The 144,179-nt window shown below is 45.9% G+C and overlaps 1 protein-coding gene across 1 annotated transcript; it reads left to right on the plus strand.

Annotated features, from left to right (window-relative positions):
- The first annotated feature begins 7,768 nt into the window (after window positions 1–7,768).
- LOC137346001 (netrin-G1-like) lies at window positions 7,769–102,035 on the plus strand. Its single transcript, XM_068009303.1, has 6 exons — window positions 7,769–7,886; window positions 15,092–16,257; window positions 94,485–95,128; window positions 97,707–97,879; window positions 99,081–99,107; window positions 101,070–102,035. The coding sequence occupies exons 2-6, from the start codon at window positions 16,012–16,014 to the stop codon at window positions 101,300–101,302; spliced, it is 1,323 nt and encodes a 440-aa protein (XP_067865404.1). The 5' UTR covers window positions 7,769–7,886; window positions 15,092–16,011; the 3' UTR covers window positions 101,303–102,035.
- Window positions 102,036–144,179: the final 42,144 nt, after the last annotated feature.

Here is a 144,179-nt window from a genome sequence, read left to right on the forward strand (position 1 = left end):
ATGTTAATGCAACATTGATCTGTCCTGTCCATGTTAATGCAACATTGATCTGTCCTGTCCATGTTAATGCAACATTAGTCTGTCCTGTCCATGTTAATGCAACATTGGTCTATCCTGTCCATGTTAATGCAACATTGGTCTATCCTGTCCATGTTAATGCAACATTAGTCTGTCCTGTCCATGTTAATGCAACATTGGTCTGTCCTGTCCATGTTTATGCAACATTGGTCTATCCTGACCATGTTAATGCAACATTAGTCTGTCCTGTCCATGTTAATGCAACATTGGTCTGTCCTGTCCATGTTAATGCAACATTGGTCTGTCCTGTCCATGTTAATGCAACATTGATCTGTCCTGTCCATGTTTATGCAACATTGGTCTATCCTGTCCATGTTAATGCAACATTGGTCTGTTCTGTCCATGTTAATGCAACATTGGTCTGTCCTGTCCATGTTTATGCAACATTGGTCTGTCCTGTCCATGTTTATGCAACATTGGTCTATCCTGTCCATGTTTATGCAACATTGGTCTGTCCTGTCCATGTTTATGCAACATTGGTCTATCCTGTCCATGTTTATGCAACATTGGTCTATCCTGTCCATGTTAATGCAACATTGGTGTGTCCTGTCCATGTTAATGCAACATTGGTGTGTCCTGTCCATGTTAATGCAACATTGGTCTGTTCTGTCCATGTTTTTGCAACATTGGTCTATCCTGTCCATGTTAATGCAACATTGGTCTGTTCTGTCCATGTTTATGCAACATTGGTCTATCCTGTCCATGTTAATGCAACATTGGTCTGTCCTGTCCCTGTTAATGCAACATTAGTCTGTCCTGTCCATGTTAATGCAACATTGGTCTGTCCTGTCCATGTTCATGCAACATTGATCTGTCCTGTCCATGTTTATGCAACATTGGTCTGTTCTGTCCATGTTTATGCAACATTGGTCTGTTCTGTCCATGTTAATGCAACATTGGTCTGTTCTGTCCATGTTAATGCAACATTGGTCTGTCCTGTCCATGTTTATGCAACATTGCTCTGTTCTGTCCATGTTAATGCAACATTGGTCTGTCCTGTCCATGTTAATGCAACATTGGTCTGTCCTGTCCATGTTAATGCAACATTGGTCTGTTCAGTCCATGTTTATGCAACATTGGTCTATCCTGTCCATGTTAATGCAACATTGGTCTGTCCTGTCCATGTTAATGCACCATTGATCTGTCCTGTCCATGTTTATGCAACATTGGTCTGTTCTGTCCATGTTTATGCAACATTGGTCTGTTCTGTCCATGTTTATGCAACATTGGTCTGTCCTGTCCATGTTTATGCAACATTGGTCTGTCCTGTCCATGTTTATGCAACATTGGTCTGTTTTCTCCATGTTAATGCAACATTGGTCTGTTCTGTCCATGTTTATGCAACATTGGTCTGTTCTGTCCATGTTAATGCAACATTGGTCTGTTCTGTCCATGTTAATGCAACATTGGTCTGTCCTGTCCATGTTCATGCAACATTGGTCTGTTCTGTCCATGTTTATGCAACATTGGTCTGTTCTGTCCATGTTAATGCAACATTGGTCTGTTCTCTCCATGTTTATGCAACATTGGTCTATCCTGTCCATGTTAATGCAACATTGGTCTGTTCTGTCCATGTTTATGCAACATTGGTCTATCCTGTCCATGTTAATGCAACATTGGTCTATCCTGTCCATGTTCATGCAACATTAGTCTGTCCTGTCCATGTTAATGCATCATTGGTGTGTCCTGTCCATGTTAATGCAACATTGATCTGTCCTGTCCATGTTAATGCAACATTGATCTGTCCTGTCCATGTTAATGCAACATTAGTCTGTCCTGTCCATGTTAATGCAACATTGGTCTATCCTGTCCATGTTAATGCAACATTGGTCTATCCTGTCCATGTTAATGCAACATTAGTCTGTCCTGTCCATGTTAATGCAACATTGGTCTGTCCTGTCCATGTTTATGCAACATTGGTCTATCCTGTCCATGTTAATGCAACATTAGTCTGTCCTGTCCATGTTAATGCAACATTGGTCTGTCCTGTCCATGTTAATGCAACATTGGTCTGTCCTGTCCATGTTAATGCAACATTGATCTGTCCTGTCCATGTTTATGCAACATTGGTCTATCCTGTCCATGTTAATGCAACATTGGTCTGTTCTGTCCATGTTAATGCAACATTGGTCTGTCCTGTCCATGTTAATGCAACATTGGTCTGTTCTGTCCATGTTTATGCAACATTGGTCTGTCCTGTCCCTGTTAATACAACATTGGTCTGTTCTGTCCATGTTTATGCAACATTGGTCTGTCCTGTCCATGTTTATGCAACATTGGTCTATCCTGTCCATGTTCATGCAACATTGGTCTGTCCTGTCCCTGTTAATGCAACATTGGTCTGTCCTGTCCATGTTTATGCAACATTGGTCTATCCTGTCCATGTTCATGCAGCATTGGTCTGTCCTGTCCCTGTTAATGCAACTTTGGTCTGTCCTGTCCCTGTTAATGCAACATTGGTCTGTCCTCTCCCTGTTAATGCTGAATTGGTCTATCCTGTCCCTGTTAATGCAACTTTGGTCTGTCCTGTCCATGTTAATGCAGCATTGGTCTGTACTGTCCCTATTAATGCAACTTTGGTCTGTCCTGTCCCTGTTAATGCAGCATTGGTCTGTCCTGTCCCTGTTAATGCAACTTTGGTCTGTCCTGTCCCTGTTAATGCAACATTGGTCTGTCCTGTCCATGTTAATGCAACATTGGGCTGTCCTGTCCATGTTAATGCAACATTGGTGTGTCCTGTCCATGTTAATGCAACATTGGTCTGTCCTGTCCATGTTAATGCAACATTGGTCTGTCCTGTCCATGTTAATGCAACATTGGTCTGTTCAGTCCATGTTTATGCAACATTGGTCTATCCTGTCCATGTTAATGCAACATTGGTCTGTCCTGTCCCTGTTAATGCAACATTAGTCTGTCCTGTCCATGTTAATGCAACATTGGTCTGTCCTGTCCATGTTCATGCAACATTGATCTGTCCTGTCCATGTTTATGCAACATTGGTCTGTTCTGTCCATGTTTATGCAACATTGGTCTGTTCTGTCCATGTTAATGCAACATTGGTCTGTTCTGTCCATGTTAATGCAACATTGGTCTGTCCTGTCCATGTTTATGCAACATTGCTCTGTTCTGTCCATGTTAATGCAACATTGGTCTGTCCTGTCCATGTTAATGCAACATTGGTCTGTCCTGTCCATGTTAATGCAACATTGGTCTGTTCAGTCCATGTTTATGCAACATTGGTCTATCCTGTCCATGTTAATGCAACATTGGTCTGTCCTGTCCATGTTAATGCACCATTGATCTGTCCTGTCCATGTTTATGCAACATTGGTCTGTTCTGTCCATGTTTATGCAACATTGGTCTGTTCTGTACATGTTTATGCAACATTGGTCTGTCCTGTCCATGTTTATGCAACATTGGTCTGTCCTGTCCATGTTTATGCAACATTGGTCATTTCTGTCCATGTTAATGCAACATTGGTCTGTTCTGTCCATGTTTATGCAACATTGGTCTGTTCTGTCCATGTTAATGCAACATTGGTCTGTTCTGTCCATGTTAATGCAACATTGGTCTGTCCTGTCCATGTTTATGCAACATTGGTCTGTTCTGTCCATGTTTATGCAACATTGGTCTGTTCTGTCCATGTTAATGCAACATTGGTCTGTTCTCTCCATGTTTATGCAACATTGGTCTATCCTGTCCATGTTAATGCAACATTGGTCTGTTCTGTCCATGTTTATGCAACATTGGTCTATCCTGTCCATGTTAATGCAACATTGGTCTATCCTGTCCATGTTCATGCAACATTAGTCTGTCCTGTCCATGTTAATGCAGCATTGGTCTGTACTGTCCCTATTAATGCAACTTTGGTCTGTCCTGTCCCTGTTAATGCAGCATTGGTCTGTCCTGTCCCTGTTAATGCAACTTTGGTCTGTCCTGTCCCTGTTAATGCAACATTGGTCTGTCCTGTCCATGTTAATGCAACATTGGGCTGTCCTGTCCATGTTAATGCAACATTGGTGTGTCCTGTCCATGTTAATGCAACATTGGTCTGTCCTGTCCATGTTAATGCAACATTGGTCTGTCCTGTCCCTGTTAATGCAACATTGGTCTGTCCTGTCCCTGTTAATGCAACTTTGGTCTGTCCTGTCCATGTTAATGCAACATTGGTCTATCCTGTCCATGTTAATGCAACATTTGTCTGTCCTGTCCCTGTTAATGCAACTTTGGTCTGTCCTGTCCATGTTAATGCAACATTGGTCTGTCCTGTCCCTGTTAATGCAACTTTGGTATGTCCTGTCCCTGTTAATGCAACATTGGTCTGTCCTGTTCCTGTTAATGCAACATTGGTCTGTCCTGTCCCTGTTAATGCAGAATTGGTCTGTCCTGTCCCTGTTAATGCAACATTGGTCTGTCCTGTCCCTGTTAATGCAACTTTGGTCTGTCCTGTCCCTGTTAATGCAACATTGGTCTGTCCTGTCCATGTTAATGCAACTTTGGTCTATCCTGTCCATGTTAATGCAACATTGGTCTGTCCTGTCCCTGTTAATGCAACATTGGTCTGTCCTGTCCATGTTAATGCAACTTTTGTCTGTCCTGTCCCTGTTAATGCAACATTGGTCTGTCCTGTCCCTGTTAATGCAACTTTGGTCTATCCTGTCCATGGTAATGCAACATTGGTCTGTCCTGTCCCTGTTAATGCAACATTGGTCTGTCCTGTCCCTGTTAATGCAGAATTGATCTGTCCTGTCCCTGTTAATGCAGCATTGGAGTGTCTTGTCCCTGTTAATGCAACATTGGTCTGTCCTGTCCATGTTAATGCAGCATTGGTCTGTCCTGTCCCTGTTAATGCAACATTGGTCTGTCCTGTCCCTGTTAATGCAGAATTGGTCTGTCCTGTCCCTGTTAATGCAGCATTGGAGTGTCTTGTCCCTGTTAATGCAACATTGGTCTGTCCTGTCCATGTTACTGCAACATTGGTCTGTCCTGTCCATGTTACTGCAACATTGGTCTGTCCTGTCCCTGCTAATGCAACATTGGTCTGTCCTGTCCCTGTTAATGCAACATTGGTCTGTCCTGTCCATGTTAATGCAACATTGGTCTGTTCTGTCCATGTTTATGCAACATTGGTCTGTCCTGTCCCTGTTAATGCAACATTGGTCTGTCCTGTCCATGTTACTGCAACATTGGTCTGTCCTGTCCCTGTTAATGCAACATTGGTCTGTCCTGTCCATGTTAATGCAACATTGGTCTGTCCTGTCCATGTTAATGCAACATTGGTCTGTCCTGTCCCTGTTAATGCACCATTGGTCTGTCCTGTCCCTGTTAATGCAACATTGGTCTGTCCTGTCCATGTTAATGCAACATTGGTCTGTCCTGTCCAAGTTACTGCAACATTGGTCTGTTCTGTCCCTGTTAATGCAACATTGGTCTGTCCTGTCCATGTTAATGCAACATTGGTCCGTCCTGTCCATGTTACTGCAACATTGGTCTGTCCTGTCCCTGTTAATGCAGCATTGGAGTGTCTTGTCCCTTTTAATGCAGCATTGGTCTGTCCTCTCCATGTTAATGCAACATTGGTCTGTCCTGTCACTGTTAATGCAGCATTGGAATGTCTTATCCCTGTTAATGCAACATTTGTCTGTCCTGTCCCTGTTAATGCAGCATTGGAATGTCTTGTCCCTGTTAATGCAACATTGGTGTGTCCTGTCACTGTTATTGCAACATTGGTCTGTCCTGTCCCTGTTAATGCAGCATTGGTGTGTCCTGTCAATGTTGAGGCAGCACTGGTCTGTCCTGTCCCTGTTAATGCAGCATTGGTCTGTCCTGTCCCTGCTAAGGCAGCATTGGTCAGTCCTGTCCCTGTTAATGCAGCATTGGTCTGCACTGTCCATGTTAAGGCAGTATTGGTGTGTCCTGTCCCTGTTAATGCTGCTTTGGTCTGTCCTGTCCTTGTTAATGCAGCATTGGTGTGTCCTGTCCCTGTTAATGAGGCATTGGTCTGTCCTGTCCATGTTAAGGCAGTATTGGTGTGCCCTGTCCCTGTTAATGCAGCATTGGTCTGTCCTCTCCATGTTAATGCTGCATTGGTGTGTCCTGTCACTGTTAATGCAGCATTGGTGTGTCCTGTCTATGTTAATGCTGCATTGGTCTATCCTGTCCATGTTAAGGCAGTATTGATGTGTCCTGTCCATGTTAATGCAGCATTGGTCTGTCCTGTCCCTGTTAATGCAGTATTGGTGTGTCCTGTCCCTGTTAATGCAACTTTGGTCTGTCCTGTCCCTGTTAATGCAGCATTGGTGTGTCCTGTCCATGTTAAGGCAGCATTGGTGGTTATCTGTCTCACGTTAATGCAGCATTGTTCTCTCCTGTCTCTGTTAATGCAGCATTGTTCTCTCCTGTCTCTGTTAATGCAGCACTGTATACATTCCAACAGTGACTACACTTCAAAAAGTCTTCATTGGCTGGTAAGCCGTTGGGAGCATCCTGAGGTGGTGCAGGGCGCTCTAGAAATGCAGCTTCTTTCTGTCTTTTATGAGTGGGGGCCAGAGCTGGGTTGCTTTCAGATCTGTTTCTCATTCAGAGTGAAACGACCGTGTGTGTTTGCTGGAGACGGACAATAAATGAGGACAGATTTCAGATTCCGCTTTGTCCTCGGTTCTCAGCCTCTGCTGATGTTCCCCGTCGCCTTTCCCAATTCTCCCAGTTTTTATTTGGCTGGATCGGGACCATCCAGGATCTAATTCCATGGAGTTTTGATCATTTCTTTTTGCCCTGTTTGCAGATTGTAGCGTTGTCAATCCTGGGAAATGAGCAGAGCTGGGAATTCAGGGTTTGGGATTAAGATCCCACACTGTGATTCCAGTCCCAGTGCTTCAATATCCCGGGAATTCCTCTCACTCCGGCTCTCAGTATTCACTCTGCAATTCAGCCAGTTTCTTGTTGCTGTTTCTGTTTGTTTTAATCCATTTCCCTCTCCCTCCCAGTGGCTCCTTGTTGTCCTGTGATTCACCAGCTCACGTACCTGTTCCCCCGCCATGGTCCCTTACCCCCAACTGGGCATTCTTCATCTGCCAGGCTGGGGGTTGGATATTCGACCATGTGGGGAATCATAGCCAAAACCGATCCTGTCTTCAACCAGTGGTTGATGAAACTGTTAAAAAGCTCCCAGGATCCTGAGCTTCCTAAACAGAGGCAGAGGGTTAGAAAAGTCAAGATGTGGATATACACGGTGAATGTATCTGGATATTAAATATTAAGTACACAGACATATATCTGCATGTCCTTCCACACACACAGAGGGGGGTCTGTGGGGAAATGCCATTGCTGCCTCCCTTGCTCCCACACACAAGACTCTGCCCCTCACTCATTCCCCTGGAACACTGAGGGGACCCAGCCTGAGGAAGGACATTTACAGGGACAGTGAGGCCAGTGGCGGTGAGTGAGGGGCTGCTCATTGATTCCAGGCTCCAGTTATAGACACTGTGTGGATGCCAGCCTCCTGGCCACAGGCAGTGCGTGTGTCGCGCTTTCCCAAGGCAGCACGAAGACTGAATGAAAGGACTGCACGGCCCCAATGTGCCGAGTGCTGACTTTGCCGTGTTGCTTCAGTCAGTGCGGATGCTGCTGTGGATCCCGGGGGCTGGACGTGTCGAGTTATCGAGAGGAGGGAACCTTCGGCCGAGAACAGTGAACACACGATCCTCAGAAAGCAACCCGGCTCAAACTGGGAGCTTGAAAGTGGAGCTGGCTCGGTGCAGTCAGAGGCTGAAATAATGGGTGCAGGAAATCACCTTCAGAAATAACAGGTGAGTGAGAGAGAGAGAAACCGGGCGCTCTCGGCAGGTGGAGAGAGACTATTACAGCGCAAAATCATCAATTTATTCCAGTGTGTGGACAGGGTACAGCCCACACCAACAACAACTTGCATTTATATAGCGCCTTGAACTAGTGAAACATCCCAAGGAGCTTCACAGGAGTGTAAATCGGTTAAATATTTGACACTGAGCCACATAAGGAGATATTAGGACAGGTTCCCAAAGCTTGGTCAAAGAGGAAGATTTCAAGGAGTGTTTTAAAGGAGGAGAGAGAGGGAGAGAGGCGGAAAGGTTTAGATAGGGAATTCCAGAGTTTAGGACCCAGGCAGCTGAAGGCACGGCCACCAAGGGTGGAGTGATTAAAATCGGGGATGTGGGAGAGGCCGGAATTAGAGGAGTGCAGAGATCCTGGTTTTATTTCAGAGACAGCGGACTGGACAATGCCAAAGCTCTGATTATATTTTAATCGATTCCTTTCTCCTCAGATATCTTTTTAATCTAATCTAAGGATGAGTTTACAGAACAGGATCTATTCCCATTTGGAAGAAAATGGGCTCATCAGTGATAGGCAACATGGTTTTGTGCAGGGAAGGTCATGTCTTACCAACTTAATAGAATTCTTTGAGGAAGTGACAAAGTTGATTGATGAGGGAAGGGCTGTAGATGTCATATACATGGACTTCAGTAAGGCGTTTGATAAGGTTCCCCATGGCAGGCTGATGGAGAAAGTGAAGGCGCTTGGGGTCCAAGGTGTACTAGCTAGATGGATAAAGAACTGGCTGGGCAACAGGAGACAGAGAGTAGCAGTAGAAGGGAGTTTCTCAAAATGGAGACGTGTGACCAGTGGTGTTCCACAGGGATCCGTGCTGGGACCACTGTTGTTTGTGATATACATTAATGATTTGGAGGAAAGTATAGGTGGACTGATTGGACTGATTAGCAAATTTGCAGACGACACTAAGATTGGTGGAGTAGCAGATAGTGAAGGGGACTGTCAGAGAATACAGCAGAATATAGATAGATTGGAGAGTTGGGCAGAGAAATGGCAGATGGAGTTCAATCAGGGCAAATGCGAGGTGATGCATTTTGGAAGATCCAATTCAAGAGTGAACTATACAGTAAATGGAAAAGTCCTGGGGAAAATTGATGTCCAGAGAGATTTGGGTGTTCAGGTCCACTGTTCCCTGAATGTGGCAACGCAGGTAAATAGAGTGGTCAAGAAGGCATACGGCATGCTTTCCTTCATCGGACGGGGCATTGAGTACAAGAGTTGGCAGGTCATGTTACAGTTGTATAGGACTTTGGTTCGGCCACATTTGGAATACTGCGTACAGTTCTGGTCGCCACATTATCAAAAGGATTGGATGCTTTGGAGAGGGTGCAGAGGAGGTTCACCAGGATGTTGCCTGGTATGGAGGGCGCTAGCTATGAAGAGAGGTTGAGCAGATTAGGATTATTTTCATTAGAAAGACGGAGGTTGAGTGGGGACCTGATTGAGGTGTACAAAATCATGAGAGGTATAGACAGGGTGGATAGCAAGAGGCTTTTTCCCAGAGTGGGGGTTTCAATTACTAGAGGACACGAGTTCAAAGTGAAAGGGGAAAAGTTTAGGGGGGATATGCGTGGAAAGTTCTTTACGCAGAGGGTGGTGGGTGCCTGGAACGCATTGCCAGCGGAGGTGGTAGATGCGGGCACGATGGAGTCTTTTAAGATGTATCTAGACAGATACATGAATGGGCAGGAAGAAAAGAGATACAGAACCTTAGAAAATAGGCGACATGTTTAGAGAGAGGATCTGGATCGGCGCAGGCTTGGAGGGCCGAAGGGCCTGTTCCTGTGCTGTAATTATCTTTGTTCTTTGTTCTTTGTTTAACTCTTTCTAAATATCAATAAATTCCCAGTTCTTGTTTGTGTAGTTCTGGGCTTTATAAAACTGACATGTTCATTGTTGTATATTGTTTCTTGGGTGAAGAGTGTGGAGCAGAGTTTGGGAGAGAATTCCTTTCACCGTTTATATCATTTATTCCACTCGATTCCAAGTTTATTCTGGTTTCCAGACAGGATTTAAAACTCTCGAATATCAATGATGAATAATATTTAGAGAGCTGGGAGTAACCGATGGTGGTCCGTTCGGAGACGGGAGTCTGGTGTGGACCAGTTTAACACAGAGAGTCGTGTTAGCGGCAGACTGAGTCAAACACACACAGCAGTGAATAAAAGCCTCACACCTGCCCTGTTCCACTGATCAGGGTTCAATCCACTCACACATTTTATAACATCACTGCTGATTATTAAACTAAGCACTTGTATTTCTATCGCACCTTTCACCAGTTCAGGATGTCCCAACTCGCCTTACAGACAAACATTGACACCGAGCCACATCAGGAGATATTTGAGCAGGTGATCAAAAACTTGGTGAAAGAGGCAGGTTTAGAGAGGTTTTTTTTTGAATTCTTTCATCAGATGTGGGTGTTACTGGCAAGGCCAGCATTTGTTGCCCATCCCTAATAGCCACTGTGAGGGGCAAGAAAGGAGAGAGGGAGAGAGATGGAGAGATTTAGGGAGGGAGTTCCAGAGCTTAGGGCTCAGACAGCTGAAGGCATGACCACCAATAGTGGAGTGATTAACATCAAAGAGACAAAAGCAAAATACCAGGGATGTTGGAAATCTGAAATAAAAAGTGAAATTGATGGAAATACTCAGCAGGTCTGGCAGCATCAGTGGAGAGAGAAACAAAGTTAACATTTCAGTTCAATGGCCTTTCATCAAACGGACTCCGGTGAAATTCACTTCCAGCCGGTTTCACTGAGGAATTGGAATGTGGAAGAGGTCAGAGTTGGAGGAGCTTGGGAATAGAGTTTGTATCTGGGACTGAAGGTAATGGATTCAATATTTCCCAATATTTATCTGGAGGAAGTTTCTGCTCATCCAGTACTGGATATTTGTCTAAGAGGCTTTTTGTGCATTGTATAGGAGGGTTATATACATTCTATAGGGGAATATCTGTATTGTGTCGGAGGGTTATATGTTGTATAGGAGGGTTATATACATTCTGTAGGGGGATGTGTGTATTGTATAGGAGGGTTATATATTGTATAGTAGGGTTATACACTGACCACCTCCAGGCGCGTATCCATTGTCTCTCGAGATAAGGAGGCCCAAAAGAAAAGAAAGAAGAAAGAGTAGGGTTATGCACATTCTACAGGGGATGCGTGTATAGTATAGGATGATTATATATATTCTATAGGGAGGTGTGTGTATTGTATCGGAGGGTTATATACATTCTATAGGGGGGTATGTGTATTGTATAGGAGGGTTATACACATTCTATAGGAGGATATGTTTGTTGTATAGAAGGGATATACACATTCTATGAGAGTGTGTGTGCAGTGCAGGGTGAGTTATGCTGCTTCCTGGAATTTGACAATCTCCAACACTCACAAACTCTCATTCCCATTCCCTCTGTGACGGAGCGGTGGGAACACTGAACAGCGCCTCCTGCCGGTCCCTCCTGGTCTCACACCCTGGGACCACTCCCAGTTTTTGGGAAATTGCCTTTCACTGAGAATCTCTCCACTCACTCATTCCCACATTGTCTGACTTTTCAAATGATCAGAGATACAGCAGGAGCTTTCTTTATTTAATGATTAATAATGAAATAATACTGAATACACAAACACTGAAATTGGATGAGCCTTAAATCAGTTTTGCTGGAAATGAGTTTTTGATGAACAGTTGGATCCTGAGCTTGTTCTGTTTTCCTGTCGGATGTTTAATGTTCCTGTCTGGAATCAGATTAACTTTCCCCAATATTTCATTTAATGTCTAAATCATCAAGTTTCCAGAGTCAGGACATCAAACCAGCCAACATTCCAGAACCACAAACTGGGTAAGATTCAAACTGCCCTCAGCTCTGAACTGTCTATAAATTCAAACCCAACTCACCTGTTCACAAGCTGTAATTATTGATACTGATCAGCAGCTCGTGAAGAGAATGTGATCACTGAAAATATTCTTCACTAAACTAGACAGAAAATATCACAACCTCATCAAACTCCAGTGATGTCTGACTGAGAACATCCAGCACAATCCCCCTCCCTATCTCTGTAACCTCCTCCTACCCGACACCCCTCCCTATCTCTGTAACCTCCTCCAGCCCTACACCCCTACCTATCTCTATAACCTCCTCCAACCCTACACACCTCCCTATCTCTGTAACCTCCTCCAGCCCTACACCCCTACCTATCTCTATAACCTCCTCCAACCCTACACACCTCCCTATCTCTGTAACCTCCTCCAGCCCCTACACCCCTCCCTATCTCTGTAACCTCCTCCAACCCTACACCCCTCCCTATCTCTGTAACCTCTTCCAGCCCTATACCCCTCCCTATCTCTGTAACCTCCTCCAGCCCTACACCTCTCCCTATCTCTGTAACCTCCTCCAGCCCTACACCCCTCCCTATCTCTGTAACCTCCTCCAACCCTACACCCCTCCCTATCTCTATAACCTGCTCCAACCCTACACCCCTCCCTATCTCTGTAACCTCCTCCAGCCCGACACCCCTCCCTATCTCTGTAGCATCCTCCAGCGCCACAACCCTCCTTATCTCTGTAACCTCCTCCAGTCCCTAGACCCCTCCCTATCTCTGTAACCTCCTCCAGCCCTATACCCCTCCCTATCTCTGTAACCTCCTCCAGCCCTACACCTCTCCCTATCTCTGTAACCTCCTCCAGCCCTACACCCCTCCGTATCTCTGTAACCTCCTCCAACCCTAAACACCTCCCTACCTCTGTAACCTCCTCCAACCCTACACCCCTCCCTATCTCTATAACCTGCTCCAACCCTACACCCCTCCCTATCTCTGTAACCTCCTCCAGCCCTACACCCCTCCCTATCTCTGTAGCATCCTCCAGCGCCACAACCCTCCTTATCTCTGTAACCTCCTCCAGTCCCTGGACCCCTCCCTATCTCTGTAACCTCCTCCAGCCCTACACCCCTCCCTATCTCTGTAACCTCCTCCAACCCTAAACACCTCCCTATCTCTGTAACCTCTTCCAACCCTGCACCCCTCCCTATCTCTATAACCTGCTCCAGCCCTACACCCCTCCCTATCTCTGTAACCTCCTCCACCCCTACACACCTCCTTATCTCTAACCTCCTCAGGCCCTACACCCCTCCCTATCTCTGTAACCTCCTCCAGCCCCTACACCTCTCCCTATCTCTGCAATCCTCTCCAGCCCCTACACCTCTCCCTATCTCAGGGTTTGTCCAGCTTTGGCCCCTGCTCCATCCCCCACTCCTTTCACTCCACCATTGGCGGCTGTACCTTCAGCTGCCTCAGGCCTAAGCTATGGAATCTCATCCCTAAACCTGCCGCCTCTCTCACTCTCACTCTGCCAACAGACCCTCCTTAAAAATCAACTTCTGGTCTCGTGTCCTACTATCACCTTCTCCGGCTCAATGTTTGTCAGATCAGGCTGCTGTGAAACACCTTGGGAAATCTTGCTACATTAAAGGCACTATATAAATGCAGGTTGTTATTAAGTGTTTCAGCAAGAGATGGTGAGTGTGTGTTGATGACTGGAGATGGTGAGTGTGTGTTGGGGGTTTGATTGGAGATGGTGAGTGTGTGTTGGAGGTTTGACTGGAGATGGTGAGTGTGTGTTGGAGGTTTGACTGGAGATGGTGAGTGTGTGTTGGAGGTTTGACTGGAGATGGTGAGTGTGTGTTGGAGGTTTGACTGGAGATGGTGAGTGTGTGTTGGAGGTTTGACTGGAGATGGTGAGTGTGTGTTGGAGGTTTGACTGGAGATGGTGAGTGTGTGTTGGGGTTTGATTGGAGATGGTGAGAGTGTGTTGGGGGTTTGTCTGGAGATGGCGAGTGTGTGTTGGAGGTTTGACTGGAGATGGTGAGTGTGTGTTGGAGGTTTGACTGGAGATGGTGAGTGTGTGTTGGAGGTTTGACTGGAGATGGTGAGTGTGTGTTGGGGTTTGATTGGTGATGGTGAGTGTGTGTTGGGGTTTGATTGGTGATGGTGAGTGTGTGTTGGGGTTTGATTGGAGATGGTGAGAGTGTGTTGGGGGTTTGTCTGGAGATGGTGAGTGTGTGTTGGGGTGTGACTGGAGATGGTGCATGTGTGGGGGATTTGAGCAGTGACGTTTGGCCCAGAATGTGACTTTGGTTTGTGACGCTCGAGCTGAATGGATTCATCATTACGTGGGAGGCAGTGAGACATTAAGAGTCTATTTCTGTTCACAGTGTAGCAGTTTATAGAAGCCTGTAGTATTTATTACAGCAAATGGGTTATAAATATCCCAGTTACTCGTCTGTATATCAGTCACAGCTCAGAGTAACACCTTGTGTTGTAAAATAGGCAGATGGAAGAGTCACCAAAACCAGAGGTTGTTCGTGTATAAAGGGGTATCTTATTCATATAAGATGGAGAATAATTTTGCTTTTCCTGTGTGAGCTGCGCCTGTGATTGAGGGGAGATGATGGAGAAATGAGAATAGGTTTTGCTTTTGCAGATCCCCCTGACCTCTCCTGAAGGAACTGATTCAATCAGAGTCCAGAGACTTGAGACCAGAATCCAGACTCACAAATACAGTGCAGAACTGAGGGAGTGCAGCATTGTTGGAGGATCAGTACTGAAGGAGTGCTGCACTGTCAGAGGGGCAGTAATGAGGAAGTACTGCACTGTCAAAGGGGCTGTATTGAGGGAGTGCTGCACTGTCAGAGGACAATACTGAGGGAGTGATACACTGCCGGAGGGTCAGTACTGATCGAATGCTGCACTGTTGATGGGTAGTACTGAGGGAGTACTGCAGTGCCAAATGTGCTGGTTTTTGGATGAGATATTAAACCGAAGCCCCGTCTGCCTGTCTGGCTGCAAAAGATCCCATGGGCACTATTTCAAAGAAGAGCAGGGGAGTTTTTCCCGGTGTCCTGGCCAATATTTATCCCTCAGAAAACATCACTAAAACAGATTCAGAGTCCAGTCATCTCTTTGGGATCTTAACATGCCCCATTTATCCACCTCCTATTGGCTGCTGTGATTTGCAACTGGTCATTATCTCTGTGCAACGATATTTTAATGGGAGGCGGAGTCTGTGGGTTGGTGGGGTCGAAGGACAATGGTCGAAGGTCAGGAACAGCATCCTTCCGAAATCCATTGATTTTATTTCTCTCCAAACAGGCAATTGATTCCCGAAGGAAGAGATGATAGATGGGAAACAGACTCTAGCCAGGAGACAGTCATCACATTGGCTCTCAGTACTGACTGATCAGAACATCTCTCTGACACAGCGAACAGCTAGGGAAAAACAGCTGGAATCCGAACACCCAGAATATCAGGAGCAACACTGGGAAAACAGTTGAAATCCCAACAGCATTAATAACAGCACCAACACTGGGAAAACATCTGGAATCTTAACACCCAGAATATCAGCAACAACACTGGGAAAACATCCGGAATCTTAACACCCAGAATATCAGCACCATCACTGGGAAAACATCTGGAATCTTAACATACCAGAATATCAGCAACAACACTGGGAAAACATCCGGAATCTTAACGCCCAGAATATCAGCACCAACACTGGGAAAACATCCGGAATCTTAACACCCAGAATATCAGCACCAACACTGGGAAAATATCTGGAATCCGAACAACTGGAATATCAGCACTAACACTGGAAAAAAAGTCGGAGTGGAGACCCCCTGAATCACCCCCAGACGGGCTGCGATCCCCCCTCTCTGAGTGTGGGTCCAGTCGGAGTGGAGACCCCCTGAATCACCCCCAGACGGACTGTGATTCCCCCCTCTCTGAGTGAGGGTCCAGTCGGAGTGGAGACCCCCTGAATCACCCCCAGACAGACCGCGATCCCCTCTCTCTGAGTGAGGGTCCAGTCGGAGTGGAGACCCCCTGAATCACCCCCAGACGGACCGTCATCCCCCCTCTCTGAGTGACGGACAACTAGAGTGGAGATCCCCTGAATCACCCCCAGACGGACCGTCATCCCCCCTCTCTGAGTGAGGGACAACTAGAGTGGAGACCCCCTGTATCACCCCCAAACGGACTGCGATCCCCCCAGTCTGAGTGAGGGTACAGTCAGAATGATGTGTCTGTCCAGTTTCTTCCCCCTTCTGGCCCTCTGTGTGACCCTGTCTCTCGCTGCACAGCACTTCCCATCCTGGGGTCACTACGACCTGTGTAAGACTCAGGTTCACTGGGACCAGGGGATGAGTTGGGATTACATGGCCTGCCAGCCCGAGGCCACCCTGCTCACCAGGTTCCTGAAGGTCAGGCTCGATCCCCCCAACAGTACATGTGGAGAGAGTCCTGAGATGTACTGCACGCTGGTGAGTAGAAGCCTTTCTGAAACAGCCTCTGTTGTGTGTCTCACTGTGAATGGACACTCACTAAACAGCCTTTATCAAACTGAAATCAGTCGCAAACTCCTACATTGGATTTATTGACAGATGCATCAAGTACAAAACAAGGAAGTTATAGAAAACCTTTATAAATCACTGGTTAGACCCCAGCTGGAGTATTGCGATATTTCTGGGTTCCACACTTTAAGAAGGATGTCAGGGCCTTGGTGAGGCTGCAGTGGAGATTTAAAAGAATTGGGCCAGGGCTGAGGGAGTTCAGTTAATGTGGAGAAACTGGAGAAGCTGGCATTGTATATTCAGTGGGGAATGTGTCCAATTGTGTTTCTGACCCTGACCAATATCTCCAGTTTGGAATGTGTCCAATTGTGTTTCTGACCCTGTCTAATATCTCCAGCCGGGAATGTGTCCAGTTGTATATCTGACCCTGTCCACTTTCTCGAGTTGGGAATGTGTCCAATTGTGTTTCTGACCCTGTCCAATATCTCCAGTTGGGAATGTGTCCAATTGTGTTTTTGATCCTGTCCAATATCTCCAGTTGGGAATGTGTCCAATTGTGTTTTGATCCTGTCCAAGATCTCCAGTTGGGAATGTGTCCAATTGTGTTTCTGACCCTGTCCAATATCTCCAGTTGGGAATGTGTCCAATTGTGTTTCAGATCCTGTCCAATATCTCCAGTTGGGAATGTGTCCAATTGGGTTCTTGATCCTGTCCAATATCTCCAGTTGGGAATGTGTCCAATTGTGTTTTTAATCCTGTCCAATATCTCCAGTTTGGAATGTGTCCAATTGTGTTTCTGACTCTGTCCAATATCTCCAGTTGGGAATGTGTCCAATTGTGTTTCTGACCCTGTCCAATATCTCCAGTTGGGAATGTGTCCAATTGTGTTTCTGATCCTGTCCAATATCTCCAGTTGGGAATGTGTCCAATTGGGTTCTTGATCCTGTCCAAGATCTCCAATTGGGAATGTGTCCAATTGTGTTTCTGACCCTGTCCAATATCTCCAGTTGGGAATGTGTCCAATTGTGTATCTGACCCTGTCCAATATCTCCAGTTGGGAATGTGTCCAATTGTGTTTCTGACCCTGTCCAATATCTTCAGTTGGGAATGTGACCAATTGTGTATCTGACCCTGTCCAATATCTCCAGTTGGGAATGTGTCCAATTGTGTATCTGACCCTGTCCAATATCTCCAGTTGGGAATGTGTCCAATTGTGTATCTGACCCTGTCCAATATCTCCAGTTGGGAATGTGTCCAATTGTGTTTCTGACTCTGTCCAATATCTCCAGTGGGGAATGTGTCCAATTGTGTTCCTGACTCTGTCCAATATCTCCAGTGGGGAATGTGTCCAATTGTGTTCCTGACTCTGTCCAATATCTCCAGTGGGGAATGTGTCCAATTGTGTTCCTGACTCTGTCCAATATCTCCAGTGGGGAATGTGTCCAATTGTGTTTCTGACTCTGTCCAATATCTCCAGATGGGAATGTGTCCAATTGTGTTTCTGACCCTGTCCAATCTCCCCAGCCGGGAATGTGTCCAATTGTGTTTCTGACTCTGTCCAATATCTCCAGTTGGGAATGTGTCCAATTGTGTTTCCGACCCTGTCCAATATCTCCAGTTGGGAATATGTCCAATTGTGTTTCTGACCTATCCAATCTCCCCAGCCGGGAATGTGTCCAATTGTGTTTCTGACTCTGTCCAATATCTCCAGTTGGGAATGTGTCCAATTGTGTTTCTGATCCTGTATAAAATCTCCAGTTGGGAATGTGTCCAATTGTGTTTCTGACCTATCCAATCTCCCCAGCCGGGAATGTGTCCAATTGTGTTTCTGACTGTCCAATATCTCCAGTGGGGAATGTGTCCAATAGTGTTTCTGATCCTGTATAATATCTCCAGTTGGGAATGTGTCCAATTGTGTTTCTGACCCTGTCCAATATCTTCAGTTGGGAATGTGACCAATTGTGTATCTGACCCTGTCCAATATCTCCAGTTGGGAATGTGTCCAATTGTGTATCTGACCCTGTCCAATATCTCCAGTTGGGAATGTGTCCAATTGTGTATCTGACCCTGTCCAATATCTCCAGTTGGGAATGTGTCCAATTGTGTTTCTGACTCTGTCCAATATCTCCAGTGGGGAATGTGTCCAATTGTGTTCCTGACTCTGTCCAATATCTCCAGTGGGGAATGTGTCCAATTGTGTTTCTGACTCTGTCCAATATCTCCAGATGGGAATGTGTCCAATTGTGTTTCTGACCCTGTCCAATCTCCCCAGCCGGGAATGTGTCCAATTGTGTTTCTGACTCTGTCCAATATCTCCAGTTGGGAATGTGTCCAATTGTGTTTCCGACCCTGTCCAATATCTCCAGTTGGGAATATGTCCAATTGTGTTTCTGACCTATCCAATCTCCCCAGCCGGGAATGTGTCCAATTGAGTTTCTGACTCTGTCCAATATCTCCAGTTGGGAATGTGTCCAATTGTGTTTCTGATCCTGTATAAAATCTCCAGTTGGGAATGTGTCCAATTCTGTTTCTGACCTATCCAATCTCCCCAGCCGGGAATGTGTCCAATTGTGTTTCTGACTGTCCAATATCTCCAGTGGGGAATGTGTCCAATAGTGTTTCTGATCCTGTATAATATCTCCAGTTGGGAATGTGTCCAATTGTGTATCTGACTCTGTCCAATATCTCCAGTTGGGAATGTGTCCAAATGTGTTTCTGACCTGTCCAATCACCCCAGCCGGGAATGTGTCCAATTGTGTTTCTGACTCTGTCCAATATCTCCAGTGGGGAATGTGTCCAATTGTGTTTCTGACTCTGTCCAGTATCTCCAGTCGGGAATGTGTCCAATTGTGTTTTTGATCCTTCCAATATCTCCAGTTGGGAATGTGTCCAATTATGTTTCTGACTCTGTCCAATATCTCCAACCGGGAATGTGTCCAATTGTGTTTCTGACTCTGTCCAATATCTCCAGTTGGGAATGTGTCCAATTGTGTTTTTGATCCTGTCAAATATCTCCATTTGGGAATGTGTCCAATTGTATTTCTGACCCTGTCCAATATCTCCAGTTGGGAATGTGTCCAATTGTGTTTTTGAACCTGTCCAATATCTCCAGTTGGGAATGTGTCCAATTGTGTTTCTGACTCTGTCCAATATCTCCAGTGGGGAATGTGTCCAATTGTGTTTCTGACCCTGTTCAATATCTCCAGTTGGGAATGTGTCCAATTTTGTTTTTGATCCTGTCCAATATCTCCAGTGGGGAAAGTGTCCAATTGTGTTTCTGTCTGCGTCTAATATCTCCAGTTGGGAATGTGTCCAATTGTGTTTCTCACTCTGTCCAATATCACCAGTTGGGAATGTGTCCAATTGTGTTTCTGACCTATCCAATCTCCCCAGCCGGGAATGTGTCCAATTGTGTATCTGATCCTGTCCAATATCTCCAGTTGGGAATGTGTCCAATTTTGTTTATGACCCTATCCAATATCTCCAGTTGGGAATGTGTCCAATTGTATTTCTGACCCTGTCCACTATCTCCAGCCGGGAATGTATCCAATTGTGTTTCTGACCCTGTCCAATATCTCCAGCCGGGAATCTGTCCAATTGTGTTTCTGACACCTGTCCAATATCTCCAGCCAGGAATGAGTCCAATTGTGTTTCTGACCCTGTCCACTATCTCCAGCCGGGAATGTATCCAATTGTGTTTCTGACCCTGTCCAATATCTCCAGCTGGGAATGTGTCCTATTGTGTTTCTGACCCTGTCCAATATCTCCAGCCGGGAATGTGTCCAATTGTGTTTCTGACCCTGTCCAATATCTCCAGCCGGGAATGTGTCCAATTGTGTTTCTGACCGATGTCCAATATCTCCAGCCGGGAATGTGTCCAATTGTGTTTCTGACCCTGTCCAATATCTCCAGCCGGGAATGTGTCCAATTGTGTTTCTGACCCTGTCCACTATCTCCACCCGGGAATGTGTCCAATTGTGTTTCTGACCCTGTCCAATATCTCCAGTTGGGAATGTGTCCAATTGTGTTTCTGACTCTGTCCAATATCTCCAGCCGGGAATGTGTCCAATTGTGTTTCTGACCCTGTCCAATATCTCCAGTTGGGAATGTGTCCAATTGTGTTTCTGACTCTGTCCAATATCTCCAGTTGGGAATGTGTCCAATTGTGTTTCTGACTCTGTCCAATATCTCCAGTGGGGAATGTGTCCAATTGTGTTTCTGACACTGTCCAGTATCTCCAGTTGGGAATGTGTCCAATTGTGTTTCTGACTCTGTCCAATATCTCCAGTTGGGAATGTGTCCAATTGTGTTTCGGACTCTGTCCAATATCTCCAGTTGGGAATGTGTCCAATTGTGTTTCCGATCCTGTCCAATATCTCCAGTTGGGAATGTGTCCAATTGTGTTTTTGATCCTGTCAAATATCTCCATTTGGGAATGTGTCCAATTGTATTTCTGACCCTGTCCAATATCTCCAGTTGGGAATGTGTCCAATTGTGTTTTTGAACCTGTCCAATATCTCCAGTTGGGAATGTGTCCAATTGTGTTTCTGACTCTGTCCAATATCTCCAGTGGGGAATGTGTCCAATTGTGTTTCTGACCCTGTTCAATATCTCCAGTTGGGAATGTGTCCAATTTTGTTTTTGATCCTGTCCAATATCTCCAGTGGGGAAAGTGTCCAATTGTGTTTCTGTCTGCGTCTAATATCTCCAGTTGGGAATGTGTCCAATTGTGTTTCTCACTCTGTCCAATATCACCAGTTGGGAATGTGTCCAATTGTGTTTCTGACCTATCCAATCTCCCCAGCCGGGAATGTGTCCAATTGTGTATCTGATCCTGTCCAATATCTCCAGTTGGGAATGTGTCCAATTTTGTTTATGACCCTATCCAATATCTCCAGTTGGGAATGTGTCCAATTGTATTTCTGACCCTGTCCACTATCTCCAGCCGGGAATGTATCCAATTGTGTTTCTGACCCTGTCCAATATCTCCAGCCGGGAATCTGTCCAATTGTGTTTCTGACACCTGTCCAATATCTCCAGCCAGGAATGAGTCCAATTGTGTTTCTGACCCTGTCCACTATCTCCAGCCGGGAATGTATCCAATTGTGTTTCTGACCCTGTCCAATATCTCCAGCTGGGAATGTGTCCTATTGTGTTTCTGACCCTGTCCAATATCTCCAGCCGGGAATGTGTCCAATTGTGTTTCTGACCCTGTCCAATATCTCCAGCCGGGAATGTGTCCAATTGTGTTTCTGACCGATGTCCAATATCTCCAGCCGGGAATGTGTCCAATTGTGTTTCTGACCCTGTCCAATATCTCCAGCCGGGAATGTGTCCAATTGTGTTTCTGACCCTGTCCACTATCTCCACCCGGGAATGTGTCCAATTGTGTTTCTGACCCTGTCCAATATCTCCAGTTGGGAATGTGTCCAATTGTGTTTCTGACTCTGTCCAATATCTCCAGCCGGGAATGTGTCCAATTGTGTTTCTGACCCTGTCCAATATCTCCAGTTGGGAATGTGTCCAATTGTGTTTCTGACTCTGTCCAATATCTCCAGTTGGGAATGTGTCCAATTGTGTTTCTGACTCTGTCCAATATCTCCAGTGGGGAATGTGTCCAATTGTGTTTCTGACACTGTCCAGTATCTCCAGTTGGGAATGTGTCCAATTGTGTTTCTGACTCTGTCCAATATCTCCAGTTGGGAATGTGTCCAATTGTGTTTCGGACTCTGTCCAATATCTCCAGTTGGGAATGTGTCCAATTGTGTTTCCGATCCTGTCCAATATCTCCAGTTGGGAATGTGTCCAATTGTGTTTCTGACCCTGTCCAATATCTCCAGTTTGGAATATGTCCAATTGTGTTTCAGACTCTGTCCAATATCTCCAGTGGGGAATGTGTCCAATTGTGTTTTTGATACTTCCAATATCCCCAGTTGGGAATGTGTCCAATTGTGTTTATGACTCTGTCCAATATCTCCAGTTGAGAATGTGTCCAATTGTGTTTCTGACTCTGTCCAATATCTCCAGTTGAGAATGTGTCCAATTGTGTTTCTGACTCTGTCCAATATCTCCAGTTGGGAATGTGTCCAATTGTGTTTCTGACTCTGTCCAATATCTCCAGTGGGGAATGTGTCCAATTGTGTTTCTGACACTGTCCAGTATCTCCAGTTGGGAATGTGTCCAATTGTGTTTCTGACTCTGTCCAATATCTCCAGTTGGGAATGTGTCCAATTGTGTTTCCGATCCTGTCCAATATCTCCAGTTGGGAATGTGTCCAATTGTGTTTCTGACCCTGTCCAATATCTCCAGTTTGGAATATGTCCAATTGTGTTTCAGACTCTGTCCAATATCTCCAGTGGGGAATGTGTCCAATTGTGTTTTTGATACTTCCAATATCCCCAGTTGGGAATGTGTCCAATTGTGTTTCTGACTCTGTCCAATATCTCCAGTTGAGAATGTGGCCAATTGTGTTTCTGACTCTGTCCAATATCTCCAGTTGAGAATGTGTCCAATTGTGTTTCTGACTCTGTCCAATATCTCCAGTTGGGAATGTGTCCAATTGTGTTTCTGACTCTGTCCAATATCTCCAGTTGAGAATGTGTCCAATTGTGTTTCTGACTCTGTCCAATATCTCCAGTTGAGAATGTGTCCAATTGTGTTTCTGACTCTGTCCAATATCTCCAGTTGGGAATGTGTCCAATTGTGTTTCTGACTCTGTCCAATATCTCCAGTTGAGAATGTGTCCAATTGTGTTTCTGACTCTGTCCAATCTCTCCAGTTGGGAATGTGTCCAATTGTGTTTCTGACCCTGTCCAATCCCCCAGCCGGGAATGTGTCCAATTGTGTACCTGATCCTGTCCAATATCACCCGCCGGGAATGTGTCCAATTGTGTTTCTCACTCTGTCCAATATCACCAGTTGGGAATGTGTCCAATTGTGTTTCTGACCTATCCAATCTCCCCAGCCGGGAATGTGTCCAATTGTGTATCTGATCCTGTCCAATATCTCCAGTTGGGAATGTGTCCAATTTTGTTTATGACCCTATCCAATATCTCCAGTTGGGATTGTGTCCAATTGTATTTCTGACCCTGTCCAATATCTCCAGCCGGGAATGTGTCCAATTGTGTTTCTGACCCTGTCCAATATCTCCAGTTGGGAATGTGTCCAATTGTATTTCTGACCCTGTCCACTATCTCCAGCCGGGAATGTATCCTATTGTGTTTCTGACCCTGTCCAATATCTCCAGCCGGGAATCTGTCCAATTGTGTTTCTGACACTTGTCCAATATCTCCAGCCAGGAATGAGTCCAATTGTGTTTCTGACCCTGTCCACTATCTCCAGCCGGGAATGTATCCAATTGTGTTTCTGACCCTGTCCAATATCTCCAGCTGGGAATGTGTCCAATTGTGTTTCTGACCCTGTCCAATATCTCCAGCCGGGAATGTGTCCAATTGGTTTCTGACCCTGTCCAATATCTCTAGCCGGGAATGTGTCCAATTGTGTTTCTGACCCTGTCCAATATCTCCAGCCGGGAATGTGTCCAATTGTGTTTCTGACCCTGTCCAATATCTCCAGCCGGGAATGTGTCCAATTGTGTTTCTGACCCTGTCCACTATCTCCACCCGGGAAAGTATCCAATTGTGTTTCTGACCCTGTCCAATATCTCCAGCCGGGAATGTGTCCAATTGTGTTTCTGACCCTGTCCAATATCTCCAGCTGGGAATGTGTCCAATTGTGTTTCTGACCCTGTCCAATATCTCCAGCCGGGAATGTGTCCAATTGTGTTTCTGACCCTGTCCAATATCTCCAGCCGGGAATGTGTCCAATTGTGTTTCTGACCCTGTCCAATATCTCCAGCCGGGAATGAGTCCAATTGTGTTTCTGACCCTGTCCACTATCTCCACCTGGGAATGTATCCAATTGTGTTTCTGACACTGTCCAATATCTCCAGTTGGGAATGTGTCCAATTGTGTTTCTGACTCTGTCCAATATCTCCAGTTGGGAATGTGTCCAATTGTGTTTCTGACTCTGTCCAATATCTCCAGTTGGGAATGTGTCCAATTGTGTTTCCGATCCTGTCCAATATCTCCAGTTGGGAATGTGTCCAATTGTGTTTCTGACCCTGTCCAATATCTCCAGTTTGGAATATGTCCAATTGTGTTTCAGACTCTGTCCAATATCTCCAGTGGGGAATGTGTCCAATTGTGTTTCTGACCCTGTCCAATATCTCCAGTTGGGAATGTGTCCAATTGTGTTTCTGACTCTTGTCCAATATCTCCAGTTGGGAATGTGTCCAATTGTGTTTCTGACCCTGTCCAATATCTCCAGTTTGGAATGTGTCCAATTGTGTTTCTGACCCTGTCCAATATATCCAGCCGGGAATGTGTCCAATTGTGTTTTTGATCCTGTCCAATATCTCCAGTTGGGAATGTGTCCAATTGTGTTTTTGATCCTGTCCAATATCTCCAGTTTGGAATGTGTCCAATTGTGTTTCTGACTCTGTCCAATATCTCCAGTTGGGAATGTGTCCAATTGTGTTTCCGACTCTGTCCAATATCTCCATTTGGGAATGTGTCCAATTGTGTTTCTGACCCTGTCCAATATCTTCAGTTGGGAATGTGACCAATTGTGTATCTGACCCTGTCCAATATCTCCAGTTGGAAATGTGTCCAATTGTGTATCTGACCCTGTCCAATATCTCCAGTTGGTAATGTGTCCAATTGTGTTTCTGACTCTGTCCAATATCTCCAGTTGGGAATGTGTCCAATTTTGTATCTGACCCTGTCCAATATCTCCAGTTGGGAATGTGTCCAATTGTGTTTCTGACTCTGTCCAATATCTCCAGTGGGGAATGTGTCCATATGTGTTCCTGACTCTGTCCAATATCTCCAGTGGGGAATGTGTCCAATTGTGTTTCTGACTCTGTCCAATATCTCCAGCCGGGAATGTGTCCAATTGTGTTTCTGACTCTGTCCAATATCTCCAGTTGGTAATGTGTCCAATTGTGTTTCTGACTCTGTCCAATATCTCCAGTTGGGAATGTGTCCAATTGTGTATCTGACCCTGTCCAATATCTCCAGTTGGTAATGTGTCCAATTGTGTTTCTGACTCTGTCCAATATCTCCAGTTGGGAATGTGTCCAATTTTGTATCTGACCCTGTCCAATATCTCCAGTTGGGAATGTGTCCAATTGTGTTTCTGACTCTGTCCAATATCTCCAGTGGGGAATGTGTCCAATTGTGTTTCTGACTCTGTCCAATATCTCCAGCCGGGAATGTGTCCAATTGTGTTTCTGACTCTGTCCAATATCTCCAGTTGGGAATGTGTCCAATTGTGTTTCCGACCCTGTCCAATATCTCCAGTTGGGAATGTGTCCAATTGTGTTTCTGACCTATCCAATTTCCCCAGCCGGGAATGTGTCCAATTGTGTTTCTGACTCTGTCCAATATCTCCAGTGGGGAATGTGTCCAATTGTGTTTCTGACTCTGTCCAGTATCTCCAGTCGGGAATGTGTCCAATTGTATTTCTGACCCTGTCCAATATCTCCAGTTGGGAATGTGTCCAATTGTGTTTCTGACTCTGTCCAACATCTCCAGTTGGGAATGTGTCCAATTGTGTTTTTGATCCTGTCAAATATCTCCATTTGGGAATGTGACCAATTGTATTTCTGACCCTGTCCAATATCTCCAGTTGGGAATGTGTCCAATTGTGTTTTTGAACCTGTCCAATATCTCCAGTTGGGAATGTGTCCAATTGTGTTTCTGACTCTGTCCAATATCTCTAGTTGGGAATGTGTCCAATTGTGTTTCTGACCCTGTTCAATATCTCCAGTTGGGAATGTGTCCAATTTTGTTTTTGATCCTGTCCAATATCTCCAGTGGGGAAAGTGTCCAATTGTGTTTCTGACTGCGTCTAATATCTCCAGTTGGGAATGTGTCCAATTGTGTTTCTCACTCTGTCCAATATCACCAGTTGGGAATGTGTCCAATTGTGTTTTTGATCCTGTCCAATATCTCCAGTTGGGAATGTGTCCAATTGTGTTTCTGACCTATCCAATCTCCCCAGCCGGGAATGTGTCCAATTGTGTATCTGATCCTGTCCAATATCTCCAGTTGGGAATGTGTCCAATTTTGTTTATGACCCTATCCAATATCTCCAGTTGGGAATGTGTCCAATTGTATTTCTGACCCTGTCCACTATCTCCAGCCGGGAATGTATCCAATTGTGTTTCTGACTCTGTCCAATATCTCCAGCCGGGAATCTGTCCAATTGTGTTTCTGACACCTGTCCAATATCTCCAGCCAGGAATGAGTCCAATTGTGTTTCTGACCCTGTCCACTATCTCCAGCCGGGAATGTATCCAATTGTGTTTCTGACCCTGTCCAATATCTCCAGCTGGGAATGTGTCCAATTGTGTTTCTGACCCTGTCCAATATCTCCAGCCGGGAATGTGTCCAATTGTGTTTCTGACCCTGTCCAATATCTCCAGCCGGGAATCTGTCCAATTGTGTTTCTGACACCTGTCCAATATCTCCAGCCAGGAATGAGTCCAATTGTGTTTCTGACCCTGTCCACTATCTCCAGCCGGGAATGTATCCAATTGTGTTTCTGACCCTGTCCAATATCTCCAGCTGGGAATGTGTCCAATTGTGTTTCTGACCCTGTCCAATATCTCCAGCCGGGAATGTGTCCAATTGTGTTTCTGACCCTGTCCAATATCTCCAGCCGGGAATGTGTCCAATTGTGTTTCTGACCCTGTCCAATATCTCCAGCCGGGAATGTGTCCAATTGTGTTTCTGACCCTGTCCACTATCTCCACCCGGGAATGTATCCAATTGTGTTTCTGACCCTGTCCAATATCTCCAGTTGGGAATGTGTCCAATTGTGTTTCTGACTCTGTCCAATATCTCCAGTTGGGAATGTGTCCAATTCAGTTTCTGACTTTGTCCAATATCTCCATTTGGGAATGTGTCCAATTGTGTTTCCGATCCTATCCAATATCTCCAGTTGGGAATGTGTCCAATTGTGTTTCTGACCCTGTCCAATATCTCCAGTTTGGAATATGTCCAATTGTGTTTCAGACTCTGTCCAATATCTCCAGTGGGGAATGTGTCCAATTGTGTTTCTGACACTGTCCAGTATCTCCAGTTGGGAATGTGTCCAATTGTGTTTTTGATCCTTCCAATGTCCCCAGTTGGGAATGTGTCCAATTGTGTTTCTGACTCTGTCCAATATCTCCAGTTGAGAATGTGTCCAATTGTGTTTCTGATCCTGTCCAATATCTCCAGTTGGGAATGTGTCCAATTGGGTTCTTGATCCTGTCCAAGATCTCCAGTTGGGAATGTGTCCAATTGTGTTTCTGACCCTGTCCAATATATCCAGCCGGGAATGTGTCCAATTGTGTTTTTGATCCTGTCCAATATCTCCAGTTGGGAATGTGTCCAATTGTGTTTTTGATCCTGTCCAATATCTCCAGTTTGGAATGTGTCCAATTGTGTTTCTGACTCTGTCCAATATCTCCAGTTGGGAATGTGTCCAATTGTGTTTCCGACTCTGTCCAATATCTCCAGTTGGGAATGTGTCCAATTGTGTTTCTGACCCTGTCCAATATCTTCAGTTGGGAATGTGACCAATTGTGTATCTGACCCTGTCCAATATCTCCAGTTGGGAATGTGTCCAATTGTGTATCTGACCCTGTCCAATTTCTCCAGTTGGTAATGTGTCCAATTGTGTTTCTGACTCTGTCCAATATCTCCAGTTGGGAATGTGTCCAATTGTGTATCTGACCCTGTCCAATATCTCCAGTTGGGAATGTGTCCAATTGTGTATCTGACCCTGTCCAATATCTCCAGTTGGTAATGTGTCCAATTGTGTTTCTGACTCTGTCCAATATCTCCAGTTGGGAATGTGTCCAATTGTGTTTCTGACCCTGTTCAATATCTCCAGTTGGGAATGTGTCCAATTTTGTTTTTGATCCTGTCCAATATCTCCAGTGGGGAAAGTGTCCAATTGTGTTTCTGACTGCGTCTAATATCTCCAGTTGGGAATGTGTCCAATTGTGTTTCTCACTCTGTCCAATATCACCAGTTGGGAATGTGTCCAATTGTGTTTCTGACCTATCCAATCTCCCCAGCCGGGAATGTGTCCAATTGTGTATCTGATCCTGTCCAATATCTCCAGTTGGGAATGTGTCCAATTTTGTTTATGACCCTATCCAATATCTCCAGTTGGGAATGTGTCCAATTGTATTTCTGACCCTGTCCACTATCTCCAGCCGGGAATGTATCCAATTGTGTTTCTGACTCTGTCCAATATCTCCAGCCGGGAATCTGTCCAATTGTGTTTCTGACACCTGTCCAATATCTCCAGCCAGGAATGAGTCCAATTGTGTTCCTGACCCTGTCCACTATCTCCAGCCGGGAATGTATCCAATTGTGTTTCTGACCCTGTCCAATATCTCCAGCTGGGAATGTGTCCAATTGTGTTTCTGACCCTGTCCAATATCTCCAGCCGGGAATGTGTCCAATTGTGTTTCTGACCCTGTCCAATATCTCCAGCCGGGAATGTGTCCAATTGTGTTTCTGACCCTGTCCAATATCTCCAGCCGGGAATGTGTCCAATTGTGTTTCTGACCCTGTCCAATATCTCCAGCCGGGAATGTGTCCAATTGTGTTTCTGACCCTGTCCACTATCTCCACCCGGTAATGTATCCAATTGTGTTTCTGACCCTGTCCAATATCTCCAGTTGGGAATGTGTCCAATTGTGTTTCTGACTCTGTCCAATATCTCCAGTTGGGAATGTGTCCAATTGTGTTTCCGATCCTGTCCAATATCTCCAGTTGGGAATGTGTCCAATTGTGTTTCTGACCCTGTCCAATATCTCCAGTTTGGAATATGTCCAATTGTGTTTCAGACTCTGTCCAATATCTCCAGTGGGGAATGTGTCCAATTGTGTTTCTGACACTGTCCAGTATCTCCAGTCGGGAATGTGTCCAATTGTATTTCTGACCCTGTCCAATATCTCCAGTTGGGAATGTGTCCAATTGTGTTTCTGACTCTGTCCAACATCTCCAGTTGGGAATGTGTCCAATTGTGTTTTTGATCCTGTCAAATATCTCCATTTGGGAATGTGTCCAATTGTATTTCTGACCCTGTCCAATATCTCCAGTTGGGAATGTGTCCAATTGTGTTTTTGAACCTGTCCAATATCTCCAGTTGGGAATGTGTCCAATTGTGTTTCTGACTCTGTCCAATATCTCTAGTTGGGAATGTGTCCAATTGTGTTTCTGACCCTGTTCAATATCTCCAGTTGGGAATGTGTCCAATTTTGTTTTTGATCCTGTCCAATATCTCCAGTGGGGAAAGTGTCCAATTGTGTTTCTGACTGCGTCTAATATCTCCAGTTGGGAATGTGTCCAATTGTGTTTCTCACTCTGTCCAATATCACCAGTTGGGAATGTGTCCAATTGTGTTTCTGACCTATCCAATCTCCCCAGCCGGGAATGTGTCCAATTGTGTATCTGATCCTGTCCAATATCTCCAGTTGGGAATGTGTCCAATTTTGTTTATGACCCTATCCAATATCTCCAGTTGGGAATGTGTCCAATTGTATTTCTGACCCTGTCCACTATCTCCAGCCGGGAATGTATCCAATTGTGTTTCTGACTCTGTCCAATATCTCCAGCCGGGAATCTGTCCAATTGTGTTTCTGACACCTGTCCAATATCTCCAGCCAGGAATGAGTCCAATTGTGTTCCTGACCCTGTCCACTATCTCCAGCCGGGAATGTATCCAATTGTGTTTCTGACCCTGTCCAATATCTCCAGCTGGGAATGTGTCCAATTGTGTTTCTGACCCTGTCCAATATCTCCAGCCGGGAATGTGTCCAATTGTGTTTCTGACCCTGTCCAATATCTCCAGCCGGGAATGTGTCCAATTGTGTTTCTGACCCTGTCCAATATCTCCAGCCGGGAATGTGTCCAATTGTGTTTCTGACCCTGTCCAATATCTCCAGCCGGGAATGTGTCCAATTGTGTTTCTGACCCTGTCCACTATCTCCACCCGGGAATGTATCCAATTGTGTTTCTGACCCTGTCCAATATCTCCAGTTGGGAATGTGTCCAATTGTGTTTCTGACTCTGTCCAATATCTCCAGTTGGGAATGTGTCCAATTGTGTTTCCGATCCTGTCCAATATCTCCAGTTGGGAATGTGTCCAATTGTGTTTCTGACCCTGTCCAATATCTCCAGTTTGGAATATGTCCAATTGTGTTTCAGACTCTGTCCAATATCTCCAGTGGGGAATGTGTCCAATTGTGTTTCTGACACTGTCCAGTATCTCCAGTTGGGAATGTGTCCAATTGTGTTTTTGATCCTTCCAATATCCCCAGTTGGGAATGTGTCCAATTGTGTTTCTGACTCTGTCCAATATCTCCAGTTGAGAATGTGTCCAATTGTGTTTCTGATCCTGTCCAATATCTCCAGTTGGGAATGTGTCCAATTGGGTTCTTGATCCTGTCCAAGATCTCCAGTTGGGAATGTGTCCAATTGTGTTTCTGACCCTGTCCAATATCTCCAGCCGGGAATGTGTCCAATTGTGTTTTTGATCCTGTCCAATATCTCCAGTTGGGAATGTGTCCAATTGTGTTTTTGATCCTGTCCAATATCTCCAGTTTGGAATGTGTCCAATGGTGTTTCTGACTCTGTCCAATATCTCCAGTTGGGAATGTGTCCAATTGTGTTCCCGACTCTGTCCAATATCTCCAGTTGGGAATGTGTCCAATTGTGTTTCTGACCCTGTCCAATATCTTCAGTTGGGAATGTGACCAATTGTGTATCTGACCCTGTCCAATATCTCCAGTTGGGAATGTGTCCAATTGTTTATCTGACCCTGTCCAATATCTCCAGTTGGGAATGTGTCCAATTGTGTTTCTGACTCTGTCCAATATCTCCAGTGGGGAATGTGTCCAATTGTGTTCCTGACACTGTCCAATATCTCCAGTGGGGAATGTGTCCAATTGTGTTTCTGACTCTGTCCAATATCTCCAGATGGGAATGTGTCCAATTGTGTTTCTGACCCTGTCCAATCTCCCCAGCCGGGAATGTGTCCAAATGTGTATCTGATCCTTTCCAATATCTCCAGCCGGGAATGTGTCCAATTGTGTTTCTGACTCTGTCCAATATCTCCAGTTGGGAATGTGTCCAATTGTGTTGCCGACCCTGTCCAATATCTCCAGTTGGGAATGTGTCCAATTGTGTTTCTGACCTATCCAATCTCCCCAGCCGGGAATGTGTCCAATTGTGTTTCTGACTCTGTCCAATATCTCCAGTTGGGAATGTGTCCAATTGTGTTTCTGATCCTGTCTAATATCTCCAGTTGGGAATGTGTCCAATTGTGTTTCTGACCTATCCAATCTCCCCAGCCGGGAATGTGTCCAATTGTGTTTCCGACTCTGTCCAATATCTCCAGTGGGGAAAGTGTCCAATTGTGTTTCTGACTGCGTCTAATATCTCCAGTTGGGAATGTGTCCAATTGTGTTTCTCACTCTGTCCAATATCACCAGTTGGGAATGTGTCCAATTGTGTTTCTGACCTATCCAATCTCCCCAGCCGGGAATGTGTCCAATTGTGTATCTGATCCTGTCCAATATCTCCAGCCGGGAATGTATCCAATTGTGTTTCTGACCCTGTCCAATATCTCCAGCTGGGAATGTGTCCAATTGTGTTTCTGACCCTGTCCAATATCTCCAGCCGGGAATGTGTCCAATTGTGTTTCTGACCCTGTCCAATATCTCCAGCCGGGAATGTGTCCAATTGTGTTTCTGACCCTGTCCAATATCTCCAGCCGGGAATGTGTCCAATTGTGTTTCTGACCCTGTCCAATATCTCCAGCCGGGAATGTGTCCAATTGTGTTTCTGACCCTGTCCACTATCTCCACCCGGGAATGTATCCAATTGTGTTTCTGACCCTGTCCAATATCTCCAGTTGGGAATGTGTCCAATTGTGTTTCTGACTCTGTCCAATATCTCCAGTTGGGAATGTGTCCAATTGTGTTTCCGATCCTGTCCAATATCTCCAGTTGGGAATGTGTCCAATTGTGTTTCTGACCCTGTCCAATATCTCCAGTTTGGAATATGTCCAATTGTGTTTCAGACTCTGTCCAATATCTCCAGTGGGGAATGTGTCCAATTGTGTTTCTGACACTGTCCAGTATCTCCAGTTGGGAATGTGTCCAATTGTGTTTTTGATCCTTCCAATATCCCCAGTTGGGAATGTGTCCAATTGTGTTTCTGACTCTGTCCAATATCTCCAGTTGAGAATGTGTCCAATTGTGTTTCTGATCCTGTCCAATATCTCCAGTTGGGAATGTGTCCAATTGGGTTCTTGATCCTGTCCAAGATCTCCAGTTGGGAATGTGTCCAATTGTGTTTCTGACCCTGTCCAATATCTCCAGCCGGGAATGTGTCCAATTGTGTTTTTGATCCTGTCCAATATCTCCAGTTGGGAATGTGTCCAATTGTGTTTTTGATCCTGTCCAATATCTCCAGTTTGGAATGTGTCCAATGGTGTTTCTGACTCTGTCCAATATCTCCAGTTGGGAATGTGTCCAATTGTGTTTCCGACTCTGTCCAATATCTCCAGTTGGGAATGTGTCCAATTGTGTTTCTGACCCTGTCCAATATCTTCAGTTGGGAATGTGACCAATTGTGTATCTGACCCTGTCCAATATCTCCAGTTGGGAATGTGGCCAATTGTGTATCTGACCCTGTCCAATATCTCCAGTTGGTAATGTGTCCAATTGTGTTTCTGACTCTGTCCAATATCTCCAGTTGGGAATGTGTCCAATTGTTTATCTGACCCTGTCCAATATCTCCAGTTGGGAATGTGTCCAATTGTGTTTCTGACTCTGTCCAATATCTCCAGTGGGGAATGTGTCCAATTGTGTTCCTGACACTGTCCAATATCTCCAGTGGGGAATGTGTCCAATTGTGTTTCTGACTCTGTCCAATATCTCCAGATGGGAATGTGTCCAATTGTGTTTCTGACCCTGTCCAATCTCCCCAGCCGGGAATGTGTCCAAATGTGTATCTGATCCTTTCCAATATCTCCAGCCGGGAATGTGTCCAATTGTGTTTCTGACTCTGTCCAATATCTCCAGTTGGGAATGTGTCCAATTGTATTGCCGACCCTGTCCAATATCTCCAGTTGGGAATGTGTCCAATTGTGTTTCTGACCTATCCAATCTCCCCAGCCGGGAATGTGTCCAATTGTGTTTCTGACTCTGTCCAATATCTCCAGTTGGGAATGTGTCCAATTGTGTTTCTGATCCTGTCTAATATCTCCAGTTGGGAATGTGTCCAATTGTGTTTCTGACCTATCCAATCTCCCCAGCCGGGAATGTGTCCAATTGTGTTTCCGACTCTGTCCAATATCTCCAGTTGGGAATGTGTCCAATTGTGTTTCTGACCCTGTCCAATATCTCCAGTTGGGAATGTGTCCAATTGTGTATCTGACCCTGTCCAATATCTCCAGTTGGTAATGTGTCCAATTGTGTTTCTGACTCTGTCCAATATCTCCAGTTGGGAATGTGTCCAATTGTGTTTCTGACCCTGTCCAATATCTTCAGTTGGGAATGTGACCAATTGTGTATCTGACCCTGTCCAATATCTCCAGTTGGGAATGTGTCCAATTGTGTATCTAACCCTGTCCAATATCTCCAGTTGGTAATGTGTCCAATTGTGTTTCTGACTCTGTCCAATATCTCCAGTTGGGAATGTGTCCAATTGTGTTTCTGACCCTGTCCAATATCTCCAGTTGGGAATGTGTCCAATTGTGTTTCTGACTCTGTCCAATATCTCCAGTGGGGAATGTGTCCAATTGTGTTCCTGACTCTGTCCAATATCTCCAGTGGGGAATGTGTCCAATTGTGTTTCAGACTCTGTCCAATATCTCCAGTGGGGAATGTGTCCAATTGTGTTTCTGACACTGTCCAGTATCTCCAGTTGGGAATGTGTCCAATTGTGTTTCTGACTCTGTCCAATATCTCCAGTGGGGAATGTGTCCAATTGTGTTCCTGACTCTGTCCAATATCTCCAGTGGGGAATGTGTCCAATTGTGTTTCTGACTCTGTCCAATATCTCCAGATGGGAATGTGTCCAATTGTGTTTCTGACCCTGTCCAATCTCCCCAGCCGGGAATGTGTCCAAATGTGTATCTGATCCTTTCCAATATCTCCAGCCGGGAATGTGTCCAATTGTGTTTCTGACTCTGTCCAATATCTCCAGTTGGGAATGTGTCCAATTGTGTTGCCGACCCTGTCCAATATCTCCAGTTGGGAATGTGTCCAATTGTGTTTCTGACCTATCCAATCTCCCCAGCCGGGAATGTGTCCAATTGTGTTTCTGACTCTGTCCAATATCTCCAGTTGGGAATGTGTCCAATTGTGTTTCTGATCCTGTCTAATATCTCCAGTTGGGAATGTGTCCAATTGTGTTTCTGACCTATCCAATCTCCCCAGCCGGGAATGTGTCCAATTGTGTTTCCGACTCTGTCCAATATCTCCAGTTGGGAATGTGTCCAATTGTGTTTCTGACCCTGTCCAATATCTTCAGTTGGGAATGTGACCAATTGTGTATCTGACCCTGTCCAATATCTCCAGTTGGGAATGTGTCCAATTGTGTATCTGACCCTGTCCAATATCTCCAGTTGGTAATGTGTCCAATTGTGTTTCTGACTCTGTCCAATATCTCCAGTTGGGAATGTGTCCAATTGTGCTTCTGACCCTGTCCAATCCCCCAGCCGGGAATGTGTCCAATTGTGTACCTGATCCTGTCCAATATCACCCGCCGGGAATGTGTCCAATTGTGTTTCTCACTCTGTCCAATATCACCAGTTGGGAATGTGTCCAATTGTGTTTCTGACCTATCCAATCTCCCCAGCCGGGAATGTGTCCAATTGTGTATCTGATCCTGTCCAATATCTCCAGTTGGGAATGTGTCCAATTTTGTTTATGACGCTATCCAATATCTCCAGTTGGGAATGTGTCCAATTGTATTTCTGATCCTGTCCACTATCTCCAGCCGGGAATGTATCCAGTTGTGTTTCTGACCCTGTCCAATATCTCCAGCCGGGAATGTGTCCAATTGTGTTTCTGACACCTGTCCAATATCTCCAGCCGGGAATGAGTCCAATTGTGTTTCTGACCCTGTCCACTATCTCCAGCCGGGAATGTATCCAATTGTGTTTCTGACCCTGTCCAATATCTCCAGCTGGGAATGTGTCCAATTGTGTTTCTGACCCTGTCCAATATCTCCAGCCGGGAATGTGTCCAATTGTGTTTCTGACCCTGTCCAATATCTCCAGCCGGGAATGTGTCCAATTGTGTTTCTGACCCTGTCCAATATCTCCAGCCGGAATGTGTCCAATTGTGTTTCTGACCCTGTCCAATATCTCCAGCCGGGAATGTGTCCAATTGTGTTTCTGACCCTGTCCACTATCTCCACCCGGGAATGTATCCAATTGTGTTTCTGACCCTGTCCAATATCTCCAGTTGTGAATGTGTCCAATTGTGTTTCTGACTCTGTCCAATATCTCCAGTTGGGAATGTGTCCAATTGTGTTTCCGATCCTGTCCAATATCTCCAGTTGGGAATGTGTCCAATTGTGTTTCTGACCCTGTCCAATATCTCCAGTTTGGAATATGTCCAATTGTGTTTCAGACTCTGTCCAATATCTCCAGTGGGGAATGTGTCCAATTGTGTTTCTGACACTGTCCAGTATCTCCAGTTGGGAATGTGTCCAATTGTGTTTTTGATCCTTCCAATATCCCCAGTTGGGAATGTGTCCAATTGTGTTTCTGACTCTGTCCAATATCTCCAGTTGAGAATGTGTCCAATTGTGTTTCTGATCCTGTCCAATATCTCCAGTTGGGAATGTGTCCAATTGGGTTCTTGATCCTGTCCAAGATCTCCAGTTGGGAATGTGTCCAATTGTGTTTCTGACCCTGTCCAATATCTCCAGCCGGGAATGTGTCCAATTGTGTTTTTGATCCTGTCCAATATCTCCAGTTGGGAATGTATCCAATTGTGTTTTTGATCCTGTCCAATATCTCCAGTTGGGAATGTGTCCAATTGTGTTTCTGACTCTGTCCAATATCTCCAGTTTGGAATGTGTCCAATTGTGTTTCTGACTCTGTCCAATATCTCCAGTTGAGAATGTGTCCAATTGTGTTTCCGACTCTGTCCAATATCTCCAGTTGGGAATGTGTCCAATTGTGTTTCTGACCCTGTCCAATATCTTCAGTTGGGAATGTGACCAATTGTGTATCTGACCCTGTCCAATATCTCCAGTTGGGAATGTGGCCAATTGTGTATCTGACCCTGTCCAATATCTCCAGTTGGTAATGTGTCCAATTGTGTTTCTGTCTCTGTCCAATATCTCCAGTTGGGAATGTGTCCAATTGTGTATCTGACCCTGTCCAATATCTCCAGTTGGGAATGTGTCCAATTGTGTTTCTGACTCTGTCCAATATCTCCAGTGGGGAATGTGTCCAATTGTGTTCCTGACTCTGTCCAATATCTCCAGTGGGGAATGTGTCCAGTTGTGTTTCTGACTCTGTCCAATATCTCCAGATGGGAATGTGTCCAATTGTGTTTCTGACCCTGTCCAATCTCCCCAGCCGGGAATGTGTCCAAATGTGTATCTGATCCTTTCCAATATCTCCAGCCGGGAATGTGTCCAATTGTGTTTCTGACTCTGTCCAATATCTCCAGTTGGGAATGTGTCCAATTGTGTTGCCGACCCTGTCCAATATCTCCAGTTGGGAATGTGTCCAATTGTGTTTCTGACCTATCCAATCTCCCCAGCCGGGAATGTGTCCAATTGTGTTTCTGACTCTGTCCAATATCTCCAGTTGGGAATGTGTCCAATTGTGTTTCTGATCCTGTCTAATATCTCCAGTTGGGAATGTGTCCAATTGTGTTTCTGACCTATCCAATCTCCCCAGCCGGGAATGTGTCCAATTGTGTTTCCGACTCTGTCCAATATCTCCAGTTGGGAATGTGTCCAATTGTGTTTCTGACCCTGTCCAATATCTTCAGTTGGGAATGTGACCAATTGTGTATCTGACCCTGTCCAATATCTCCAGTTGGGAATGTGTCCAATTGTGTATCTGACCCTGTCCAATATCTCCAGTTGGTAATGTGTCCAATTGTGTTTCTGACTCTGTCCAATATCTCCAGTTGGGAATGTGTCCAATTGTGTTTCTGACCCTGTCCAATATCTTCAGTTGGGAATGTGACCAATTGTGTATCTGACCCTGTCCAATATCTCCAGTTGGGAATGTGTCCAATTGTGTATCTGACCCTGTCCAATATCTCCAGTTGGTAATGTGTCCAATTGTGTTTCAGACTCTGTCCAATATCTCCAGTTGGGAATGTGTCCAATTGTGTTTCTGACTCGGTCCAATATCTCCAGTTTGGAATGTGTCCAATTGTGTTTCTGACTCTGTCCAATATCTCCAGTTGGGAATGTGTCCAATTGTGTTTCCGACTCTGTCCAATATCTCCAGTTGGGAATGTGTCCAATTGTGTTTCTGACCCCGTCCAATATCTTCAGTTGGGAATGTGACCAATTGTGTATCTGACCCTGTCCAATATCTCCAGTTGGGAATGTGGCCAATTGTGTATCTGACCCTGTCCAATATCTCCAGTTGGTAATGTGTCCAATTGTGTTTCTGTCTCTGTCCAATATCTCCAGTTGGGAATGTGTCCAATTGTGTATCTGACCCTGTCCAATATCTCCAGTTGGGAATGTGTCCAATTGTGTTTCTGACCCTGTCCAATATCTCCAGTGGGGAATGTGTCCAATTGTGTTCCTGACTCTGTCCAATATCTCCAGTGGGGAATGTGTCCAGTTGTGTTTCTGACTCTGTCCAATATCTCCAGATGGGAATGTGTCCAATTGTGTTTCTGACCCTGTCCAATCTCCCCAGCCGGGAATGTGTCCAAATGTGTATCTGATCCTTTCCAATATCTCCAGCCGGGAATGTGTCCAATTGTGTTTCTGACTCTGTCCAATATCTCCAGTTGGGAATGTGTCCAATTGTGTTGCCGACCCTGTCCAATATCTCCAGTTGGGAATGTGTCCAATTGTGTTTCTGACCTATCCAATCTCCCCAGCCGGGAATGTGTCCAATTGTGTTTCGGACTCTGTCCAATATCTCCAGTTGGGAATGTGTCCAATTGTGTTGCCGACCCTGTCCAATATCTCCAGTTGGGAATGTGTCCAATTGTGTTTCTGACCTATCCAATCTCCCCAGCCGGGAATGTGTCCAATTGTGTTTCCGACTCTGTCCAATATCTTCAGTTGGGAATGTGACCAATTGTGTATCTGACCCTGTCCAATATCTCCAGTTGGGAATGTGTCCAATTGTGTATCTGACCCTGTCCAATATCTCCAGTTGGTAATGTGTCCAATTGTGTTTCTGACTCTGTCCAATATCTCCAGTTGGGAATGTGTCCAATTGTGTTTCTGACTCTGTCCAATATCTCCAGTTGGGAATGTGTCCAATTGTGTTTCTGACCCTGTCCAATATCTCCAGTTTGGAATGTGTCCAATTGTGTTTCTGACTCTGTCCAATATCTCCAGTGGGGAATGTGTCCAATTGTGTTCCTGACTCTGTCCAATATCTCCAGTGGGGAATGTGTCCAATTGTGTTTCTGACTCTGTCCAATATCTCCAGATGGGAATGTGTCCAATTGTGTTTCTGACCCTGTCCAATCTCCCCAGCCGGGAATGTGTCCAAATGTGTATCTGATCCTTTCCAATATCTCCAGCCGGGAATGTGTCCAATTGTGTTTCTGACCCTGTCCAATATCTCCAGCCGGGAATGTGTCCAATTGTGATTCTGACCCTGTCCAATATCTCCAGCCGGGAATGTGTCCAATTGTGTTTCTGACCCTGTCCACTATCTCCACCCGGGAATGTATCCAATTGTGTTTCTGACCCTGTCCAATATCTCCAGTTGGGAATGTGTCCAATTGTGTTTCTGACTCTGTCCAATATCTCCAGTTGGGAATGTGTCCAATTGTGTTTCCGATCCTGTCCAATATCTCCAGTTGGGAATGTGTCCAATTGTGTTTCTGACCCTGTCCAATATCTCCAGTTTGGAATATGTCCAATTGTGTTTCAGACTCTGTCCAATATCTCCAGTGGGGAATGTGTCCAATTGTGTTTCTGACACTGTCCAGTATCTCCAGTTGGGAATGTGTCCAATTGTGTTTTTGATCCTTCCAATATCCCCAGTTGGGAATGTGTCCAATTGTGTTTCTGACTCTGTCCAATATCTCCAGTTGAGAATGTGTCCAATTGTGTTTCTGATCCTGTCCAATATCTCCAGTTGGGAATGTGTCCAATTGGGTTCTTGATCCTGTCCAAGATCTCCAGTTGGGAATGTGTCCAATTGTGTTTCTGACCCTGTCCAATATCTCCAGCCGGGAATGTGTCCAATTGTGTTTCTGACCCTGTCCACTATCTCCACCCGGGAATGTATCCAATTGTGTTTCTGACCCTGTCCAATATCTCCAGTTGGGAATGTGTCCAATTGTGTTTCTGACTCTGTCCAATATCTCCAGTTGGGAATGTGTCCAATTGTGTTTCCGATCCTGTCCAATATCTCCAGTTGGGAATGTGTCCAATTGTGTTTCTGACCCTGTCCAATATCTCCAGTTTGGAATATGTCCAATTGTGTTTCTGACTCTGTCCAATATCTCCAGTGGGGAATGTGTCCAATTGTGTTCCTGACTCTGTCCAATATCTCCAGTGGGGAATGTGTCCAATTGTGTTTCTGACTCTGTCCAATATCTCCAGATGGGAATGTGTCCAATTGTGTTTCTGACCCTGTCCAATCTCCCCAGCCGGGAATGTGTCCAAATGTGTATCTGATCCTTTCCAATATCTCCAGCCGGGAATGTGTCCAATTGTGTTTCTGACCCTGTCCAATATCTCCAGCCGGGAATGTGTCCAATTGTGTTTCTGACCCTGTCCAATATCTCCAGCCGGGAATGTGTCCAATTGTGTTTCTGACCCTGTCCACTATCTCCACCCGGGAATGTATCCAATTGTGTTTCTGACCCTGTCCAATATCTCCAGTTGGGAATGTGTCCAATTGTGTTTCTGACTCTGTCCAATATCTCCAGTTGGGAATGTGTCCAATTGTGTTTCCGATCCTGTCCAATATCTCCAGTTGGGAATGTGTCCAATTGTGTTTCTGACCCTGTCCAATATCTCCAGTTTGGAATATGTCCAATTGTGTTTCAGACTCTGTCCAATATCTCCAGTGGGGAATGTGTCCAATTGTGTTTCTGACACTGTCCAGTATCTCCAGTTGGGAATGTGTCCAATTGTGTTTTTGATCCTTCCAATATCCCCAGTTGGGAATGTGTCCAATTGTGTTTCTGACTCTGTCCAATATCTCCAGTTGAGAATGTGTCCAATTGTGTTTCTGATCCTGTCCAATATCTCCAGTTGGGAATGTGTCCAATTGGGTTCTTGATCCTGTCCAAGATCTCCAGTTGGGAATGTGTCCAATTGTGTTTCTGACCCTGTCCAATATCTCCAGCCGGGAATGTGTCCAATTGTGTTTCTGACCCTGTCCACTATCTCCACCCGGGAATGTATCCAATTGTGTTTCTGACCCTGTCCAATATCTCCAGTTGGGAATGTGTCCAATTGTGTTTCTGACTCTGTCCAATATCTCCAGTTGGGAATGTGTCCAATTGTGTTTCCGATCCTGTCCAATATCTCCAGTTGGGAATGTGTCCAATTGTGTTTCTGACCCTGTCCAATATCTCCAGTTTGGAATATGTCCAATTGTGTTTCAGACTCTGTCCAATATCTCCAGTGGGGAATGTGTCCAATTGTGTTTCTGACACTGTCCAGTATCTCCAGTTGGGAATGTGTCCAATTGTGTTTTTGATCCTTCCAATATCCCCAGTTGGGAATGTGTCCAATTGTGTTTCTGACTCTGTCCAATATCTCCAGTTGAGAATGTGTCCAATTGTGTTTCTGATCCTGTCCAATATCTCCAGTTGGGAATGTGTCCAATTGGGTTCTTGATCCTGTCCAAGATCTCCAGTTGGGAATGTGTCCAATTGTGTTTCTGACCCTGTCCAATATCTCCAGCCGGGAATGTGTCCAATTGTGTTTTTGATCCTGTCCAATATCTCCAGTTGGGAATGTGTCCAATTGTGTTTTTGATCCTGTCCAATATCTCCATTTGGGAATGTGTCCAATTGTGTTTCTGACTCTGTCCAATATCTCCAGTTGGGAATGTGTCCAATTGTGTTTCCGATCCTGTCCAATATCTCCAGTTGGGAATGTGTCCAATTGTGTTTCTGACCCTGTCCAATATCTCCAGTTTGGAATGTGTCCAATTGTGTTTCTGACCCTGTCCAATATCTTCAGTTGGGAATGTGACCAATTGTGTATCTGACCCTGTCCAATATCTCCAGTTGGGAATGTGTCCAATTGTGTATCTGACCCTGTCCAATATCTCCAGTTGGTAATGTGTCCAATTGTGTTTCAGACTCTGTCCAATATCTCCAGTTGGGAATGTGTCCAATTGTGTTTCTGACTCGGTCCAATATCTCCAGTTTGGAATGTGTCCAATTGTGTTTCTGACTCTGTCCAATATCTCCAGTTGGGAATGTGTCCAATTGTGTTTCCGACTCTGTCCAATATCTCCAGTTGGGAATGTGTCCAATTGTGTTTCTGACCCCGTCCAATATCTTCAGTTGGGAATGTGACCAATTGTGTATCTGACCCTGTCCAATATCTCCAGTTGGGAATGTGGCCAATTGTGTATCTGACCCTGTCCAATATCTCCAGTTGGTAATGTGTCCAATTGTGTTTCTGTCTCTGTCCAATATCTCCAGTTGGGAATGTGTCCAATTGTGTATCTGACCCTGTCCAATATCTCCAGTTGGGAATGTGTCCAATTGTGTTTCTGACCCTGTCCAATATCTCCAGTGGGGAATGTGTCCAATTGTGTTCCTGACTCTGTCCAATATCTCCAGTGGGGAATGTGTCCAGTTCTGTTTCTGACTCTGTCCAATATCTCCAGATGGGAATGTGTCCAATTGTGTTTCTGACCCTGTCCAATCTCCCCAGCCGGGAATGTGTCCAAATGTGTATCTGATCCTTTCCAATATCTCCAGCCGGGAATGTGTCCAATTGTGTTTCTGACTCTGTCCAATATCTCCAGTTGGGAATGTGTCCAATTGTGTTGCCGACCCTGTCCAATATCTCCAGTTGGGAATGTGTCCAATTGTGTTTCTGACCTATCCAATCTCCCCAGCCGGGAATGTGTCCAATTGTGTTTCTGACTCTGTCCAATATCTCCAGTTGGGAATGTGTCCAATTGTGTTGCCGACCCTGTCCAATATCTCCAGTTGGGAATGTGTCCAATTGTGTTTCTGACCTATCCAATCTCCCCAGCCGGGAATGTGTCCAATTGTGTTTCCGACTCTGTCCAATATCTCCAGTTGGGAATGTGTCCAATTGTGTTTCTGACCCTGTCCAATATCTTCAGTTGGGAATGTGACCAATTGTGTATCTGACCCTGTCCAATATCTCCAGTTGGGAATGTGTCCAATTGTGTATCTGACCCTGTCCAATATCTCCAGTTGGTAATGTGTCCAATTGTGTTTCTGACTCTGTCCAATATCTCCAGTTGGGAATGTGTCCAATTGTGTTTCTGACCCTGTCCAATATCTTCAGTTGGGAATGTGACCAATTGTGTATCTGACCCTGTCCAATATCTCCAGTTGGGAATGTGTCCAATTGTGTATCTGACCCTGTCCAATATCTCCAGTTGGTAATGTGTCCAATTGTGTTTCAGACTCTGTCCAATATCTCCAGTTGGGAATGTGTCCAATTGTGTTTCTGACTCTGTCCAATATCTCCAGTTTGGAATGTGTCCAATTGTGTTTCTGACTCTGTCCAATATCTCCAGTTGGGAATGTGTCCAATTGTGTTTCCGACTCTGTCCAATATCTCCAGTTGGGAATGTGTCCAATTGTGTTTCTGACCCTGTCCAATATCTTCAGTTGGGAATGTGACCAATTGTGTATCTGACCCTGTCCAATATCTCCTGTTGGGAATGTGGCCAATTGTGTATCTGACCCTGTCCAATATCTCCAGTTGGTAATGTGTCCAATTGTGTTTCTGTCTCTGTCCAATATCTCCAGTTGGGAATGTGTCCAATTGTGTATCTGACCCTGTCCAATATCTCCAGTTGGGAATGTGTCCAATTGTGTTTCTGACTCTGTCCAATATCTCCAGTGGGGAATGTGTCCAATTGTGTTCCTGACTCTGTCCAATATCTCCAGTGGGGAATGTGTCCAGTTGTGTTTCTGACTCTGTCCAATATCTCCAGATGGGAATGTGTCCAATTGTGTTTCTGACCCTGTCCAATCTCCCCAGCCGGGAATGTGTCCAAATGTGTATCTGATCCTTTCCAATATCTCCAGCCGGGAATGTGTCCAATTGTGTTTCTGACTCTGTCCAATATCTCCAGTTGGGAATGTGTCCAATTGTGTTGCCGACCCTGTCCAATATCTCCAGTTGGGAATGTGTCCAATTGTGTTTCTGCCCTATCCAATCTCCCCAGCCGGGAATGTGTCCAATTGTGTTTCTGACTCTGTCCAATATCTCCAGTTGGGAATGTGTCCAATTGTGTTTCTGATCCTGTCTAATATCTCCAGTTGGGAATGTGTCCAATTGTGTTTCTGACCTATCCAATCTCCCCAGCCGGGAATGTGTCCAATTGTGTTTCCGACTCTGTCCAATATCTCCAGTTGGGAATGTGTCCAATTGTGTTTCTGACCCTGTCCAATATCTTCAGTTGGGAATGTGACCAATTGTGTATCTGACCCTGTCCAATATCTCCAGTTGGGAATGTGTCCAATTGTGTATCTGACCCTGTCCAATATCTCCAGTTGGTAATGTGTCCAATTGTGTTTCTGACTCTGTCCAATATCTCCAGTTGGGAATGTGTCCAATTGTGTTTCTGACCCTGTCCAATATCTTCAGTTGGGAATGTGACCAATTGTGTATCTGACCCTGTCCAATATCTCCAGTTGGGAATGTGTCCATTTGTGTTTCTGACCCTGTCCAATATCTCCAGTTGGTAATGTGTCCAATTGTGTTTCAGACTCTGTCCAATATCTCCAGTTGGGAATGTGTCCAATTGTGTTTCTGACCCTGTCCAATATCTCCAGTTTGGAATGTGTCCAATTGTGTTTCTGACTCTGTCCAATATCTCCAGTGGGGAATGTGTCCAATTGTGTTCCTGACTCTGTCCAATATCTCCAGTGGGGAATGTGTCCAATTGTGTTTCTGACTCTGTCCAATATCTCCAGATGGGAATGTGTCCAATTGTGTTTCTGACCCTGTCCAATCTCCCCAGCCGGGAATGTGTCCAAATGTGTATCTGATCCTTTCCAATATCTCCAGCCGGGAATGTGTCCAATTGTGTTTCTGACCCTGTCCAATATCTCCAGCCGGGAATGTGTCCAATTGTGTTTCTGACCCTGTCCAATATCTCCAGCCGGGAATGTGTCCAATTGTGTTTCTGACCCTGTCCACTATCTCCACCCGGGAATGTATCCAATTGTGTTTCTGACCCTGTCCAATATCTCCAGTTGGGAATGTGTCCAATTGTGTTTCTGACTCTGTCCAATATCTCCAGTTGGGAATGTGTCCAATTGTGTTTCCGATCCTGTCCAATATCTCCAGTTGGGAATGTGTCCAATTGTGTTTCTGACCCTGTCCAATATCTCCAGTTTGGAATATGTCCAATTGTGTTTCAGACTCTGTCCAATATCTCCAGTGGGGAATGTGTCCAATTGTGTTTCTGACACTGTCCAGTATCTCCAGTTGGGAATGTGTCCAATTGTGTTTTTGATCCTTCCAATATCCCCAGTTGGGAATGTGTCCAATTGTGTTTCTGACTCTGTCCAATATCTCCAGTTGAGAATGTGTCCAATTGTGTTTCTGATCCTGTCCAATATCTCCAGTTGGGAATGTGTCCAATTGGGTTCTTGATCCTGTCCAAGATCTCCAGTTGGGAATGTGTCCAATTGTGTTTCTGACCCTGTCCAATATCTCCAGCCGGGAATGTGTCCAATTGTGTTTCTGACCCTGTCCACTATCTCCACCCGGGAATGTATCCAATTGTGTTTCTGACCCTGTCCAATATCTCCAGTTGGGAATGTGTCCAATTGTGTTTCTGACTCTGTCCAATATCTCCAGTTGGGAATGTGTCCAATTGTGTTTCCGATCCTGTCCAATATCTCCAGTTGGGAATGTGTCCAATTGTGTTTCTGACCCTGTCCAATATCTCCAGTTTGGAATATGTCCAATTGTGTTTCAGACTCTGTCCAATATCTCCAGTGGGGAATGTGTCCAATTGTGTTTCTGACACTGTCCAGTATCTCCAGTTGGGAATGTGTCCAATTGTGTTTTTGATCCTTCCAATATCCCCAGTTGGGAATGTGTCCAATTGTGTTTCTGACTCTGTCCAATATCTCCAGTTGAGAATGTGTCCAATTGTGTTTCTGATCCTGTCCAATATCTCCAGTTGGGAATGTGTCCAATTGGGTTCTTGATCCTGTCCAAGATCTCCAGTTGGGAATGTGTCCAATTGTGTTTCTGACCCTGTCCAATATCTCCAGCCGGGAATGTGTCCAATTGTGTTTTTGATCCTGTCCAATATCTCCAGTTGGGAATGTGTCCAATTGTGTTTTTGATCCTGTCCAATATCTCCATTTGGGAATGTGTCCAATTGTGTTTCTGACTCTGTCCAATATCTCCAGTTGGGAATGTGTCCAATTGTGTTTCCGATCCTGTCCAATATCTCCAGTTGGGAATGTGTCCAATTGTGTTTCTGACCCTGTCCAATATCTCCAGTTTGGAATATGTCCAATTGTGTTTCAGACTCTGTCCAATATCTCCAGTGGGGAATGTGTCCAATTGTGTTTCTGACACTGTCCAGTATCTCCAGTTGGGAATGTGTCCAATTGTGTTTTTGATCCTTCCAATATCCCCAGTTGGGAATGTGTCCAATTGTGTTTCTGACTCTGTCCAATATCTCCAGTTGAGAATGTGTCCAATTGTGTTTCTGATCCTGTCCAATATCTCCAGTTGGGAATGTGTCCAATTGGGTTCTTGATCCTGTCCAAGATCTCCAGTTGGGAATGTGTCCAATTGTGTTTCTGACCCTGTCCAATATCTCCAGCCGGGAATGTGTCCAATTGTGTTTTTGATCCTGTCCAATATCTCCAGTTGGGAATGTGTCCAATTGTGTTTTTGATCCTGTCCAATATCTCCAGTTGGGAATGTGTCCAATTGTGTTTCTGACTCTGTCCAATATCTCCAGTTTGGAATGTGTCCAATTGTGTTTCTGACTCTGTCCAATATCTCCAGTTGGGAATGTGTCCAATTGTGTTTCCGACTCTGTCCAATATCTCCAGTTGGGAATGTGTCCAATTGTGTTTCTGACCCTGTCCAATATCTTCAGTTGGGAATGTGACCAATTGTGTATCTGACCCTGTCCAATATCTCCAGTTGGGAATGTGGCCAATTGTGTATCTGACCCTGTCCAATATCTCCAGTTGGTAATGTGTCCAATTGTGTTTCTGTCTCTGTCCAATATCTCCAGTTGGGAATGTGTCCAATTGTGTATCTGACCCTGTCCAATATCTCCAGTTTGGAATGTGTCCAATTGTGTTTCTGACTCTGTCCAATATCTCCAGTGGGGAATGTGTCCAATTGTGTTCCTGACTCTGTCCAATATCTCCAGTGGGGAATGTGTCCAGTTGTGTTTCTGGCTCTGTCCAATATCTCCAGATGGGAATGTGTCCAATTGTGTTTCTGACCCTGTCCAATCTCCCCAGCCGGGAATGTGTCCAAATGTGTATCTGATCCTTTCCAATATCTCCAGCCGGGAATGTGTCCAATTGTGTTTCTGACTCTGTCCAATATCTCCAGTTGGGAATGTGTCCAATTGTGTTGCCGACCCTGTCCAATATCTCCAGTTGGGAATGTGTCCAATTGTGTTTCTGACCTATCCAATCTCCCCAGCCGGGAATGTGTCCAATTGTGTTTCTGACTCTGTCCAATATCTCCAGTTGGAAATGTGTCCAATTGTGTTTCTGATCCTGTCTAATATCTCCAGTTGGGAATGTGTCCAATTGTGTTTCTGACCTATCCAATCTCCCCAGCCGGGAATGTGTCCAATTGTGTTTCTGACTCTGTCCAATATCTCCAGTTGGGAATGTGTCCAATTGTGTTTCTGACCCTGTCCAATATCTCCAGTTTGGAATGTGTCCAATTGTGTTTCTGACTCTATCCAATATCTCCAGTGGGGAATGTGTCCAATTGTGTTCCTGACTCGGTCCAATATCTCCAGTGGGGAATGTGTCCAATTGTGTTTCTGACTCTGTCCAATATCTCCAGATGGGAATGTGTCCAATTGTGTTTCTGACCCTGTCCAATCTCCCCAGCCGGGAATGTGTCCAAATGTGTATCTGATCCTTTCCAATATCTCCAGCCGGGAATGTGTCCAATTGTGTTTCTGACCCTGTCCAATATCTCCAGCCGGGAATGTGTCCAATTGTGTTTCTGACCCTGTCCAATATCTCCAGCCGGGAATGTGTCCAATTGTGTTTCTGACCCTGTCCACTATCTCCACCCGGGAATGTATCCAATTGTGTTTCTGACCCTGTCCAATATCTCCAGTTGGGAATGTGTCCAATTGTGTTTCTGACTCTGTCCAATATCTCCAGTTGGGAATGTGTCCAATTGTGTTTCCGATCCTGTCCAATATCTCCAGTTGGGAATGTGTCCAATTGTGTTTCTGACCCTGTCCAATATCTCCAGTTTGGAATATGTCCAATTGTGTTTCAGACTCTGTCCAATATCTCCAGTGGGGAATGTGTCCAATTGTGTTTCTGACTCTGTCCAATATCTCCAGATGGGAATGTGTCCAATTGTGTATCTGACCCTGTCCAATCTCCCCAGCCGGGAATGTGTCCAAATGTGTATCTGATCCTTTCCAATATCTCCAGCCGGGAATGTGTCCAATTGTGTTTCTGACCCTGTCCAATATCTCCAGCCGGGAATGTGTCCAATTGTGTTTCTGACCCTGTCCAATATCTCCAGCCGGGAATGTGTCCAATTGTGTTTCTGACCCTGTCCACTATCTCCACCCGGGAATGTATCCAATTGTGTTTCTGACCCTGTCCAATATCTCCAGTTGGGAATGTGTCCAATTGTGTTTCTGACTCTGTCCAATATCTCCAGTTGGGAATGTGTCCAATTGTGTTTCCGATCCTGTCCAATATCTCCAGTTGGGAATGTGTCCAATTGTGTTTCTGACCCTGTCCAATATCTCCAGTTTGGAATATGTCCAATTGTGTTTCAGACTCTGTCCAATATCTCCAGTGGGGAATGTGTCCAATTGTGTTTCTGACACTGTCCAGTATCTCCAGTTGGGAATGTGTCCAATTGTGTTTTTGATCCTTCCAATATCCCCAGTTGGGAATGTGTCCAATTGTGTTTCTGACTCTGTCCAATATCTCCAGTTGAGAATGTGTCCAATTGTGTTTCTGATCCTGTCCAATATCTCCAGTTGGGAATGTGTCCAATTGGGTTCTTGATCCTGTCCAAGATCTCCAGTTGGGAATGTGTCCAATTGTGTTTCTGACCCTGTCCAATATCTCCAGCCGGGAATGTGTCCAATTGTGTTTCTGACCCTGTCCACTATCTCCACCCGGGAATGTATCCAATTGTGTTTCTGACCCTGTCCAATATCTCCAGTTGGGAATGTGTCCAATTGTGTTTCTGACTCTGTCCAATATCTCCAGTTGGGAATGTGTCCAATTGTGTTTCCGATCCTGTCCAATATCTCCAGTTGGGAATGTGTCCAATTGTGTTTCTGACCCTGTCCAATATCTCCAGTTTGGAATATGTCCAATTGTGTTTCAGACTCTGTCCAATATCTCCAGTGGGGAATGTGTCCAATTGTGTTTCTGACTCTGTCCAGTATCTCCAGTTGGGAATGTGTCCAATTGTGTTTTTGATCCTTCCAATATCCCCAGTTGGGAATGTGTCCAATTGTGTTTCTGACTCTGTCCAATATCTCCAGTTGAGAATGTGTCCAATTGTGTTTCTGATCCTGTCCAATATCTCCAGTTGGGAATGTGTCCAATTGGGTTCTTGATCCTGTCCAAGATCTCCAGTTGGGAATGTGTCCAATTGTGTTTCTGACCCTGTCCAATATCTCCAGCCGGGAATGTGTCCAATTGTGTTTTTGATCCTGTCCAATATCTCCAGTTGGGAATGTGTCCAATTGTGTTTTTGATCCTGTCCAATATCTCCAGTTGGGAATGTGTCCAATTGTGTTTCTGACTCTGTCCAATATCTCCAGTTTGGAATGTGTCCAATTGTGTTTCTGACTCTGTCCAATATCTCCAGTTGGGAATGTGTCCAATTGTGTTTCCGACTCTGTCCAATATCTCCAGTTGGGAATGTGTCCAATTGTGTTTCTGACCCTGTCCAATATCTTCAGTTGGGAATGTGACCAATTGTGTATCTGACCCTGTCCAATATCTCCAGTTGGGAATGTGGCCAATTGTGTATCTGACCCTGTCCAATATCTCCAGTTGGTAATGTGTCCAATTGTGTTTCTGTCTCTGTCCAATATCTCCAGTTGGGAATGTGTCCAATTGTGTATCTGACCCTGTCCAATATCTCCAGTTGGGAATGTGTCCAATTGTGTTTCTGACTCTGTCCAATATCTCCAGTGGGGAATGTGTCCAATTGTGTTCCTGACTCTGTCCAATATCTCCAGTGGGGAATGTGTCCAGTTGTGTTTCTGACTCTGTCCAATATCTCCAGATGGGAATGTGTCCAATTGTGTTTCTGACCCTGTCCAATCTCCCCAGCCGGGAATGTGTCCAAATGTGTATCTGATCCTTTCCAATATCTCCAGCCGGGAATGTGTCCAATTGTGTTTCTGACTCTGTCCAATATCTCCAGTTGGGAATGTGTCCAATTGTGTTGCCGACCCTGTCCAATATCTCCAGTTGGGAATGTGTCCAATTGTGTTTCTGACCTATCCAATCTCCCCAGCCGGGAATGTGTCCAATTGTGTTTCTGACTCTGTCCAATATCTCCAGTTGGGAATGTGTCCAATTGTGTTTCTGACCCTGTCCAATCTCCCCAGCCGGGAATGTGTCCAATTGTGTTTCCGACTCTGTCCAATATCTCCAGTTGGGAATGTGTCCAATTGTGTTTCTGACCCTGTCCAATATCTTCAGTTGGGAATGTGACCAATTGTGTATCTGACCCTGTCCAATATCTCCAGTTGGGAATGTGTCCAATTGTGTATCTGACCCTGTCCAATATCTCCAGTTGGTAATGTGTCCAATTGTGTTTCTGACTCTGTCCAATATCTCCAGTTGGGAATGTGTCCAATTGTGTTTCTGACCCTGTCCAATATCTTCAGTTGGGAATGTGACCAATTGTGTATCTGACCCTGTCCAATATCTCCAGTTGGGAATGTGTCCAATTGTGTATCTGACCCTGTCCAATATCTCCAGTTGGTAATGTGTCCAATTGTGTTTCTGACTCTGTCCAATATCTCCAGTTGGGAATGTGTCCAATTGTGTTTCTGACCCTGTCCAATATCTTCAGTTGGGAATGTGACCAATTGTGTATCTGACCCTGTCCAATATCTCCAGTTGGGAATGTGTCCAATTGTGTATCTGACCCTGTCCAATATCTCCAGTTGGTAATGTGTCCAATTGTGTTTCAGACTCTGTCCAATATCTCCAGTTGGGAATGTGTCCAATTGTGTTTCTGACCCTGTCCAATATCTCCAGTTTGGAATGTGTCCAATTGTGTTTCTGACTCTGTCCAATATCTCCAGTGGGGAATGTGTCCAATTGTGGTCCTGACTCTGTCCAATATCTCCAGTGGGGAATGTGTCCAATTGTGTTTCTGACTCTGTCCAATATCTCCAGATGGGAATGTGTCCAATTGTGTTTCTGACCCTGTCCAATCTCCCCAGCCGGGAATGTGTCCAAATGTGTATCTGATCCTTTCCAATATCTCCAGCCGGGAATGTGTCCAATTGTGTTTCTGACTCTGTCCAATATCTCCAGTTGGGAATGTGTCCAATTGTGTTTCCGACCCTGTCCAATATCTCCAGTTGGGAATGTGTCCAATTGTGTTTCTGACCTATCCAATCTCCCCAGCCGGGAATGTGTCCAATTGTGTTTCTGACTCTGTCCAATATCTCCAGTTGGGAATGTGTCCAATTGTGTTTCTGATCCTGTCTAATATCTCCAGTTGGGAATGTGTCCAATTGTGTTTCTGACCTATCCAATCTCCCCAGCCGGGAATGTGTCCAATTGTGTTTCCGACTCTGTCCAATATCTCCAGTTGGGAATGTGTCCAATTGTGTTTCTGATCCTGTCTAATATCTCCAGTTGGGAATGTGTCCAATTGTGTTTCTGACCTATCCAATCTCCCCAGCCGGGAATGTGTCCAATTGTGTTTCTGACTGTCCAATATCTCCAGTGGGGAATGTGTCCAATAGTGTTTCTGATCCTGTATAATATCTCCAGTTGGGAATGTGTCCAATTGTGTATCTGACTCTGTCCAATATCTCCAGTTGGGAATGTGTCCAAATGTGTTTCTGACCTATCCAATCACCCCAGCCGGGAATGTGTCCAATTGTGTTTCTGACTCTGTCCAATATCTCCAGTGGGGAATGTGTCCAATTGTGTTTCTGACTCTGTCCAGTATCTCCAGTTGGGAATGTGTCCAATTGTGTTGCCGACCCTGTCCAATATCTCCAGTTGGGAATGTGTCCAATTGTGTTTCTGACCTATCCAATCTCCCCAGCCGGGAATGTGTCCAATTGTGTTTCTGACTCTGTCCAATATCTCCAGTTGGGAATGTGTCCAATTGTGTTTCTGATCCTGTCTAATATCTCCAGTTGGGAATGTGTCCAATTGTGTTTCTGACCTATCCAATCTCCCCAGCCGGGAATGTGTCCAATTGTGTTTCTGACTCTGTCCAATATCTCCAGTTGGGAATGTGTCCAATTGTGTTTCCGATCCTGTCCCATATCTCCAGTTGGGAATGTGTCCAATTGTGTTTCTGACCCTGTCCAATATCTCCAGTTTGGAATATGTCCAATTGTGTTTCAGACTCTGTCCAATATCTCCAGTGGGGAATGTGTCCAATTGTGTTTCTGACACTGTCCAGTATCTCCAGTTGGGAATGTGTCCAATTGTGTTTTTGATCCTTCCAATATCCCCAGTTGGGAATGTGTCCAATTGTGTTTCTGACTCTGTCCAATATCTCCAGTTGAGAATGTGTCCAATTGTGTTTCTGATCCTGTCCAATATCTCCAGTTGGGAATGTGTCCAATTGGGTTCTTGATCCTGTCCAAGATCTCCAGTTGGGAATGTGTCCAATTGTGTTTCTGACCCTGTCCAATATCTCCAGCCGGGAATGTGGCCAATTGTGTATCTGACCCTGTCCAATATCTCCAGTTGGTAATGTGTCCAATTGTGTTTCTGTCTCTGTCCAATATCTCCAGTTGGGAATGTGTCCAATTGTGTATCTGACCCTGTCCAATATCTCCAGTTTGGAATGTGTCCAATTGTGTTTCTGACTCTGTCCAATATCTCCAGTGGGGAATGTGTCCAATTGTGTTCCTGACTCTGTCCAATATCTCCAGTGGGGAATGTGTCCAGTTGTGTTTCTGACTCTGTCCAATATCTCCAGATGGGAATGTGTCCAATTGTGTTTCTGACCCTGTCCAATCTCCCCAGCCGGGAATGTGTCCAAATGTGTATCTGATCCTTTCCAATATCTCCAGCCGGGAATGTGTCCAATTGTGTTTCTGACTCTGTCCAATATCTCCAGTGGGGAATGTGTCCAATTGTGTTTCTGACTCTGTCCAATATCTCCAGTTGGGAATGTGTCCAATTGTGTTTCTGATCCTGTCTAATATCTCCAGTTGGGAATGTGTCCAATTGTGTTTCTGACCTATCCAATCTCCCCAGCCGGGAATGTGTCCAATTGTGTTTCTGACTCTGTCCAATATCTCCAGTTGGGAATGTGTCCAATTGTGTTTCCGATCCTGTCCAATATCTCCAGTTGGGAATGTGTCCAATTGTGTTTCTGACCCTGTCCAATATCTCCAGTTTGGAATATGTCCAATTGTGTTTCAGACTCTGTCCAATATCTCCAGTGGGGAATGTGTCCAATTGTGTTTCTGACACTGTCCAGTATCTCCAGTTGGGAATGTGTCCAATTGTGTTTTTGATCCTTCCAATATCCCCAGTTGGGAATGTGTCCAATTGTGTTTCTGACTCTGTCCAATATCTCCAGTTGAGAATGTGTCCAATTGTGTTTCTGATCCTGTCCAATATCTCCAGTTGGGAATGTGTCCAATTGGGTTCTTGATCCTGTCCAAGATCTCCAGTTGGGAATGTGTCCAATTGTGTTTCTGACCCTGTCCAATATCTCCAGCCGGGAATGTGTCCAATTGTGTTTTTGATCCTGTCCAATATCTCCAGTTGGGAATGTGTCCAATTGTGTTTTTGATCCTGTCCAATATCTCCAGTTGGGAATGTGTCCAATTGTGTTTCTGACTCTGTCCAATATCTCCAGTTTGGAATGTGTCCAATTGTGTTTCTGACTCTGTCCAATATCTCCAGTTGGGAATGTGTCCAATTGTGTTTCCGACTCTGTCCAATATCTCCAGTTGGGAATGTGTCCAATTGTGTTTCTGACCCTGTCCAATATCTTCAGTTGGGAATGTGACCAATTGTGTATCTGACCCTGTCCAATATCTCCAGTTGGGAATGTGGCCAATTGTGTATCTGACCCTGTCCAATATCTCCAGTTGGTAATGTGTCCAATTGTGTTTCTGTCTCTGTCCAATATCTCCAGTTGGGAATGTGTCCAATTGTGTATCTGACCCTGTCCAATATCTCCAGTTTGGAATGTGTCCAATTGTGTTTCTGACTCTGTCCAATATCTCCAGTGGGAAATGTGTCCAATTGTGTTCCTGACCCTGTCCAATATCTCCAGATGGGAATGTGTCCAGTTGTGTTTCTGACCCTGTCCAATCTCCCCAGCCGGGAATGTGTCCAAATGTGTATCTGATCCTTTCCAATATCTCCAGCCGGGAATGTGTCCAATTGTGTTTCTGACTCTGTCCAATATCTCCAGTTGGGAATGTGTCCAATTGTGTTGCCGACCCTGTCCAATATCTCCAGTTGGGAATGTGTCCAATTGTGTTTCTGACCTATCCAATCTCCCCAGCCGGGAATGTGTCCAATTGTGTTTCTGACTCTGTCCAATATCTCCAGTTGGGAATGTGTCCAATTGTGTTTCTGATCCTGTCTAATATCTCCAGTTGGGAATGTGTCCAATTGTGTTTCTGACCTATCCAATCTCCCCAGCCGGGAATGTGTCCAATTGTGTTTCTGACTCTGTCCAATATCTCCAGTTGGGAATGTGTCCAATTGTGTTTCTGACCCTGTCCAATATCTCCAGTTTGGAATGTGTCCAATTGTGTTTCTGACTCTGTCCAATATCTCCAGTGGGGAATGTGTCCAATTGTGTTCCTGACTCGGTCCAATATCTCCAGTGGGGAATGTGTCCAATTGTGTTTCTGACTCTGTCCAATATCTCCAGATGGGAATGTGTCCAATTGTGTTTCTGACCCTGTCCAATCTCCCCAGCCGGGAATGTGTCCAAATGTGTATCTGATCCTTTCCAATATCTCCAGCCGGGAATGTGTCCAATTGTGTTTCTGACCCTGTCCAATATCTCCAGCCGGGAATGTGTCCAATTGTGTTTCTGACCCTGTCCAATATCTCCAGCCGGGAATGTGTCCAATTGTGTTTCTGACCCTGTCCACTATCTCCACCCGGGAATGTATCCAATTGTGTTTCTGACCCTGTCCAATATCTCCAGTTGGGAATGTGTCCAATTGTGTTTCTGACTCTGTCCAATATCTCCAGTTGGGAATGTGTCCAATTGTGTTTCCGATCCTGTCCAATATCTCCAGTTGGGAATGTGTCCAATTGTGTTTCTGACCCTGTCCAATATCTCCAGTTTGGAATATGTCCAATTGTGTTTCAGACTCTGTCCAATATCTCCAGTGGGGAATGTGTCCAATTGTGTTTCTGACTCTGTCCAATATCTCCAGATGGGAATGTGTCCAATTGTGTTTCTGACCCTGTCCAATCTCCCCAGCCGGGAATGTGTCCAAATGTGTATCTGATCCTTTCCAATATCTCCAGCCGGGAATGTGTCCAATTGTGTTTCTGACCCTGTCCAATATCTCCAGCCGGGAATGTGTCCAATTGTGTTTCTGACCCTGTCCAATATCTCCAGCCGGGAATGTGTCCAATTGTGTTTCTGACCCTGTCCACTATCTCCACCCGGGAATGTATCCAATTGTGTTTCTGACCCTGTCCTATATCTCCAGTTGGGAATGTGTCCAATTGTGTTTCTGACTCTGTCCAATATCTCCAGTTGGGAATGTGTCCAATTGTGTTTCCGATCCTGTCCAATATCTCCAGTTGGGAATGTGTCCAATTGTGTTTCTGACCCTGTCCAATATCTCCAGTTTGGAATATGTCCAATTGTGTTTCAGACTCTGTCCAATATCTCCAGTGGGGAATGTGTCCAATTGTGTTTCTGACACTGTCCAGTATCTCCAGTTGGGAATGTGTCCAATTGTGTTTTTGATCCTTCCAATATCCCCAGTTGGGAATGTGTCCAATTGTGTTTCTGACTCTGTCCAATATCTCCAGTTGAGAATGTGTCCAATTGTGTTTCTGATCCTGTCCAATATCTCCAGTTGGGAATGTGTCCAATTGGGTTCTTGATCCTGTCCAAGATCTCCAGTTGGGAATGTGTCCAATTGTGTTTCTGACCCTGTCCAATATCTCCAGCCGGGAATGTGTCCAATTGTGTTTCTGACCCTGTCCACTATCTCCACCCGGGAATGTATCCAATTGTGTTTCTGACCCTGTCCAATATCTCCAGTTGGGAATGTGTCCAATTGTGTTTCTGACTCTGTCCAATATCTCCAGTTGGGAATGTGTCCAATTGTGTTTCCGATCCTGTCCAATATCTCCAGTTGGGAATGTGTCCAATTGTGTTTCTGACCCTGTCCAATATCTCCAGTTTGGAATATGTCCAATTGTGTTTCAGACTCTGTCCAATATCTCCAGTGGGGAATGTGTCCAATTGTGTTTCTGACTCTGTCCAGTATCTCCAGTTGGGAATGTGTCCAATTGTGTTTTTGATCCTTCCAATATCCCCAGTTGGGAATGTGTCCAATTGTGTTTCTGACTCTGTCCAATATCTCCAGTTGAGAATGTGTCCAATTGTGTTTCTGATCCTGTCCAATATCTCCAGTTGGGAATGTGTCCAATTGGGTTCTTGATCCTGTCCAAGATCTCCAGTTGGGAATGTGTCCAATTGTGTTTCTGACCCTGTCCAATATCTCCAGCCGGGAATGTGTCCAATTGTGTTTTTGATCCTGTCCAATATCTCCAGTTGGGAATGTGTCCAATTGTGTTTTTGATCCTGTCCAATATCTCCAGTTGGGAATGTGTCCAATTGTGTTTCTGACTCTGTCCAATATCTCCAGTTTGGAATGTGTCCAATTGTGTTTCTGACTCTGTCCAATATCTCCAGTTGGGAATGTGTCCAATTGTGTTTCCGACTCTGTCCAATATCTCCAGTTGGGAATGTGTCCAATTGTGTTTCTGACCCTGTCCAATATCTTCAGTTGGGAATGTGACCAATTGTGTATCTGACCCTGTCCAATATCTCCAGTTGGGAATGTGGCCAATTGTGTATCTGACCCTGTCCAATATCTCCAGTTGGTAATGTGTCCAATTGTGTTTCTGTCTCTGTCCAATATCTCCAGTTGGGAATGTGTCCAATTGTGTATCTGACCCTGTCCAATATCTCCAGTTGGGAATGTGTCCAATTGTGTTTCTGACTCTGTCCAATATCTCCAGTGGGGAATGTGTCCAATTGTGTTCCTGACTCTGTCCAATATCTCCAGTGGGGAATGTGTCCAGTTGTGTTTCTGACTCTGTCCAATATCTCCAGATGGGAATGTGTCCAATTGTGTTTCTGACCCTGTCCAATCTCCCCAGCCGGGAATGTGTCCAAATGTGTATCTGATCCTTTCCAATATCTCCAGCCGGGAATGTGTCCAATTGTGTTTCTGACTCTGTCCAATATCTCCAGTTGGGAATGTGTCCAATTGTGTTGCCGACCCTGTCCAATATCTCCAGTTGGGAATGTGTCCAATTGTGTTTCTGACCTATCCAATCTCCCCAGCCGGGAATGTGTCCAATTGTGTTTCTGACTCTGTCCAATATCTCCAGTTGGGAATGTGTCCAATTGTGTTTCTGATCCTGTCTAATATCTCCAGTTGGGAATGTGTCCAATTGTGTTTCTGACCTATCCAATCTCCCCAGCCGGGAATGTGTCCAATTGTGTTTCCGACTCTGTCCAATATCTCCAGTTGGGAATGTGTCCAATTGTGTTTCTGACCCTGTCCAATATCTTCAGTTGGGAATGTGACCAATTGTGTATCTGACCCTGTCCAATATCTCCAGTTGGGAATGTGTCCAATTGTGTATCTGACCCTGTCCAATATCTCCAGTTGGTAATGTGTCCAATTGTGTTTCTGACTCTGTCCAATATCTCCAGTTGGGAATGTGTCCAATTGTGTTTCTGACCCTGTCCAATATCTTCAGTTGGGAATGTGACCAATTGTGTATCTGACCCTGTCCAATATCTCCAGTTGGGAATGTGTCCAATTGTGTATCTGACCCTGTCCAATATCTCCAGTTGGTAATGTGTCCAATTGTGTTTCAGACTCTGTCCAATATCTCCAGTTGGGAATGTGTCCAATTGTGTTTCTGACCCTGTCCAATATCTCCAGTTTGGAATGTGTCCAATTGTGTTTCTGACTCTGTCCAATATCTCCAGTGGGGAATGTGTCCAATTGTGTTCCTGACTCTGTCCAATATCTCCAGTGGGGAATGTGTCCAATTGTGTTTCTGACTCTGTCCAATATCTCCAGATGGGAATGTGTCCAATTGTGTTTCTGACCCTGTCCAATCTCCCCAGCCGGGAATGTGTCCAAATGTGTACCTGATCCTTTCCAATATCTCCAGCCGGGAATGTGTCCAATTGTGTTTCTGACTCTGTCCAATATCTCCAGTTGGGAATGTGTCCAATTGTGTTTCCGACCCTGTCCAATATCTCCAGTTGGGAATGTGTCCAATTGTGTTTCTGACCTATCCAATCTCCCCAGCCGGGAATGTGTCCAATTGTGTTTCTGACTCTGTCAAATATCTCCAGTTGGGAATGTGTCCAATTGTGTTTCTGATCCTGTCTAATATCTCCAGTTGGGAATGTGTCCAATTGTGTTTCTGACCGATCCAATCTCCCCAGCCGGGAATGTGTCCAATTGTGTTTCTGACTGTCCAATATCTCCAGTGGGGAATGTGTCCAATAGTGTTTCTGATCCTGTATAATATCTCCAGTTGGGAATGTGTCCAATTGTGTATCTGACTCTGTCCAATATCTCCAGTTGGGAATGTGTCCAAATGTGTTTCTGACCTATCCAATCACCCCAGCCGGGAATGTGTCCAATTGTGTTTCTGACTCTGTCCAATATCTCCAGTGGGGAATGTGTCCAATTGTGTTTCTGACTCTGTCCAGTATCTCCAGTTGGGAATGTGTCCAATTGTGTTGCCGACCCTGTCCAATATCTCCAGTTGGGAATGTGTCCAATTGTGTTTCTGACCTATCCAATCTCCCCAGCCGGGAATGTGTCCAATTGTGTTTCTGACTCTGTCCAATATCTCCAGTTGGGAATGTGTCCAATTGTGTTTCTGATCCTGTCTAATATCTCCAGTTGGGAATGTGTCCAATTGTGTTTCTGACCTATCCAATCTCCCCAGCCGGGAATGTGTCCAATTGTGTTTCCGACTCTGTCCAATATCTCCAGTTGGGAATGTGTCCAATTGTGTTTCTGACCCTGTCCAATATCTTCAGTTGGGAATGTGACCAATTGTGTATCTGACCCTGTCCAATATCTCCAGTTGGGAATGTGTCCAATTGTGTATCTGACCCTGTCCAATATCTCCAGTTGGTAATGTGTCCAATTGTGTTTCTGACTCTGTCCAATATCTCCAGTTGGGAATGTGTCCAATTGTGTTTCTGACCCTGTCCAATATCTTCAGTTGGGAATGTGACCAATTGTGTATCTGACCCTGTCCAATATCTCCAGTTGGGAATGTGTCCAATTGTGTATCTGACCCTGTCCAATATCTCCAGTTGGTAATGTGTCCAATTGTGTTTCTGACTCTGTCCAATATCTCCAGTTGGGAATGTGTCCAATTGTGTTTCTGACCCTGTCCAATATCTCCAGTTTGGAATGTGTCCAATTGTGTTTCTGACTCTGTCCAATATCTCCAGTGGGGAATGTGTCCAATTGTGTTCCTGACTCTGTCCAATATCTCCAGTGGGGAATGTGTCCAATTGTGTTTCTGACTCTGTCCAATATCTCCAGATGGGAATGTGTCCAATTGTGTTTCTGACCCTGTCCAATCTCCCCAGCCGGGAATGTGTCCAAATGTGTATCTGATCCTTTCCAATATCTCCAGCCGGGAATGTGTCCAATTGTGTTTCTGACTCTGTCCAATATCTCCAGTTGGGAATGTGTCCAATTGTGTTTCCGACCCTGTCCAATATCTCCAGTTGGGAATGTGTCCAATTGTGTTTCTGACCTATCCAATCTCCCCAGCCGGGAATGTGTCCAATTGTGTTTCTGACTCTGTCAAATATCTCCAGTTGGGAATGTGTCCAATTGTGTTTCTGATCCTGTCTAATATCTCCAGTTGGGAATGTGTCCAATTGTGTTTCTGACCTATCCAATCTCCCCAGCCGGGAATGTGTCCAATTGTGTTTCTGACTGTCCAATATCTCCAGTGGGGAATGTGTCCAATAGTGTTTCTGATCCTGTATAATATCTCCAGTTGGGAATGTGTCCAATTGTGTATCTGACTCTGTCCAATATCTCCAGTTGGGAATGTGTCCAAATGTGTTTCTGACCTATCCAATCACCCCAGCCGGGAATGTGTCCAATTGTGTTTCTGACTCTGTCCAATATCTCCAGTGGGGAATGTGTCCAATTGTGTTTCTGACTCTGTCCAGTATCTCCAGTTGGGAATGTGTCCAATTGTGTTGCCGACCCTGTCCAATATCTCCAGTTGGGAATGTGTCCAATTGTGTTTCTGACCTATCCAATCTCCCCAGCCGGGAATGTGTCCAATTGTGTTTCTGACTCTGTCCAATATCTCCAGTTGGGAATGTGTCCAATTGTGTTTCTGATCCTGTCTAATATCTCCAGTTGGGAATGTGTCCAATTGTGTTTCTGACCTATCCAATCTCCCCAGCCGGGAATGTGTCCAATTGTGTTTCCGACTCTGTCCAATATCTCCAGTTGGGAATGTGTCCAATTGTGTTTCTGACCCTGTCCAATATCTTCAGTTGGGAATGTGACCAATTGTGTATCTGACCCTGTCCAATATCTCCAGTTGGGAATGTGTCCAATTGTGTATCTGACCCTGTCCAATATCTCCAGTTGGTAATGTGTCCAATTGTGTTTCTGACTCTGTCCAATATCTCCAGTTGGGAATGTGTCCAATTGTGTTTCTGACCCTGTCCAATATCTTCAGTTGGGAATGTGACCAATTGTGTATCTGACCCTGTCCAATATCTCCAGTTGGGAATGTGTCCAATTGTGTATCTGACCCTGTCCAATATCTCCAGTTGGTAATGTGTCCAATTGTGTTTCTGACTCTGTCCAATATCTCCAGTTGGGAATGTGTCCAATTGTGTTTCTGACCCTGTCCAATATCTCCAGTTTGGAATGTGTCCAATTGTGTTTCTGACTCTGTCCAATATCTCCAGTGGGGAATGTGTCCAATTGTGTTCCTGACTCTGTCCAATATCTCCAGTGGGGAATGTGTCCAATTGTGTTTCTGACTCTGTCCAATATCTCCAGATGGGAATGTGTCCAATTGTGTTTCTGACCCTGTCCAATCTCCCCAGCCGGGAATGTGTCCAAATGTGTATCTGATCCTTTCCAATATCTCCAGCCGGGAATGTGTCCAATTGTGTTTCTGACTCTGTCCAATATCTCCAGTTGGGAATGTGTCCAATTGTGTTTCCGACCCTGTCCAATATCTCCAGTTGGGAATGTGTCCAATTGTGTTTCTGACCTATCCAATCTCCCCAGCCGGGAATGTGTCCAATTGTGTTTCTGACTCTGTCCAATATCTCCAGTTGGGAATGTGTCCAATTGTGTTTCTGATCCTGTCTAATATCTCCAGTTGGGAATGTGTCCAATTGAGTTTCTGACCTATCCAATCTCCCCAGCCGGGAATGTGTCCAATTGTGTTTCTGACTGTCCAATATCTCCAGTGGGGAATGTGTCCAATAGTGTTTCTGATCCTGTATAATATCTCCAGTTGGGAATGTGTCCAATTGTGTATCTGACTCTGTCCAATATCTCCAGTTGGGAATGTGTCCAAATGTGTTTCTGACCTATCCAATCACCCCAGCCGGGAATGTGTCCAATTGTGTTTCTGACTCTGTCCAATATCTCCAGTGGGGAATGTGTCCAATTGTGTTTCTGACTCTGTCCAATATCTCCAGTTGGGAATGTGTCCAATTGTGTTTCCGACTCTGTCCAATATCTCCAGTTGGGAATGTGTCCAATTGTGTTTCTGACCCTGTCCAATATCTTCAGTTGGGAATGTGACCAATTGTGTATCTGACCCTGTCCAATATCTCCAGTTGGGAATGTGGCCAATTGTGTATCTGACCCTGTCCAATATCTCCAGTTGGTAATGTGTCCAATTGTGTTTCTGTCTCTGTCCAATATCTCCAGTTGGGAATGTGTCCAATTGTGTATCTGACCCTGTCCAATATCTCCAGTTGGGAATGTGTCCAATTGTGTTTCTGACTCTGTCCAATATCTCCAGTGGGGAATGTGTCCAATTGTGTTCCTGACTCTGTCCAATATCTCCAGTGGGGAATGTGTCCAGTTGTGTTTCTGACTCTGTCCAATATCTCCAGATGGGAATGTGTCCAATTGTGTTTCTGACCCTGTCCAATCTCCCCAGCCGGGAATGTGTCCAAATGTGTATCTGATCCTTTCCAATATCTCCAGCCGGGAATGTGTCCAATTGTGTTTCTGACTCTGTCCAATATCTCCAGTTGGGAATGTGTCCAATTGTGTTGCCGACCCTGTCCAATATCTCCAGTTGGGAATGTGTCCAATTGTGTTTCTGACCTATCCAATCTCCCCAGCCGGGAATGTGTCCAATTGTGTTTCTGACTCTGTCCAATATCTCCAGTTGGGAATGTGTCCAATTGTGTTTCTGATCCTGTCTAATATCTCCAGTTGGGAATGTGTCCAATTGTGTTTCTGACCTATCCAATCTCCCCAGCCGGGAATGTGTCCAATTGTGTTTCCGACTCTGTCCAATATCTCCAGTTGGGAATGTGTCCAATTGTGTTTCTGACCCTGTCCAATATCTTCAGTTGGGAATGTGACCAATTGTGTATCTGACCCTGTCCAATATCTCCAGTTGGGAATGTGTCCAATTGTGTATCTGACCCTGTCCAATATCTCCAGTTGGTAATGTGTCCAATTGTGTTTCTGACTCTGTCCAATATCTCCAGTTGGGAATGTGTCCAATTGTGTTTCTGACCCTGTCCAATATCTTCAGTTGGGAATGTGACCAATTGTGTATCTGACCCTGTCCAATATCTCCAGTTGGGAATGTGTCCAATTGTGTATCTGACCCTGTCCAATATCTCCAGTTGGTAATGTGTCCAATTGTGTTTCAGACTCTGTCCAATATCTCCAGTTGGGAATGTGTCCAATTGTGTTTCTGACCCTGTCCAATATCTCCAGTTTGGAATGTGTCCAATTGTGTTTCTGACTCTGTCCAATATCTCCAGTGGGGAATGTGTCCAATTGTGTTCCTGACTCTGTCCAATATCTCCAGTGGGGAATGTGTCCAATTGTGTTTCTGACTCTGTCCAATATCTCCAGATGGGAATGTGTCCAATTGTGTTTCTGACCCTGTCCAATCTCCCCAGCCGGGAATGTGTCCAAATGTGTACCTGATCCTTTCCAATATCTCCAGCCGGGAATGTGTCCAATTGTGTTTCTGACTCTGTCCAATATCTCCAGTTGGGAATGTGTCCAATTGTGTTTCCGACCCTGTCCAATATCTCCAGTTGGGAATGTGTCCAATTGTGTTTCTGACCTATCCAATCTCCCCAGCCGGGAATGTGTCCAATTGTGTTTCTGACTCTGTCAAATATCTCCAGTTGGGAATGTGTCCAATTGTGTTTCTGATCCTGTCTAATATCTCCAGTTGGGAATGTGTCCAATTGTGTTTCTGACCTATCCAATCTCCCCAGCCGGGAATGTGTCCAATTGTGTTTCTGACTGTCCAATATCTCCAGTGGGGAATGTGTCCAATAGTGTTTCTGATCCTGTATAATATCTCCAGTTGGGAATGTGTCCAATTGTGTATCTGACTCTGTCCAATATCTCCAGTTGGGAATGTGTCCAAATGTGTTTCTGACCTATCCAATCACCCCAGCCGGGAATGTGTCCAATTGTGTTTCTGACTCTGTCCAATATCTCCAGTGGGGAATGTGTCCAATTGTGTTTCTGACTCTGTCCAGTATCTCCAGTTGGGAATGTGTCCAATTGTGTTGCCGACCCTGTCCAATATCTCCAGTTGGGAATGTGTCCAATTGTGTTTCTGACCTATCCAATCTCCCCAGCCGGGAATGTGTCCAATTGTGTTTCTGACTCTGTCCAATATCTCCAGTTGGGAATGTGTCCAATTGTGTTTCTGATCCTGTCTAATATCTCCAGTTGGGAATGTGTCCAATTGTGTTTCTGACCTATCCAATCTCCCCAGCCGGGAATGTGTCCAATTGTGTTTCCGACTCTGTCCAATATCTCCAGTTGGGAATGTGTCCAATTGTGTTTCTGACCCTGTCCAATATCTTCAGTTGGGAATGTGACCAATTGTGTATCTGACCCTGTCCAATATCTCCAGTTGGGAATGTGTCCAATTGTGTATCTGACCCTGTCCAATATCTCCAGTTGGTAATGTGTCCAATTGTGTTTCTGACTCTGTCCAATATCTCCAGTTGGGAATGTGTCCAATTGTGTTTCTGACCCTGTCCAATATCTTCAGTTGGGAATGTGACCAATTGTGTATCTGACCCTGTCCAATATCTCCAGTTGGGAATGTGTCCAATTGTGTATCTGACCCTGTCCAATATCTCCAGTTGGTAATGTGTCCAATTGTGTTTCTGACTCTGTCCAATATCTCCAGTTGGGAATGTGTCCAATTGTGTTTCTGACCCTGTCCAATATCTCCAGTTTGGAATGTGTCCAATTGTGTTTCTGACTCTGTCCAATATCTCCAGTGGGGAATGTGTCCAATTGTGTTCCTGACTCTGTCCAATATCTCCAGTGGGGAATGTGTCCAATTGTGTTTCTGACTCTGTCCAATATCTCCAGATGGGAATGTGTCCAATTGTGTTTCTGACCCTGTCCAATCTCCCCAGCCGGGAATGTGTCCAAATGTGTATCTGATCCTTTCCAATATCTCCAGCCGGGAATGTGTCCAATTGTGTTTCTGACTCTGTCCAATATCTCCAGTTGGGAATGTGTCCAATTGTGTTTCCGACCCTGTCCAATATCTCCAGTTGGGAATGTGTCCAATTGTGTTTCTGACCTATCCAATCTCCCCAGCCGGGAATGTGTCCAATTGTGTTTCTGACTCTGTCAAATATCTCCAGTTGGGAATGTGTCCAATTGTGTTTCTGATCCTGTCTAATATCTCCAGTTGGGAATGTGTCCAATTGTGTTTCTGACCTATCCAATCTCCCCAGCCGGGAATGTGTCCAATTGTGTTTCTGACTGTCCAATATCTCCAGTGGGGAATGTGTCCAATAGTGTTTCTGATCCTGTATAATATCTCCAGTTGGGAATGTGTCCAATTGTGTATCTGACTCTGTCCAATATCTCCAGTTGGGAATGTGTCCAAATGTGTTTCTGACCTATCCAATCACCCCAGCCGGGAATGTGTCCAATTGTGTTTCTGACTCTGTCCAATATCTCCAGTGGGGAATGTGTCCAATTGTGTTTCTGACTCTGTCCAGTATCTCCAGTTGGGAATGTGTCCAATTGTGTTGCCGACCCTGTCCAATATCTCCAGTTGGGAATGTGTCCAATTGTGTTTCTGACCTATCCAATCTCCCCAGCCGGGAATGTGTCCAATTGTGTTTCTGACTCTGTCCAATATCTCCAGTTGGGAATGTGTCCAATTGTGTTTCTGATCCTGTCTAATATCTCCAGTTGGGAATGTGTCCAATTGTGTTTCTGACCTATCCAATCTCCCCAGCCGGGAATGTGTCCAATTGTGTTTCCGACTCTGTCCAATATCTCCAGTTGGGAATGTGTCCAATTGTGTTTCTGACCCTGTCCAATATCTTCAGTTGGGAATGTGACCAATTGTGTATCTGACCCTGTCCAATATCTCCAGTTGGGAATGTGTCCAATTGTGTATCTGACCCTGTCCAATATCTCCAGTTGGTAATGTGTCCAATTGTGTTTCTGACTCTGTCCAATATCTCCAGTTGGGAATGTGTCCAATTGTGTTTCTGACCCTGTCCAATATCTTCAGTTGGGAATGTGACCAATTGTGTATCTGACCCTGTCCAATATCTCCAGTTGGGAATGTGTCCAATTGTGTATCTGACCCTGTCCAATATCTCCAGTTGGTAATGTGTCCAATTGTGTTTCTGACTCTGTCCAATATCTCCAGTTGGGAATGTGTCCAATTGTGTTTCTGACCCTGTCCAATATCTCCAGTTTGGAATGTGTCCAATTGTGTTTCTGACTCTGTCCAATATCTCCAGTGGGGAATGTGTCCAATTGTGTTCCTGACTCTGTCCAATATCTCCAGTGGGGAATGTGTCCAATTGTGTTTCTGACTCTGTCCAATATCTCCAGATGGGAATGTGTCCAATTGTGTTTCTGACCCTGTCCAATCTCCCCAGCCGGGAATGTGTCCAAATGTGTATCTGATCCTTTCCAATATCTCCAGCCGGGAATGTGTCCAATTGTGTTTCTGACTCTGTCCAATATCTCCAGTTGGGAATGTGTCCAATTGTGTTTCCGACCCTGTCCAATATCTCCAGTTGGGAATGTGTCCAATTGTGTTTCTGACCTATCCAATCTCCCCAGCCGGGAATGTGTCCAATTGTGTTTCTGACTCTGTCCAATATCTCCAGTTGGGAATGTGTCCAATTGTGTTTCTGATCCTGTCTAATATCTCCAGTTGGGAATGTGTCCAATTGAGTTTCTGACCTATCCAATCTCCCCAGCCGGGAATGTGTCCAATTGTGTTTCTGACTGTCCAATATCTCCAGTGGGGAATGTGTCCAATAGTGTTTCTGATCCTGTATAATATCTCCAGTTGGGAATGTGTCCAATTGTGTATCTGACTCTGTCCAATATCTCCAGTTGGGAATGTGTCCAAATGTGTTTCTGACCTATCCAATCACCCCAGCCGGGAATGTGTCCAATTGTGTTTCTGACTCTGTCCAATATCTCCAGTGGGGAATGTGTCCAATTGTGTTTCTGACTCTGTCCAGTATCTCCAGTCGGGAATGTGTCCAATTGTGTTTTTGATCCTTCCAATATCTCCAGTTGGGAATGTGTCCAATTGTGTTTCTGACTCTGTCCAATATCTCCAGCCGGGAATGTGTCCAATTGTGTTTCTGACCCTGTCCAATATCTCCAGCCGGGAATATGTCCAACTGTGTTTCTGACTCTGTCCAATATCTCCAGTTGGGAATGTGTCCAATTGTGTTTTTGATCCTGTCAAATATCTCCATTTGGGAATGTGTCCAATTGTATTTCTGACCCTGTCCAATATCTCCAGTTGGGAATGTGTCCAATTGTGTTTCTGACTCTGTCCAACATCTCCAGTTGGGAATGTGTCCAATTGTGTTTTTGATCCTGTCAAATATCTCCATTTGGGAATGTGTCCAATTGTATTTCTGACCCTGTCCAATATCTCCAGTTGGGAATGTGTCCAATTGTGTTTTTGAACCTGTCCAATATCTCCAGTTGGGAATGTGTCCAATTGTGTTTCTGACTCTGTCCAATATCTCTAGTTGGGAATGTGTCCAATTGTGTTTCTGACCCTGTTCAATATCTCCAGTTGGGAATGTGTCCAATTTTGTTTTTGATCCTGTCCAATATCTCCAGTGGGGAAAGTGTCCAATTGTGTGTCTGACTGCGTCTAATATCTCCTGTTGGGAATGTGTCCAATTGTGTTTCTCACTCTGTCCAATATCACCAGTTGGGAATGTGTCCAATTGTGTTTCTGACCTATCCAATCTCCCCAGCCGGGAATGTGTCCAATTGTGTATCTGATCCTGTCCAATATCTCCAGTTGGGAATGTGTCCAAATTTGTTTATTACCCTATCCAATATCTCCAGTTGGGAATGTGTCCAATTGTATTTCTGACCCTGTCCACTATCTCCAGCCGGGAATGTATCCAATTGTGTTTCTGACCCTGTCCAATATCTCCAGCCGGGAATCTGTCCAATTGTGTTTCTGACACCTGTCCAATATCTCCAGCCAGGAATGAGTCCAATTGTGTTTCTGACCCTGTCCACTATCTCCAGCCGGGAATGTATCCAATTGTGTTTCTGACCCTGTCCAATATCTCCAGCTGGGAATGTGTCCAATTGTGTTTCTGACCCTGTCCAATATCTCCAGCCGGGAATGTGTCCAATTGTGTTTCTGACCCTGTCCAATATCTCCAGCCGGGAATGTGTCCAATTGTGTTTCTGACCTTGTCCAATATCTCCAGCCGGGAATGTGTCCAATTGTGTTTCTGACCCTGTCCAATATCTCCAGCCGGGAATGTGTCCAATTGTGTTTCTGACCCTGTCCACTATCTCCACCCGGGAATGTATCCAATTGTGTTTCTGACCCTGTCCAATATCTCCAGTTGGGAATGTGTCCAATTGTGTTTCTGACTCTGTCCAATATCTCCAGTTGGGAATGTGTCCAATTGTGTTTCTGACTCTGTCCAATATCTCCAGTTGGGAATGTGTCCAATTGTGTTTCCGATCCTGTCCAATATCTCCAGTTGAGAATGTGTCCAATTGTGTTTCTGACCGTGTCCAATATCTCCAGTTTGGAATATGTCCAATTGTGTTTCAGACTCTGTCCAATATCTCCAGTGGGGAATGTGTCCAATTGTGTTTCTGACACTGTCCAGTATCTCCAGTTGGGAATGTGTCCAATTGTGTTTCAGACTCTGTCCAATATCTCCAGTGGCAAATGTGTCCAATTGTGTTTCTGACACTGTCCAGTATCTCCAGTTGGGAATGTGTCCAATTGTGTTTCTGACTCTGTCCAATATCTCCAGTTGGGAATGTGTCCAATTGTGTTTCTGACCCTGTCCAATATCTCCAGTTTGGAATATGTCCAATTGTGTTTCAGACTCTGTCCAATATCCCCAGTTGGGAATGTGTCCAATTGTGTTTCTGACTCTGTCCAATATCTCCAGTTGGGAATGTGTCCAATTGTGTTTCTGACCTGTCCAATCCCCCAGCCGGGAATGTGTCCAATTGTGTACCTGATCCTGTCCAATATCACCCGCCGGGAATGTGTCCAATTGTGTTTCTGACTGCGTCTAATATCTCCAGTTGGGAATGTGTCCAATTGTGTTTCTGACCTATCCAATCTCCCCAGCCGGGAATGTGTCCAATTGTGTATCTGATCCTGTCCAATATCTCCAGTTGGGAATGTGTCCAATTTTGTTTATGACCCTATCCAATATCTCCAGTTGGGAATGTGTCCAATTGTATTTCTGACCCTGTCCACTAACTCCAGCCGGGAATGTATCCAATTGTGTTTCTGACCCTGTCCAATATCTCCAGCCGGGAATGTGTCCAATTGTGTTTCTGACACCTGTGCAATATCTCCAGCCGGGAATGAGTCCAATTGTGTTTCTGACCCTGTCCACTATCTCCAGCCGGGAATGTATCCAATTGTGTTTCTGACCCTGTCCAATATCTCCAGCTGGGAATGTGTCCAATTGTGTTTCTGACCCTGTCCAATATCTCCAGCCGGGAATGTGTCCAATTGTGTTTCTGACCCTGTCCAATATCTCCAGCCGGGAATGTGTCCAATTGTGTTTCTGACCCTGTCCAATATCTCCAGCCGGGAATGTGTCCAATTGTGTTTCTGACCCTGTCCACTATCTCCACCCGGGAATGTATCCAATTGTGTTTCTGACCCTGTCCAATATCTCCAGTTGGGAATGTGTCCAATTGTGTTTCTGACTCTGTCCAATATCTCCAGTTGGGAATGTGTCCAATTGTGTTTCTGACTCTGTCCAATATCTCCAGTTGGGAATGTGTCCAATTGTGTTTCCGATCCTGTCCAATATCTCCAGTTGGGAATGTGTCCAATTGTGTTTCTGACCCTGTCCAATATCTCCAGTTTGGAATATGTCCAATTGTGTTTCAGAATCTGTCCAATATCTCCAGTGGGGAATGTGTCCAATTGTGTTTCTGACACTGTCCAGTATCTCCAGTTGGGAATGTGTCCAATTGTGTTTTTGATCCTTCCAAAATCCCCAGTTGGGAATGTGTCCAATTGTGTTTCTGACTCTGTCCAATATTTCCAGTTGAGAATGTGTCCAATTGTGTTTCTGACTCTGTCCAATATCTTCAGTTGGGAATGTGTCCAATTGTGTTTCTGACTCTGTCCAATATCTCCAGTTGGGAATGTGTCCAATTGTGTTTCTGACACCTGTGCAATATCTCCAGCCGGGAATGAGTCCAATTGTGTTTCTGACCCTGTCCACTATCTCCAGCCGGGAATGTATCCAATTGTGTTTCTGACCCTGTCCAATATCTCCAGCTGGGAATGTGTCCAATTGTGTTTCTGACCCTGTCCAATATCTCCAGCCGGGAATGTGTCCAATTGTGTTTCTGACCCTGTCCAATATCTCCAGCCGGGAATGTGTCCAATTGTGTTTCTGACCCTGTCCAATATCTCCAGCCGGGAATGTTTCCAATTGTGTTTCTGACCCTGTCCACTATCTCCACCCGGGAATGTATCCAATTGTGTTTCTGACCCTGTCCAATATCTCCAGTTGGGAATGTGTCCAATTGTGTTTCTGACTCTGTCCAATATCTCCAGTTGGGAATGTGTCCAATTGTGTTTCTGACTCTGTCCAATATCTCCAGTTGGGAATGTGTCCAATTGTGTTTCCGATCCTGTCCAATATCTCCAGTTGGGAATGTGTCCAATTGTGTTTCTGACCCTGTCCAATATCTCCAGTTTGGAATATGTCCAATTGTGTTTCAGAATCTGTCCAATATCTCCAGTGGGGAATGTGTCCAATTGTGTTTCTGACACTGTCCAGTATCTCCAGTTGGGAATGTGTCCAATTGTGTTTTTGATCCTTCCAAAATCCCCAGTTGGGAATGTGTCCAATTGTGTTTCTGACTCTGTCCAATATCTCCAGTTGAGAATGTGTCCAATTGTGTTTCTGACTCTGTCCAATATCTTCAGTTGGGAATGTGTCCAATTGTGTTTCTGACTCTGTCCAATATCTCCAGTTGGGAATGTGTCCAATTGTGCCTTTGATCCTTTCCAATATCTCCATTTGGGAATGTGTCCAATTGTGTTTCTGACTCTGTCCAATATCTCCAGTTGGGAATGTGTCCAATTGTGTTTTTGATCCTGTCCAATATCTCCAGTTGGGAATTTGTCCAATTGTGTTTTTGATCCTGTCCAATATCTCCATTTGGGAATGTGTCCAATTGTGTTTCTGCCTCTGTCCAATATCTCCAGTTGGGAATGTGTCCAATTGTGTTTCTGATCCTGTCCAATATCTCCATTTGGGAATGTGTCCAATTGTGTTTCTGCCTCTGTCCAATATCTCCAGTTGGGAATGTGTCCAATTGTGTTTCTGATCCTGTCCAATATCTCCATTTGGGAATGTGTCCAATTGTGTTTCTGCCTCTGTCCAATATTTCCAGTTGCGAATGTGTCCAATTGTGTTTCTGATCCTGTCCAATATCTCCTGTTGGGAATGTGTCCAATTGTGTTTTTGATCCTGTCCAATATCTCCAGTTGGGAATGTGTCCAATTGTGTTTCTGACTCTGTCCACTATCTCCAGTTTGGAATGTGTCCAATTGTGTTTCTGACTCTGTCCAATATCTCCAGTTGGCAATGTGTCCAATTGTGTTTCTGACTCTGTCCAATATCTCCAGTTGGGAATCTGTCCAATTGTATTTTTGATCCTGTCCAATATGTCCAGTTGGGAATGTGTCCAATTGTGTTTCTGACTCTGTCCAATATCTCCAGTTTGGAATGTGTCCAATTGTGTTTCTGACTCTGTCCAATATCTCCAGTTGGGAATGTGTCCAATTGTGTTTCTGACTCTGTCCAATATCTCCAGTTGGGAATGTGTCCAATTGTGTTTCTGACTCTGTCCAATATCTCCAGTTTGGAATGTGTCCAATTGTGTTTCTGACTCTGTCCAATATCTCCAGTTGGGAATGTGTCCAATTGTGTTTCTGACTCTGTCCAATATCTCCAGTTTGGAATGTGTCCAATTGTGTTTCTGACTCTGTCCAATATCTCCAGTTGGGAATGTGTCCAATTGTGTTTCTGACTCTGTCCAATATCTCCATTTGGGAATGTGTCCAATTGTGTTTCTGACTCTGTCCAATATCTCCAGTTGGGAATGTGTCCAATTGTGTTTCTGACTCTGTCCAATATCTCCAGTTGGGAATGTGTCCAATTGTGTTTCTGACTCTGTCCAATATCTCCAGTTGGGAATGTGTCCAATTGTGTTTCTGACTCTGTCCAATATCTCCAGTTGGGAATGTGTCCAATTGTGTTTCTGACTCTGTCCAATATCTCCAGTTGGGAATGTGTCCAATTGTGTTTCTGACTCTGTCCAATATCTCCAGTTGGGAATGTGTCCAATTGTGTTTCTGACTCTGTCCAATATCTCCAGTTGGGAATGTCCCAATTGTGTTTCTGACTCTGTCCAATATCTCCAGTTGGGAATGTGTCCAATTGTGTTTCTGACTCTGTCCAATATCTCCAGTTTGGAATGTGTCCAATTGTGTTTCTGACTCTGCCCAATATCTCCAGTTGGGAATGTGTCCAATTGTGTTTCTGACCCTGTCCAATATCTCCAGTTGGGAATGTGTCCAATTTTGTTTCTGACCCTGTCCAATATCTCCAGCCGGGAATGTGTCCAATTGTTTTTCTGACCCTGTCCAATATCTCCAGCCGGGAATGTGTCCAATTGTGTTTCTGACTCTGTCCATTACCTCCAGCTGGGAATGTGTCCACCTGTGTTATCGGCCACTGATGTTTATAATATTCAGTCTCTCTGGTGCTGCTGGGAGCTGTTTCATTTCCTGAAGTTCCGATTGAGCCCAAAATGCCCCAGACTGGATTCCAATTTGTGTTATTGTAATCTCACAGTGTCTGACTATCTGATCTGTTCTAGTTTCAATCTGATATAAACTGTTCTCCGACACTGAAGTCAGTTAGATGTAAATTTGTGATTGTTTCTAAATATTAATTATCCTGTCGTTAAGTTAATCAGCTCCTCAGGATAATTGTTTCCCACATCATTGTTAGAGGGAAAACTCCTGATTTAGTAATCAGCCATATGTTTCAGCAATAATTGAAATGTATAATTTATTACAGAACATGTAGTTTTTCAGAGGGAATTATTCTCCAGGTCAATTAGTAATCTGTTAAAAAAATAAGATGAGTCTTTGGGTAAATCTTACAGCACTTCCGCATTGCATTGTTAGAACTGTGTCTGAAACACTGACTGGACCCAGTGAGACCAGACTCGGTTTTCCTGTCTGAGAGTCAGTACTGAGGGAGTGATGTACTGTCAGAGTGGCAGTACTGAGGCAGTGCTGCACTGTCGGAGGGTCAGTACTGAGGGAATGTTGCACTGTCAGAGGGTCAGTCTTGAGGGAGTGCTGTCCTTTCAGAGGGTCAGTACTGAGGGAGTGCTCCACTGTCAGAGGGGCAGTACTGAGGGAGTGCTGCACTGTCTGAGAGTCAGTACTGAGGGAGTGCTGTACTGTCAGGGTGGCAGTACTGAGGGAGTGCTGCACTGTCAGAGGATCAGTACTGAGGTAGTGTTGCACTGTCAGAGGGTCACTTCTGAGGGAGTGCTGCACTGTCGGAGGGTCAGTATTGAGAAAGTGCTGCACTGTCAGAGGGTCAGTGCTGAGGGAGTGCTGCACTGTCTGAGGGTCAATACTGAGGGAGTGCTGCACTGTCAGAGGGTCAGTACTGAGGGCGTGCTACAGTCGGAGGGTCAGTACTGAGGGAGTGCTGCCCTGTCAGAGGGTCAGTACTGAGGGAGTGCTGCACTATCAGAGGGTCAGTACTGAGGGCGTGCTACTGTCGGAGGGTCAGTACTGAGGGAGTGCTGCCCTGTCAGAGGGTCAGTACTGAGGGAGTGCTGCACTATCAGAGGGTTAGTACTGAGGGCGTGCTACTATCGGAGGGTCAGTACTGAGGGAGTGCTGCCCTGTCAGAGGGTCAGTACTGAGGGAGTGCTGCAATGTCAGAGCTGTGTCTGAAACACTGTCTGGACCCAGTGAGATCAGACTCGGTTTTACCATCTCACTTTCACCACCTCAGGACATCCCAAAGTGTTTTGCAGCCAATGAATTACTTTGTGAAGTGTAGTCACTGTTGTAATGTAGGAAACAGATCAGCCAATTTGTGCACAGCAAGATCCCACAGACAGCACCATGACAATGGCCAGATCCTCAGTTTCTAGTGATGCTGGTTTAGGGATAATTATTGTCTTCCTGTCCACCATACTGGTGCTTAATAGGCCAGTCAGCACCTGAAAAATGAACCTGAATTTTAGGTCTTTATCTTGTAGTTTATATTTTTTATTCTTTCTTTTTTATACAAGTTCTTGTTCCTTCTTTCCCAATCTGTTCAATCTCCTGAACTTCTGTTCTCTGATTCTGTATTCATTGTGAGTGGGTGAGTGAGACGGAAAGACTCCAGGGTGAGAATGTATTCAGATGGTGACTGTGACGTTGCTGCAAAGACACTAATTCCTGTACAGATTCTGTGGTGATATAATGTACTGGGGTACAGTGCTGTAGGGGTTATATTACTGGACCAGTAATCCAGAGAATGGCAGTTCCATTTCCACCATGGGGTTTGAGACTGGACTGAGGGAGATACTGCAGGTCCTGCTGTTAGACCAGTCACATTGTTCTTTTCCCTCTTACAACCTTATCTGAACAGACAGCACTTTTCACCAGAAACCCTGACTGTTCCCTTGACAACACCAGCAGGAGTTCAAAGATCAAGTTATTCCCTGTCACCCTGTCCCTATTTCTCCTCTCCTTCAACTCACGTACAGCACACTCAGACCCACAGAGTAAGGGGATGAGACAAGCAGCCCGTCAGTAACACTGTTTAACAAAGGAGATCAGAGGACAGAGTGATTCAGTCTCCAAGCTCTTCACCAACAACAGCAAAACCTCAATCAGATTCATTCATCAATTGAATGTTTGAGTCAAAATGAAATGGGACGAATTTAATCTACTTTATATTTTAACAGATTTTGTTTAAGCTGTAAATTAGATGAACTGTAAATGAGATCCCAGGGATGGTAGTATAGTGGTTGTGTTACAGGACTAGTAATCCAGAGATGTGGATTAATGATCTGGGGATGTGAGTTCAAATCCGACCATGGCAACTGGGAATTTCAATTCAGTTAATTCAATAAATCTGGATTAAAACTCTAGTCTCAGTGATGGTGATGATAAAACTACTCAGTTGAATGTAATTCCTTTATTCAAAAAGGGAGAGAGACAGAAAGCAAGAAACCACATACCGGTTAGCTCAACATCTGTCTTAGGGAAAATGTTAGAAGCTATTATCAAAGACTTTATAGCAGGGCACTTCGAAAAATTCAAGGTAATCAGGCAGAAACAATATGGTTTTGTGAAAGGGAAATCATGTTTAACCAATTTATTGGAGTTCTTTGAAGAAGTAACATGCGATGTGGATAAAGGGGAACTCGTGGATGTACTGTACTTAACTTTCCAGAAGGCATTTGGTAAGGTACAACGTCAAAGATTATTGCGAAAAATAAAAGCTCATGGCATAGGTGGTAACATATTGGCAGGAATAGAAGATTTGCTAAAATAAAATCAAAATACTGCAAATGTTGGAAATCTGAAATAAAAACAAAAAGTGCTGGAAATACTTAGCAGGTCTGGCAGCATCTGTGGAGAGAGAAGCAGAGTTAACATTTCAGGTCAGTGACCTTTCTTCAGAAGTCGTTGGCTAGCTGATCGGAAGCAGAGAGTAGGCATAAATAGATCATTTTCTGGTTGGCAAGATGTAAAGAGTGGTGTGCTGCAGGGATCAATGCTGGGGTCTCAACTTTTTACAATTTATATTGGATGAAGGGACTGAATGGGTGGTTGATAAATTTGCTGATGACACAAAGATAGGTAGGAAAGTAAGTTGTGAAGAGGACATAAGGAGGCTACAAAGGGATATAGATAGGTTAAGTGAGTGGACCAAGATCTGGTAAATAGAGGATAATGTGGGAAAATGTGAAATTGTCCATTTTTGCAGGAAGAATAAAAAAGAAGCATATTATCTAAATGGTGAGAGATTGCAGAGCTCTGAGATGCAGAGGGAACAGGGTGTTCTAGTGCATAAATTGCAAAATGTTAGTATGCAGGTACAGCACGTAATTAGGAAAGCTAATAGAATGTTATAATTTATTGTGAGGGGAGCCAAATACAAAAGTAGGGGGGTTATGCTTCAGTTATACAGGGCATTAGTGAGACCACATCTGGAGTACTGGGAACGGTATTGGTTTCCTTATTTAAGGAAGGATGTAAATGCATTGGAAGCAGTTCAGAGAAGGTTTACCAGACTAATACCTGGAATGGGTGGGTTGACTTATGAGGGAAGGTTGGACAGGCTAGGCTTGTATCTGCTGAAGTTTAGAAGAGTAAGAGGTGATTTGATTGAAACGTATAAGATCCTGTGGGGTCTTGGCAGGGTGGATGTGGAAAGAACGTTTCTCCTTGTTGGAGAATCTGGAACTGGTGGTCACTATTTAAAAATAAGGCGTTGCCCATTTAAGACAGAGATGAGGAGAATTTTTTTTCTCTCTGAGGGTCGTAAGTCTTTGGAACTCTCTCCCTCAAAAGGTGATGGAAGCAGAATCTTTAAATATTTTTAAGACAGAGATAGATATTATCTTGATAAGCTCGGGGTGAAAGGTCGTCGGGGGAGACAGGAATATGGAGTCGAGGTCAGCCATGATCTTATTGAATGGCGGAGCAGACTTGAGGGGCCAAGTGGCCTAAACCTGCTTATAATTCGTATGTTTGTAGGTGTGTAAAAACCCATCTGGTTTAGTTCCGAAGAAGGGTCACTGACCCGAAACGTTAACTCTGCTTCTCTTTCCACAGATGCTGCCAGACCTGCTGAGTGATTCCAGCATTTCTTGTTTTTGTTTCAGATTTCCAGCATCCGCAGTATTTTGCTTTTATTTGGTTTAGTAACGTTCCTTTAGGGAAGGAAATCTGCTCTCCTTACCAGGTCTGCCCTCTATGTGACTGCAGACCCATAGCAACACTGTTAACTCTGAACAGCTTCTGATATCATCCAGCAAGATACTCAGTTGTCAAGAAGGCAGCTCACCACCACCTTCTGATAGTGCAATGAGGGATGGACAATAAATTCTGGTTTTACCAGCGACGCCCACATCCTGTGAATGAATATGAAAAAGCTTCTGTTTTGTAAACCCGGTCAGGTTTCCACCATGATTCAAAGGAGATATGGTTTGCGGATGGTTTAAAGGAGAGATGGTTTGTGGATGGGTTTAAAGGAGAGATGGTTTGTGGATGATTTAACGGAGAGATGGTTTGTGGATGGTTTAAAGGAGAGATGGTATATGGATGGTTTAAAGGACAGATGGTTTGTGAATGGATTAAAGGAGAAGTAGTTTGTGGATGGGTTTAAAGGAGAGGAAAGGAGTGATGCTCAGAGATAATCTCTGTGTCCTCTTTGTCCTCTTTGGTTGGAGAATACTGGGATTATTTTAGCATGTGGATAAATGTGGAAAGCAGGAGGGATAAGGTCTGGTTTCATCCTCTCCCGCCAGCATTTCACTGTTTACATCAACTTACAACAACAACTTGCATTTATATTGCACCTTTGATGTAGTAAGACACCCCAGGGTGCTTCACTGGAGCATTATCAAACAGAGATTTTACACTGAGCCACATAAGGAGATATTAGAACAGGTGATGAAAAGCTTGGTCAACAAAGTAGGTTTTAGAAAGGACCCTTAAAGGAGGAGAGTGAGGTTGAGAGGCGGAGAGGTTTAGGGAGGGAATTTCAGAGCTTAGAGCCTAAACAGCTGAAGGCACAGCCGTCAATAGTGGAGTAATTAAAAGTGGGGATATAAAAGACGACAGAATTAGAGGAGTGCAGATATCTCGGTGGGTTGTGGGGCTGGAGGAGATTACAGAGATAGGGAGGGGTGAGGCCATGGAGGGATTTAAAAACAAGCATGAGAATTTTAACTTTGAGTTGTTGCCGACGGGGATCCAATGTCGTGCAGTGAACACAGAGGGTGATGGGTGAATGGGACTTGGGTTGGAGGTCGGCCAGGCCAGCTAGGAATAGTCAAGTCTGGAGGTAACAAAGGCATGGCTGAGAGTTTCAGCAGCAGCTGTGCTGTGTCCGGGGGCAGACACAGGCAATATTACGGAGGTGGAAGTAGGTGGTCTTGATGATGGAGAGAATAGGATTATTTTCTTAGTTCTTCCAGACTAAAAGGCGACAGTTAATTCTCATCGATCTCAATGGTGTAAATAGAATATTCTGCTCTCTCTGTAATTCCCAGTTTGATTAAGTTCTGGAACCAGCTCAAAGTATTCACATCTAGTTTCACTTTAATGTCAATTTGTTCATTGATTTGAGTGTTTCTTGGTCTACAAAACAAAACCCACAGTGACTCTGCACAAATGATGGATCAGCCACATCTGTGATACTACGAGCAGATTGGGCTCCTCACTGTCGGAGGGAGAGACAGGACACTGGGTACAATGAGACACAGTGTGACCCAGAGAGAGAGAGAGAGACAGGACACTGGGTACAATGAGACACAGTGTGACCCAGAGAGAGAGAGACAGGACACTGGGTACAATGAGACACAGTGTGACCCAGAGAGAGAGAGAGAGACAGGACACTGGGTACAATGAGACAGTGTGACCCAGAGAGAGAGAGAGAGAGAGAGGACACTGGGTACAATGAGACACAGTGTGACCAGGAGAGAGAGAGAGAGAGGACACTGGGTACAATGAGTCGCAGTGCAACTGTCGGGTGATGTACTGGGGGAGGTGAAGGGGACACTGGAGACAGTGAGACACAGTGTGACCCAGAGAGAGAGAGAGAGAGAGAGACAGGACACTGGGTACAATGAGACACAGTGTGACCCAGAGACAGAGAGAGAGAGACAGGTCATTGGGTACAGTGAGACACAGTGTAACTGTCGGGTGATGTACTGGGGGAGGTGGAGGGGTCACTGGGTACAGTGAGACACAGTGTAACTGTCGGGTGATGCAGCGGGGGAGGTGGAGGGGACACTGGGTACAGTGAGACACAGTGTAACTGTCGGGTGATGTACTGGGGGAGGTGGAGGGGACACTGGGTACAATGAGACACAGAGGCAAGTGGAGAGTATTCCATCACACTCCTGACTTGTGCCTTGTAGATGGTGGATAGGCTTTGGGAGACAGGAGGTGAGTTACTCACAGCAGAATTCCCAGCCTCTGACCTGCGCTAGTAGCCACATTATTTATGCGGCTTCTCCAGTTCAGTTTCTATTTCACTCTCTTTAAATTCAGTCCCTGTCAGTGAGTTTGAAGAAGGATGTGGTTAACCAGAAATCCTTGTCTCAGTGAATTCACCAAAGGTGTTGTGAGGTTTGCTCGAATTGTCAACTTAAAGGGAGGATCATCACGACTTCTGTCGAAACACAGTCTGTGACTTGCTCGGCTAAAAGTCTGACAGCCAATTATTTCTGAATCCTAGCACCGATTATAAAAATCCAAGCGGGTCGTGACAGCTGGTGAATGTTAATGTGGAGTTTCTGGGTCTCAGATTTAAATTAAAGACTTGCATTTAGATAGAATCTTTCACATACTCACAATGTCCCAAAACACTTCATAGACAATTAAATACTTTTCAACTTCAGTCACTGTTGTAATATAGGAAATGCAGCAGCCAATTTAGGCACAGAAAGATCCCACAAACAGCTGAGGTAATAACCAGATGCTCTGGGGATGGTTAATATCAGTATCCTCTCCTTTGTCAGCTGTTCCGCGAGTCTCCCAGTATGGAAGGAGGCCATTCAGCCCATCATGCCCCTGCTGGCACTTTGAAAGAGCTATCCAACTAGTCCCATTTCCGATTCTTTCCCCACAGCCCAGCAATTTATTTCCTTTTCAAGTTTATCATTTCTCCTGTTTTGAGGGAGTTCAGTTTAAGTAAGTTTGAATATTTCTTCATAGAGCCAGCACAGGCACGATAGGCTGAATGGCCTCCATCTGTGCTGTCTGATTCTCTGATATTTTTCATGATTGAAGGGAGTTTATTTTAAGCAGGTTTGAACAGCAGATGGGATTTCAGTCTGAACAAGCCAAACATTCGCTCTATAATATCGCAGTCTGTTCTATTGGCTTTGTGACTAAACCTTTAATACTCAGATGGAAAATCGAGGCTCCGGGAGAGGCGACAGAAAGTGGGTTAAACCTGAGGCCGTAGACTTTATCACCATTAATCCTCACTCTGACCAATATTTCACTCACTGCCCACTGTCCCCAGTAAACCAGCTACACATGAAACTTTCCCGGTCTCTTTATTCCTGGATCAGAGATTCCCTCACTGTGCTGTTCTCTCTGGGAATGTTCTGCTCACTTTAGCAGCTGAGACAGGAGAATGTTTGAAGAATTATTTATTGTTGCTGTGGCAATGATTGACTGACCCCTGACCCTGACATCAGGGGATGGATTTTTCTATCGACCAGTTTGAATGATGAGGAGTCTCGGTTCCGTGTCCTGTTATTCTCTGTTTCCCATTCTCTGAATTCCCCACACGCAAATTTAATTATTAACATGAAACGACAGACAGACAAGGTCGAGGGTTCAAGTCCCACTCCAGAGAATTGAGCTCATAATCCAGGCTGACACTCTCAGTGCAGTACTGTTGGAGGGACAGTACTGAGGGAGTGCTTCACTGTCAGAGGGACTGTATTGAGAGTATTGTTCAGGCCAATATATATCCCACATCACTAAAACAGATGATTTGATCATTATCACATTATTTTTTTTGTGGGATCTTGCTGTGTGAAAATTGGCTCCCCTGTTTCCTACATTACAACAGTGACTACACTTCAAAAGTATTTCATTGGCTGTAAAGTACTTTGGGACACCCTGATGTCATGAAAGACAGGATAAAAATCAATTGTTTCTCTCTCCCATTCTTTCTCTTTTCATGTCTCTCTTTCCTTCTCTCTTTCCATCTCTGCTTTTCACTTTCTCTCTTTCCTCCCTGTCTCTCTCTCTCTCCTTTTCCACACATTGCGTTCACTCATTCACCAGAAACATTCTTTGTCTTTTGTTGATGGATTTTCATTCTCACTGTGAGCTCCTGTTTGATTTTCCTCCCCGCCCCCCCCTCAGTTACCTGCTCAGTGATGGAGCAGAAATGAGACTGGGATTAAAGTGCTTGTTTAAATCTGGTTTCACACACAGTCCATGGGTTACCTGAACACCTGCTCACAGCCCTGAGTCTCAGTCAGGCTGGGGCACTGGGGGAGATGAGTTTGGGGAGAAGGCCCTTTATTGGAGACCTTTCATTAGAAGAAGGTCACTCATTGGGAGAGGAGGGTTTAAAATTGGAAGCTGAGTGTTTAATGAAAGGTGACTGTGGTCAAGAAGGACGGATTTACACAGGGCCCTGTCAATAATGTGGAATTACACCACTACTTGTTGATGATGTGCTGGAGATTCTCATTCTTTCACCAGTCTGGTTTCCGTTCTCTGAAACCTCCCTCTGATCTTCTCATTACTGAAATATTTAGACACAAACACCAGGTGCAGAGTTCTGCCTTTCATTAACTTGAACAAACATTCATTTCAAACATCACATTCTTTATAATTAAATTCCAACCATTAGAATCCCATCGAGCTCCCTCGCAAGATGTTGAGATAACACCGCCATTCCTATATTAAATTAATTCTCGGGATGTGGGTGTCACTGACAAGGCTGACATTTATTCCCCATCCCTAGTTACCCTGAGAAGGTGGTGCTGGGCCTTCTTCCTGAACCACTGGGAGTGGGTTTGATACAAACTGAGTGTCTCACTCGAACACTTCAGAGGGCAGTTAAGAGTTAACCATGTTGGTGTGGGACTGGAGTCACATACAGGCCTAGACTGGGTAAGATAAGAAATGGTGAAATTTGAACTCCCGTTCTCTAGATTATTAATCCAGTAACATTAACCCCAACACGACACTCCCATGTCCTATTCTGCTGTATCCAACTGGCTTTCACTGACTGAACCCAACACAGCAGAGATTTCAGACGCAGGAATTGTCTCCTGACTAAGTTGCTCCTTTTACAACAAGCGATGAGTTTGGGTAAAAACCTCCTTAAACTTCACACAGGGTTAGAAAGAAAGAACTTGCATTTCTATAGCAATTTCAACAGTATTTCTATAGCTGCTCATTGTATTCTTGGTCCAATCATTAACCTCCTCACTGAACAACTCTGCTGTAAAATGAACTGGAACAAAGGGTCTGATTACTCACTGATGGGAAGTGACAGGAATCTGTGTGATTGAACTTTATGGAGACACTAACTTCTGTATTTAATAATCCACTAATTAACATCATTAACCAGGGGTCTGAACGGTGCTGATAGTGAGTGGTTTAGCTAGTGATAACGACAGGGTATTAGTCACACGACACATTGTAAATCCAAGATAGAAACAATTAAAACCCTGAAATAAATGTCAAGTGGTGAGTGAATTTGCAGAAGTAACAATGATTAATAAGATGCTGTGTTTGCACTCCAGTGCGGCAGCACCAGTTTCTGGAATATATGATCCTTATATTGAAATATCTTCACTTCCCACGTTGATGCAGCCACACACAGCAGGAGCTCATTGTGTCTCTCTCTGCCTGGGCTGGATGCTAATGTTTAATTACTGATTCAACAACAACAACTTTATTTATATAGCTCCTTTAACATAGTAAAACATCCCAACTGCTTCACAGGAGTGTAAATCAGACAAACATTGACATTGAGCCAGATTAGGAGATATTAGGACAAGTAACCAAATTTCTGTCCAGGAGGTCGATTTTATGGAATCTTGAAGGAGAGAGAGGGAGAGAGGCAGCGAGGGTTAAGGAGGGAATTCCAGAGCTTAGGGCTCAGGCAGCAGAAAGCACGGCCACCAATGGTGGAGTGGTTAAAATGCGGGATGCTGAAGAGACCAGAATTGGAGGGGCACAGAGATCTCGGAGGGCTGTAGAACTGGAGGAGATTACAGAGATAGGGAGGGGTGTCGAGCTGGAGGAGGTTACAGAGATAGGGAGGGGTGTAGGGCTGGAGGAGGTTACAGGGATAGGTGGGGTGTAGAGCTGGAGGAGGTTACAGAGACAGGAAGGGGTGTAGGGCTGGAGGAGGTTACAGAGATAGGTGGGGTGTAGGGCTGGAGGAGGTTACAGAGATAGGGAGGGGTGTAGGGCTGGAGGAGGTTACATATATAGGTGGGTTGTAGGGCTGGAGGAGGTTACAGAGATAGGGAGGGATGTAGGACTGGAGGAGGTTACAGAGATAGGGAGGGGTGTAGGGCTGGAGGAGGTTACAAGGATAGGTGGGGTGTAGAGCTGGAGGAGGTTACAGAGACAGGAAGGGGTGTAGGGCTGGAGGAGGTTACAGAGATAGGTGAGGTGTAGGGCTGGAGGAGGTTACAGAGATAGGGAGGGGTGTAGGGCTGGAGGAGGTTACAGGGATAGAGAGGGCTGGAGGGCTGGAGGAAGTTACAGGTATAGGTGGGGTGTAGGGCTGGAGGAGGTTACAGAGATAGGGAGGGATGTAGGACTGGAGGAGGTTACAGAGATAGGGAGGGGTGTAGGGCTGGAGGAGGTTACAGAGATAGGGAGGGGTGTAGGGCTGGAGGAGGTTACAGGGATAGGTGGGGTGTAGAGCTGGAGGAGGTTACAGAGACAGGAAGGGGTGTAGGGCTGGAGGAGGTTACAGAGATAGGTGGGGTGTAGGGCTGGAGGAGGTTACAGAGATAGGGAGGGGTGTAGGGCTGTAGGAGGTTACAGAGATAGAGAGGGCTGGAGGAAGTTACAGAGATAGGGAGGGGTGTAGGGCTGGAGGAGGTTACAGAGATAGAGAGGGCTGGAGGGCTGGAGGAAGTTACAGAGAAAGGGAGGGGTGTAGAGCTGGAGGAGGTTACAGAGATAGGGAGGGGTGTTGGACTGGAGGAGGGTACACAAGTAGAGAGGGGTGTAGGGTTGGAGGAGGTTACACAGATACAGAGGTGTGTAGGGACTGGAGGAGATTACAGAAAAGGAGATTGTGCTGATTCTGTGTTGCTCATGTCAGGTAGAGCAGCAGTGTGTCCAATCCTCAGGATTAACTGCATCAACTCGCCAAGGCTCCTTCAACAGCACCTCCCAAACCCACTCCCTCCACCACCGAGGAGGATAAGGGCAGCAGTTACATGGGAACACCATCACCTCCAAGATCCCTCTGAGGCACACACCCTGCCTGATTTAGAATCATAGATTCGGAGAAAGATACAGCACGGAAAGAGGCCATTTGCTCCATCGTGCCTGTGCTGGCTCTATGAAAGAGTGATCCAGTTAGTCCCATCCCCCCTGCCCTTTCCCCATTGCCCTGCAAGGTTCTCAGGGAATAGCTGTTGTTACAGCCAGGTGAGAAAGATGTCTAGGGGTCTTTTACTGTCTTCATCTGATCTTATTGTAACAGAGTTCACTTTTAAACACACTGTATTTTGAGCTTCCCCTTTGTGAATCCTTGTTCACAGCTTTCCCATTATAAGGCAAAGAAATGAGCACAAACAGGTCTTCTTAGGTTTAAAGAAGAAAAGTGAAATTTCTTAAACTTAAACTCTAATACAGTTAACGCCTATGTATATACCACGCGCCCACGCAGGCATGCACAGATGATACACGCATGCAAATAGGGACAGAAATGAGCAGAAGAAAAATAAAATGGAGAGGTTTGAGGCAGTCTCTAAAGGGGGTTTCTTGTTACTGTTTCTGTGGTTCCAGCTCGTCGTAGAGTCCTTGATTGTAGACAGTTCTTACTTTTCATTGGGGCCCAGTAGTCTTCCTAAAACTTGTTCACTGTAGGAGACATTTCTCTCTTGGTGTTCATATGTCTACAATAGTTTCCAAAGCTGGTGAGAGTGAGATGAGAGCAGACGGGAGAAAGGTGTTCTCAGTCCAAGATCTAACAGCCTTCTGATTTTCAAACACCCTGTGGCATGTTCAAAATTCAAACTCCAACAGTCAGTTGGCCAGGTGATCAAACTGGTCCAGCCACGTCTGTTTGTGTATTCAGCCATCTTAGAACTTGGAACTATGATGTTGTTGCTATTACAGAGACTTGGTTCTTGGAACTATGATGTTGTTGCTATTACAGAGACTTGGTTGAGGGAAGGACAGGATTGGCAGCTAAATGTTCCAGGATTTAGAAGCTTCAGGTGGGATAGAGGGGGCTGTAAAAGGGGTGGGGGAGTTGCATTACTGGTTAAGGAGAATATCACAACTGTACTGAGGGAGGACACCTTGGAGGGGTCATGCAGCGAGGCAATATGGGAGGAGGTCAGGAATAGGAAGGGTGCAGTCACGATGTTGAGGATTTACTACAGGCCTCCCAACAGCCAGCGGGAGGTAGAGGAGCAGATATGTAGACAGATTTTGGAAAGATGTAAAGGTAACAGGGTTGTAGTGGTGGGTGATTTTAACTTCCCCTATATTGATTGGGACTCACTTAGTGCTAGGGGCTTGGATGGGGCAGAATTTAAAAGGAGCATCCACGAGGGCTTCTTGAAACAATACATAGATAGTCCAACTAGGGATGGGGCCGTACTGGCCCTGGTATTGGGGAATGAGCCCAGCCAGGTGGTTGAAGTTTCAGTAGGGGAGCATTTTGGGAACAGTGACCATAATTCCATAAGTTTTAAGGTACTTGTGGATAAGGATAAGAGTAGTCCTCGGGTGAAGGTGCTAAATTGGGGGCAGGCTAATTATAACAATTTAAGGAAGGAACTGAAGAATTTAGATTGGGGGCAGCTGTTTGAGAGTAAATCAACATCTGACATGTGAAAGTCTTTCAAACGTCAGTTGATTAGAATCCAGGACCAGCATGTTCCTGTGAGGAAGAAGGATAAGTTTGGCAAGTTTCGGGAAGCTTGGATAACACGGGATATTGTGAGCCTAGTCAAAAAGAAAAAGGAAGCATTTGTAAGGGCTGGAAGGCTAGGAACAGATGAAGCACTTGAGGAATATAAAGACAGTAGGAAGGAACTTAAGCAAGGAGTTAGGAGGGCTAAACAAGGTCATGAAAAGTCATTGGCAAACAGGATTAAGGAAAATCCCAAGGCTTTTTATACATATATAAAGAGCAAAAGGGTAACCAGGGAAAGGGTTGGCCCACTCAAGGACAGAGAAGGGAATCTATGCGTGGAGCCAGAGGAAATGGGTGAGGTACCAAATGAGTACTTTGCATCAGTAATCACCAAGGAGAAGGACTTGGTGGATGATGAGCCTAGGGAAGGGAGTGTAGATAGTCTCAGTCATCTCATTATTAAAAAGGAGGAGGTGTTGGGTGTCTTGCAAAGTATTAAGGTAGATAAGTCCCCAGGGCCTGATGGGATCTACCCCAGAATACTGAGAGAGGCAAGGGAAGAAATTGCTGGGGCTTTGACAGAAATATTTGCATCCTCATTAGCTACAGGTGAGGTCCCAGAGCACTGGAGAATAGCCAATGTTGTTCCTTTGTTTAAGAAGGGTAGCAAGGATAATCCAGGAAATTATAGGCCGGTGAGCCTTACGTCAGTGGGAGGGAAATTATTAGAGAGGATTCTTCAGGACAGGATTTACTCCCATTTGGAAACAAATGGACTTATTAGCGAGAGGCAGCATGGTTTTGTGAAGGGGAGGTCGTGTCTCACTAATTTGATTGAGTTTTTTGAGGAAGTGATGAAGATGATTGATTAAGGAAGGGCAGTGGATGTTGTCTATATGGACTTCAGTAAAGCCTTTGACAAGGTCCCTCATGGCAGACTGGTACAAAAGGTAAAGTCACAAGGGATCAGAGGGGAGCTGGCAAGATGGATACAGAACTGGCTCGGTCATAGAAGACAGAGGGTAGCAGTGGAAGGGTGCTTTTCTGAATGGAGGGATGTGACTAGTGGTGTTCCGCAGGGATCAGTGCTGGGACCTTTGCTGTTTGTGGTATATATAAATGATTTGGAGGAAAATGTAACTGGTCTGATTAGTAAGTTTGCGGACGACACAAATCTTGGTGGAGTTGCGGACAGTGATGAGGATTGTCAGAGGATACAGCAGGATATAGATCGGTTGGGGATTTGGGCGGAGAAATGGCAGATGGAGTTTAATCTGGACAAGTGTGAGGTAATGCATTTTGGAAGGTCTCGTGCAGGTGGGAAGTATACAGTAAATGGCAGAACCCTTAGGAGTATTGACAGGCAGAGAGATCTGGGCATACAGGTCCACAGGTCACTGAAAGTGGCAACGCAGGTGGATAAGGTAGTCAAGAAGGCATACGGCATGCTTGCCTTCATCGATCGGGGCATAGTGTATAATAATAGGCAAGTCATGCTGAAGCTGTACAGAACTTTAGTTAGTCCACACTTAGAATATTGTGTGCAATTCTGGTCGCCACACTACCAGAAGGACGTGGAGGCTTTGGAGAGGGTACAGAAGAGGTTTACCAAGATGTTGCCTGGTCTGGAGGGCATTAGCTATGAGGAAAGGTTGGATAAACTCGGATTGTTTTCACTGGAATGACAGAGGTGGAGGGGTGACATGATAGAGGTTTACAAAGTTATGAGTGGCATGGACAGAGTGGATAGTCAGAAGCTTTTTCCCCGGGTGGAAGAGTCAGTTACCAGGGGACATAGGTTTAAGGTGAGAGGGGCAAAGTTTAGAGGGCATGTGCTCGGCAAGTTCTTTACACAGAGGGTGGTGAGTGCCTGGAACTTGCTGTTGGGGGAGGTGGTGGAAGCAGGTACAATAGCGACGTTTAAGAGGCATCTTGACAAATACGTGAATAGGTTGGGAATAGAGGGATATGGACCCCGGAAGTGCAGAAGGTTTTAGTTTAGACAGGGATCAAGATCGGCGCAGGCTTGGAGGGCCGAATGGCCTCTTCCTGTGCTGTACTGTTCTTTGTTCTTTGTTGTTCTTAGCAGTTAACCTGGAATGCCAGCCTTTCCACCTTCAACGTCCAGTAATCAAACGTTCATTGTGGATTAAATTGGAGCAGGGAATAGCCCCTTTGTTCTTTGAAGTACTGTCTGTGGATATGTTAATGTCTCTCTCCAGCCAAAGCCTCCAATTGTTTTTGAAAGCAAGTTCTTTCTTCACCATCGGCAGTACAAAATCAATGTTCATGTGGCGAAATTAATTTTCCTCATTCTTGGCAGGTGGGGATTTTCCTGACGCTGTTGTTTCTAAATCCAGTGCTGTTTTATGATTTGTGTGTGTAAATATTTTAGTGGAGTAAAGATATTTTTAGTGAGACAGCGAATATATCTAACCCCCTTTTTTTTTTCTTTTTTAAAATCTTTTTATTCAAGGTGGCCTTTATACCCCAGGCCTTTTTTATGTATTTTATGTCGAGCGGGCCTTTATTTTCCAGGCCCCCTTTATAGACATTTAAAAAAAACTTTATTAAAAAACAGATAAATAAAACAAAAACTCAAATCAAAATGCCATTCTCGGTGTCGATGATGCACTCCAGCCCCTGCAGTGCCCCTCGATCACGGAAGGCCTCAAGCTTGCCGGAGGAAGCCGCATGCTCCTTCTCCAGGGACACCCGAACGTGAACGTAACCACAGAAGAGGGGCAGGCAATCAGGGAGGACGGACCCTCTGACCAGCCTGGACCTGTGAATTGCCACCTTGGCCAAGCCCAGTAGCAGACCGACGAGGAGATCCTCCTCTTCTCCCATGCCCCTCCTCACCGGGTGCCCAAAGATCAAGAGCGTGGGGCTGAAGTACAGCCAAAACTTGAGGAGCAGCCCCTTCAAATACTCAAAGAGAGGCTGCAACCTCACATACTCCATACGTACATGGAACACGGACTCATCCAGGCCGCAGAAATTACATGCGGCCTGGGAGTCCGTGAACCTACTTAAACGTCTATTGCATGGGATTGCCCTGTGCAGCACCCTCCACTCCAAGTCCCCGATGTAAAGGGGGAGGACTCCCACATAGAGTGACCTCCATCAGGGTTTCTCTTCGCCGCCAGATGGCAACACGGACTGCGAGGGTGTGTCCGGCCAGCTGACGAGGGCGAGGAAGTGGAGAGTGTGCAGGAGCAGCCCATACAGGAAACCCCTCCGCGCCGATTGGAATGGCACGGAGGGCATTTCCGAGAGGCGGCTCGGGTTGTGCGGGACCGGCTCCCAAGGAGGGTTTCGGGGCCTGGGTCCGATGAGCAGTTCCGGCCGAGCGGGGGTCAGCTCCACTGGGATCGCACCACACTCCCGAGCCCCCTCGCCACCCGCAGTGAGGGGCGTCCCGGGGGTTTCGGCTACTCTTCCGCCCGCCGGACCGTCCCCGGAGTCGGCCGCCCGGACAGCCGAGGCGCTCTCCTCCGCCGGCGGGGGAGCGCCCTGACTGGAGGTGACCATGTTCCAGACTCGGAATAGATCCCGGTAAAAGACAGGCAACTCCCTCAGAGAGGCGCGGCTAAGGGACTCCACCGGGAGCTGCGTGTCGTCTTGAAGGCAGTGACACTGGCGGAAAAAATACGTCGCCAGCACACACCATCTGGGAGGACGTTCGACGTCCAGGTATCTTTGCAGGGTCCGAAGGCGGAGAGTCGCAGCCTGGGTGCGGACGCACACCAGCGACTGACTGCCCTCCTCGACCGGGAGACTCAGGACCGCGGCAGAGACCCAGTGTTTCCTCTTGCCTCAGAAGAAATCGGCGAGTTTCTTCTGGATCTTGGTGGCAAATACAGGGGGCGGGCCAAAGTGACGAACTGGTACCACAACATGGAGGCCACCAGTTGGTTTATGACCATTCGGAGCAGTCCTGTCCAGCGCCCCAGCCGAGCGGTGACTTTCGCCTCCAACTCCTGCCAGTTTGCCGGCCAGGCTTCCTCAGCGGGGCTAAGGTGGACTCCCAGATAGAGGAGGTGCATGGTGCTCCACGCAAAAGGTGTCATCTCCTCCGGCAGGGAGTCCACCCGCCACTGACCAACCAGGAGTCCGGAACATTTCTCCCAATTGATCCTCGCGGAGGACGCGGCAGAAAAGGACTGCTGGCAGTCGTGCATCCTCCGCAAGTCAACGGGATCTGTGATTGCGAGGAGCACGTCGTCGGCATAAGCCGAGAGGACGACCCGCATGGCCGGCTCGCGCAGAGCCAATCCCGTCAACCTCCTGCGAAGCAGGCACAGGAAGGGCTCCACGCAGATGGTATACAATTGGCCGGACATGGGGCATCCCTGACGCACTCCTCTCCCAAAGCGAAGGGGCGCCGTCAAGGACCCGTTAACTTTGACTAGACACTCTGTGGCAGAGTATAAAAGTCGGGTCGGGCCACAAAATGCGGCCCGAGTCCAAAAGCGCGCAGAGTCCCGAAAAGGTAATCGTGATCCACCCTGTCGAACGCCTTCTCCTGATCGAGGGAGAGAAAGGCGACCGACTGACCAGTCCTCTGGGAAAGATGGATCAGGTCCCGGACCAGGTGGATGTTATCCTGGATGGACCGGCCCGGGATCGTGTAGGACTGGTCGGGGTGGATCATGTGGGCCAGCACGGAGCCCAGGCAGGTAGACATAGCCCGGGCAAAGATCTTATAATCCGTGCTGAGGAGGGAGACCGGACGCCAGTTTTTAAGCAGGCGGAGATCGCCCCTCTTCGGCAGCAGGACGATGACCGCCCTGCGCCACGAGAGGGGCATCTCCCCGGTCGCCAGGCTTTCCCCCAGGACCCGCGCGTAATCGTCCCCCAGGACGACCCAGAACGCCCTGAGGAACTCCACGGTCAACCCATCCAGCCCTGGGGATTTGCCCCTCGAGAGCTGGTGGAGGGCGCCAATCAGCTCCGCCAACGTGAGCGGAGCCTCCAATCCTTTGGCGCCCTCCAGGCTGACCTGCTGCAGGCCCTCCCACAAAACTCTGCGCGCATCCTCGCTGGACGGATCCGGAGAGAACAACGCACTGTAATAAGTACGGACCAGGAGGCCCATTCCCTCCGGATCCGTGATGGAGGATCTGTCGTCGGCCAGCAGCTCGATGAGCTGTTTACGGACCCCCCGCCATTTTTCCAGCGAGTAGAAGAAGGGTGAGGCGCGGTCCAAATCTTCCAGGATCTGGATCCGCGACCTCACGTACGCGCCTCGGGACCCTATGAGCTGCAGGTCCCTCAGCGCGCCATTCTTCTCTTTGTACGCCTGCCACAGGGCCGGGTCCACGACGGCATGACCGAGGCGGGACTCCAAGTCGAGCACCTCCCTCTCAAGGCACCCGATCTCGGCTTCTCGCCTCTTGGTCGACCCCTTCGCGTACTCCTGACAGAAGACGCGGATGTGAGTCTTGCCCACATCCCACCATAGCCTCAAGGAGGAGAAGCCCCCTGCTTCCTTCTCCAATCGGCCCAGAATCGACAGAACGACTCCCGAAATTGCACGTCTTCCAGCAGCCGGTTGGAAGTGCACCTGGCCCTCCACTCCCCCAGCAACCCATTGAGGAACACATTAAAATGGCGCCTCTCAACCAGTTTCTCGTCCGCGCGCTTGCCCGCTATCTTCAGGGCGGCACGGACGGACTGTATGATCAGCGCCAGATTCGACCAACGGTCGAGGGCCAGCTGAACTTTATTGCGGCAACCCCTGCAAGCCGCGAGGAAATCCCGGAGTTCCGCCGTGGGGATGAGAGGAGATTCGGTGGGAGACACGAGGGACTCCACCACCTCACTGGCGATGAAATCAAGATCATCCTCCGTGCCCTACACCAAATCCCTATCCTCCTCCGGGTCGTCACTGCCAGCGGCCGACACATCCACCACACACTGTGGGGCGGACGTCCCGGTCGCGCCAGCTGGTCCCGCCTCCGTCACGATCCCACCCCCAGGATCGATGGCGGAGGAGTCCTCTCTGGGTTCTATTGTAAAACTGGAGCCTGTAGGCACCAGCGGTTCAGGACCCCCCTCCACCTCCGTCCAGGGGAGACAGAAGTTCCGGACTCCGGGAAACCAGCCGGAGCCGAGACTGGAGGCGGAGGGAGGAGGCTATCTCCCGCTCTGCCAGCACCCACAGGCCCAGCAGATGGGGCAGCATTCTCAGTTATAACTGGGTCTGGTGTCTCCTGGTTGGTGGTGGACTCCGGCTGGGAGGCCCGACCCTCTGGGGCCTCGCCCTCCCCTTCATTCAGGGCACCCGACCCAGTAGCAGTGGCAGAATGGGCGGCGTCCCCAGGCTCCCCCACCACAAGCAGGGCCCCACTTACTCCTTCAGGAGGGGCCTCAAGTACCGGGGCCTTCCCCTCCCCTCCATCCTGAGGAATAGAGTGCTCCTGCCCGGACTTTGCAGCCTTGGTGGTGGCGGTAGGGGAAACCTGGGGACCCGAAACAGGAGACAGCTCCCCTCCAACAGATGGGCCCTGCGCCTCAGGGCCCCTTGTTACCTCTGTGGAGGGGTGCCTTCTCCTCTTTTTCCCAGTTGTGTGCGGAGGCTCAGAGACCTCCATATCATCAGAGGCCTCCACCTCCACACTCTCCTTTTTTTTATTCACCCTGGGCCTGAGCCCAGCCCTGGGGCAAGTTGACTTCCCGAGATCGGGCCTTGGGCTGAGCTCAGACTCGGGTAGTGTCACGGTGTCCAGCGGACGCGCCTCTCGATGTTTATTTCTCCTCCGCGCCTTCCTTCCACTTGGACGGTCACCCCCCTCCCTGCCGGAGGCCGTGAAAACCACAGCCTCCGGTACCGACTGAATGGTATCTGGTGGTGGTGTAGAGGGGGTGGGAGGAGGTGCAGCGTCGCCACCCTGGGCCGCCGAGTTGGAGTTGGCAGCCGGGAGGTGCCCCTTACAGACATGGCACCGCACCCCGTCCAAGGTCCAGAAGACGCGGTAGGCCGTCCCCTGGAATTCGACATTAAAGTGGCCCTCTGTCATCTCCTCCCACGCCAGCTGCATGAATAACTGGCGGCGGAAGAAGTACACGTGTCGGAGGCTGTTCTCCCGAAGACCGAGCGGGACTGGGGTGAACCCTGTCTTTACCTCCCCCAGATGGTGCAGGTGGGGAAGGAGGAGCTCACCAGGAATGAAGGGCGGGACATTGGATAGAATAAGCCTTTGCGCAGTGGCCTCCAGGGGGTCCACTGGCAGAAAGGTCCCACCCACGGTGAGCCCCTTGCTCAGAGCCAGGGACACCGCCCGCTCGGTCCTCAGGAACAACACTGCCTTTCCATACATTTTAGAGGCTGCAACAATGGCCGAAGGGCCGACAACATCGGCCATTGCTTTCACACATGCCTCGATAGTCATGTTCGGGTGGACGTAGCTCTCGACCCCATGCTTCGATGTTAATAAAGCAAACGGTGACGGGGCAACAGGTGCAGCTGCAGCAGCCGCAGCAGCATATGAACGGGAAGGCCTCGCCACCGGTGAAGAGGGGCTTGCCATGGGGTCGCAGAGCTACGCCCACCCCCAAGAAACAAAGCACACGACAGTTTTCTTTAACACAAGCAATATGATGGGAATAGAGGAGGATAGGGCTGAAAAGGACAAGGAGAGGAGAGGATAGATGGCCGAGTGATGGAAGAGAGAGAACAGCTGCAAGGATGTTACACTTCAATTGGTGGTTGGAGCACCTTCCTGCAGAGTCGACAGTTCACTCTTCCAGTTAGGGGAGGGTTCTTCACCCGGGTCGGTCAGAGCCGCCCGGTTCTCTCCCATTTCTGTTGTTGTGTAAGGATTTTCTTCAGCCGGGCAGCTCCAGCTGTCCCGAGCCACACAGTTGGGGGTGGGGAGGGAGCCCCTTTTGTGCAGGATGGCAGATAAACACAAGAGCTAGTACAGGGGCTGCCTATAGAATTTGGCAGCCCCACCCCTGGATCTTCCGGTGCCTTCTCCCTCCCCCAACAGTCCAAACAACCAACAGTTCTCTGGTGCTCCAACACCCACCTCTCCAAAATGACTCTCAGGTCTTCTTAGTCTTGAAAAAGTGCATCAGTTCCACAGTAAATACAGCTGTCTACAGTCACCTCTCTGCAGTAACTCCAGTCTCCTCTCTCCTCTCCAGTTGCAGTTGCAGCAACACAGGTGCAGCTGCTCCCCCTGATTGCTGGCAGGAAGTGCTCCAAATTGACCAGCCAATCCCAGTGCTGTACCTGTCCTGGGAGTGTTTGATGGGGACAGTGTAGAGGGAACTATACTCTGTATCTAACCCGTGCTGTATCTGTCCTGGGAGTGTTTAATAGGGACAGTGTAGAGGGAGCTTTACTCTGTATCTAACCCATGTTGTTCCTGTCTCCATTTCCAGGAGAACCCGTACATGTGCAACAACGAGTGTGACGCTCGCATGCCCGAGCTCGCACACCCGCCCGAGTTGATGCTGGATGACGAGGGGCGGATTCCCAACACCTTTTGGCAAAGTGTCTCCTGGAGGAGTTTCCCCGAGCCCCTCCTGGTCAACATCACTCTTTCCTGGGGCAAGAGCATCGAGCTGACCGAGGACATCGTCATCACCTTCGAGTCGGGCCGGCCAGAGCAGATGGTCCTGGAGAAGTCTCTGGACCATGGCCAGACGTGGCAGCCCTACCAGTTCTACGCAGCCGACTGCCTCAACTCCTTTGGGATGGAGCCGAGAAGGGCCCGGGATCTGAGGCCGGCCTCGGTGCTGGACATCATCTGTACGGAGGAGTACTCCAGGGGCTATGTGTGGAAGGTGGACAAGATGGTCCGCTTCGAGATCCAGGAGCGTTTCGTCCTGTTCGGGGGGGCCCGTCTCCGTGACATGGCCTCACTGTACGGCCAGCTGGACACCACCAAGGATCTGAGGGACTTCTTCACCCTGACCGACCTGCGGCTCAGGCTGCTCCGGCCGGCCACTGGGCCCACCAGTGTTGACCCACTCAACCTCTCCAAATATTTCTACGCCATCTCCAACCTGGACATCCGCGGGCGGTGAGAGCTCCTCAACCCTTCTGGACAGAGTCACTGACCCCACACGTCACAGCCAGGGAGCACCGGGTCAGGGTCAACATCTGGGGGGTGGGCATAATCAGGGTCAACATCTGGAGTCACTCTTTCAGGGCCAATATCTGGAGTCACTCTATCAGGGCCAATATCTGGGGATCACTCCACTCTGTCGGAGATTCCCGGAGAGTGACAGCTCCTCACTGTTTCTGCTCAGACTCACTGATGGGAGCACTCGGTAACTGGTAAGGTTTTACAGTGATAGATTGGGATCCCTCCCTCGGCCCACTCAGCACTGTCAGCTGCCCCTTTGTGGACTGTGAAAGCTTCCCTGAATGTCTCTGTGACAGTCTGTACAGAGCAGCACTGTGACAGCTCGCCCTGTCCCTGGTGATGGGCTTGTTAGTGAGCTTTCAGAGTCCTGCTGGCTGGCTCACCATGAGGGAGCCATTTCCTGCTCAGTGTTCAGCCAATCGAGCAGCACGGAGCGAGCAGAATCTGTCCCTTTACTCTCAACACTGCCTACATCCAGTCTCATCAGGATTCTGAGAATCAGACAGCACAGAATGAGACCATTCAGCCCATTGTGCCTGTGCTGGCTCTTTGAAAGAGCTGTTCAATTAGTTCCACTCCCCTGCTCTTTTCCTCTAGACCTGTAAATTTTCCCCTTGTAGTATTTAGCTAAATCCCTTTTGAAAGTTATTATTGAATTTGCTTCCAGTGCCCTTTCAGGCAGAACATTCCAGATCACAACAACTCACTGTGTAAATAAAATTCTCCTCCTCTCCCCCTCTGGTTCTTTTAACAAATCCCTTCAATCTGTGTCTCTCTGGTCACTGACCCTCCTGCCACTGGAAACAGTTTCTCCTTATTTACTCGATCAAAGCCGCTGATGATTTAATGAATGATTCTGACTGAACACTTCCTTCCTGTTCAATCTATATTCAGTCTCGATCAGTGAGTTCCCATTCACCCATCACACAATCTCCGGGACTCGGAGCCATTACCTCATTATTCTACACTCAGCTTCTGGGAGACTCACTCGAGCTTTTAGTCCAGGAGAATCTTCAGACACTAATTAGAGAATAGGAGCAGGAAAATGTTTACGCTGCCGTTCATTTGACTCCAAGGAACTGTCTGGGTTTTGCTCAGTTTAGTAAAAATTTCCCAGAACTGAATTTACAAACTGTGCAACATCCAATCTGCAGATTTTGAAGCTTCTCCTTTGCAGTGAGTTAAACAGCGGCTCGATGTTGTTAATACACAGTCACCGACAGCAGCGTTCTCACGCTTCACAGAAGAGAGACTGCACCAATGCATTGGGCCTTTCCAAATCACACTTACTAAACAACAACAACTTGTATTTATATAGCACCTTTAACATAGTAAAACATCCCAAACTGCTTCACAGAAGAGTAAATCAGACAAAATGTGACACCAAGATACATAAGGAGATATTAGGACAGATGACCAAAAGCTTGGTCAAAGAGGTCAGTATTAAGGAGTGTTTTAAAGGAGGAGAGAGAGGGGTAGAGAGATGGATAGGTTTAGGGAGGGAATTCCAGAGCTTAGGGCCCAGGCAGCTGAAGGCACAGCCGCTATCAGTGGAACATTAGATTCACAGTCGATATTAGTGCGAGAAGAACCAGATTCAAATCCCAGATCAGCCCCCAATTAAAATAGGTTACAACTGAGCAGGGAAAAGCCCCCAGTTGGAATATATGATTCTGATCGCGGTGGGAGCAATGCACTGTTAGTTCAGTCCCATCGCTCCACATGTCACAGCATATTTCTTTAAGCTTTCCAAATCAGTATAAGCAGCCAAATTGAACACACTGTTAACCCTGAATACAGCGGAACAAACCTTAAGATAACAACAAAAAAAACTATTTAATAAACACTACTCAGATAAACCAATGACTTATTTCAAAAATCTAACACTCGTATTCGCATACATATACTAAAAATTAACAGCACTTCAGTTTTAATTAGCTGACCGAAAAAATAAAACTGAAGTCTTTTCAAGTTACGTTCCTGACGAATGGAGCCTTCCAATGTAGAAACAGTCAAAGGTCGCTTGAAGTCTTCACAGAGGTCTGAAAGAAAAAAAGACCGTGACAATGCAAATGTATCCGTTAGAATTTTCAAAAAAAATTCACCAGCAGGTTGTCCCTAACTTCAATTCCGAACCAGCCTTTTCCCAGTCTGTGCCTGTGTCCACTTCAATCCAACTGATCCCAAATTCCACACTCTGCTTCCTCTTTCTATCCTGAATCACTGATATCGGCTCCTGTCAGTTTTCCTGTCACATTTCCTCGAGATTTCTGTTGAAAAGGAGGGTTGTTTGTTCTGTAAACCACACTCATTCTATCACTAAATGTTGCTCCTTCACCTGATCTGAAGCCAGAGTTCCCAGTGAACAAACACTGGAACTAGTGGAGAGAAAAATGTTGGAGTTTGCAGAGCTAAGCTGGTAAAGGGGGAGCGGAGTCCCAGAGCGGAGAGTCCGCTGTCTAACAGAGCTGATCAGGTTATTTTAAACCAGCTTGTTGTTGTTTGTTACCAGGTGTAAGTGTAATCTTCACGCCAACAACTGTATCTTGGAGAAGGGGAAGCTGAGTTGTGAGTGTGAACACAACACGACGGGGCCGGACTGCGGAAGATGTAAGGAAGGTTTTCAAGGCCGACGGTGGAGAGCGGGCTCGTACCTCCCAATCCCCAAAGGGACGGCCAATGTCTGTGAGTAACAAGAGCTTCTCCGGCCCGGCCCAGTGCCTGCAGAAGATTCACTTCATATTTCATTCTCATCATAACTCCCGGCAACACATCGATTCCAAAATACAACCCAATGGATATTTGTGATTGTGTTTTTGTGTAGACTGACAGTGGAAGATTGTACAGACACAGAATCAGAGAATCAGACAGCACAGAAGGAGGCCATTCGGCCCATCGTGTCTGTGCCAGCTGTTTGAAAGATCTATCCAATTAATCCCACTCTCCTGCTCTTTACCCAGAGACCTGTAAATTCATCCTTTTCAAGTATTTATCCAATTCCCTTTGAAAATGTTATTATTGAATCTGCTTCCACTGCCCTTTCAGGCAGAACATTCCAGATCACAACAACTCGCTGTGTAAAAATAAAATTCTCCTCCTCTCCCCCTCTGGTTCTTTACTAATTCTCTTCAATCTGTGTCCTCTGGTCACTGACCCTCCTGCCACTGGAAACACTTTCTCCTTATTTACTCGATCAAAACCCTTCAGGATTTTGAAGCCTCTCTCAGTGTAATGTCGGAGTCAGTAAACAAGGTGGAATTGCTGACATGATGTAGAGGGTGAGGTTAGAATAGTCGTACGGGTTAAGTGTGATGAAATCTCACTCGGGACACACACACAGATCCAGAGGCAGCAGTGAGGTGGAGACTGATGTGTGAATGGAATGTTAACAGCTGGATGAACATCTGGGGAACAGCTGGGGAGGGTGAAAGGAGAATAAGCCTCTGTGTAATAAATATCTGAAGCAGGTCAGGAAGTGAAGGTTGTGAGGGATATCTGTGGTCATTGCTGTGTGTGGAATGTCCCGAGATCAGGAAACAGAGAGTGACACGAATGGGCAGTGGGGGAGGGGTCTATGTGATTACTGACCCCCTTACGTATTAACCCTGCTCACTTACACATTAATCACACGTAGTGGGAACGTACTTACACACTAACCTCACACTCACCTTACGTGAGCACTTTGACAACTCGACCTGGTCTCACCTCGAGCTGGTGTGAACACCCAGAGGATGCAGCATGTGAATCCCCAATGAGATCATTGTTTTGAGTTTGAGTGAGGTCGATCCCATGAACACTCCATGTAATGCGTTATATTAGTGTTTATTAATAAAGATTGTAAATCAAACGTCTCTCTAACTCTTTGTGTTTCTGTTTCCCTCTCCAGGCCTCCCTGACACTGTCGTCAGTGACCGTAAGTATGATCTACGCTCTCTGACCTGTGACCTGCTGACCCAGAGCCCATTTCTGTATCGGGAACAAGCCGCTCCCCTCAAACATCCCTCATCCCTCACTGACTGAGGAACAGGTGTAGGTGTGAACATGGGATTGAGTGAGCAACAAGTGTAGGTGGGAACAGGGAGTGACCATAATTCTCCACACTGACCGGGAATGACCATAACTTCCCACACGGACCGGGAATGACGATAACTCCCCACATTGACTGGGAGTGACCGTAATTCCCCACACTGACCAGAGGTGTGATACTGGAGCAGGAACCTGTGGGAACTGGGCCTTCAGCTGCCTGGGCCCCAAGCTCTGGAATTCCCTCCCGAACCCTCTCTTCCTCTCCACCTCTCTTTCCTCCTCTGAGATGCTCCTTAAAACCTACCTCTTTGACTGAGCTTTTGGTCCCTGTCCTAATATCTCCTCCCGTGTCTCAGTGTCAGTTTTTGTCTGATTGGTGATGAGGTGGAGATGAACAAGCTGTTTGTTTTTCTCTCGGAGCCTCTTGCAGTGGTGGACAGTCTCCCCTCGATGTGTGTGTGTACACAGTACAGATGTTGTGTTCAGACTGTGCGTTGTTCTCCAGCTGGGATTAATAATTGCTAATTTCACCTGACACGTGCAGCTGACTAAAGCTGGGTCACACACGGCCAAGTATCTCATCACTGAGTGTGAATGGGGAATGAGTCTGCAACAGGTGTAGGTGTGAACTGGAATTGTCCCTCAGTACTGACCCTCCCACAGTGCAGCGCTCCCTCAGTACTGCCCTTCCGACAGTGCAGCACCCCCTCAGTACTGATCCTCCATCAGTGCAGCACTCTCTCAGTACTGCCCTTCCGACAGTGCTGCACCCCCTCATACTGACCCTCTGACAGTGCAGCACCCCCTCAGTACTGACCCTCTGACAGTTCAACATTCCCTCAGTACTTACCCTTTGACAGTGCTGCCCTCCCTCCATACTGACCCTCTGACAGTGCTGCAGTCCCTCAGTACTAACCCTCTGACAGTGCAGCACACCCTCAGTACTGACCTTTTGACAGTGCAGCACTCCCTCAGTACTGATCATCTGACAATCTCCCAACAACAATCCTTGTGGAACATCACTTCCCGAATTTTACCAGTCTGAGTAACTGGCTTTACCCTCTGCTCTCTGTTTACTATTTCGTAGCCAACTTGTTATCCATTCTGCTGCTTCCCCCCTCATTCCACATGTTCTGGCTTCAATCATGTGTCAACTATGTGGTAACATATCAAAATCTAAATATATGACATCGACTACGTTACCCTTATTTAATCTTTCTGTTGCTTCTCTAAGAATTCAATACGGTTGGTCAAGCATTACCTTCCCTTTGGGAATCTGTGCTGATCACACTTTATACTGGTTTCAGTTTCTGAATGTTTTTCTGTTACATTTTTGATAAGGATTCCATTATCTTTTCTACCACTGATGTTAACCTCATTGGTCTATTGTTCCCTGGACATGTTCTATCACCATTTTTAAATATAGGAATTACATGATCTGTCTGCCTGTCCTCTTAATGAATTTCTAATTCCAATGAACTTTGATATCCATGCAATAGAGCCTCTGTTATCTCGACCCTAACTTCTTATAACATTCAGATACAATCCATCTGGACCAGGGGTTTTATCCTCTCCAAGTTTGATTAGTTTATCAATTATCTCCTCCCTTTCTATCTTTATATCTTTTTGATTTCTTCCTCTGATGTCATCTCCATCATGTTAGTCTCCCTGGGAAGTCCCGAGGAAAAGTAATTATTTCATATTTCTGCCATTTCACTGTCATTACCTGTGAGTTTATCGTGTTTATCCCTTAGTGACCCTATCCCTGTCCTGATTTTCTATTTGTTATTTATGTGTCTGTCAGATACAATTCAATGATCTGAACCTTTCTTTTTTCTGCCTCTTGCAGCGGGCGTGTGTGATAACTTGCTGACACGGTGTGAGAATGGAGGAGTGTGTGAGGACAATGGGAGGTGTCTCTGCCCCGCTCCCTACACCGGCCTCCTGTGTGAGAAAGTCCAGTGCAGGAAGGAAGTGGGAGGATGTGTCTCCCAATCCCCCGGCCGGGACCTCACCTTCCACCGGGTGCTGCTGTCACTGACTGCGCTGCTAACCGCTGCTAACGGCCGCCCGCCACTCTGACCCACTTCCAGCGCCAAGGCCGCTCACCGGAAGGTGCGAAGAGCGCAGGAGAATCCGGCGTTTACTGTGTCACTGTTAAAACACGCTCCCCTCCCCCACACTCCCAGGAAAGGCAAACTGGAACCGAGGCCTGAGCCCAGCCACCCAGCCAGCTCGACTGGATCTCAGAGCCCAGAAGGAATGGGCAGTCAGTGGGGACTGGACTCTCTGACTCCCCGCGACACCGAGGCAGCTGCTAATATTCATTCTCCAATCGCCAGCTGCTCGTCCCATGTCCAGCTTTGGGACAAAGAAACAAAGAAAGGACTTGGATTTCTACAGAACCTTTCACCACCTCAGGACGTCCCAAAGTGCTTTACAGTCAATGAAGGACTTTTTCAACAAACAGCAATGTGATCATGAGAATATAATCTGTTTTAGTGATGTTGGTTGTGGGATAAATATTGGTCAGGACACTGGGGAGAACTCCCCTGCTCTTCTTCAAATAGTGACCGTGGGATCTTTTACACCCACCTGAGAGGGCAGACGGGATCTCGGTTTAACATCTCGTCTGAGAGACAGCAGATAGTGGAACACTCATTCCCTCCTTCCTCCCACCCTCTCGCCCTCCCTCTCTCTCCCCCTCCTATGAGGGATTGCTGAGTGGGACCAGTCCTCTCTGTCGGTGCATCGTGACCTGAAGGAATGTGAGGAGCAGTTTCGAGTGTCCCACAGCCTGGGCTTCAGTGAGCGTTGCTGTGTAATCCTGGTCGCTGGGGTTCTGTGTAATCACTTCCCCCCCCCCCCCGACCCCCTCCTTATGAAATTCCGCTCCTATCCTGGTCTATCCACGGAGGCTGCATCAGTCCCATGTGGGAATAATCCTGAGCAGTGATCGCAGTGTTAGTGCGTTTATTGATTGTTTTGTATTGAGATGAAGTTATTTTCTTGCAATCCCACAAGGTGTGATGTAGTTTTTGTATGAATAGTGGTTTGTGTTGGTGAATATATCTGTCACTGTGGAACTCCCAGCGATGGCAGCAATGAGACCATTTTCTTTGTCTGATTTTCCTGTGCACAGATTTCTCTGGAACTGCAATTTGCTGCATCAAAGAATCGGAGTTTCCAGCTCGGGAAAGTCTCCTAAGATCCAGCAAAGGCCTCGTCACTTTACACTGGACTACAATAAAAACTCCTGCATCAAGTGTCCTGGCCTCAGGACCCGGCTCCTGACTGTGTGAGAGAGGGGGATCGGGGAGGGTGAAGGATTTTTGTGGAGGAGGGGAAGGGAGGTGTTCAGCAGAAGGGGATCAGGTTCAAGGGAGAGGGGGAAGGGATCTTGGGGCCAAGGGAAGAGAAAGGGGTTGAAGGGTGAGGGCAGGGAAAGTGCTTTTTGGGGAGAGGGGAGGTGTACAGATGTTCAGGGGAAGGGAGAAGTCATTGGGGAGAAGGGAGGTGTACCAATGTTCAGGGGACGAGGAGGCAGGAGTTGAAGGGATTCTCTCGGAGCAGCAGATGGAGGTTTTCCTGCGGAGTTTCAGGATTCCGGGAACCAGTTAAACAGACACAACCTTCCCACAATGCAGCATGGCAGGGAAACAGTTCCATTGACAGCTTTTTTTATTTGATGGGATGTGGGCTTTGTTAGTATTTGTTACCCTTCCCTAATTGCCTTTGAACTGAGTGACTTGCTAAGCCATTTCAGAGGGCAGTTAAGAGTCTACCACATTGCTCTGAGTCAGGAGTCACATCCAGACTAGATAAGGATGGCAGATTTCTTTCCCTGAATGGCATTAGTGAACCAGATGGGGTTTTTATGACAATCAATGATAGTTTCACGGCACCATGATTGAGGCTAACTTTTAATCTTGTTCAGTAACAGGCAAATTTTAAATCTGTCTATAAATCTTTAATCTATCTGTTAAACATGTGCAGAGTGTTAAATTGTGACTGTTGTTCATCAATTGTATTTTTATTAATTAATTGAATTTAAATTTCACCAGCTCCGATGGTGGGATCTGAACCCACACTATCAGGAGATTCAGCCTGGTGTCTGGATTTCTAGTCCAGTGATATTTCCACAATACCACCATCTCTCCAGATGATCCTGTGAAGGCGGAGAGGAAGGAAAAGAGGCCGTGCTGGGGACAGCCACATTGACCAATCATTGCTGTTTGTGGGATCTTGCTGTGCACCAATTGGTTGCCAGGTTTCCTACATTACAGCAGTGACTACACTTGTGAAGTATTCAGTTACTTGTGAAGCACTTTCACATCCACCTAAGTCACTGTTCCCTGAGTTTATTTTACTCAGAGGGATTGAAGTTTTTACCACAATAAATAGAAGAGATATTGTGGCCTGAAAATATTTCAGTCGATTGTGTACTAGACAGGGATATTAATCATCATTTATTTCTTGTTCAGGAGAATCTCTTCCTCACCTGTCTCGGGAACTCTTGGAGAATATTTCCCGGTTTCAAGGAATTATTGTCAAAGCTCCTTTATCTGACATTTCAGATGATTAAATTTTGTAAAATCACTCAGTGGGTTCAGAATGTCTCCACTGGGAAATTGATCACAATTTAACACTCTGCACATGTTTAACAGATTGTTTAAAGATTTATCGACAGATTTAAAATTTGCCTGTTACTGAACATGATTTTCACTTTTGATTTGAACCATCCACAGGGACTGGAACTGGAGCACAGTGTTTGGGGGAAATGATTTCCCTGTTGTTTCTGGCGCTTGTCAAAGAACAAAGAACAAAGAACAGTACAGCACAGGAAAAGGCCATTCGGCCCTCCAAGCCTGCGCCGATCTTGATCCCTGTCTAAACTAAAACCTTCTGCACTTCCAGGTACCATATCCCTCTATTCCCATCCTATTTCTGTATTTGTCAAGATGCCTCTTAAACGTCGCTATCGTACCTGCTTCCACCACCTCCCCCAGCAGCAAGTTCCAGGCACTCACCACCCTCTGTGTAAAGAACTTGCCTCGCACATCCACTCTAAACTTTGCCCCTCGCACTTTAAACCTATGACCCCCAGTAACTGACTGTTCCACCCTGGGAAAAAGCTTCTGACTATCCACTCTGTCCATGCCGCTCATAACTTTGTAAACCTCTATCATGTCGCCCCTCCACCTCCGTCGTTCCAGTGAAGACAATCCGACTTTATCCAACCTCTCCTCATAGCTAATGCCCTCCAGACCAGGCAACATCCTGGTAAACCTCTTCTGTACCCTCTCCAAAGCCTCCACATCCTTGTGGTAGTGTGGCGACCAGAATTGCACGCAATATTCTAAATGTGGCCTAACTAAGGTTTTGTACAGCTGCAGCATGTTTTGCCAATTCTTATACTCTATGCCCCGACCGATGAAGGCAAGCATGCCGTATGCCTTCTTGACTACCTTATCCACCTGCGTTGCCACTTTCAGTGACCTGTGGACCTGTACGCCCAGATCTCTCTGCCTGTCAATACTCCTAAGGGTTCTGCCATTTACTGTATACTTCACACCTGCATTAGACCTTCCAAAATGCATTACCTCACATTTGTCCGGATTAAACTCCATCTGCCATTTCTCCGCCCAAGTCTCCAACCGCTCTATATCCTGCTGTATCCTCTGACAATCCTCATCATTATCCGCAACTCCACCAACCTTAGTGTCGTCTGCAAACTTACTAATCAGACCAGCTACATTTTCCTCCAAATCATTTATATATAGTAGAAACAGTAAAGGTCCCAGCACTGATCCCTGCGGAACACCACTAGTCACAGCCCTCCATTCAGAAAAGCACCCTTCCACTGTTACCCTCTGTCTTCAATGACTGAGACAGTTCTGTCTCCATCTTGCCAGCTCATCTCTGATCCCGTGTGACTTCACCTTTTGTACCAGTCTGCCATGAGGGACCTTGTCAAAGGCTTTACTGAAGTCCAGATAGATAACATCCACTGCCTTTCCTTCATCATTCATCTTCGTCACTTCCTCAAAAAACTGATCAAGTTTGTGAGACACGACCTCCGCTTCACAAAATCATGCAGCCTCTCGCTAATAAGTTAATTGGTCTCCAAATGGGAGTAAATCCTGTACCGAAGAAGCCTCTCTAATAGTTTTCTGAGGTAAGGCTCACCGGCCTATAATTTCCTGGATTATCCCTGCTAACCTTCTCAAACAAACGAAGTTTATCCTTCTCAGTGGAGTGTTTGGGAGGAGCTGTTGATGGAGTTGTTGCTGAACTTCTGGGCAGAATTTTACCAACGGCTTCAGAAGGCTGAGAAGAAAGTGAAGACTGAATTTAAGAGCTGTTTCTGTTCCATAGAGGAGGTGATTAAACAGACCCGGTCATTCAGTGTACAGATCTGTCACTGAAGGGCTCGGATAAAGTGAATTAAACAGACCCGGTCATTCATTGTACAGAGCTTTCACTGCAGGGCAAGGATAAAGGGAATTCAACGGACCCGGTCATTCAGTGAACAGATCTGTCACTGAAGGGTTTGGATAAAGGGAATTAAACAGACCCGGCCATTCAGTGTACAGATCTGTCACTGAAGGGTTTGGATAAAGTGAATGAAACAGACCCGGCCATTCAGTGTACAGATCTGTCACTGAAGGGTTTGGATAAAGTGAATGAAACAGACCCGGCCATTCAGTGTACAGATCTGTCACTGAAGGGTTTGGATAAAGTGAATGAAACAGACCCGGCCATTCAGTGTACAGAGCTGTCACTGAAGGGCTCGGATAAAGTGAATTAAACAGACCCGGTCATTCAGTGTACAGATCTGTCACTGAAGGGTTTGGATAAAGTGAATGAAACAGACCCGGCCATTCAATGTACAGATCTGTCACTGAAGGGCTCTGATAAAGTTAATTAAACAGACCCGGTCATTCAGTGTACAGAGCTGTCACTGCAGGGTTTGGATAAAGGGAATTAAACAGACCCGGCCATTCAGTGTACAGAGCTGTCACTGAAGGGCTCGGATAAAGGGAATTAAACAGACCCGGTCATTCAATGTACAGAGCTGTCACTGAAGGGCTCGGATAAAGGGAATTAAACAGACCCGGCCATTCAGTGTACAGAGCTGTCACTGAAGGGCTCGGATAAAGGGAATTAAACAGACCCGGCCATTCAGTGTACAGAGCTGTCACTGAAGGGCTCGGATAAAGGGAATTAAACAGACCCGGTCATTCAATGTACAGAGCTGTCACTGAAGGGCTCGGATAAAATGAATTAAAGGGACCCGGTCATTCAGTGGACAGAGCTGTCACTGAAGGGTTCGGGTAAAGTTAATTAAACAGACCCGGTCATTCAGTGGACAGAGCTGTCACTGAAGGGTTCGGATAAAGGTAATTAAACAGACCCGGTCATTCAGTGTACAGAGCTGTCACTGAAGGGCTCGGATACAGGTAATTAAACAGACCCGGTCATTCAGTGTACAGAGCTGTCACTGCCAGGCTCAGATAAAGGGAATTAAACAGACCCGGTCATTCAGTGTGCAGAGCTGTCACTGAAGGGCTCGGATAAAGTGAATTAAACAGACCCGGTCATTCAGTGTACAGATCTGTCACTGAAGGGTTTGGATAAAGTGAATGAAACAGACCCGGTCATTCAGTGTACGGATCTGTCACTGAAGGGCTCGGATAAAGGTAATTAAACAGACCCGGTCATTCAGTGTACAGATCTGTCACTGAAGGGTTTGGATAAAGTGAATTAAACAGACCCGGTCATTCAGTGTACAGAGCTGTCACTGAAGGAATCGGATAAAGTGAATAAAGCAGACCCGGTCATTCAGTGTACAGATCTGTCACTGAAGGGCTCGGATTAAGGGAATTAAACAGACCCGGTCATTCAGTGTACAGAGCTGTCACTGAAGGGCTCGGATTAAGGGAATTAAACAGACCCGGTCATTCAGTGTACAGATCTGTCACTGAAGGGTTTGGATAAAGTGAATTAAACAGACCCGGTCATTCAGTGGACAGAACTGTCACTGAAGGGATCGGATTAAGGGAATTAAACAGACCCGTTCATTCAGTGTACAGAGCTGTCACTGAAGGGCTCGGATAAAGGGAATTAAACAGACCCGGTCATTCAATGTACGGATCTGTCACTGAAGGGCTCGGATACAGGGAATTAAACAGACCCGGACATTCAGTATTAGAGAACTATCACTGAAGGGCTCTGATCAAATGAATTAAACAGACCCGGTCATTCAGTGTACAGATCTGTCACTGAAGGGCTCGGATAAAGGGAATTAAACAGACCCGGTCATTCAATGTACAGAGCTGTCACTGAAGGGCTCGGATAAAGGGAATTAAACAGACCCGGTCATTCAATGTACAGATCTGTCACTGCAAAACTCGGATAAAGGGAATTAAATAGACCTGGTCATTCAGTGCACAGATCTGTCACTGCAGGGTTTGGATAAAGGGAATTAAACAGACCCGGTCATTCAATGTACAGAGCAGTCACTGAAGGGCTCTGATAAAGTTAATTAAACAGACCCGTTCATTCAGTGTACAGATCTGTCACTGAAGGGCTCGGATAAAGGGAATTAAACAGACCCGGTCATTCAGTGTACCGATCTGTCACTGCCAGGCTGAGATAAAGGGAATTAAACAGACCCAGTCATTCAGTGTACAGAGCTGTGACTGAAGGGCTCGGATAAAGGTAATTAAACAGACCCGGTCATTCAGTGCACAGAGCTGTCACTGAAGGGCTCGGATAAAGGGAATTAAACAGACCCGGTCATTCAATGTACAGAGCAGTCACTGAAGGGCTCGGATAAAGTAAATTAAACAGACCCGGTCATTCAGTGGACAGAGCTGTCACTGCAGGGTTTGGATAAAAGGAATTAAACAGACCCGGTCATTCAATGTACAGAGCTGTCACTGAAGGGCTCGGATAAAGGGAATTAAACAGACCCAGACATTCAGTATTACAGAACTATCACTGAAGGGCTCTGATCAAATGAATTAAACAGACCCGGTCATTCAGTGTACAGATCTGTCACTGCCAGGCTGAGATAAAGGGAATTAAACAGACCCGGCCATTCAGTGTACAGAGCTGTCACTGCAGGGTTTGGATAAAGGGAATTAAACAGACCCGGTCATTCAATGTACAGAGCAGTCACTGAAGGGCTCGGATAAAGGTAATTAAACAGACCCGGTCATTCAATGTACAGATCTGTCACTGAAGGGCTCGGATAAAATGAATTAAAGGGACCCGGTCATTCAGTGGACAGAGCTGTCACTGAAGGGCTCGGATAAAGGTAACTAAACAGACCCGGTCATTGAGTGTACAGAGATGTCACTGCAGGGTTTGGATAAAGGGAATTAAACAGACCCGGTCATTCAATGTACAGAGCTGTCACTGAAGGGCTCGGATAAAGGTAATTAAACAGACCCGGTCATTCAGTGTACAGAGCTGTCACTGAAGGGCTCGGATAAAGGTAATTAAACAGACCCGTTCATTCAGTGCACAGAGCTGTCACTGCAGGGTTTGGATAAAGGTAATTAAACAGACCCGGTCATTCAGTGTACAGAGCTGTCACTGAAGGGCTCGGATAAAGGTAATTAAACAGACCCGGTCAATCAGTGTACAGAGCTGTCACTTAAGGGCTCGGATAAAGGGAATTAAACAGACCCGTTCATTCAGTGTACAGATCTGTCACTGAAGGGCTCGGATAAAATGAATTAAAGGGACCCGGTCATTCAGTGGACAGAGCTGTCACTGAAGGGCTCGGATAAAGGGAATTAAACAGACCCGCTCATTCAGTGTACAGAGCTGTCACTGAAGGGCTCTCATCAAATGAATTAAAGGGACCTGGTCATTCAGTGGACAGAGCTGTCACTGAAGGGCTCGAATAAAGGTAATTAAACAGACCCGGTCATTCAGTGTACAGATCTGTCACTGCCAGGCTGAGATAAAGGTAATTAAACAGACCCGGTCATTCAATGTACAGAGCAGTCACTGAAGGGCTCGGATAAAGTAAATTAAACAGACCCGGTCATTCAGTGTACAGAGCTGTCACTGAAGGGCTCGGATAAAGGGAATTAAACAGACCCGGTCATTCAATGTACAGAGCTGTCACTGAAGAGCTCGGATAAAGTGAATTAAAGAGACCCGTTCTTTGAGTGTACAGATCTGTCACTGCAAAACTCGGATAAAGGGAATTAAATAGACCTGGTCATTCAGTGTACAGATCTGTCACTGCAGTGTTTGGATAAAGGGAATTAAACAGACCCGGCCATTCAGTGCACAGAGCTGTCACTGAAGGGCTTGGATAAAGGGAATTAAACAGACCCGGTCATTCAGTGTACAGAGCTGTCACTGAAGGGCTCGGATACAGGGAATTAAACAGACCCGGTCATTCAGTGTACAGATCTGTCACTGAAGGGTTTGGATAAAGTGAATTAAACAGACCCGGTCATTCAGTGTACAGATCTGTCACTGAAAGGTTTGGATCAAGTGAATTAAACAGACCCGGCCATTCAGTGTACAGAGCTGTCACTGAAGGGCTCGGATAAAGGGAATTAAACAGACCCGCTCATTCAGTGTACAGAGCTGTCACTGAAGGGCTCGGAAAAAGGGAATTAAACAGACCCGCTCATTCAGTGTACAGATCTGTCACTGAAGGGCTCGGATAAAGGGAATTAAACAGACCCGGTCATTCAGTGTACAGATCTGTCACTGAAGGGCTCGGATAAAGGGAATTAAACAGACCCGGTCATTCAGTGTACAGATCTGTCACTGAAGGGCTCGGATAAAGGGAATAAAACAGACCCGCTCATTCAGTGGACAGAGCTGTCACTGAAGGGCTCGGATAAAGGGAATTAAACAGACCCGCTCATTCAGTGTACAGAGCTGTCACTGAAGGGCTCGGAAAAAGGGAATTAAACAGACCCGCTCATTCAGTGTACAGATCTGTCACTGAAGGGCTCGGATAAAGGGAATTAAACAGACCCGGTCATTCAGTGTACAGATCTGTCACTGAAGGGCTCGGATAAAGGGAATTAAACAGACCCGGTCATTCAGTGTACAGATCTGTCACTGAAGGGCTCGGATAAAGGGAATAAAACAGACCCGCTCATTCAATGTACAGATCTGTCACTGAAGGGCTCGGATAAAATGAATTAAAGGGACCCGGTCATTCAGTGGACAGAGCTGTCACTGAAGGGCTCGGATAAAGGTAATTAAACAGACCCGGTCATTGAGTGTACAGAGATGTCACTGCAGGGTTTGGATAAAGGGAATTAAACAGACCCGGTCATTCAATGTACAGAGCTGTCACTGAAGGGCTCGGATAAAGGTAATTAAACAGACCCGGTCATTCAGTGTACAGAGCTGTCACTGAAGGGCTCGGATAAAGGTAATTAAACAGACCCGTTCATTCAGTGCACAGAGCTGTCACTGCAGGGTTTGGATAAAGGTAATTAAACAGACCCGGTCATTCAGTGTACAGAGCTGTCACTGAAGGGCTCGGATAAAGGTAATTAAACAGACCCGGTCATTCAGTGTACAGAGCTGTCACTTAAGGGCTCGGATAAAGGGAATTAAACAGACCCGTTCATTCAGTGTACAGATCTGTCACTGAAGGGTTCGGATAAAATGAATTAAAGGGACCCGGTCATTCAGTGGACAGAGCTGTCAATGAAGGGCTCGGATAAAGGGAATTAAACAGACCCGCTCATTCAGTGTACAGAGCTGTCACTGAAGGGCTCTCATCAAATGAATTAAAGGGACCTGGTCATTCAGTGGACAGAGCTGTCACTGAAGGGCTCGAATAAAGGTAATTAAACAGACCCGGTCATTCAGTGTACAGATCTGTCACTGCCAGGCTGAGATAAAGGTAATTAAACAGACCCGGTCATTCAATGTACAGAGCAGTCACTGAAGGGCTCGGATAAAGTAAATTAAACAGACCCGGTCATTCAGTGTACAGAGCTGTCACTGAAGGGCTCGGATAAAGGGAATTAAACAGACCCGGTCATTCAATGTACAGAGCTGTCACTGAAGAGCTCGGATAAAGTGAATTAAAGAGACCCGTTCTTTGAGTGTACAGATCTGTCACTGCAAAACTCGGATAAAGGGAATTAAATAGACCTGGTCATTCAGTGTACAGATCTGTCACTGCAGTGTTTGGATAAAGGGAATTAAACAGACCCGGCCATTCAGTGCACAGAGCTGTCACTGAAGGGCTTGGATAAAGGGAATTAAACAGACCCGGTCATTCAGTGTACAGAGCTGTCACTGAAGGGCTCGGATACAGGGAATTAAACAGACCCGGTCATTCAGTGTACAGATCTGTCACTGAAGGGCTCGGAAAAAGGGAATTAAACAGACCCGCTCATTCAGTGTACAGATCTGTCACTGAAGGGCTCGGATAAAGGGAATTAAACAGACCCGGTCATTCAGTGTACAGATCTGTCACTGAAGGGCTCGGATAAAGGGAATTAAACAGACCCGGTCATTCAGTGTACAGATCTGTCACTGAAGGGCTCGGATAAAGGGAATAAAACAGACCCGCTCATTCAGTGGACAGAGCTGTCACTGAAGGGCTCGGATAAAGGGAATTAAACAGACCCGCTCATTCAGTGTACAGAGCTGTCACTGAAGGGCTCTGATCAAATGAATTAAAGGGACCTGGTCATTCAGTGGACAGAGCTGTCACTGAAGGGCTCGGATAAAGGGAATTAAACAGACCCGGTCATTCAATGTACAGAGCTGTCACTGAAGGGCTCGGATAAAGGGAATTAAACAGACCCAGACATTCAGTATTACAGAACTATCACTGAAGGGCTCTGATCAAATGAATTAAACAGACCCGGTCATTCAGTGTACAGATCTGTCACTGCCAGGCTGAGATAAAGGGAATTAAACAGACCCGGCCATTCAGTGTACAGAGCTGTCACTGAAGGGCTCGGATAAAATGAATTAAAGGGACCCGGTCATTCAATGTACAGAGCTGTCACTGATGGGCTCGGATAAAGGTAATTAAACAGACCCGGTCATTCAGTGTACAGAGCTGTCACTTAAGGGCTCGGATAAAGGGAATTAAACAGACCCGTTCATTCAGTGTACAGAGCTGTCACTGAAGGGCTCGGATAAAGGTAATTAAACAGACCCAGTCATTCAGTGTACAGAGCTGTCACTGAAGGGCTCGGATAAAGGTAATTAAACAGACCCGGTCATTCAGTGTACAGAGCTGTCACTTAAGGGCTCGGATAAAGGGAATTAAACAGACCCGTTCATTCAGTGTACAGAGCTGTCACTGAAGGGCTCGGATAAAGGTAATTAAACAGACCCGGTCATTCAGTGTACAGAGCTGTCACTTAAGGGCTCGGATAAAGGGAATTAAACAGACCCGTTCATTCAGTGTACAGAGCTGTCACTGCAGGGTTTGGATAAAGGGAATTAAACAGACCCGGTCATTCAATGTACAGATCTGTCACTGAAGGGCTCGGATAAAATGAATTAAAGGGACCCGGTCATTCAATGTACAGAGCTGTCACTGATGGGCTCGGATAAAGGGAATTAAACAGACCCGGTCATTAAGTGTACAGATTTGTCACTGAAGGGCTCGGATAAAGGTAATTAAACAGACCCGGTCATTCAGTGTACAGAGCTGTCACTGATGGGCTCGGATAAAGGTAATTAAACAGACCCGGTCATTCAGTGTACAGAGCTGTCACTTAAGGGCTCGGATAAAGGGAATTAAACAGACCCGTTCATTCAGTGTACAGAGCTGTCACTGAAGGGCTCGGATAAAGGTAATTAAACAGACCCGGTCATTCAGTGTACAGAGCTGTCACGGAAGGGCTCGGATAAAGGTAATTAAACAGACCCGGTTATTCAGTGTACAGAGCTGTCACTTAAGGGCTCGGATAAAGGGAATTAAACAGACCCGTTCATTCAGTGTGCAGAGCTGTCACTGAAGGGCTCGGATAAAGGTAATTAAACAGACCCGGTCATTCAGTGTACAGAGCTGTCACTTAAGGGCTCGGATAAAGGTAATTAAACAGACCCGGTCATTCAGTGTACAGAGCTGTCACTGAAGGGCTCGGATAAAGGTAATTAAACTGACCCGGTAATTCAGTGTACAGATCTGTCACTGAAGGGCTCGGATAAAATGAATTAAAGGGACCCTGTCATTCAGTGGACAGAGCTGTCACTGAAGGGCTCGGATAAAGGTAATTAAACAGACCCGGTCATTCAGTGTACAGATCTGTCACTGAAGGGCTCGGATAAAGGGAATTAAACAGACCCGGTCATTCAATGTACAGAGCTGTCACTGAAGGGCTCGGATAAAGGGAATTAAACAGACCCGGTCATTCAATGTACGGATCTGTCACTGCAAAACTCGGATAAAGGGAATTAAATAGACCTGGTCATTCAGTGCACAGATCTGTCACTGCAGGGTTTGGATAAAGGGAATTAAACAGACCCGGCCATTCAGTGTACAGAGCTGTCACTGAAGGCCTCTGATAAAGTTAATTAAACAGACCCGTTCATTCAGTGTACAGATCTGTCACTGAAGGGCTCGGATAAAGGGAATTAAACAGACCCGGTCATTCAGTGTACAGAGCTGTCACTTAAGGGCTCGGATAAAGGGAATGAAACAGACCCGGTCATTCAGTGTACAGATCTGTCACTGAAGAGCTCGGATAAAGTGAATTAAACAGACCCGGTCATTCAGTGCACAGATCTGTCACTGAAGGGCTCGGATAAAGGGAATTAAACAGACCCGGTCATTCAATGTACAGAGCTGTCACTGAAGGGCTCGGATACAGGGAATTAAACAGACCCGGTCATTCAGTGTACAGAGCTGTCACTTAAGGGCTCGGATAAAGGGAATGAAACAGACCCGGTCATTCAGTGTACAGATCTGTCACTGAAGAGCTCGGGTAAAGTGAATTAAACAGACCCGGTCATTCAGTGTACAGATCTGTCACTGAAGGGCTCGGATAAAGGGAATTAAACAGACCCGGTCATTCAGTGTACAGAGCTGTCACTGAAGGGCTCGGATAAAGGGAATTAAACAGACCCGGTCATTCAGTGTACAGATCTGTCACTGAAGGGCTCGGATAAAGGAAATTAAACAGACCCGGTCATTCAGTGTACAGATCTGTCACTGAAGGGCTCGGATAAAGGGAATTAAACAGACCCGGTCATTCAGTGTACAGATCTGTCACTGAAGGGCTCGGATAAAGGGAATTAAACAGACCCGCTCATTCAGTGGACACAGCTGTCACTGAAGGGCTCGGATAAAGGGAATTAAACAGACCCGCTCATTCAGTGTACAGAGCTGTCACTGAAGGGCTCGAATAAAGGTAATTAAACATTCCCGGTCATTCAGTGTACCGATCTGTCACTGCCAGGCTGAGATAAAGGGAATTAAACAGACCCAGTCATTCAGTGTACAGAGCTGTCACTGAAGGGCTCGGATAAAGGTAATTAAACAGACCCGGTCATTCAGTCCACAGAGCTGTCACTGAAGGGCTCGGATAAAGGGAATTAAACAGACCCGGTCATTCAATGTACAGAGCAGTCACTGAAGGGCTCGGATAAAGTAAATTAAACAGACCCGGTCATTCAGTGGACAGAGCTGTCACTGCAGGGTTTGGATAAAAGGAATTAAACAGACCCGGTCATTCAATGTACAGAGCTGTCACTGAAGGGCTCGGATAAAGGGAATTAAACAGACCCAGACATTCAGTATTACAGAACTATCACTGAAGGGCTCTGATCAAATGAATTAAACAGACCCGGTCATTCAGTGTACAGATCTGTCACTGCCAGGCTGAGATAAAGGGAATTAAACAGACCCGGCCATTCAGTGTACAGAGCTGTCACTGCAGGGTTTGGATAAAGGGAATTAAACAGACCCGGTCATTCAATGTACAGAGCAGTCACTGAAGGGCTCGGATAAAGGTAATTAAACAGACCCGGTCATTCAATGTACAGATCTGTCACTGAAGGGCTCGGATAAAATGAATTAAAGGGACCCGGTCATTCAGTGGACAGAGCTGTCACTGAAGGGCTCGGATAAAGGTAATTAAACAGACCCGGTCATTGAGTGTACAGAGATGTCACTGCAGGGTTTGGATAAAGGGAATTAAACAGACCCGGTCATTCAATGTACAGAGCTGTCACTGAAGGGCTCGGATAAAGGTAATTAAACAGACCCGGTCATTCAGTGTACAGAGCTGTCACTGAAGGGCTCGGATAAAGGTAATTAAACAGACCCGTTCATTCAGTGTACAGAGCTGTCACTGCAGGGTTTGGATAAAGGTAATTAAACAGACCCGGTCATTCAGTGTACAGAGCTGTCACTGAAGGGCTCGGATAAAGGTAATTAAACAGACCCGGTCATTCAGTGTACAGAGCTGTCACTTAAGGGCTCGGATAAAGGGAATTAAACAGACCCGTTCATTCAGTGTACAGATCTGTCACTGAAGGGCTCGGATAAAATGAATTAAAGGGACCCGGTCATTCAGTGGACAGAGCTGTCACTGAAGGGCTCGGATAAAGGGAATTAAACAGACCCGCTCATTCAGTGTACAGAGCTGTCACTGAAGGGCTCTGATCAAATGAATTAAAGGGACCTGGTCATTCAGTGGACAGAGCTGTCACTGAAGGGCTCGAATAAAGGTAATTAAACAGACCCGATCATTCAGTGTACAGATCTGTCACTGCCAGGCTGAGATAAAGGTAATTAAACAGACCCGGTCATTCAATGTACAGAGCAGTCACTGAAGGGCTCGGATAAAGTAAATTAAACAGACCCGGTCATTCAGTGTACAGAGCTGTCACTGAAGGGCTCGGATAAAGGGAATTAAACAGACCCGGTCATTCAATGTACAGAGCTGTCATTGAAGAGCTCGGATAAAGTGAATTAAAGAGACCCGTTCTTTGAGTGTACAGATCTGTCACTGCAAAACTCGGATAAAGGGAATTAAATAGACCTGGTCATTCAGTGTACAGATCTGTCACTGCAGTGTTTGGATAAAGGGAATTAAACAGACCCGGCCATTCAGTGCACAGAGCTGTCACTGAAGGGCTTGGATAAAGGGAATTAAACAGACCCGGTCATTCAGTGTACAGATCTGTCACTGAAGGGTTTGGATAAAGTGAATTAAACAGACCCGGTCATTCAGTGTACAGATCTGTCACTGAAAGGTTTGGATCAAGTGAATTAAACAGACCCGGCCATTCAGTGTACAGAGCTGTCACTGAAGGGCTCGGATAAAGGGAATTAAACAGACCCGCTCATTCAGTGTACAGAGCTGTCACTGAAGGGCTCGGAAAAAGGGAATTAAACAGACCCGCTCATTCAGTGTACAGATCTGTCACTGAAGGGCTCGGATAAAGGGAATTAAACAGACCTGGTCATTCAGTGTACAGATCTGTCACTGAAGGGCTCGGATAAAGGGAATTAAACAGACCCGGTCATTCAGTGTACAGATCTGTCACTGAAGGGCTCGGATAAAGGGAATAAAACAGACCCGCTCATTCAGTGGACAGAGCTGTCACTGAAGGGCTCGGATAAAGGGAATTAAACAGACCCGCTCATTCAGTGTACAGAGCTGTCACTGAAGGGCTCTGATCAAATGAATTAAAGGGACCTGGTCATTCAGTGGACAGAGCTGTCACTGAAGGGCTCGGATAAAGGGAATTAAACAGACCCGCTCATTCAGTGTACAGAGCTGTCACTGAAGGGCTCTGATCAAATGAATTAAAGGGACCTGGTCATTCAGTGGACAGAGCTGTCACTGAAGGGCTCGGATAAAGGTAATTAAACAGACCCGGTCATTCAGTGTACAGAGCTGTCACTACAGGGTTTGGATAAAAGGAATTAAACAGACTCGGTCATTCAGTGTACAGAGCTGTCACTGAAGGGCTCGGATAAAGGGAATTAAACAGACCCGGTCATTCAATGTACAGAGCAGTCACTGAAGGGCTCGGATAAAGTAAATTAAACAGACCCGGTCATTCAGTGGACAGAGCTGTCACTGCAGGGTTTGGTAAAGGGAATTAAACAGACCCGGCCATTCAGTGTACAGAGCTGTCACTGAAGGGCTCGGATAAAGGGAATTAAACAGACCCGGTCATTCAATGTACAGAGCTGTCACTGAAGGGCTCGGATAAAGGGAATTAAACAGACCCAGACATTCAGTATTACAGAACTATCACTGAAGGGCTCTGATCAAATGAATTAAACAGACCCGGTCATTCAGTGTACAGATCTGTCACTGCCAGGCTGAGATAAAGGGAATTAAACAGACCCGGCCATTCAGTGTACAGAGCTGTCACTGAAGGGCTCGGATAAAATGAATTAAAGGGACCCGGTCATTCAATGTACAGAGCTGTCACTGATGGGCTCGGATAAAGGTAATTAAACAGACCCGGTCATTCAGTGTACAGAGCTGTCACTTAAGGGCTCGGATAAAGGGAATTAAAGGGACCCGGTCATTCAGTGGACAGAGCTGTCACTGAAGGGCTCGGATAAAGGGAATTAAACAGACCCGCTCATTCAGTGTACAGAGCTGTCACTGAAGGGCTCTGATCAAATGAATTAAAGGGACCTGGTCATTCAGTGGACAGAGCTGTCACTGAAGGGCTCGAATAAAGGTAATTAAACAGACCCGATCATTCAGTGTACAGATCTGTCACTGCCAGGCTGAGATAAAGGTAATTAAACAGACCCGGTCATTCAATGTACAGAGCAGTCACTGAAGGGCTCGGATAAAGTAAATTAAACAGACCCGGTCATTCAGTGTACAGAGCTGTCACTGAAGGGCTCGGATAAAGGGAATTAAACAGACCCGGTCATTCAATGTACAGAGCTGTCATTGAAGAGCTCGGATAAAGTGAATTAAAGAGACCCGTTCTTTGAGTGTACAGATCTGTCACTGCAAAACTCGGATAAAGGGAATTAAATAGACCTGGTCATTCAGTGTACAGATCTGTCACTGCAGTGTTTGGATAAAGGGAATTAAACAGACCCGGCCATTCAGTGCACAGAGCTGTCACTGAAGGGCTTGGATAAAGGGAATTAAACAGACCCGGTCATTCAGTGTACAGATCTGTCACTGAAGGGTTTGGATAAAGTGAATTAAACAGACCCGGTCATTCAGTGTACAGATCTGTCACTGAAAGGTTTGGATCAAGTGAATTAAACAGACCCGGCCATTCAGTGTACAGAGCTGTCACTGAAGGGCTCGGATAAAGGGAATTAAACAGACCCGCTCATTCAGTGTACAGAGCTGTCACTGAAGGGCTCGGAAAAAGGGAATTAAACAGACCCGCTCATTCAGTGTACAGATCTGTCACTGAAGGGCTCGGATAAAGGGAATTAAACAGACCTGGTCATTCAGTGTACAGATCTGTCACTGAAGGGCTCGGATAAAGGGAATTAAACAGACCCGGTCATTCAGTGTACAGATCTGTCACTGAAGGGCTCGGATAAAGGGAATAAAACAGACCCGCTCATTCAGTGGACAGAGCTGTCACTGAAGGGCTCGGATAAAGGGAATTAAACAGACCCGCTCATTCAGTGTACAGAGCTGTCACTGAAGGGCTCTGATCAAATGAATTAAAGGGACCTGGTCATTCAGTGGACAGAGCTGTCACTGAAGGGCTCGGATAAAGGGAATTAAACAGACCCGCTCATTCAGTGTACAGAGCTGTCACTGAAGGGCTCTGATCAAATGAATTAAAGGGACCTGGTCATTCAGTGGACAGAGCTGTCACTGAAGGGCTCGGATAAAGGTAATTAAACAGACCCGGTCATTCAGTGTACAGAGCTGTCACTACAGGGTTTGGATAAAAGGAATTAAACAGACTCGGTCATTCAGTGTACAGAGCTGTCACTGAAGGGCTCGGATAAAGGGAATTAAACAGACCCGGTCATTCAATGTACAGAGCAGTCACTGAAGGGCTCGGATAAAGTAAATTAAACAGACCCGGTCATTCAGTGGACAGAGCTGTCACTGCAGGGTTTGGTAAAGGGAATTAAACAGACCCGGCCATTCAGTGTACAGAGCTGTCACTGAAGGGCTCGGATAAAGGGAATTAAACAGACCCGGTCATTCAATGTACAGAGCTGTCACTGAAGGGCTCGGATAAAGGGAATTAAACAGACCCAGACATTCAGTATTACAGAACTATCACTGAAGGGCTCTGATCAAATGAATTAAACAGACCCGGTCATTCAGTGTACAGATCTGTCACTGCCAGGCTGAGATAAAGGGAATTAAACAGACCCGGCCATTCAGTGTACAGAGCTGTCACTGAAGGGCTCGGATAAAATGAATTAAAGGGACCCGGTCATTCAATGTACAGAGCTGTCACTGATGGGCTCGGATAAAGGTAATTAAACAGACCCGGTCATTCAGTGTACAGAGCTGTCACTTAAGGGCTCGGATAAAGGGAATTAAACAGACCCGTTCATTCAGTGTACAGAGCTGTCACTGAAGGGCTCGGATAAAGGTAATTAAACAGACCCGGTCATTCAGTGTACAGAGCTGTCACTGAAGGGCTCGGATAAAGGTAATTAAACAGACCCGTTCATTCAGTGTACAGAGCTGTCACTGAAGGGCTCGGATTAAAGTAATTAAACAGACCCGGTCATTCAGTGTACAGAGCTGTCACTTAAGGGCTCGGATAAAGGGAATTAAACAGACCCGTTCATTCAGTGTACAGAGCTGTCACTGCAGGGTTTGGATAAAGGAAATTAAACAGACCCGGTCATTCAATGTACAGATCTGTCACTGAAGGGCTCGGATAAAATGAATTAAAGGGACCCGGTCATTCAATGTACAGAGCTGTCACTGATGGGCTCGGATAAAGGGAATTAAACAGACCCGGTCATTAAGTGTACAGATCTGTCACTGAAGGGCTCGGATAAAGGTAATTAAACAGACCCGGTCATTCAGTGTACAGAGCTGTCACTGATGGGCTCGGATAAAGGTAATTAAACAGACCCGGTCATTCAGTGTACAGAGCTGTCACTTAAGGGCTCGGATAAAGGGAATTAAACAGACCCGTTCATTCAGTGTACAGAGCTGTCACTGAAGGGCTCGGATAAAGGTAATTAAACAGACCCGGTCATTCAGTGTACAGAGCTGTCACTGAAGGGCTCGGATAAAGGTAATTAAACAGACCCGGTTATTCAGTGTACAGAGCTGTCACTTAAGGGCTCGGATAAAGGGAATTAAACAGACCCGTTCATTCAGTGTGCAGAGCTGTCACTGAAGGGCTCGGATAAAGGTAATTAAACAGACCCGGTCATTCAGTGTACAGAGCTGTCACTTAAGGGCTCGGATAAAGGTAATTAAACAGACCCGGTCATTCAGTGTACAGAGCTGTCACTGAAGGGCTCGGATAAAGGTAATTAAACTGACCCGGTCATTCAGTGTACAGATCTGTCACTGAAGGGCTCGGATAAAATGAATTAAAGGGACCCTGTCATTCAGTGGACAGAGCTGTCACTGAAGGGCTCGGATAAAGGTAATTAAACAGACCCGGTCATTCAGTGTACAGAGCTGTCACTGAAGGGCTCGGATAAAGGGAATTAAACAGACCCGGACATTCAGTATTACAGAACTATCACTGAAGGGCTCTGATCAAATGAATTAAACAGACCCGGTCATTCAGTGTACAGATCTGTCACTGAAGGGCTCGGATAAAGGGAATTAAACAGACCCGGTCATTCAATGTACAGAGCTGTCACTGAAGGGCTCGGATAAAGGGAATTAAACAGACCCGGTCATTCAATGTACAGATCTGTCACTGCAAAACTCGGATAAAGGGAATTAAATAGACCTGGTCATTCAGTGCACAGATCTGTCACTGCAGGGTTTGGATAAAGGGAATTAAACAGACCCGGCCATTCAGTGTACAGAGCTGTCACTGAAGGGCTCTGATAAAGTTAATTAAACAGACCCGTTCATTCAGTGTACAGATCTGTCACTGAAGGGCTCGGATAAAGGGAATTAAACAGACCCGGTCATTCAATGTACAGAGCTGTCACTGAAGGGCCCGGATACAGGGAATTAAACAGACCCGGTCATTCAGTGTACAGAGCTGTCACTGAAGGGCTCAGATAAAGGGAATGAAACAGACCCGGTCATTCAGTGTACAGATCTGTCACTGAAGAGCTCGGATAAAGTGAATTAAACAGACCCGGTCATTCAGTGTACACATCTGTCACTGAAGGGCTCGGATAAAGGGAATTAAACAGACCCGGTCATTCAGTGTACAGAGCTGTCACTGAAGGGTTCGGATAAAGGGAATTAGACAGACCCGGTCATTCAGTGTACAGATCTGTCACTGAAAGGTTTGGATCAAGTGAATTAAACAGACCCGGCCATACAGTGTACAGATCTGTCACTGAAGGGCTCGGATAAAGGGAATTAAACAGACCCGGTCATTCAGTGTACAGAGCTGTCACTGAAGGGCTCGGATAAAGGGAATTAAACAGACCCGGTCATTCAGTGTACAGATATGTCACTGAAGGGCTCGGATAAAGGGAATTAAACAGACCCGGTCATTCAGTGTACAGATCTGTCACTGAAGGGCTCGGATAAAGGGAATTAAACAGACCCGGTCATTCAGTGTACAGATCTGTCACTGAAGGGCTCGGATAAAGGGAATTAAACAGACCCGCTCATTCAGTGGACACAGCTGTCACTGAAGGGCTCGGATAAAGGGAATTAAACAGACCCGCTCATTCAGTGCACAGAGCTGTCACTGAAGGGCTCGAATAAAGGTAATTAAACAGACCCGGTCATTCAGTGTACAGATCTGTCACTGCCAGGCTGAGATAAAGGGAATTAAACAGACCCAGTCATTCAGTGTACAGAGCTGTGACTGAAGGGCTCGGATAAAGGTAATTAAACAGACCCTGTCATTCAGTGCACAGAGCTGTCACTGAAGGGCTCGGATAAAGGGAATTAAACAGACCCGGTCATTCAATGTACAGAGCAGTCACTGAAGGGCTCGGATAAAGTAAATTAAACAGACCCGGTCATTCAGTGGACAGAGCTGTCACTGCAGGGTTTGGATAAAAGGAATTAAACAGACCCGGTCATTCAATGTACAGAGCTGTCACTGAAGGGCTCGGATAAAGGGAATTAAACAGACCCAGACATTCAGTATTACAGAACTATCACTGAAGGGCTCTGATCAAATGAATTAAACAGACCCGGTCATTCAGTGTACAGATCTGTCACTGCCAGGCTGAGATAAAGGGAATTAAACAGACCCGGCCATTCAGTGTACAGAGCTGTCACTGCAGGGTTTGGATAAAGGGAATTAAACAGACCCGGTCATTCAATGTACAGAGCAGTCACTGAAGGGCTCGGATAAAGGTAATTAAACAGACCCGGTCATTCGATGTACAGATCTGTCACTGAAGGGCTCGGATAAAATGAATTAAAGGGACGCTGTCATTCAGTGGACAGAGCTGTCACTGAAGGGCTCGGATAAAGGTAATTAAACAGACCCGGTCATTGAGTGTACAGAGATGTCACTGCAGGGTTTGGATAAAGGGAATTAAACAGACCCGGTCATTCAATGTACAGAGCTGTCACTGAAGGGCTCGGATAAAGGTAATTAAACAGACCCGGTCATTCAGTGTACAGAGCTGTCACTGAAGGGCTCGGATAAAGGTAATTAAACAGACCCGGTCATTCAGTGTACAGAGCTGTCACTTAAGGGCTCGGATAAAGGGAATTAAACAGACCCGTTCATTGAGTGTACAGATCTGTCACTGAAGGGCTCGGATAAAATGAATTAAAGGGACCCGGTCATTCAGTGGACAGAGCTGTCACTGAAGGGCTCGGATAAAGGGAATTAAACAGACCCGTTCATTCAGTGTACAGATCTGTCACTGAAGGGCTCTGATCAAATGAATTAAAGGGACCTGGTCATTCAGTGGACAGAGCTGTCACTGAAGGGCTCGAATAAAGGTAATTAAACAGACCCGGTCATTCAGTGTACAGATCTGTCACTGCCAGGCTGAGATAAAGGTAATTAAACAGACCCGGTCATTCAATGTACAGAGCAGTCACTGAAGGGCTCGGATAAAGTAAATTAAACAGACCCGGTCATTCAGTGTACAGAGCTGTCACTGAAGGGCTCGGATAAAGGGAATTAAACAGACCCGGTCATTCAATGTACAGAGCTGTCACTGAAGGGCTCGGATAAAGGGAATTAAACAGACCCAGACATTCAGTATTACAGAACTATCACTGAAGGGCTCTGATCAAATGAATTAAACAGACCCGGTCATTCAATGTACAGATCTGTCACTGAAGGGCTCGGATAAAATGAATTAAAGGGACCCGGTCATTCAGTGGACAGAGCTGTCACTGAAGGGCTCGGATAAAGGGAATTAAACAGACCCGGTCATTCAATGTACAGATCAGTCTCTGAAGGGCTCTGATCAAATGAATTAAAGGGACCCGGTCATTCAGTGGACAGAGCTGTCACTGAAGGGCTCGGATAAAGGGAATTAAACAGACCCGGACATTCAGTATTACAGAACTATCACTGAAGGGCTCTGATCAAATGAATTAAACAGACCCGGTCATTCAGTGTACAGATCTGTCACTGCCAGGCTGAGATAAAGGGAATTAAACAGACCCGGCCATTCAGTGTACAGAGCTGTCACTGCAGGGTTTGGACAAAGGGAATTAAACAGAACCGCTCATTCAGTGTACAGAGCTGTCACTGAAGGGCTCGGATAAAATGAATTAAAGGGACCCGGTCATTCAGTGGACAGAGCTGTCACTGAAGGGCTCGGATAAAGGTAATTAAACAGACCCGGTCATTGAGTGTACAGAGCTGTCACTGCAGGGTTTGGATAAAGGGAATTAAACAGACCCGGTCATTCAATGTACAGAGCTGTCACTGAAGGGCTCGGATAAAGGGAATTAAACAGACCCGGTCATTCAGTGTACAGATCTGTCACTGAAGGGCTCGGATAAAGGGAATTAAACAGATCCGGTCATTCAATGTACAGAGCTGTCACTGAAGGGCTCGGATAAAGGGAATTAAACAGACCCGGTCATTCAGTGTACAGAGCTGTCACTGAAGGGCTCGGATAAAGGTAATTAAACAGACCCGGTCATTCAGTGTACAGAGCTGTCACTTAAGGGCTCGGATAAAGGGAATTAAACAGACCCGTTCATTCAGTGTACAGATCTGTCACTGAAGGGCTCGGATAAAATGAATTAAAGGGACCCGGTCATTCAGTGGACAGAGCTGTCACTGAAGGGCTGGGATAAAGGTAATTAAACAGACCCGGTCATTCAGTGTACAGAGCTGTCACTGCAGGGTTTGGATAAAGGGAATTAAACAGACCCGGTCATTCAATGTACTGAGCTGTCACTGAAGGGCTCGGATAAAGGGAATTAAACAGACCCGGACATTCAGTATTACAGAACTATCACTGAAGGGCTCTGATGAAATGAATTAAACAGACCCGGTCATTCAGTGTACAGATCTGTCAGTGCAGGGTTTGGATGAAGGGAATTAAACAGACCCGGTCATTCAATGTACAGAGCAGTAACTGAAGGGCTCGGATAAAGTAAATTAAACAGACCCGGTCATTCAGTGTACAGAGCTGTCACTTAAGGGCTCGGATAAAGGTAATTAAACAGACCCGTTCATTCAGTGTACAGATCTGTCACTGAAGGGCTCGGATAAAGGGAATTAAACAGACCCGTTCATTCACTGTACAGATCTGTCACTGAAGGGCTAGGATAAAATGAATTAAAGGGACCCGGTCATTCAGTGGACAGAGCTGTCACTGAAGGGCTCGGATAAAGGTAATTAAACAGACCCGGTTATTCAGTGCACAGAGCTGTCACTGCAGGGTTTGGATAAAGGGAATTAAACAGACCCGGTCATTCAATGTACAGAGCTGTCACTGAAGGGGTCGGATAAAGGGAATTAAACAGACCCGGACATTCAGTGTACAGATCTGTCACTGCAGGGTTTGGATGAAGGGAATTAAACAGACCCGGTCATTCAATGTACAGAGCAGTCACTGAAGGGCTCGGATAAGGTAAATTAAACAGACCCGGTCATTCAGTGTACAGAGCTGTCACTGCAGGGTTTGGATAAAGTAAATTAAACAGACCCGGTCATTCAATGTACAGAGCTGTCACTGCAGGGTTTGGATAATGGGAATTAAACAGACCCGGCCATTCAATGTACAGAGCTGTCACTGCAGGGTTTGGATAAAGTGAATTAAACAGACACGGCCATTCAATGTACAGAGCTGTCACTGAAGAGCTCGGATAAAGGTAATTAAACAGACCCGGTCATTCAATGTACAGAGCTGTCACTGAAGAGCTCGGATAAAGTGAATTAAAGAGACCCGTTCATTGAGTGTACAGATCTGTCACTGCAAAACTCGGATAAAGGGAAATAAATAGACCCGGTCATTCAGTGTACAGAGCTGTCACTGAAGGGCTCGGATAAAGGGAATTAAAAAGACCCGGTCATTAAGTGTACAGAGGTGTCACTGAAGGGCTCGGATAAAGGGAATTAAACAGACCCGGTCATTCAGTGTACAGAGCTGTCACTGCAGGGTTTGGATAAAGGGAATTAAACAGACCCGGCCATTTAGTGTACAGAGCTGTCACTGAAGGGCTCGGATAAAGGGAATTAAAGAGACCCGTTCATTGAGTGTACAGATCTGTCACTGCAAAACTCGGATAAAGGGAAATAAACAGACCCGGTCATTCAGTATACAGAGCTGTCACTGAAGGGCTCGGATAAAGGGAATTAAACAGCCCCGGACATTCAGTATTACAGAACTATCACTGAAGGGCTCTGATCAAATGAGTTAAACAGACCTGGTCATTCAGTGTACAGATCTGTCACTGCCAGGCTGAGATAAAGGGAATTAAACAGACCCGGCCATTCAGTGTACAGAGCAGTCACTGAAGGGCTCGGATAAAGTAAATTAAACAGACCCGCTCATTCAGTGTACAGAGCTGTCACTGAAGGGCTCGCATAAAGGTAATTAAACAGACCCGGTCATTCAATGTACAGAGCTGTCACTGATGGGCTCGGATAACGGGAATTAAGCAGACCCGGTCATTAAGTGTACAGAGCTGTCACTTAAGGGCTCGGATAAAGGGAATTAAACAGACCCGTTCATTCAGTGTACAGATCTGTCACTGAAGGGCTCGGATAAAATGAATTAAAGGGACCCGGTCATTCAGTGGACAGAGCTGTCACTGAAGGGCTCGGATAAAGGTAATTAAACAGACCCGGTCATTCAGTGTACAGAGCTGTCACTGCAGGGTTTGGATAAAGGGAATTAAACAGACCCGGTCATTCAATGTACAGAGCTGTCACTGAAGGGCTTGGATAAAGGGAATTAAACAGACCCGGTCATTCAATGTACAGAGCTGTCACTGAAGGGTTTGGATAAAGGGAATTAAACAGACCCGGTCATTCAATGTACAGAGCTGTCACTGAAGGGCTCGGATAAAGGTAATTAAACAGACCCGGTCATTGAGTGTACAGAGCTGTCACTGCAGGGTTTGGATAAAGGGAATGAAACAGACCCGGTCATTCAATGTACAGAGCTGTCACTGAAGGGCTCGGATAAAGGTAATTAAACAGACCCGGTCATTCAGTGTACAGAGCTGTCACTTAAGGGCTCGGACAAAGGGAATTAAACAGACCCGTTCATTCACTGTACAGATCTGTCACTGAAGGGCTAGGATAAAATGAATTAAAGGGACCCGGTCATTCAGTGGACAGAGCTGTCACTGAAGGGCTCGGATAAAGGTAATTAAACAGACCCGGTCATTCAGTGTACAGAGCTGTCACTGCAGGGTTTGGATAAAGGGAATTAAACAGACCCGGTCATTCAATGTACAGAGCTGTCACTGAAGGGCTCGGATAAAGGGAATTAAACACACCCGGACATTCAGTGTACAGATCTGTCACTGCAGGGTTTGGATGAAGGGAATTAAACAGACCCGGTCATTCAATGTACAGAGCAGTCACTGAAGGGCTCGGATAAGGTAAATTAAACAGACCCGGTCATTCAGTGTACAGAGCTGTCACTGCAGGGTTTGGATAAAGTAAATTAAACAGACCCGGTCATTCAGTGTACAGAGCTGTCACTGCAGGGTTTGGATAAAGGGAATTAAACAGACCCGGTCATTCAATGTACAGAGCTGTCACTGCAGGGTTTGGATAAAGGGAATTAAACAGACCCGGTCATTCAATGTACAGAGCTGTCACTGCAGGGTTTGGATAATGGGAATTAAACAGACCCGGCCATTCAATGTACAGAGCTGTCACTGAAGGGCTCGGATAAAGGTAATTAAACAGACCCGGTCATTCAGTGTACAGAGCTGTCACTGCAGGGTTTGGATAAAGGGAATTAAACAGACCCGGCCATTCAATGTACAGAGCTGTCACTGCAGGGTTTGGATAAAGGGAATTAAACAGACCCGGTCATTCAATGTACAGAGCTGTCACTGAAGAGCTCGGATAAAGTGAATTAAAGAGACCCGTTCATTGAGTGTACAGATCTGTCACTGCAAAACTCGGATAAAGGGAAATAAATAGACCCGGTCATTCAGTGTACAGAGCTGTCACTGAAGGGCTCGGATAAAGGTAATTAAACAGACCCGGTCATTCAGTGTTCAGATCTGTCACTGAAGGGCTCGGATAAAGGGAATTAAAAAGACCCGGTCATTAAGTGTACAGAGCTGTCACTGAAGGGCTCGGATAAAGGGAATTAAACAGACCCGGTCATTCAGTGTACAGAGCTGTCACTGCAGGGTTTGTATAAAGGGAATTAAACAGACCCGGCCATTTAGTGTACAGAGCTGTCACTGAAGGGCTCGGATAAAGGGAATTAAAGAGACCCGTTCATTGAGTGTACAGATCTGTCACTGCAAAACTCGGATAAAGGGAAATAAACAGACCCGGTCATTCAGTATACAGAGCTGTCACTGAAGGGCTCGGATAAAGGGAATTAAACAGCCCCGGACATTCAGTATTACAGAACTATCACTGAAGGGCTCTGATCAAATGAATTAAACAGACCTGGTCATTCAGTGTACAGATCTGTCACTGCCAGGCTGAGATAAAGGGAATTAAACAGACCCGGCCATTCAGTGTACAGAGCTGTCACTGCAGGGTTTGGATAAAGGGAATTAAACAGACCCGGTCATTCAATGTACAGAGCAGTCACTGAAGGGCTCGGATAAAGTAAATTAAACAGACCCGCTCATTCAGTGTACAGAGCTGTCACTGAAGGGCTCGCATAAAGGTAATTAAACAGACCCGGTCATTCAATGTACAGAGCTGTCACTGATGGGCTCGGATAACGGGAATTAAGCAGACCCGGTCATTAAGTGTACAGAGCTGTCACTTAAGGGCTCGGATAAAGGGAATTAAACAGACCCGTTCATTCAGTGTACAGATCTGTCACTGAAGGGCTCGGATAAAATGAATTAAAGGGACCCGGTCATTCAGTGGACAGAGCTGTCACTGAAGGGCTCGGATAAAGGTAATTAAACAGACCCGGTCATTCAGTGTACAGAGCTGTCACTGCAGGGTTTGGATAAAGGGAATTAAACAGACCCGGTCATTCAATGTACAGAGCTGTCACTGAAGGGCTTGGATAAAGGTAATTAAACAGACCCGGTCATTCAATGTACAGAGCTGTCACTGAAGGGCTCGGATAAAGGGAATTAAACAGACCCGGTCATTCAGTGTACAGAGCTGTCACTGCAGGGTTTGGATAAAGGGAATTAAACAGACCCGGTCATTCAATGTACAGAGCTGTCACTGAAGGGCTCGGATAAAGGGAATTAAACAGACCCGGTCATTCAGTGTACAGAGCTGTCACTTAAGGGCTCGGATAAAGGGAATTAAACAGACCCGTTCATTCAGTGTACAGATCTGTCACTGAAGGGCTCGGATAAAATGAATTAAAGGGACCCGGTCATTCAGTGGACAGAGCTGTCACTGAAGGGCTCGGATAAAGGTAATTAAACAGACCCGGTCATTCAGTGTACAGAGCTGTCACTGCAGGGTTTGGATAAAGGGAATTAAACAGACCCGGTCATTCAATGTACAGAGCTGTCACTGAAGGGCTCGGATAAAGGGAATTAAACAGACCCGGTCATTCAGTGTACAGAGCTGTCACTGCAGGGTTTGGATAAAGGGAATTAAACAGACCCGGTCATTCAATGTACAGAGCTGTCACTGAAGGGCTCGGATAAAGGGAATTAAACAGACCCGGTCATTCAGTGTACAGAGCTGTCACTTAAGGGCTCGGATAAAGGGAATTAAACAGACCCGTTCATTCAGTGTACAGATCTGTCACTGAAGGGCTCGGATAAAATGAATTAAAGGGACCCGGTCATTCAGTGGACAGAGCTGTCACTGAAGGGCTCGGATAAAGGTAATTAAACAGACCCGGTCATTCAGTGTACAGAGCTGTCACTGCAGGGTTTGGATAAAGGGAATTAAACAGACCCGGTCATTCAATGTACAGAGCTGTCACTGAAGGGCTCGGATAAAGGGAATTAAACAGACCTGGACCTTCAGTATTACAGAACTATCACTGAAGGGCTCTGATCAAATGAATTAAACAGACCCGGTCATTCAGTGTACAGATCTGTCACTGCCAGGCTGAGATAAAGGGAATTAAACAGACCCGGCCATTCAGTGTACAGAGCTGTCACTGCAGGGTTTGGATGAAGGGAATTAAACAGACCCGGTCATTCAATGTACAGAGCAGTCACTGAAGGGCTCGGATAAATTAAATTGAACAGACCCGCTCATTCAATTTACAGATCTGTCACTGAGGGGCTCGGATAAAATGAATTAAAGGGACCCGGTCATTCAGTGGACAGAGCTGTCACTGAAGGGCTCGGATAAAGGTAATTAAACAGACCCGGTCATTCAGTGTACAGAGCTGTCACTGCAGGGTTTGGATAAAGGGAATTAAACAGACCCGGCCATTCAGTGTACAGAGCTGTCACTGAAGGGCTCGGATAAAGGGAATTAAACAGTCCCGGTCATTCAATGTACAGAGCTGTCAATGAGGGGCTCGGATAAAGGGAATTAAACAGACCCGGTCATTCAGTGTACAGATCTGTCACTGAAGGGCTCGGATAAAGGGAATTAAACAGACCCGTTCATTCAGTGTACAGATCTGTCACTGAAGGGCTCTGATAAAATGAATGAAAGGGACCCGGTCATTCAGTGCACAGAGCTATCACTGAAAGGCTCGGATAAAGGTAATTAAACAGACCCGGTCATTCAGTGTACAGAGCTGTCACTGAAGGGTTCGGGTAAAGGTAATTAAACAGACCGTTCATTCAGTGTACAGAGCTGCCACTGAAGGGTTCGGGTAAAGTTAATTAAACAGACCCGGTCATTCAGTGTACAGAGCTGTAACTGAAGGGCTCTAATAAATTTAATTAAACAGACCCGGTCATTCAGTGTACAGAGCTGTCACTGAAGGGCTCGGATAAAGGGAATTAAACAGACCCGTTCATTCAGTGTACAGATCTGTCACTGAAGGGCTAGGATAAAATGAATTAAAGGGACCCGGTCATTCAGTGGACAGAGCTGTCACTGAAGGGCTCGGATAAAGGTAATTAAACAGACCCGGTCATTCAGTGTACAGAGCTGTCACTGAAGGGCTCGGATAAAATGAATGAAAGGGACCCGGTCATTCAGTGGACAGAGCTGTCACTGAAGGGCTCGGATAAAGGTAATTAAACAGACCCGGTCATTCAGTGTATAGAGCTGTCACTGAAGGGTTCGGGTAAAGGTAATTAAACAGACCCGTTCATTCAGTGTACAGAGCTGTCACTGAAGGGTTCGGGTAAAGTTAATTAAACAGACCCGGTCATTCAGTGTGCAGAGCTGTCACTGATGGGCTCCGAGAAAGTGAATTCAACAGTCCCGCTCATTCACTGTACAGATCTGTCACTGAAGGGCTCGGATAAAGTGAATTAAACAGACCCGGTCATTCAGTGTACAGATCTGTCACTGAAGGGCTCGGATAAAGGGAATTAAACAGACCCGTTCATTCAGTGTACAGATCTGTCACTGAAGGGCTCGGATAAAATGAATTAAAGGGACCCGGTCATTCAGTGGACAGAGCTGTCACTGAAGGGCTCGGATAAAGGTAATTAAACAGACCCGGTCATTCAGTGTACAGAGCTGTCACTGCAGGGTTTGGATAAAGGGAATTAAACAGACCCGGTCATTCAATGTGCAGAGCTGTCACTGAAGGGCTCGGATAAAGGGAATTAAACAGACCCGGGCATTCAGTATTACAGAACTATCACTGAAGGGCTCTGATCAAATGAATTAAACAGACCCGGTCATTCAGTGTACAGATCTGTCACTGCCAGGCTGAGATAAAGGGAATTAAACAGACCCGGCCATTCAGTGTACAGAGCTGTCACTGCAGGGTTTGGATGAAGGGAATTAAACAGACCCGGTCATTCAATGTACAGAGCAGTCACTGAAGGGCTCGGATAAATTAAATTGAACAGACCCGCTCATTCAATTTACAGATCTGTCACTGAAGGGCTCGGATAAAATGAATTAAAGGGACCCGGTCATTCAGTGGACAGAGCTGTCACTGAAGGGCTCGGATAAAGGTAATTAAACAGACCCGGTCATTCAGTGTACAGAGCTGTCACTGCAGGGTTTGGATAAAGGGAATTAAACAGACCCGGCCATTCAGTGTACAGAGCTGTCACTGAAGGGCTCGGATAAAGGGAATTAAACAGTCCCGGTCATTCAATGTACAGAGCTGTCACTGAGGGGCTCGGATAAAGGGAATTAAACAGACCCGGTCATTCAGTGCACAGATCTGTCACTGAAGGGCTCGGATAAAGGGAATTAAACAGACCCGTTCATTCAGTGTACAGATCTGTCACTGAAGGGCTCTGATAAAATGAATGAAAGGGACCCGGTCATTCAGTGCACAGAGCTATCACTGAAAGGCTCGGATAAAGGTAATTGAACAGACCGTTCATTCAGTGTACAGAGCTGTCACTGAAGGGTTCGGGTAAAGTTAATTAAACAGACCCGGTCATTCAGTGTACAGAGCTGTCACTGAAGGGCTCTAATAAATTTAATTAAACAGACCCGGTCATTCAGTGTACAGAGCTGTCACTGAAGGGCTCGGATAAAGGGAATTAAACAGACCCGTTCATTCAGTGTACAGATCTGTCACTGAAGGGCTAGGATAAAATGAATTAAAGGGACCCGGTCATTCAGTGGACAGAGCTGTCACTGAAGGGCTCGGATAAAGGTAATTAAACAGACCCGGTCATTCAGTGTACAGAGCTGTCACTGAAGGGCTCGGATAAAATGAATGAAAGGGACCCGGTCATTCAGTGGACAGAGCTGTCACTGAAGGGCTCGGATAAAGGTAATTAAACAGACCCGGTCATTCAGTGTATAGAGCTGTCACTGAAGGGTTCGGGTAAAGGTAACTAAACAGACCCGTTCATTCAGTGTACAGAGCTGTCACTGAAGGGTTCGGGTAAAGTTAATTAAACAGACCCGGTCATTCAGTGTGCAGAGCTGTCACTGATGGGCTCCGAGAAAGTGAATTCAACAGTCCCGCTCATTCACTGTACAGATCTGTCACTGAAGGGCTCGGATAAAGTGAATTAAACAGACCCGGTCATTCAGTGTACAGATCTGTCACTGAAGGGCTCGGATAAAGGGAATTAAACAGACACGGTCATTCAGTGTACAAATTGTCTCTGAAGTGTTCGGATAAAGGGAATTAATCAGACCCGGTCATTCAGTGTACAGATCTGTCACTGAGGGGCTCGGATAAAGGGAATTAAACAGACCCGGTCATTCAGTGTACAGATCTGTCACTGAAGGGCTCGGATAAAGGGAATTAAACAGACCCGGTCATTCAGTGTACAAATTGTCTCTGAAGTGTTCGGATAAAGGGAATTAATCAGACCCGGCCACTCAGTTTACAGAGCTGTCACTGAAGGGCTCGGATAAAGGTAATTAAACAGACCCGGTCATTCACTGTACAGAGCTGTCACTGCAGGGCTCGGATAAAGGGAATTAAACAGACCCGATCATTCAGTGTCCAGATCTGTCACTGAAGGGCTCGGATAAAGGGAATTAAACAGACCCGATCATTCAGTGTGCAGAGCTGTCACTGAATATCTCGGATAAAGGGAATTAAACAGACCCGATCATTCAGTGCACAGAGCTGTCACTGAAGGGCTCGGATAAAGGGAATTAAACAGACCCGGTCATTCAGTTTACAGTACTGTCACAAAAGGGCTCTTATAAAGGGAATTAAACAGACCCGGTCATTCAGTGTACAGAGCTGTCACTGAACAGATCGGATAAAGGGAATTAAACAGAACCGGTCATTCAGTGTACAGATCTGTAAATGAAGAGCTCGGATAAAGGGAATAATACAGGACTGGTCATTCAGTGTACAGATCTGTCACTGCAGGGTTTGGATAAAGGGAATTAAACAGACCCGGCCATTCAGTGTACAGAGCTGTCACTGAAGGGCTCGAATGAAGGGAATTAAACAGACCTGGTCATTCAATGTACAGAGCTGTCACTGAAGGGCTCGGATAAAGGGAATTAAACAGACCCGGACATTCAGTATTACAGAACTATCACTGAAGGGCTCTGATGAAATGAATTAAACAGACCCGGTCATTCAGTGTACAGATCTGTCACTGCCAGGCTGAGATAAAGGGAATTAAACAGACCTGGCCATTCAGTGTACAGAGCTGTCACTGCAGGGTTTGGATGAAGGGAATTAAACAGACCCGCTCATTCAATGGACAGAGCAGTCACTGAAGGGCTCGGATAAAGTAAATTAAACAGACCCGGTCATTCAGTGTACAGAGCTGTCACTGCAGGGTTTGGATAAAGGGAATTAAACAGACCCGGTCATTCAATGTACAGAGCTGTCACTGCAGGGTTTGGATAAAGGGAATTAAACAGACCCGGTCATTCACTGTACAGAGCTGTCATTGCAGGGTTTGGATAAAGGGAATTAAACAGACCCGGCCATTCAGTGGACAGAGCTGTCATTGAAGGGCTCGGATAAAGGTAATTAAACAGACCCGGTCATTCAGTGTACAGAGCTGTCACTGCAGGGTTTGGATAAAGGTAATTAAACAGACCCGGTCATTCAGTGTACAGAGCTGTCACTGCAGGGTTTGGATTAATGGAATTAAACAGACCCGGTCATTCAGTGTATAGAGCTGTCACTGAAGGGTTCGGGTAAAGGTAATTAAACAGACCCGTTCATTCAGTGTACAGAGCTGTCACTGAAGGGTTCGGGTAAAGTTAATTAAACAGACCCGGTCATTCAGTGTGCAGAGCTGTCACTGATGGGCTCCGAGAAAGTGAATTCAACAGTCCCGCTCATTCACTGTACAGATCTGTCACTGAAGGGCTCGGATAAAGTGAATTAAACAGACCCGGTCATTCAGTGTACAGATCTGTCACTGAAGGGCTCGGATAAAGGGAATTAAACAGACACGGTCATTCAGTGTACAAATTGTCTCTGAAGTGTTCGGATAAAGGGAATTAATCAGACCCGGTCATTCAGTGTACAGATCTGTCACTGAGGGGCTCGGATAAAGGGAATTAAACAGACCCGGTCATTCAGTGTACAGATCTGTCACTGAAGGGCTCGGATAAAGGGAATTAAACAGACCCGGTCATTCAGTGTACAAATTGTCTCTGAAGTGTTCGGATAAAGGGAATTAATCAGACCCGGCCACTCAGTTTACAGAGCTGTCACTGAAGGGCTCGGATAAAGGTAATTAAACAGACCCGGTCATTCAGTGTACAGAGCTGTCACTGAAGGGCTCGGATAAAGGGAATTAAACAGACCCGATCATTCAGTGTCCAGATCTGTCACTGAAGGGCTCGGATAAAGGGAATTAAACAGACCCGATCATTCAGTGTGCAGAACTGTCACTGAATATCTCGGATAAAGGGAATTAAACAGACCCGATCATTCAGTGCACAGAGCTGTCACTGAAGGGCTCGGGTAAAGGGAATTAAACAGACCCGGTCATTCAGTTTACAGTACTGTCACAAAAGGGCTCTTATAAAGGGAATTAAACAGACCCGGTCATTCAGTGTACAGAGCTGTCACTGAACAGATCGGATAAAGGGAATTAAACAGACCCGGTCATTCAGTGTACAGATCTGTAAATGAAGAGCTCGGATAAAGGGAATAATACAGGACTGGTCATTCAGTGTACAGATCTGTCACTGCAGGGTTTGGATAAAGGGAATTAAACAGACCCGGCCATTCAGTGTACAGAGCTGTCACTGAAGGGCTCGAATAAAGGGAATTAAACAGACCCGGTCATTCAATGTACAGAGCTGTCACTGAAGGGCTCGGATAAAGGGAATTAAACAGACCCGGACATTCAGTATTACAGAACTATCACTGAAGGGCTCTGATGAAATGAATTAAACAGACCCGGTCATTCAGTGTACAGATTTGTCACTGCCAGGCTGAGATAAAGGGAATTAAACAGACCCGGTCATTGAGTGTACAGAGCTGTCACTGCAGGGTTTGGATGAAGGGAATTAAACAGACCCGCTCATTCAATGTACAGAGCAGTCACTGAAGGGCTCGGATAAAGTAAATTAAACAGACCCGGTCATTCAGTGTACAGAGCTGTCACTGCAGGGTTTGGATAAAGGGAATTAAACAGACCCGGTCATTCAATGTACAGAGCTGTCACTGCAGGGTTTGGATAAAGGGAATTAAACAGACCCGGTCATTCAGTGTACAGAGCTGTCACTGCAGGGTTTGGATAAAGGGAATTAAACAGACCCGGCCATTCAGTGGACAGAGCTGTCATTGAAGGGCTCGGATAAAGGTAATTAAACAGACCCGGTCATTCAGTGTACAGAGCTGTCACTGCAGGGTTTGGATAAAGGGAATTAAACAGACCCGGTCATTCAATGTACAGAGCTGTCACTGAAGGGCTCGGATAAAGGTAATTAAACAGACCCGGTCATTCAGTGTACAGAGCTGTCACTGCAGGGTTTGGATAAAGGGAATTAAACAGACCCGGTCATTCAATGTACAGAGCTGTCACTGAAGGGCTCGGATAAAGGTAATTAAACAGACCCGGTCATTCAATGTACAGAGCTGTCACTGAAGGGCTCGGATAAAGGTAATTAAACAGACCCGGTCATTCAATGTACAGAGCTGTCACTGAAGGGCTCGGATAAAGGTAATTAAACAGACCCGGTCATTCAATGTACCGAGCTGTCACTGAAGAGCTCGGATAAAGTGAATTAAAGAGACCCGTTCATTGAGTGTACAGATCTGTCACTGCAAAACTCGGATAAAGGGAAATAAATAGACCCGGTCATTCAGTGTACAGATCTGTCACTGAAGGGTTTGGATAAAGGTAATTAAACAGACCCGGTCATTAAGTGTACAGAGCTGTCACTGAAGGGCTCGGATAAAGGTAATTAAACAGACCCGGTCATTCAGTGTACAGAGCTGTCACTTAAGGGCTCGGATAAAGGGAATTAAACAGACCCGTTCATTCAGTGTACAGATCTGTCACTGAAGGGCTCGGATAAAATGAATTAAAGGGACCCGGTCATTCAGTGGACAGAGCTGTCACTGAAGGGCTCGGGTAAAGTTAATTAAACAGACCCGGTCATTCAGTGTGCAGAGCTGTCACTGATGGGCTCCGAGAAAGTGAATTCAACAGTCCCGCTCATTCACTGTACAGATCTGTCACTGAAGGGCTCGGATAAAGTGAATTAAACAGACCCGGTCATTCAGTGTACAGATCTGTCACTGAAGGGCTCGGATAAAGGGAATTAAACAGACACGGTCATTCAGTGTACAAATTGTCTCTGAAGTGTTCGGATAAAGGGAATTAATCAGACCCGGTCATTCAGTGTACAGATCTGTCACTGAGGGGCTCGGATAAAGGGAATTAAACAGACCCGGTCATTCAGTGTACAGATCTGTCACTGAAGGGCTCGGATAAAGGGAATTAAACAGACCCGGTCATTCAGTGTACAAATTGTCTCTGAAGTGTTCGGATAAAGGGAATTAATCAGACCCGGCCACTCAGTTTACAGAGCTGTCACTGAAGGGCTCGGATAAAGGTAATTAAACAGACCCGGTCATTCAGTGTACAGAGCTGTCACTGAAGGGCTCGGATAAAGGGAATTAAACAGACCCGATCATTCAGTGTCCAGATCTGTCACTGAAGGGCTCGGATAAAGGGAATTAAACAGACCCGATCATTCAGTGTGCAGAACTGTCACTGAATATCTCGGATAAAGGGAATTAAACAGACCCGATCATTCAGTGCACAGAGCTGTCACTGAAGGGCTCGGGTAAAGGGAATTAAACAGACCCGGTCATTCAGTTTACAGTACTGTCACAAAAGGGCTCTTATAAAGGGAATTAAACAGACCCGGTCATTCAGTGTACAGAGCTGTCACTGAACAGATCGGATAAAGGGAATTAAACAGACCCGGTCATTCAGTGTACAGATCTGTAAATGAAGAGCTCGGATAAAGGGAATAATACAGGACTGGTCATTCAGTGTACAGATCTGTCACTGCAGGGTTTGGATAAAGGGAATTAAACAGACCCGGCCATTCAGTGTACAGAGCTGTCACTGAAGGGCTCGAATAAAGGGAATTAAACAGACCCGGTCATTCAATGTACAGAGCTGTCACTGAAGGGCTCGGATAAAGGGAATTAAACAGACCCGGACATTCAGTATTACAGAACTATCACTGAAGGGCTCTGATGAAATGAATTAAACAGACCCGGTCATTCAGTGTACAGATTTGTCACTGCCAGGCTGAGATAAAGGGAATTAAACAGACCCGGTCATTGAGTGTACAGAGCTGTCACTGCAGGGTTTGGATGAAGGGAATTAAACAGACCCGCTCATTCAATGTACAGAGCAGTCACTGAAGGGCTCGGATAAAGTAAATTAAACAGACCCGGTCATTCAGTGTACAGAGCTGTCACTGCAGGGTTTGGATAAAGGGAATTAAACAGACCCGGTCATTCAATGTACAGAGCTGTCACTGCAGGGTTTGGATAAAGGGAATTAAACAGACCCGGTCATTCAGTGTACAGAGCTGTCACTGCAGGGTTTGGATAAAGGGAATTAAACAGACCCGGCCATTCAGTGGACAGAGCTGTCATTGAAGGGCTCGGATAAAGGTAATTAAACAGACCCGGTCATTCAGTGTACAGAGCTGTCACTGCAGGGTTTGGATAAAGGGAATTAAACAGACCCGGTCATTCAATGTACAGAGCTGTCACTGAAGGGCTCGGATAAAGGTAATTAAACAGACCCGGTCATTCAGTGTACAGAGCTGTCACTGCAGGGTTTGGATAAAGGGAATTAAACAGACCCGGTCATTCAATGTACAGAGCTGTCACTGAAGGGCTCGGATAAAGGTAATTAAACAGACCCGGTCATTCAATGTACAGAGCTGTCACTGAAGGGCTCGGATAAAGGTAATTAAACAGACCCGGTCATTCAATGTACAGAGCTGTCACTGAAGGGCTCGGATAAAGGTAATTAAACAGACCCGGTCATTCAATGTACCGAGCTGTCACTGAAGAGCTCGGATAAAGTGAATTAAAGAGACCCGTTCATTGAGTGTACAGATCTGTCACTGCAAAACTCGGATAAAGGGAAATAAATAGACCCGGTCATTCAGTGTACAGATCTGTCACTGAAGGGTTTGGATAAAGGTAATTAAACAGACCCGGTCATTAAGTGTACAGAGCTGTCACTGAAGGGCTCGGATAAAGGTAATTAAACAGACCCGGTCATTCAGTGTACAGAGCTGTCACTTAAGGGCTCGGATAAAGGGAATTAAACAGACCCGTTCATTCAGTGTACAGATCTGTCACTGAAGGGCTCGGATAAAATGAATTAAAGGGACCCGGTCATTCAGTGGACAGAGCTGTCACTGAAGGGCTCGGATAAAGGTAATTAAACAGACCCGGTCATTCAGTGTACAGAGCTGTCACTGCAGGGTTTGGATAAAGGGAATTAAACAGACCCGGTCATTCAATGTACAGAGCTGTCACTGCAGGGTTTGGATAAAGGGAATTAAACAGACCCGGCCATTTAGTGTACTGAGCTGTCACTGAAGGGCTCGGATAAAGGGAATTAAAGAGACCCGTTCATTGAGTGTACAGATCTGTCACTGCAAAACTCGGATAAAGGGAAATAAATAGACCCGGTCATTCAGTGTACAGAGCTGTCACTGAAGGGCTCGGATAAAGGGAATTAAACAGCCCCGGACATTCAGTATTACAGAGCTATCACTGAAGGGCTCTGATCAAATGAATTAAACAGACCCGGTCATTCAGTGTACAGATCTGTCACTGCCAGGCTGAGATAAAGGGAATTAAACAGACCCGGCCATTCAGTGTACAGAGCTGTCACTGCAGGGTTTGGATAAAGGGAATTAAACAGACCCGGTCATTCAATGTACAGAGCAGTCTCTGAAGGGCTCGGATAAAGTAAATTAAACAGACCCGCTCATTCAGTGTACAGAGCTGTCACTGAAGGGCTCGCATAAAGGTAATTAAACAGACCCGGTCATTCAATGTACAGAGCTGTCACTGATGGGCTCGGATAAAGGTAATTAAACAGACCCGGTCATTCAGTGTACAGAGCTGTCACTTAAGGGCTCGGATAAAGGGAATTAAACAGACCCGGTCATTCAGTGTACAGATCTGTCACTGAAGGGCTCGGATAAAATGAATTAAAGGGACCCGGTCATTCAGTGGTCAGAGCTGTCACTGAAGGTCTCGGATAAAGGTAATTAAACAGACCCGGTCATTCAGTGTACAGAGCTGTCACTTAAGGGCTCGGATAAAGGGAATTAAACAGACCCGTTCATTCAGTGTACAGATCTGTCACTGAAGGGCTCGGATAAAATGAATTAAAGGGACCCGGTCATTCAGTGGACAGAGCTGTCACTGAAGGGCTCGGATAAAGGTAATTAAACAGACCCAGTCATTCAGTGTACAGAGCTGTCACTGCAGGGCTTGGATAAAGGGAGTTAAACAGACCCGGTCATTCAATGTACAGAGCTGTCACTGAAGGGCTCGGATAAAGGGAATTAAACAGACCCGGACATTCAGTATTACAGAACTATCACTGAAGGGCTCTGATCAAATGAATGAAACAGACCCGGTCATTCAGTGTACAGAGCTGTCACTGCAGGGTTTGGATGCAGGGAATTAAACAGACCCGGTCATTCAATGTTCAGAGCAGTCACTGAAGGGCTCGGATAAATCAAATTGAACAGACCCGCTCATTCAATTTACAGATCTGTCACTGAAGGGCTCGGATAAAATGAATTAAAAGGACCCGGTCATTCAGTGGACAGAGCTGTCACTGAAGGGCTCGGATAAAGGTAATTAAACAGACCCGGTCATTCAGTGTACAGAGCTGTCACTGCAGGGTTTGGATAAAGGGAATTAAACAGACCCGGTCATTCAGTGTACAGAGCTGTCACTGAAGGGCTCGGATAAAGGGAATTAAACAGTCCCGGTCATTCAATGTACAGAGCTGTCACTGAGGGGCTGGGATAAAGGGAATTAAACAGACCCGGTCATTCAGTGTACAGATCTGTCACTGAAGGGCTCGGATAAAGGGAATTAAACAGACCCGGTCATTCAGTGTACAGATCTGTCACTGAAGGGCTCTGATAAAATGAATGAAAGGGACCCGGTCATTCAGTGCACAGAGCTATCACTGAAGGGCTCGGATAAAGGTAATTAAACAGACCCGGTCATTCAGTGTACAGAGCTGTCACTGAAGGGTTCGGGTAAAGGTAATTAAACAGACCGTTCATTCAGTGTACAGAGCTGTCACTGAAGGGTTCGGGTAAAGTTAATTAAACAGACCCGGTCATTCAGTGTACAGAGCTGTCACTGAAGGGCTCGGATAAAGGGAATTAAACAGTTCCGGTCATTCAATGTACAGAGCTGTCACTGATGGGCTCGGATAAAGGGAATTAAACAGACCATTCATTCAGTGTACAGAGCTGTCACTGAAGGGTTCGGGTAAAGTTAATTAAACAGACCCGGTCATTCAGTGTACAGAGCTGTCACTGAGCGGCTCGGATAAATGTAATTAAACAGACCCGTTCATTCAGTGTGCAGAGCTGTCACTGAAGGGCTCCGAGAAAGTGAATTCAACAGTCCCGCTCATTCACTGTACAGATCTGTCACTGAAGGGCTCGGATAAAGGGAATTAAACAGACACGGTCATTCAGTGTACAAATTGTCTCTGAAGTGTTCGGATAAAGGGAATTAATCAGACCCGGTCATTCAGTGTACAGATCTGTCACTGAAGGGCTCGGATAAAGTGAATTAAACAGACCCGGTCATTCAGTGTACAGATCTGTCACTGAAGGGATCGGATAAAGGGAATTAAACAGACACGGTCATTCAGTGTATAAATTGTCTCTGAAGTGTTCGGATAAAGGGAATTAATCAGACCCGGTCATTCAGTGTACAGAGCTGTCACTGAATAGCTCGGATAAAGGGAATTAAACAGACCCGATCATTCAGTGTACAGAGCTGTCACTGAAGGGCTCGGATAAAGGGAATGAAACAGACCCGGTCATTCAGTGCACAGAGCTGTCACTGAATAGCTCGGATAAAGGGAATTAAACAGACCCGATCATTCAGTGTACAGATCTGTCACTGAGGGGCTCGGATAAAGGGAATTAAACAGACCCGGTCATTCAGTGTACAGAGCTGTCACTGAACAGCTCGGATAAAGGGAATTAAACAGACCCGATCATTCAGTGTACAGAGCTGTCACTGAATAGCTCGGATAAAGGGAATTAAACAGACCCGATCATTCAGTGTACAGAGCTGTCACTGAAGGGCTCGGATAAAGGGAATGAAACAGACCCGGTCATTCAGTTTACAGAGCTGTCACTGAATAGCTCGGATAAAGGGAATTAAACAGACCCGATCATTCAGTGTACAGAGCTGTCACTGAAGGGCTCGGATAAAGGGAATGATACAGACCCGGTCATTCAGTTTACAGTACTGTCACAAAAGGGCTCTTATAAAGGGAATTAAACAGACCCGGTCATTCAGTGTACAGATCTGTCAATGAAGAGCTCGGATAAAGGGAATAATACAGGACTGGTCATTCAGTGTACAGATCTGTCACTGCAGGGTTTGGATAAGGGGAATTAAACAGACCCGGTCATTCAGTGTACAGATCTGTCAATGAAGAGCTCGGATAAAGGGAATAATACAGGACTGGTCATTCAGTGTACAGATCTGTCACTGCAGGGTTTGGATAAAGGGAATTAAACAGACCCGGCCATTCAGTGCACAGATCTGTCACTGAAGAGCTCGGATAAAGTGAATTAAACAGACCCGGTCATTCAGTGTACAGAGCTGTCACGAAAGGGCTCGGATAAAGGGAATTAAACAGACCCGGTCATTCAGTGTACAGAGCTGTCACTAAAGGGCTCGGATAAAGGGAATTAAACAGACCCGGTCATTCAGTGTAAAGAGCTGTCACGGAAGGGCTCGGATAAAGGGAATTAAACAGACCCGGTCATTCAGTGTACAGATCTGTCATGGCAAGACTCGGATAAGGGGAATTAAATAGACCCGGTCATTCAGTGTACAGAGCTGTCACTGAAGGGTTGGGATAAAGGGAATTAAACAGACACGGTCATTCAGTGTACAGAGCTGTCACTGAAGGGCTCAGATAAGGGGAATTAAATAGACCCGGTCATTCAGTGTTCAGAGCTGTCACTGAAGGGCTCGGATAAAGGGAATTAAACAGACCCGGTCATTCAGTGTACAGAGCTGTCACTGAAGGGCTCGGATAAAGGTAAATAAACAGACCCGCTCATTCAGTGTAAAGAGCTGTCACTGAAGGGCTCGGTTAAAGGGAATTAAACAGACCCGGTCATTCAGTGTACAAATTGTCTCTGAAGTGTTCGGATAAAGGGAATTAAACAGACATGGTCATTCAGTGTACAGAGCTGTCACTGAAGGGCTTGGATAAAGGGAATTAAACAGACCCGGTCATTCAGTGTACAGAGCTGTCACTGAAGGGTTGGGATAAAGGGAATTAAACAGACCCGGTCATTCAGTGTACAGAGCTGTCACTGCCAGGCTCGGATAAAGGGTATTAAACTGACCCGGTCATTCAGTGTACAGAGCTGTCACTGCCAGACTCGGATAAAGGGAATTAAACAGACCCGGTCATTCAGTGTACAGAGCTGTCACTGCCTGGCTCGGATAAAGGGAATTAAACTGACCCGGTCATTCAGTGTACAGATCTGTCACTGCCAGACTCGGATAAAGGGAATTAAACAGACCCGTTCATTCAGTGTACAGAGCTGTCACTGCCAGACTCGGATAAAGTGAATTAAACAGACCCGTTCATTCAGTGTACAGATCTGTCACTGAATAGCTCGGATAAAGGGAATTAAACAGACCCGGTCATTCAGTGTACAGAGCTGTCACTGAAGGGATCGGATAAAGGGAATTAAACAGACCCGGTCATTCAGTGTACAGAGCTGTCACTGAACAGATCGGATAAAGGGAATTAAGCAGACCCGGTCATTCAGTGTACAAATTGTCTCTGAAGTGTTCGGATAAAGGGAATTAAACAGACCCGGTCATTCAGTGTACAGAGCTGTCACTGAGGGGCTCTGAGAAAGTGAATTAAACAGACACGGTCATTCAGTGTACAGATCTGTCAGTGAAGGGCTCGGATAAAGGGAATTAAACAGACCCGGTCATTCAGTGTACAAATTGTCTCTGAAGTGTTCG

This window comes from Heterodontus francisci, chromosome 29 (assembly GCF_036365525.1).
Source record: "Heterodontus francisci isolate sHetFra1 chromosome 29, sHetFra1.hap1, whole genome shotgun sequence".
NCBI classification, from domain to species: domain Eukaryota; kingdom Metazoa; phylum Chordata; class Chondrichthyes; order Heterodontiformes; family Heterodontidae; genus Heterodontus; species Heterodontus francisci.

Excerpts from the sequence above, each read along its gene's own strand:
- LOC137346001 (XM_068009303.1), top strand. The coding sequence starts at position 16,012 with ATGATGTGTCTGTCCAGTTTCTTCCCCCTTCTGGCCCTCTGTGTGACC. Across the intron at positions 16,258-94,484 it reads CTGAGATGTACTGCACGCTG|GAGAACCCGTACATGTGCAA; the intron begins GTGAGTAGAAGC and ends CTCCATTTCCAG. Across the intron at positions 97,880-99,080 it reads CAAAGGGACGGCCAATGTCT|GCCTCCCTGACACTGTCGTC; the intron begins GTGAGTAACAAG and ends TTCCCTCTCCAG.